At 44.0% G+C, this 144,179-nt stretch overlaps 2 protein-coding genes across 3 annotated transcripts; one reads left to right on the forward strand and one right to left on the reverse strand.

Annotated features, from left to right (window-relative positions):
- Nucleotides 1-5,385: 5,385 nt before the first annotated feature.
- Nucleotides 5,386-19,269, forward strand: ECRG4 (ECRG4 augurin precursor). Its single transcript, XM_037528049.2, has 4 exons — nt 5,386-5,540; nt 12,837-12,884; nt 15,080-15,240; nt 18,387-19,269. The coding sequence occupies exons 1-4, from the start codon at nt 5,462-5,464 to the stop codon at nt 18,543-18,545; spliced, it is 447 nt and encodes a 148-aa protein (XP_037383946.1). The 5' UTR covers nt 5,386-5,461; the 3' UTR covers nt 18,546-19,269.
- A 4,487-nt stretch (nt 19,270-23,756) lies between these two features.
- UXS1 (UDP-glucuronate decarboxylase 1) lies at nt 23,757-109,725 on the reverse strand. Of its 2 annotated transcripts, none has more exons than XM_037528052.2 (15): nt 109,572-109,725; nt 84,154-84,181; nt 82,790-82,838; nt 80,982-81,025; nt 80,037-80,097; nt 67,582-67,762; nt 56,046-56,150; nt 52,696-52,755; nt 49,355-49,476; nt 41,096-41,215; nt 34,885-34,928; nt 31,235-31,295; nt 28,586-28,643; nt 27,122-27,225; nt 23,757-24,616 (listed from the first exon to the last, which is right to left on the reverse strand). In XM_037528052.2, exons 1-15 carry the CDS (start codon nt 109,663-109,665, stop codon nt 24,485-24,487), a joined length of 1,263 nt encoding a protein of 420 aa, XP_037383949.1. In that variant the 5' UTR covers nt 109,666-109,725; the 3' UTR covers nt 23,757-24,484. The 2 variants fall into 2 exon arrangements, with proteins under 2 accessions (XP_037383949.1, XP_037383948.1); XM_037528051.2 differs by having other exon boundaries at nt 82,790-82,853.
- Nucleotides 109,726-144,179: the final 34,454 nt, after the last annotated feature.

Raw genomic sequence — 144,179 nt, forward strand, 5'->3', positions numbered from 1 at the left:
TAAAAAAAAGTAGATTGAGCTTAAAATCCAATGGAGAACAGAGGAATAATATACAAATTAAGGCAACATAGAATGGGAAAACATTCGGGGGGAATGTATGGGTTGCAGGATTTCAGAGGAGAATGTGTTCTTGGCACAAAAAAGGTAAGGAGGAGAAGTATCTTGGGGGAGCTTGGCCTTCAAAGTTGGGTGAGTGTAGGGAAAGTTATCATAGATAATTTGATGTTCTCCTATTTAGAAATGGGACCTTATAGTGCCAGGAAGGCACAGTGCTGGTTCTCTATGATCTGAGCAGATGGGTAAAAGGAGAGTCCTGGAACCCTCGGTGGATTTTTCAGGCTTTTATTGTTTTTACATGTAGTGCAGCAACCAGGTACACAGCATGCAGGGGTACAGGGGTTGGCGGGGAGGCTGGCAGGCTTCCCAGTGCCCCCCCTCAAGGAATCTGCACTCTTCACTGGGCTCCCTGGCCTTCTCTTGTGGCCTCTACAAGTTTCCCTTGGTCAATATAAATACTGCAGCCATAGCCCACAAAGTAAACAATACAACTGAATATAATAATGTAACAAAGTCCAGGTGCCGGCCATCAGGCATGCATTCAGGACCTCATGGATCCATCATCAATCCTAATGGCAGGGAGGGCAGAAAAGCCTGATAATCACTTACCCTATAGACGTCCATCCCTGGGCCTGAATGCTGGTGGGTTATGTGATCAGCAGAATTCTGTGGTATCCATTCATGTCCGTTTCCAGGCCAAGGCCCTAAGATACTATCAGTTTCCTAAGATACTATCAGTTTGTCTTTTGGAATAGCTGATCTTGGAACACTCTATCTGTGAGCTCTGAGGCTCCCTGTGCTGTGAGACCCTCATGTTGGACCTACATGTAAATACCTGAGTTGACCATTCAGTTGGTCCAGCTAACCACCTTTTTCAGCTAACCCATTCTGGTGCCAGGTCTAGGAACAGAGCTCTCAGGGACGCCCACTATGGCCGATGTGCTGAGCACTCTCCAGTGAGCTGTGTAAATACTGGGTGAAGCAGAACCACCCCCTGAAGCCTGCAGTGATAGTCAACTGGAACAGTAGGGTTTTCCTTAGCAGAGAAAAGGGTAGTGTTGGGCCTCCCTGGTGGCACAGGCAGTTGAGCGCCCCACTGTGAAGCTGTCCGCAGCCTCTGCAGTGCCGGTTCGATTCCTGGCCGGCCAGGGAGAGTCCCACATGGCACAGCAGACCTCTCCTGTCGCGCCCGCTGCTCCCCTCAGCAGTGTATTTCAGTCAAACTGCCTGTTCTGTTCCCTGCTCTGTCTCTGGTGAATCCTCTCACCCTCCTGAGCCTCTAGCCTGTACCCCAGCTCTTGTGTAAAAATAAATAAATCTTTAAAAAAAAAAAAGGGTAAAAGGGTAGTGTCACCGCAGAGAGGGGATGTTGTGGGCAAAGCTATGGAGCTGTGACAGGACAGAGATCTTATTCAGAAATTGAGTGTTAGGGACACTGAGCAACCTACAGGCAAGGAAAACAATAACTTTCATATATTTAAAGACTAGAGATTCTGAAGGTCATGTGTGTGTTCTATATTTTCCAGCAATGAAGTGTCACTAGATTCAATATATTTTTAACTTTTTATTATGGGAATTTGTGAACATACACAGAGAATAATATTGTTTTCTAACTAGAATTACTGATATTTTCCAGTCTTTTATCTTGACATATTTTAAGGCAAATCTCATACCTCACATCCTTTTAACTATGAATATGGTAGTATGCAGTTCTAACAGATTAGCACTTTAAAAATTCACTATGAAACCATTTTCACCTTAAAAAATTAGCAATCTTAATGTGAAGTCCATCCCATGGGGTAGAGTAGATAAAAGCATCAGTCTTTTCTGCCCTCCCGCCATTAGGATAGATGATGGATCCTTGCAGTCCTGAATGCGTCCTGATGGGGGCACCTGGAGTAGGGTGTGGGCATAGGTAGATGGAATTCACCTGTGCTGAGACTGGGCTTATAAGGGCGGCGTCACAGGAACGCCAGCAGAAGCAGAGAGCAGCAGAGAACAAGGCCATCAGAGAACGCCAGAGAGCCCAGAAAGAGTGAAGACTCCCAGCCTTCCCAGCGCCCCCCCCCCGGCACACCTGCCTGCTGTGTACCCAGTAAAATCACAAGAAAAGCCTGAAAAGCCACTGAGGGCTCTAGGACTCTCTCCTCCTTACCCTGTCTTCTCGGATCATAGGGATCCTGCTCTGTGTCCATTCCTGCTCATTACACATGGTCAAGCATTTTACTGTCTTCTTATTCTTGTATTAAATCCACAGTCATGGACTTTACACTTTCAGTATTTCCTTGTATTATTCGCTGTCTTCCTATTGGTAATCATGTCTTTATTTTCTGAATGTTTTTCTTTTTAAGGAAGTGAAAATAAAATACCAATGAGATGTTTTTAAAGGCGGATTGCCCCAAACTATTATATTTGGGGAAGAAAGGGTTTGGGAGAGGCAGAGGCTCCTGGCATGATAAAGTAGCTTCTTGATGGTTATGTTGTTATTTAGTCTCCACACTTTTCCATACTAATTATGTTCAATAAGAATTTTACTGAAGAGGCTGTCTCTGTTATTGGCAGATATTGAGAATCCAGTCACTATTGACCAATCCAGTGTATTGGTCAACATGGCCAAAAATATTTACACTGTATGAGCATGTTTAAGCAGACTTCCCCCAACTCCTGCCTTGGAATTTTTGAATGAACAAACAGTAAAACTGCCTCTGCATTTTCAATTAGAAAGGGAAGGGATGAGAGAGAGGACAGGGAGCTGGCTGCTGTCCTCTAAGAGATGTTCTAACATCTCTTAGAAGCCATTCTTATTTTGCAAGTAAACATCAATGCTCCGTGTGATTATCAAATGGGCACTTTGCAGCTAACAGTATTCATTTGTATCTTCTTAGTGAGGAAGTACACACTTATTTTACAAAGCCGACTTAGCACCAGTATACTCTTTAGGTGGTGTCTCCTCATCTTGCCCTTCCTGTGAAAACGGCCGTTGTTGCTCCCCAGAACTTCAGCTTGAGTGCTTGGGAAGCACCCCTGTGTCTGCCCCCTCCGTGGAGACGTGAGCCAGGCCTCATTCTCAGCAGATGTCCTCTCACATTATTGGCAATTATCTAAAATGCTTTTCTGTGAGGTCCTTCATTTGTCTTACCATTTCTATATTAAAACAGTCATCAAGGTTTGCTTTTTTTTTTTAATGTAGGCCCACCAAAAATATTTACACTGTATGAGCATGTTTAAGCAGACTTCCCCCAACTCCTGCCAAGGAATTTTTGAATGAACAAACAGTAAAACTGCCTCTGCATTTTCAATTAGGAAGGGAAGTGATGAGAGAGAGGACAGGGAGCTGGCTGCTGTCTTCACTGGCCACGTGAACTCAGCTCTGATGAGAGCCTCGTTGAGAGATGAGAATATAAATATCAGAAGCAAATACTATGGGAAATATGAAGGGAGGAGGATGATCTCTATAAGATTAAAAAAATATTGCAACTACTACCTGTCATGTGTGTCCTGGACCAATACAAAGAGAACATTGGTGTCTATTTACTTTAGTCTTCTTCCTAATAATACTCTGGTCCTTGGGCAAAAGCAAATGTATTTTTTTTTAAAGATTTATTTATTTATCCAAGGGTACAGGCCAGAGGTGTGGGGGGTGAGAGGAGTCACCAGAGACAGAGTGGGGAACAGAACAGGCAGACTGACTGAAATACACTGTTGAGGGGAGCAGTGGGCGTGGCAGGAGAGGTCTGCTGCGCCATGTGGGTAGCTCCCTGGCCTGGGATTGAACTTGTGCTGCAGAGGCTGCAAATAGCTTCATAGGTTGCATCTTAACCCCTGGCACCACCAGGGAGGACCCAAATGTACTTTTTAGTTGCTTTTTAAAATCCTACCCTTACTGCTTTTTCCCTGAGGGTTTGTAAACATTTCCCTACAATGGTTTGATATTTAACCTGTCTTCTTCAGGACAGACTCTGGCACATTGGGAAGCCTGTGCTGTCCAAGTCATTATTTCCTTAGACCCGATACACATTTGCTTCTTTCTGGTTCACCATCTGCCCAATCCAACTGCATTACATGGAGAGCTAATTATATGGTGAGATGGTGGTAAACATTTAGCACTGGAAGGTATAAAAAAGTGACAAACCAGGGCCTCCCTGGTGGCGCAGGCGTTGAGCGCAGTGCCGTGAAGCTGTCCGCAGCCTCTACAGCGTGGGTTCGCATCCCGGTCAGCCAGGGAAATACCCACATGGCACAGCAGACCTCTCCTATCTCATCCCCTGCTCCCCTCAGCAGTGTTTTTGGTCCGTCTGCCTGTTCTGTTCCCACTCTGTCTCTGGTGAATCCTCTCACCCTCCGCACCTCTGGCCTGTACCCCCGTTCTCGTATAAATAAATAAATCTTAAAAAAAAAAAAAAGTGATAACCAGATGAAGAAAAGAGGTAACCAGCTAAGCTCAGAGCAGGTCTGGGATGGAAGAGGCCCTGAAGGTAACTTCACCTGGAGCTCATTTTGTAAACCATGCCCAGAAATTAACTAGATGAGCTGTTCAAGGTCAGTTAGTTCTTCACACCAGGCACGTTTTATGAGTCTTCTCTATTGGAAAAGGCTGGTACTGGGAGAGCAGTTTTTCATTCTCCGGCCTCATGTTAGTTTCATGAAATGTGCCTGGATTACAAGTGTACAACAGGATGCATTTGTTTTACAAAGATCAGCAGAGCCCACCACCCACTCCTGCTTTCTGAAAGACTTTCCTATAGGAGTAGTTTGGAGTGAGATGTTTTCCAGGACTGCATTTCTGAACCCAGACTGTGAAGTCTTTTAAAATATCACAGAACACAGCATTGCCAAAGGCATCACTAAGTGCAGTGTGGGGAATGAAGGAAATACCAGAGACCACTTTATAAGCCAAGGCAAAGCAGCCCTGTGCCCTAGGGAGCAAGATGCAAAGGAAGGGAAGTGTTGGTGCCAAAAGAGGAGACAGCAGGGCAGTCAGGGAGCCAGGTTGTGGAGAGAGGGTGGGGAAGAGAGAGAGGCAGAGACCAGAGCTAGGATAGGGCAGTTGAGCTCCTCTCTCTTCCCCTGGCCATAAGCCTTTTCCCTTTTGGATTTTTCTGGCCTTTCCTGGGCAGCCAGAAATCGGCTTGTCCTCAGGGGTCACGCTGTGCCTGGCTCAGGGGTCCTCGGTGACCTTGCCTTGAAGCCCAGGGACTGAGGCCCCATTCAAGCCATGGGAGAGCTAGAGTTTGGGCACCTGAGGCAGCTCCTTGGCTTGCAGCCACTTGGCTGCACGCCAGCTCAGCGGGTTCAGCCCAGACTGGGATGAAAGGAGGACCCGCCTGCGCCCCACTCTCTTGCGCTCTGCCCACAGGAGCAGCAGCTCTATCCTAAGGCTTTTCCTGCCGCCCACCGTGCAGCAATGCCTGCCTCCTCCGCTCGGCCCGCGGTTCTGGCCCTGACCGCGCTGACGCTGCTTTTGCTGCTGTGCCTGGGCCCAGGTGAGTGGGGCAAAGCTAGGGCACAAAGGAAAGGGATGGCTGGGTGCAGGCACACAGACCCAGTCTGAGCCCAGGCAAGAGCAGGGGATAGTAGGGTCTTTTGGATTTCTCACTCGGACACTGAAAAGTGAGGTGCTAGGGCTGGCAGTGTTGCAGGGTCAAGGGCAGGGGCACAGACATGTGTGATAACCCTGGAAGGAAAAAGGGCTGAGGGTCCCAAGGAAGCACAAAAAGTGTTTGGGGCTTAACATAAGGGGCAAAAGGATAATAGGAACTTTAAGCTGGTCATGCCCTCAGGATCTGAGCATAGGCAAAGGGCATCATCACCTGATTCCCTTCCAGATTCTTCCCACCTGGGTCAAGCCCAGCTCTGCAAAACTGCCAGATCTCACAGCCCACATAGGGGAAATGTTGATGTTAAGATAAAAATAATCCATAGTAGGGAAAAAAATCACAATGATTCATTTTTGTGTTTCTTTTTTCCTTCAGATGAATTTAGTGTGGCATCCAATTATATAGGGAAAACCCTCTTAAGGGAGAAATGCTTAAGTTTCTCTATTGTACCCATTCTGCAATGCTGAGAGTCAACACTTCCCCCCCCCCCCTTAGAAAGGGCAATCTGGATAGTATTTTTGTCTGGACAATGCCAGCATGTCTGGTCCTTCTTGGTTCACTAGTGGCCTCTGGGATGTAGGAGTGGAGGCTTACAAATCTAGGAGGCAGGTCCTGAAACCCCAGATCTACTGCTAAGAGTCTGGGGCTGAAAAGCTTGAAGAGACCTCCCCTGGGCGGGTGCTTTTCTCAGCACAAAGTAGCCAGGAGCTATCTAATGGAAAAGGAAGATGGTCTTGATTGCTCAACTTCTGTAAGTCCCTTATCCAAATCAGGCCTGGAAAAGCTGCCGCCTGGTGGAGGTGAGTGAGGAGTACCGCAGTAGGACCGCTGAGGTGGCAGAACATCAGGGGTCTGTGCAGTAAGCGTTGCTGTTATTACAAGTGTAGTGGCAGGAAGGACCACAGTGCAGGTTTTCTGATCCCATGCAGACCGGGTAAAGGAGGAGTCAGAGTCCTCAGTGGTTTTTTGCAGGTCTTTTATTGGGGTTCACCAGGCATATGGCAGGCAGGGGTGCTGGGGGGCCGGGAGTCTGGCAGGCCTCCCAGCCCCCAGCAGGTCTTCACTCTGTGGGCTCTCTGGCCTTCTCTCGACTTCTGCTTCTCTTGCTTCTCTCTTGGCTTCTATTTCGGCTTCTGCTGCTTCTCGGCTTCTTCTGGCATCCCTGTGACGCCGCCCTTAAAAGCACAGTCTTAGCGCAAGTGTATCCACTTCAGGTGCCCGCCATCAGGCATGCATTCAGGATCACAGGGTTCCCTCATCTATCCTGATGGCAGGAAGGCAGAAAAGCCTGATACCTTTTACCTTACCCTACACCAAGTTACAACCACAGGGGAGGCTAATCAATATATTCCCATCACCGGATTTATCTCCCACTCCCCCTTTATTGCCACTATTTTGTAAGAAGTGCATTCAAATAATGGGAGTGAGCATTGACTAGAAGCCATTCCTTTTCATGACTTGTGTGTGTTTGTTTTTCACTCATGCCAAGAAGGTAGTAAAAGGAATCAGTTAAAATATTATCAGTGAGCTGGAATGTGAAAGATCTTATGACAGAAAATGAAAATCTTTATACCTACGCGTCTTGAAGGTGACTCATGGTATGACACCCAAAAACCTTTAATAGAGAAAATCATCACTGCCTAGTCTTGATCAGTTTATTAATAGGTAACACCTTCAAAGGGGCATCCTGTCATTCTGAATCTGCTGAGAGATCTAGTGCCACGTAACTAGACCTAATAAATTCAAGACTGCCTTTTTTGGCAGCCTAGAAAGAATGACTGGTGATGTGGAGGTTTAAAAAAAAATCCATGCAACAGATAAAAAAAACCAAATTGCTATTCATTGGATCTTTATTCCTCTTTTCAAACAAATTTAGTGTGGTGTTCAATTACATGTATTAATATTTGCACTTCAGTGTGTAGTAATTGGATAGTGGTGACATTAATAATTCACGCAGGCTTCTCAGTTGTATAGCTGAGAGGTGGTGAGGCTTTCATTTTTGGAGCAGTAGTGACACACGTTTGCTGCCAGAAATTGCAGCCACATCATAAATGCCTAAACCCAATGTCTATTTCAACATCTGGCCACATTTTATTCATTAATTGTTAAGTGCTTTTACAGAAGGCAAACAGATGGAGAGATGATACTTAAATCTGTATATATGACCCTGCGAGTTGTTGGAGATTGACAAATGTTAAGATATTAATGATTTGCTAATATTAGTGCCAAGGAATGTTTCTGTCAGCTTTAGCAAATGTTTTTATAGATTTGCTTCATTTACTCTTAAGGATGGAAAAGAGGTACAATCTTCAAGCGTAGTCCCACCCCACTTAATTAAATAATCCCTTGACAATGGCCTTGCCCTGTGCTCCTCTCTGCTTGTTTATACTCAGCTGCCTCCAGCAATGCTCAGTGGGCAGTCTCTGCGTATGACCTACTCCCTCTCTGTGCCCCCCTTAGAGCCATAGTTCTTTGCCCAGAAGTTTCATTTCTTCAGGTTAAACATCTAAATTCTCTCATCTTTTCTCATGTAACACATTTGGGCCCTTGTCTTCTCTGGATTCTGCTTTGATCACAACTCCAGCTTTTCTGTGACCTTCTGAAAGTGAGAAATTGTGACTGAACCAAATAGGAGAGGCTGGTCTGATGGGAGCAGTGATAGGACAGAGACAGGACAATTGTTCTCCTGCAAGATGCTATCCTTTTATTCATGCAGCCTAAAATTACAACTGCTTTTTATTTATTTATTTTATTACTGAGTCCAGGCTTTTTTTTTTTTTAAGATTTATTTATTTATACATACACGAGCTGGGGTACAGGCCAGAGGTGTGGGGCAGGGGTGGGGGCACGGTGAGAGGATTCACCAGAGTGGGGCGAACAAGCAGCTTTACTGAAATGCACTGCTGAGGGGAGCAGGAGGCGAGACAGGAGAGGTCTGTTGCGCCATGTGGGTTGCTCCCTGGCCAGCCTGGGTATCAAACTTGTGCTGCTGCAGAGACTGTGAATTGCTTCATAGTGCTATGCTTAACCCCTTGCACCACCAGGGAGGCCCCTGCAATTGCTTTTTAAACAATCACATCACTGAGGACTGACAGGAACATAGTCAGAGAGCGCTGCATCCTTTGATGGGCCGCTGCACTGTACTATCTTGGTCTACTGTCCGGTATACTCCCAACCTTCCCATGGGAGATGAGAGGGTGACACTGTTAGGGGGAAAGGATGTCCTGAGATAACACCACCACCTCTGCCTGGCCCCCCAGCCCTTCAGTGTGGCCCCTGAAGAGGCTTTGCAAACCGGCCCCCTGGCCTGGCACACGTGCCCTAAAGGCAGTTGGGTAGCTCTCCATTCAAACGCCCACATGCAGCGCATTGTGAAGTGGTTATTTATGGACATGGGGTATGCTGACAGGCTTGAGCCCAGAGACCTTCACACTCAAATTTTGTAAACACTGGGTTCACTAATAAAACACATCTGCAGCTAAAACTTAGCTATGGGTCGCCAATTTACGGTCTTTGATTACACATGTGGTTTCTCTCTCCTCTCCATCCCCAACCACACAGGGGGTTTAAGCAGGAGTTCCTATTTAGGTCCCAGACCCTCTTGAGAAACTGACAAAAGCTATGACCCCTATTCCCAGAAAAGGTTGTCCCTGCAGATGCGCAAACTCAGGTCTTGGGTTGTCTGTGGATGGACACTGAAAGTGGGCAGCCTTGTCTCCATCCTGGGGCCAGATGCTGGCCCCTTGTGGTTGAAGATGTCCTGCTTATTACTGAGGCCAGGCTTTTATTCCCGTTGTCTTGGGGTCCCCCTTAAGCACCAGAGTCTCCTCTAAAATTCACCAGATGATAGAGGATGTTCAAACAGACCAAGATGTGTTATTTTCTATTAAAATGATTGGGTTAATAGAAACATTTTTAGAACTGAATGAAAACAACAGCAAATAGTATAAATAATGCCTGCTTATAAGTTGATTAGGGTAAGCTACACATCTGGTGTAGTTGATCAAGGTACTACGGGGTAATGGATGCTTTACATACGGAGGGTGTTGATGTGGCATTGCACTCGGGAGTATCTAGGTGTCAGATTTTATTAGGAAGACTTGTGGGGGGGGCGAGGGAGGGGGGGCGAGGGAGGAGGGGGGGGCGAGGGAGGAGGGCGATCTGAAGCACAGAGCATAGTGGAGCAGCAGGCACAGAGAGAAGAGACCTTCTGCTGCACCACATGCGCTCTAGCTCCATACCCCCTCACGGGGGCTCGCTCCCACGCTCCTTGACGGGTAGCCCCCTGGCCGGGGCTCGAACTCAGGCCGCAGCGGTGAGAGCGCTGAGACTAACCCCTAGGCCATCCTGGAGGCCCTGCCAGGGGCTTAGTTAAATGGAGCCTTTAACCTTTGTTAGGAGGCTTCAGGAGAACTACTGACAGCTGCTTCTCCAGCAAGTCAGAAGAGACTATGGCTGCCCTTCCCTTCCCTTCCCTTCCCTCAGTGATCATCACTGTCTCCTCCTCGGGCCCCTGGGCGCTGAGGGAAGATGGCTTTCAGCGGCACCTCCATGTCTTCATCGGTGACAAGAGGGGACAAAGTATGGGGATTTTTCAATTCTAAAACAAGTATTTTTCATTGATGAATCAGAAGAAAAACCTACACAGTTCAGAAAGTAATCAGGATTGTACTGATCCTGAAAGATTTCTTTGGTGATGATCATGTGTAAAATCAATATTTAGAAGTTTCTAGAGATTTAAGTATGCAGACTTCTGATGTCCTCATAGAATAATGAATGCTCTTAGCGAGCTGAAGTGACTCAAAAAAACAAAGTAAATAATCCAGTCACAAAATGGGCAGAAGAGCTAAAAAGAAACTTCTCCAAAGAGGAAATGCAAATGGCCAACAGACATATGAAAAAATGTTCAACATCACTTGCAATCAGGGAAATGCAAATCAAAACTACCATGAGATACCATCTCACACCAGTGAGAATGGCACGTATTTAAAAAACTAGCAACAACAAATGTTGGCGAGGATGTGGAGAGAAATGAACTCTCCTGCACTGCTGGTGGGAGTACAAACTGGTCCAACCACGATGGAGAGCTGTGTGGAGATTCCTCGACCTGCCAAAGACAGAGCTTCCATAGGATACAGCGATTCCACTCCTAGGTATTTACCCAAAGGACACAGAAACATCAATTCCAAAGAGCACCTGCACCCTTATGTTTACAGCAGCCCTGTTTACAATAGCTAAGCTTTGGAAACAACCCAAATGCCCAAAAATAGATGCCTGGATCAAGAAGAGGTGGTGCATATACACCATGGAATATTACTCAGCATTCAAAAAAGATAAACACATGCAATTTGCAGCAACATGGATGGCACTGGAAGGGATCATGCTCAGCGAAATAAGCCAGAAAGAAGACGAAAAACACTGGATGGTCTCACTCATAGCAGGAATTTAGAAACCAGCAAAGCACCTGTAGTCCATGACCTTAGTCTATCCTTTGCACTTGTTTTCTACACGTTGTATAGAAGAAATGGATTAAGTAGAAGAAGCCATACATTTCTGGGCATTAAAGAATAGCTTGAGTGGTTGTTCAGAATCATCTTGAAAGGTGCAGTGATTTATCTCTCCATATCCTCCAGATATTTCTTAGCTCGTGTCTTCTAGTACCACCGTCTCTTCTCCCATCAGTATATATTCTGTTTGCCTTCCTTGCTCCTAGAAGCTGCCCAAGGACATATGACAATATTCTAAGATCTTTCCAGGCCCTCCATGGATGGCAGTGGTTTCATATCACACTTTAAAAATCTCCCGAGGTTGTGACCAGAGATTCGTCCATTGTTGCTGCTCTCACAGACGTGCGAGGGCTCGGGAGCAGCGCTGGGGGGCGATGGGGTCCAGCACAGAGGATGGAGGCAGCTGCCGGGGTCCGGGAGTCTCCTGGCCAGAGCCGGCCACACGCTGCCTCGGGGCTCCTAAGCGCTCCGGAGACGCGGGAACTTCTGGACCTGGACTGAATTTTTAGAGCGCTAAGGCATTTCCTGGGCTTGTGACCACACAACTCCCGTTCTGCCTGCCTCTGCCTATAGTTTCTTTCTCTGTATCTTCTCCTCTTACAAGAACAGTCTCTGCCCTAAATCCATTATATCATTGCAACATCCTAAACTAATTACATCTGCAAAGACCCTATTTCCAAATAAGTTCACACAAGTTCCTAGTAGATATGAATTTGGGGAGACACTATTTAATCCCCCTTATATTATATGAAAAGTAAAAGTTGGCAGGAAGGTGTGTAGGACAGATGGTCGCCCTCCTAGTGAGACATGAGGGCTGAGAGAACGATGTCACTTTGCCTAAGAAGTAGCTTGAACAGTGGTGGCCTTGGTCAGTCATGATCCCTGTCACAAGCTTTGAGCCACTGAGCATTCTGATGATGTTTTGCTGCATGACAGGGAGTGCAACTAGGGTTCAAAACCGTAACACTAGCAAGATGCCAGATCACAATACACGAATGAAGTGAACTTTTCTGTTGCATCGGGCAACACCATGCTGATAAAGAAACGGGAGTCGTGGAGCAGGCTACATAATGCAGGATGCTGCTGAAGACCAAGATCCTGGCCTTGTTATTGATAGAAGAATTATACAGCATCAGTTGAGAGGAAGGAGGACAAAGAGAAAAGGAAGGGGTGAAACTAGAAACTAGTATCAGGGGTTGTGAGTCTGACCTCCAGGCACTTCTCATCTGCTTGATGACTTAGTATTGTAATTGGGATCAAGCTCTAGTTCCCCAGCCAGGGTTTCAATCTTATCAACAAGGCTTTCCACTGATCAGCTTCTGGGGTCCCTTGTTATACATCGGTGCTCACTAGATGTATAAGTAGGGAGTATGTTTTATGCATAGGTCATCAGTCCCCTGGGCATGCCTTGTCATACCTTGTGATGCATACCCTTCCCAGCTGATCCAGCTTTGTGCTCTTGATTGATTTGAAAGGCACCTTGCAGGGTGGGGCTCCTGTACCTAAATGACCGGGCTGTTCTGACCTTGCTTAGGATTTAGAACTGTAGGTAACAAAATGGTGGCCGAATAGGTGGGATTAGCAGACCCACACTTTTCTAACTTTTATTTTTGCATTTGAGAAGTCAAAGAGTACAGTACAACCCTGAAACTGATTTCTATTTTCTTTCTTTTAGATGGCATAAGTGGAAATAAACTCAGACTGATCCTCCAAAAACGCGAAGGTAAATATACACGGAATGGGTCAGGGTTGCATTCTTAACTGGATTGAAATGGAATGGGAGTGTTGATTGTGCTCTCTGGGGTCTTGCATTTGGAAAATCAAAGTGTTCATGCCTTAAAAGGTTAGCAGATCTGAAGGGTCATTTTGTGGGCCTGCAGGGTGCTATTTTATTGCATAAATATTATTGTCAATTTTTGAAGGCTGTTTCTCTCAAAGCTGTCAGTGCACACCCCAAAATGAAAGAAACAGTGTTGCCGTGCTCACCGAATGCTGTTTAGAGTTGTGATACTTTCTAGAGTACAAAGCTGTATTTAGAGTATATTCTTTTTTTTTTTTAGCAGTTTTTTTAAAGATTTATTTATGCATACAAAAACTGAGGTGTAGGCTAGAGGTGCAGGGGGTGAGAGGATTCACCGGAGAAGAGTGGGGAGCAGAACAGGCAGATTGACTTAAATAAACTGCTGAGGGGAGCAGCAGGCGAGACAGGAAGGGTCTGCTGCACCATATGGGTTAGCAGGTCCCTGGCTGGGGATCGAACTCATGCTGCAGAGGCTGCTGATAACTTTGTAGTGCTGAGACTTAACCCCTTGCGCCACCAGGGAGGCCCAATTTAGAGCATATTTTTCAGGGCCCATAAAACCTTAATTTGTGAGGGAGGCACGGGGTGCTATTGTTGCAGTCCTTTGCATTATTATTTCTGATAGTTTTTGGGAGAGGGTTAAACAGAAAACCCCTCTGTTACTAACACCAGTTGTGACAAAAATTCCTAAGATACATGTGGTGACCAGCAGCAAAATGTCGGGAAATAGAACCACCTGAGAGTCACATAATATACTCTGGGCTGCTGCGCTCAGTTCTATCAGTGGAGACCCTGGTGCCCGCCTGTGACTGCCCTGGAAACTGTCATCCTCACCTATAAAATTAGCAAGATGTCTATCCCTTAGGAATTAAGAAATGTGGCTACTCTTCTGGTATGAGCACTCCTTCTTTTCTCTCCTAGTTAATAGAGGATTCTAGCAGATGAAAGTTGCCTCCCGAATGGGGGCCTCTAGTCCACATTCATTCTTCCCAGTTTGCCCCCCTGGGCTCTCCCCTCACTGACATACACAGGTGCTGAGGACAGGGGACCCCTGTGGGTTTCTGGGGAAGCTTCCAGCATTTCCAGCCACCCTGCCCATCCCCCATCTCTGCAGCACCTCAGAGGGGTGGCCCCATCCCTGTGTAGGGCAGCAGGATAGCCAAAAGGAAAGCCTGACAAAGTGGGGGAACCAGCAAGAAAACCACAAATCCTAGGTGTACATCTGTAGCTTTTATTTATCAAGTCAAGAAATACACAGTGAGTACCTACTATATACAAAAGAATATTAACATGCCCTGAGGGAGAGACACAAGAGGTAAAAAAAATAAACCCCACTGGTATTTCCTGATGTGGTCATGGGACACAGAGGGCACCTTCCTTTCATTATCTTGATGTAGCCTCATAAGCGAGGGGCTGTCTGTCAGTCCAGTTTTATAGATGAAGGGACAGAGGGGCAACCCAGTGGCAGAGCCTACAGAAATGCTGCCTTCTAAGCAGTGGAAAACATGAGGGAGAGACAGTAGAGGAAGTCATGTTAAAGCAAAGGTCAGTCCCGGCAAGACTCAATCAAATCAACAATGTGGGAGGCCTGGGAATGATGCCCAAGCTGGTGCTGAGTGTTCCAGCAACTGGATATGAGAACTTGCAGGACGGCCAGGATGAGCCTGGTCCGGCCCCCCAGGGTTCATCACTCCAATTCCTTTTCTTTCCCATCTCCAAAGCAAGCGCAGCACCCTCTTGATTCCATATGCAATGATCACACAGCAGGGTGGCCGGGGACATAGGCTGCACCCCAATGCAGAACCTCATGCCTCTCCCCCATGGGCCTACATCGGGCATAGGGAGTGGCTGCAGAAAACTAACTGCTTTGCTTCTACCCTGTGCCTTAAAATTTGAAGGTGAGCCTGTGCCCCTTTATCTGGCTATACCCAAACAGGAGAGCTTCGTATCAAGAAGTGAGGAGATTGATGACCACAGTTGATGTAGAAATGAAGTTAGGAGTTACTACTATCTCATGCATAATGGGACTGGCAGGTGGGAGATATCCCAGCGATTTACTCCAATGAGAAAATAAATCATTCTTTGTCCTTTGTGGGGTGGGGGCTTAATCATTTCAGCACCTGCTCCAACTAAAATGGCTAAAGTGGCTGTTGATGAGAACAAAGCCAAAGAATTCTTAAGCGGCCTGAAGCGGCAGAAGCGGCAGCTGTGGGACCGGACCCGGCCGGAGGTTCAGCAGTGGTACCAGCAGTTCCTGTACATGGGCTTTGATGAAGCGGTGAGTGTTCTCTCCAGCGGGGTAGGGTGGTGGGGACAGAGGCAAGAAATGGGGAAATGGAGCACAGAAAATAAGGCTTCAGTATTCTCTCCAAAAGAACGAATCCCCATTGTATGCCACGTGCTAGCTAGGCATTGCTTTCCCTTACCATCAATTTAAGACATCAGCTGGAAATTTCCATCACATTAGGCCCAAATGGGAATCTCTCCCAACATGTTGTCAAATGACCGGGACTTAAATTCATCAAGAATCTGATTTTCCTAGAGCTTTTAAAACTTAATGGATAGCTTTGCCTGAGTGTCCTTTAAATATCTCACAACCCCCCCAAAACATTTTCAACTTACCCTCAAAAAATGTCACGAACTGCAAGATCAATGAAAAAAACCTATAAGGATAATGGAAAAAGATGAAAGTGACTTTTAAAGACGGGTCTTTGCAGATGCTTTGGGAAAATGTGCCAATGCATTTGCAGGGATAGAGTTCTACCATGTATTCAGGAAGTATGAGTGAGCATCAGCAGTAAATTAAGGGAAAGGAATGTTTATAATCACAGACTCCCAGCTGGGAGCAGGTACAGATGAGACAGTGGCACAAGTAAGGGGTTAGATTTTGCTGCACAGGCGTTGGTCTGCAGCGTGACCCGCGGGGCTACAAGAACCTGGTATAGGAGCAGCACTCGCTATATGAAACTTGGCATGGACATTCAGTCTGCCACCCTGCCAGCAACCAGATGAAGGGCAGCATCTCCAGCTGGGGTAGCTGGAAGTATGTTTTCAATGGGCCCATGACTCATATTGCTAATGGAGGGTATATACAAAATACTGCATTCAGTGAGAAAACAAATTAAACATTTCTAGAGGCTGCATAAAACACGATCATTGTAGCTGTATCATAATTTCCTTTCTATTCCCAACCATTGGACATATGGGTTGTTCCCTGATTATCTCAAATATAATCTTTTTATGTGCAAATAGCTGAATGGTTATAGCCAAACTCTATGCCAGGCATGATTCTAAGTGTTTATGTGAATTAACTTACTTAACATTCACAAACCAAATGACAGTACTATTATTTGCATCTTTGTGCGAAGACTGTGCCTTACTTAGTATTACAATCTGCCCTGCTGAATTCCTGGGGCAAAAGATGGAATCACATTTAAGGATCTCGCGGTATTATCAATTGCATGATCAGTAAGTCATGAAGGAGAGCACCAATTTTCTCAGATCTTTAGCATCTGGTATACTCATTGAAAACTTATTTTAAAAATATATTTATTTGATGAACTATTTGATGAGTGCTCCATCATCTTTTAGTGATATGCAAACCCTGACTGCCAGTAATTATACAATAGTTCATGAAAATGGGTATGAAGAGTTCATCAGGGGTAATGGCTGAAATCATGTCTGCTGACAAAACCAGAATAAAGGTGAGAATCAAATAAGATAGTAACTATATCTGCATGGAATTTATTAGAAGGGAATGTCAAAATATCAGTAGTGGTTGTCATTGGCAATGGCATTATTAGCCCCCTTTTCTTTGACCCTCTCCCTAAAAGGTAGGTTTAAAAAATGTCTGCATAATTTCCATTTGTAAAACACTTCTTAAAAAATTGTTGAAAAAATACCTTCTAAGTCAAAACCTCAAACAAGATTATAAAATGAGAAAAATACAAGGAACAAGATTGTTTCACGGTGGGAAAAATTGCAGTAACATGAGAAAAACAAGTATTCTTTCCAAAGAAGACAGAGGAAGGCCTCAGGAAATGAGCAAGACCCCCAGCAGTGCAGGAATAAGGGGCTCCCAGCTTCATGGGGTGCTCAGATAATGGTATTCTTATTACAGTAAAATAGATTCCTGAGACCTAGCCACCATAAAATTTGATCCATGAGGCATGGGGTGATGCCATCAAATTTCCATTTATAGCATTTCCAGAGCCTCAGATGAGGGGGTTCATTAACCAGACTTGGACAAAAATTGGCTCTGAAGCCCAAAGTTTTAGAGAGGCTCCAATTCCCCCAGGGCCTCTTGCTCTGCTCCCTGCCTCTTTGCTCCCACATTAAATCTCTGTCCTGAGCATGTACCCCTGCAAGTCAGTTTAAATCCATCTTGCACCTTCACCAACAATGATGAAAGTTAGTACATTTGACCATATACTGGCTGTACTTTCAATGGTGGTCCCTACTGACACGCCGGTGTGCAGTGGGCTATACCACCTAGGCTTGTCTAATTACGCTCTATGATGTTCACACAACAATGGGATCACCTACAGATGCATTTCCCAGAATATGTCCCGCCATTAAGGGATGCAGCATTAATACCAAAAGCCAATTACAAACCTGAACGTCATGCTCCATTTCTCCTTCATCTTCAGTCCTTCCTTATTATTACAGCAACTGCTTTGTCTTCATGGGTCTCTCCCAAAACTTAGGCTTCTTCTTCCTTTTTCTTTTACCTTTTAAGAGGTCAGGTTTATAAGGAAAAGGAGAAAGAAAAAGAGCGGCACCTGCATAGTCAGAGCCGAGCAGGAGAGCTGCATCTTACCGGTGCAGCAAACTGCAGGCTTCTTGAAGGAGGATATCACCTGGCTTGTTTGGGTGGCCCTCCAGTCCCCAACACAGGACCTGGCACACAGTGCCCCCTGGATAAGTGTTTGCGGGATGAAAAAGTGCCATATGCATGCTCTAACCAACACCACAGGGATACTCTGCCCATGGCTCTAAGATGCCAGTGCAGGAGGTGAGTTAATCCAGACATTTATTAAGCAGCTACTGTGTGCCCGAGTGGACCCAGCACCGGGGCAGGGACAGAAAGGATGGTGCCCACCACCACGAGATGTGGATGGTGGGTCAGGCCGTGTTGTTACTGTGTTTGGTAAATGTTCATTTCATTTACTGAAAAAGAGGAAAATGTTTAAGTCTGGGGTCTATTTAGAGCTCCTATGACAGAAGTTTTCAAAGGCATGGGTATGTATTTCTTAGGAGAAATTAGCTCTGTCAGTATTCTCTAGTAAGCTGTATTGACCTGAGCACAGAAAGAGCATGACAAGGAATTGTTCTGGGGAAGGGTTGTTAATCATTGAAGAAAAACCATCACAGAGAAAAGCCAAGGGTGAGAAATGGTCTCTGTAATTCTCTCTTTTCCTCCAGAAATTTGAAGACGATGTCACCTACTGGCTAAACAGAGGTCGGAATGGACATGACTACTACGATTACTACCAACATCACTATGATGAAGAGTCCGCCAACGGTCCGCGGAGTCCCCACAGCTTCAGGCATGGAGCCAGCGTCAACTATGACGACTACTAACCACAGCTCGCCAAGCCTGGCTCAAGGACCCCGCAGAGATCCTCTTCAAAATGTCACGCACTCTTCAATCCCTTTCATGCCTTGTTTCAGCTCATCTTTTCTACCCACTTTCTGTGACCAGGAAGGAAGCATCAAAACAAAGAATATAAATGTCTTTGATATTTCATGCAAGTACCTAACAATGCATTTCACCTAAAAATAGCAATAAAGCATTTTGTTTAAAAGAAACTTCTCGGAATTCATTTGGATGAAAATTAAGTTGACGACAGTTTTTATCCCCTGAGTGATTCTGAAGCTCATGTATCATCTGAGAGACAAGTCTCTATTAATATCCCAACAGTTACCTGGTGAATCCGCACCACCACACCAAGCAGGCCCTGGGTCGTCTGTTTGAATATTCAGTCCATGCTATCATGCAAGATATAAAACCAGCAAGAAAATTTATTTGAAAATTAAGATTACAGAACATGGTTTGTAGGATTCCAATTATTCTACAGGTGTTTGAGAGCTTCTGGGGTTCTAGGCCCTGAATTGTAGCTGGACCTATTTAGTGTTATTATCCAGGAAACAAAAGATAACAGAAAAAAATCTAAAGTTTGGTTGATTTCAGAGGCTCACTTATCTAAAAAATTAAAACTTTTTCAGTGATTCGAGAAGGACCACAGAATAGACTCTGAATCATATCTAAACACCTGAGTGAATGAAAGAGAGAAAAGTGGTGTTAGGTGGAAAGAGGGAGGGGAAATGAAGGGCAGAAGGGGGTGGGTGAAGGGTGCCCATTCATACCAGCAGGGGTGGGGAGGGGCCACTCACACTGCTCCTAGACCCTGGGTCACAGACCCTCCAACAGTCTAATGGAAGCTCGTTTCCTTTCTCAAAAACTTGATCATTTTGCACATAGTCTCTGAAACCCATCCCCATCAATACACTACAGGTAATAAAAATAAAAAACTAACAAGTTGAACTCAGTAGGAAGTACTGGCTACAGGAGCAGTATTTATGGATAATCGTAGCATCTGCATATAAATAATTTTGCTTCTTCCTTTGGAATCCTAACATCTTTTTTAAAATTTGTGGTGAAATACACAGAACAAAAAGTTTACTATTTTAACCATTTTTATGTGTACAGTTCAGTGGCATTAAGTACCTTCACATGGATGTACAACTGTTACCACCATCCACCTACAGCACTTTTTTCATCTCCCCAAACTGTTAACTGTTGAGGGGGCGGGGAGACAACTACCCATCCCTCCTCCCTGTCCTGGCATCAAGCATTCTGCTCTCCATCTTTTTATAACTGACTACTCTAGGTACCTCAGATAAGTGAGCTCATACACTATTCAGTCTTTCATGTCTATTTCTCTTGCAAAAATATCTTCAAGGTTCATGTATACTGTGGCATGTGCCAGATTTTCCTTTCTTTTTAAGGCTGAAAAACAGTCTATTGCATGTTCACGCCACATTTTATTTATCCATTCATCTGTCAATGGGCATTGGGGTTGCTTCAGACTTTTTAACTATTGTGCTAAAAAATAGCTATAATGCTATGAGCATGGGCATGTAACTATCTTCAAGTCCCTGGTTTCAGTTCTTTTCGGTATATACCCACAAGTAGAATTGCTGGGTTAGATAGGAATTGTTTAATTTTTGAGCAATCACCATACATGTTTTCCATAGAAACTAGTTTTACATACCCACTCTTAAAATTTTTGTTTCTTCTTCTTGTTAACTCTGGGCTGGCTCAACCCCCAGTGTAATGTCAAAGAGGAGGGACAGAGGGGTGATGGAAAAAGACATCTTTGCTTCGCTCTTAAAGGGAGTGCCAGTCATGTTTCTGTATTTGTTGGATTTTTTTTGTAGATTCATCAAGTTAAGGAAATTTCTATTTTTAAAAAAAATGCTAAGAAATTTTTTAATGTTGTATGAATGTTGAATTGTATTTTACCTATTGAGCTAACGTAACTTTTCCTTCTCAGTTTATTACAATGAATTCTATTAATAAAATTCCAATATGAATCCATTGAATTCCTGGAATAAATCTAACTTGATCATGATTTTTTAAATTTATTGTTGCATCTGGCTGGGTAATATCTGCTCAGCATTTTTACCTCCACATCCATGAGGAAGACTGGTGCATAGTGTTCTTTTTGGCCCTGTTCTTATCACATTGGGTTTGAAGGTTATGCTGGTGTCATAAAATGAGTTGGGGATATTTTCTTTCCTATTCATTTGTGCCTTTTAAAAAAATAAATCTTGTCTCCTCAAACATGCTTCTTCTAGTGTTTCCTTCCATCTATGTCTGTGGGTCTTTCATTTATATTATTAGAGCCTCGCTCTATTTTTGTGCCTTACTTTCTTTTAAGGAGAGCCCTTAATACTCCTTTTCCTGCCAGGTATTGTACCCCATTAGTTTGATGTGAAAAGTTAGATAATTAAGGGTTCTAATTTCAATTGCAATTTCTCCTTTGACCCATGAGTTGACCTATGAGTGTTATTAAATTTTCAAGGACATGGATTTTTCTAATTATCTCACTGGCCTTGCTTTTTAAAAAAAAAAAAAAAAAAAACTCAATTGCTTTGTGGTTTAAAAAAAAAAAAATAGTGCATTCAGGTCCTAATCCCTTGCAGTACACTAATCCCTTGCAGTACACTAAGGCCACCTTTATGTCCAAGCAGGTGTCACCTGGCAGGTGCTCCACCTCTTTCACAACCCTCAGATGCGGCCAAGTCCACCAGCTCAAGTTCAATCATTACACTGTTCACACTTTCTATTTGCATACTGATTTTTTTAGGTGGTCTGTTTGATATACTGATTACTGGTTAAGTGTATTAAAATCTATGATTATGAATTTGACAAGTTTTTCCTTTAATTCTGCCAATCTGCTTTATAGGTGGCTATATGAAAATCCACGTGGTATATACAAATTTAGAATCAACCTATCTTCCTATTGAATGGAACTATTTATTAAGCAATTAATTTCCATATTTTTAATAAGATCTCCTGCCTGAATAAACCTTCAATATTACTATGACTATACCTCCCTCCTTTTGGTTACGATTTTCCTGGTCTACCTCCTCTGTAGTTTGGCCTTTCACCTTTCTGCACGCCTTAGGTATGTCTTTAGTAACTTCCAGTTAGTGCTTGTTAATATGTACTGAATGGGGCCTGACCATACTCAGGAAGGGAAAAATGGATTACGTTTCACTTTGACATCAGAGGAAAATGGGGTTGAATGACAGACACCTCCTGGGATACACAGTGAATTAAGAACAGAACCAGAATTATAAATCAGATGGGGGGGGGGTTCGTTCCCACACATTATTTCTCCCCAGGACAAGCACCACCTATATCAGCTCATCCATGTTCCCCAAATTCCCCCCCATGCAAGGTTCACCTCCCTCCAAAGCAGACCTCATGTGCCAAGATATTTTTCTGAGCTTTTTCATCATGGAAATAGCAAACTCATGTTCTCTCTACTCGACCATGACCCTGGCTGCTGACTGCCTTCTGAGCAGGCATTCATCGTGGCCAGCGGTGGGAATTTCAGGCCAAGTGGGAAGCTTGTTCAAGCTTGGTTGAAGGTCCTTGGCCAAGTGCTTTCCAAATTATACTGCCTCACTCTGCATGTCCTTTTTAAATAAAAAGAAAAAAAACACCTTTCCTTTATGGATCAGAATAATCCTCCAGAGTTATACAAATCAGCCATTTTCATATAAAGTGTATTCTTCAATAAAAGACAAAAAACTCCCACTGTGAAAAGATACTGACCACAAGATAAGTATTAGAAGTGGGAGATGGCCCCCATCTTTTTGAAGATAAGACTAAATAGACAATTAGGGGAGGGTGGCCAGATCATCCAGGGAACCCAGGCTAGAGTTGTCATGCCTGCATTGACCTGATTGCTCCTAAATAGGCAGGGCTGTCAAGAGAAAGAAGTCTTTGTCTTGCTCGTGGAGACCCTCCAGGGCACAACCAGAACCCATGAGTGGCTGCTTGCTCAGTGAAGCCGAATTTAGCTCAAAATTCCAATGGAATGGGCTGCTTCATTGAGTTAAATGCTCCCAGGAGGTTATGTGAACATTTCTCAAGATTGTTATAGAAATTTCTGTATTTGAAGATTAAAGTTTCTTAAAACGTGAGACCAGGGTATACATAATGGAGAAGTGGTATGCCCCACTTCTCCATCCCTGCTGAGCCTTTATAAAGAGATTCAGCACCCAATTCCTCTGAACCTTTTGACCAACCTTTTATAAATGTCTTGTTGATAAAATAGAGTGTGCACAGATACATGGCAGGCACTTCCATGCCATGGCAGGCACATGGCAGCGGTGTCAGAGGAGGCCTGCTATAAGCAAAGGTTTAAATCAGACCAGAGTTTCCTAGAACAGTCAGAATGGCAGGTTTCAATAAAAGGTCAACTCATAACACCAAGGACTTCAGTGATACATGAAACTATTAAAAAAAAAAATACAACAAAAAAACCCAAAAGACCTCTAACCACCATGTTGTTTGGAATCACAGGGGGAGAAGAAAAAACAGTGGAACCGAAAAAATATCCCAGGTGGGGGTGGGCACACACAAATCACTTAAGATGCAAATGAAAACTTAGGAAATCACTGACAACTTCCCAGATTCCCTATTTCTCTCATGAGACCAAACCAGAACTCATGGCCATGGCCAGATCAATCAATATTCACTCAACAGGACATACAGGTTGAGAACGAAGTCAAGTTCATACAGAATTAAGAGCTAACAACCACAGCAGCAGCCCACCTAGTGTCAGGCAGTGATGCAAAGGTCCACCAGGGCACCCGGAGTGGCCCCATTTGAGAGTCTACCTGGATCAGTGAGCTGGATTGAGTATCCAGGGGGGTGCAGTTACGTCCAGTACATTCCAACTCTGTAATTTCACCTTGCTTGAGTCTGCCTTCACTGTCACTGCAGAGGAGGTGCAACCATTTTATCCCTGGAAGCGAAGGTTGTAACACCCAGATCAAGAGTCAATCCCAAAATGCAGGGGAGACTCTCCACACAGCAGCTAATGTTATATGCGCAGATCCAGTCCAAGCAGCAGGTAAATGCATTCATAGTCACGCAAATGACATTGTGTACCAACCCACGTGTTTTCCTAATTTTCTTTTAAATTCTCCAATATTTTTCTTAGCAATCCAACAATGTACCATGCAGAGTCAACCTTTTAAAACTGAAAGTGAATTTCAATATTTTATTAAAATAGCATATTTAACCACTGTTAACCATGAATATGTTAACTCTGCCCACCCCCCAACCCCTTAGGCAGCACGACACAGTAGTGAGTTCAAATATCCTTGATCGTGATAACTAACAGAAATATTTCAAAGTCAAGTTTACAACTAAAAACTAGACCTCGGAAAAATTCTGAATTGAAAGAATCATAAAGCTCTCAAACTAAATTCATTTATCTGCCTAAAGAATAAATACCGGTGCCTCACCCACCTGACAATACTGCTTGGTTTGTTGTTGTTGATTTTTTTTTCCTTTATGCATAGTATAATGTCTCATTTGCAAGTACCCACTTTAATAAATAAAATCGGCATTTTTCACCCCATTTAATGTTCCTTTTCAGCTTCACAAAGAAACCAGTAAATAAAACTGTCAACGACAGTCACGACATAAGCTCTCACAGCAAGATAAAAAACTTGAAAATATGCAGAGATGCATCTACACTATTTTACATAAAAAGACAGATTTAAAAAGTGCAAGGCAAAATTTGCAGTTTTTTGAGGGGAGTTTTTAGGCACATCCATTTCTTTAAAGCAAGCTTCAGAATGAAATTCCAGTTTGTTCTTCATGACACCTTTTAAAGTCTTTCTTTAAAAAAAAATTTAAAGGAAATGAAAATAAAAATACATCCCATCAAGTGTGAAACAGGGCGTCTCCAGTCCCAGAAGTGAGGTTTTCAGTTATGGCGTGTCCGGCCTTTTTTTATTCTTGCAGGCTTTGGTTTGGGGATGTATTGATTATTTGCCTGGTACTCAAGTTCTTTACGGAAGTAGTGAATTGCTTTGTTTAAACCTTCTTCTAGAGGCACCTGTTTAAAAAGAAAATGAGACTGAGTGACAGGGACGTAGCTCTGCAGAGGCTCTCGAATGCCTCTCAGAGCCTGGTTATTTCTCAGAGTTATTTCTAAAGCTGCTTACAGAATGTGCAGTGTAATTTGACAGATTACTCACCTAATGGACATAAAACAAATTCCACCCCTCCTTCCTGAACTGCCTCTTGCTGGTTGGTATCTACTCCAATCACAAAGGACACTTTTAAAATGCACACGCACAGTGCTCCTCTCTTTCATAAAAAGTCTGGACCACGGAGGGCAGAGGTTTGGGAAGGCCATCTGTATGACTGCCTCATTCTTCCACAGGACTTGTGCACTTTGCACTTTCACCCCCACTGAATAAGTGGCTGAGTGTGAGAGACACAAGATAACCCACAAAAAGCAAACTGCCCTGCAGCAAACAGGAAGCAAAAACCAAATCAGCTGCCCATTAAAAGAACAAAAGGAGAAATTCAGGGGGAGGTATTGCCAGGGGGCATCCTGAACATTTGGGAGGAGGGCAGGTCGATAATCCTGGTGGTAGGGATGGTTTCACAGGTATAAAAGTACATCAAAGCTTACCAAATCATACCTCTTAAAAATATGAGCTGACTGCCAGCTGTGCTTCCAAACAGCTGTTAAAAGCACACATATATGGGGAAATTAAGATGGGCAGGAAGGACTAAAAGCTCCTTTGTATCATTCCTCCAAAATTTCCTATGAAACTACTAGTAGGAAGAGACGATCTTCCTCTGGAATGTTCACCCTGGAATGCCTGTCCTCTGGGGACTGTGTCTCCCAGGACAGCGGCAGATGTCACACACACACTCACCACAAGCACACACCTCACCTCGTGCAGAATAGTTAGCATGGGAAACGTCATTAAACGTTTTCAACATAGTGAGCTTAAAGCACAGGTAGGCTTACCACGGACTAAAGACACATTCCTTATAAAAACAAATCTGTTTGCTGTAACTTGCTTTATACAGTTGGGATTACTATGCAGTAGGTTAAGTTTGGGTATGATATTATCTTTATTTAATCAGTTTCTATGATCATCAGCAGATGACTTGACCTGCAGATCGCAAGTAAATAAAGACCACACTTTACTCAAGTCTCACCCCTAAAGCTCTGATTGTCTGGGCTTCTCATTATTTAGCTCTGAAGCAAAATATACACCCCAATATATTATTGTAGTCTAGGACATGTTACCCCTCAAAATAGCAGATATAAGAAAACATTTCTCCCCTATCTGCCTAGAATCAGAACCTCCAAAAAGAGCTCAACTGTCAGAAACCACCTCCCCAGGAGTTTCATCAACAAAGAGAGAGAGACTCTTGACACAGGAGACAGCGGAAACTAACAAACTTGGTCACAAACTTTCCCATTTATTCTTGTAAGGGCCGGTCATCGTTCCTAAAAAGCATTTATTCTCCTCTAAGAGAGTCTCCTACAGTCGCCTCTGCCCTTTCATGAACACAAGAGCTATACATGTCAATTGACCGTCTGTTTGTTCCCCTCTTGCTAATCCATCTTTTATTACAAGGGTCTCAGCTAAAACTCAGAGGCAGGGAAAGGGAAAATTATTTTTCCTTCCCTCCCTAAGTTAGAAACCATGTACACATTTTTAAAGTAAACAGCTGGTGTTATAGACCCCTGAGTCTATAACCTGACAATGGTGATGGCAGCAACCACAGGGGACACTGAGGATAGTCCAGCATTTATTAATACCTACTGTGTGCCAACCTGCTGGGGCTACAGCTGTACACAGCCCTCAGGGGGCACACATCCTAGCAGGGCCCTCTCGGGGAGAGCAAAGAGGGAACAGCAGAGACATCAGGGAAACAGGTGAGCTCGGGCCCGGAGCGGTGGCCACTGTGGACTCAGGAGTTGGCTCTGCACTGAGCCCATGGCCAGGAGGCCCTGGAGGGTATGTGACTCTGGGGAAGTGCCAACCTGGGGGACACATGCCCAGAGAATGGGCATTCTAGGATGAGGGAGAAGAACAGTACAGCCTCTCACACATCCCAAGAGTCTGAGTTCATCTAAGAGCAAAAGGAAGGCTTGGAAGCACCGCTTTCTCCTTGCCTTTAGTCTCTCAATGTAAACTTGATGGCCACGTGCATGGGAGCTGGCAAGTGCTGTCTGTCCCACTGCACACAGCAACCTTGCCCACTTCACATACAAAGCCAGCCTGGGCCCTGAGACATACAGGGTGGCCAGGGCTATGCAAGGCTTGGAGGCATGGGCCATGGACCTTGAATCTTCTTTCACAGATGAAGTCATGTGCACGGGTAATTTTACAAAATCAGATTCATCATTTCAAAACAGAGAATAAGAGAAACAGGATTAAAAAGCTGTGGAATGGCCTAGAGAAAACCCTGTGAACCTAGATGCCCGAGTCCCCACACTCCACAGGGAGCCCCTCAATGGCTACCAGCACCTGCTAGACAGATTCCAGACTGGAGACCCTGCTCCAGGCAGCGTGACCCCAACACTTACCACAGGTTCCCACCCCAGCATCAGTTTCGCTTTTTTGATATCTGGTTTTCGTTTCTGTGGGTCATCCTGGGCTTCGGACAGAAACTGAATTTCACTTCCACTACCTGAGTTATTCAGGAAAAAAACAGAAGAGGGCGTCACAATCACAAGGGGTGTGATGTTTCCACATACATCAGAGTGAAACCTATGTGTGCCATGAATAAGGGGGCACACCGAACCCGACTATCACCCGCCTTATAAGGGCCTGTACATCTGGCCCTAAGAGAGGTGGTGAGGGGAGGGGTACTTGGCCTCCAAGGCCTCAGCTACCTAATGAAACACCAGGCCTTGTCCCACCCTGCTGGCTCCAGGCAGCCCACCTAGCTACTACCAGTGCAGAGCAGACACACCACCCAGCAGGACTCCAAAGTAAATAAAAAAGCCAATCTGGCAACACTATTGCTCCCAGTAAGTGACACTGGGGGTGCTCAGGCCTTGCAAGAGGCCTTCAGTGAAATCAGATGACCTTTAACTTAAATTTAAGAGGTTGAATACAGCGGACAAACAACAAACCAGTTCCTGGCTAAAGCCACTTATGCACCTGCAAGTAACAGGTGACAGACCCTGCCCTGAGTTTTTGGGCAACAAAAGGGCTCACCCAGTGTATGTCCACAACCTGAGGTTGAAAATACATAAACCGGGGCCTCCCTGGTGGAGCAAGGGGTTAAGAAGCAACCTATGAAGCTGTCCACAGCCACTGCAGCATGAGTTCGATCCCCGGCCAGGGAGGTGACCCACATGGCGCAGCAGACCTCTCCTGACCGGCCTGCTGCTCCCCTCAGCAGTGTATTTCAGTCAGTCTGCCTGTTCAGTTCCCTACTCTGTCTCTGGTGAATCCTTTCACCCCCCCACCCCCCACACCTCTAGCCTGTATTCCAGTTCTTGTATGCATAAATAAATAAATCTTAAAAAAAAAAAAAAAGAAAAGAAAATACACAAACCTCCTATGTTCCCTTCATTGGGACCACCCTGTGTGTCTACACTGCTTCCCTCATTTCACACCCACTTTGGTCAGAACCAGAAATGAACTTAAAATTCATTGGTTATATTTTCCCTTATTTCTGAAATTCCTTGCTTGGCACTGTCCATGCAGGAAACCAAACAGCTGTCACCTGGCAGAATGAGCAACACAATCACATCTGAAGCATGGGGACTTGTCTATTCTCCCCACTCCACACAAACCTGCAATTACAGTTGTGAGCAAAACCAACCTCCTTCCCACCCCTTTTTGTCTTTATCTATCTTTCCATTATTTAATTAAGGAATCAGAAAACAAGTGTTCCTGGTAAAGTTCTGCATTTTATCCAACTCAATTAGCTTATATTAATTACACATTTTCTAGTCAAGGTGTTATTAACTGATAGGGTAAGGACAATGGGTTTCACTGGGGAAGGCATTTGTCCTAAAGGCATTTGTCCTACTTACCAACAAGGTTTTTAATTAACTGTGCAAATTCTAGGATTGTGTGCTCTTCAGGGTTCCCCTACGAAAGAAATGGATTTTGGTTATGAATGTAATTTCAACAGCAGCCACCACCATTACCCAAACCACCTGCAGGTCTTGAAAGGCTTGTGGGCCGTACTGTGTTGCCAGAAAGTCCACAGACTCCTGCTCTTCTGTCTTGCAGGGCACTTACCAAGACCATGATTACTCACCAAAGTGTAACGATGTACAGCATTCCTATTTGGTAAGATTTGGTAGGTAATTTTTGGGATTTTGGAAAGCTCAAATATTATTCCATATAAATTAACAGTATTTCCAGACACCAAATAATAGTCTACAAAATCATACCAAACAGTAATAATATTCTAGATCATGCACCCCCTCATGTTTCTGTCAACTGTAACCCTCATATAAGACAGTGGTACCCATAGGCCAGACCATACAGCATAGGTGTGCAATGAGCTACATCATCTATATTTGTGGAATTACACTCTATGATGCTAGCAGAAAGAAATGTCCTAGTGATAGTTTCTCAGAACATATCCTCATTAGTAAGTCACACATGATTGTATGTTTGGATAGTGGGGGAAACCTGTGACTACCTTTACCTTTGTCTTCCATACTGTCTGTTGACAAAAACATCCTTCAGACAGGTCAAAAGCATCTAATAGAGACACACTTGATGGCACACATACCAGGACAATTGCCATATCTAATGTAATTACAGTGTCACTTGCATAAGAATTTGGCTCTGTAAAATTACCTAAGACAATAGATTTCCCTCTGGGTGCACTGCATTAACAACTTACATAATAAAGGACTTGCAAGCTTACACATGAGAGCCCTAACAAATGAAATCCCCTCCCAGTGTTGTTTATAAAGTAAGCTAGCTGTAAGGGGGGAAACCTTACAGGAAAACCACTTTTGTCTTTCTTCTTTCCACATCACACCAGCCATTGATTCCCTTCCCAATCCTACTACTCTAATTTGCCACCCTGTCCCCTATCATGAGAGACCCCCATAAACTTTGGCAATTATATATCCTAAATTGCATATTCCACAAACCTTCATCCACAATCTCCTAGTTTTATCTGAAGGTGAAAGAGGGAGAAAGGAATACTGGGCCTAATTCGCACAACACAAGGACTTACAAGCAAAGTGAAATGATAGAAATTTGGGAGAAAGTAGCTCCATTTTTATTAGGACTAAATGCACACTTTTTAGACTTTAGGGAAGACTGGTTTCAATACGAGATGAAAATTTCTAAATGTCCAAATGTCCTAACACAGCTCTCCCCACTGCCCCAAAAAAGCCAAACAGAAGTGTGGGATCTAAAGAAAAGAGCAGGGAGGCTACTGCCAACACACTTATTTTGAAAAGCATGTAACAAAACCCCAAGGGGAAGGGTGGCATGGTGTTTTCAAAGTATCAGGGAGGCGAATACTCAAAAACATATGGAGGTTCATAAGATATACTTTATTCAGTTTTTAATTGCCTTTCTTTCACAAGTGCATGAAAGAAGTGCTAACTGGGGGCTGGCCGTCAGGGATACCATGAATCAATCAGCACATCCCCAAGGGAAGTGACCTCTCCAGGGTCCACTTTTTCCCGTTTGGTAGGAATTCCCCCCAAATCTGTGAAAAATGAGTCCTAGGGGACATGCTTCTGATTGCTGGTTACAAAGAGAATTACAGGGAAAAGTTCCTGAGTGAGATGGCTTCTAAGAAACAATGCACGTGTGGCTCTGTTAAGGCCAGGTTGGGTTAAGGTGGCTCCCTAGTGAGAGACGGGGCTCTGGAGTCTGTGGCCATGGACAGAAGCAGAGTATCCAAAATGCTGGACATTCTATACAGGATACCTCACAGTTTAAATGAGGTAGAATAATAGTATTCAGAATACAGTGACCAAAGGGGTAAGAGACACCAGCACAACTTCAAGGCTGAAGGAGCTAGAGAGGAGAAAGCTATCACAGCAGACTCAGATGAATTTGGAATGCCCCCCAGGTGGAGAACAGCCAGTGGGTGGGCGTACAGAGAATGAGATTTTTGTCCTAAATGGAAAGAAAAACTTTCTGCAGCCAGAATTGGCCAGTTAGAATGAAATGTCTTGAGAAGAAAGTATGATTAAGGTCTGAGCAAAACCACCTTTTAATCCCTCCCACAGAGAGATTCTGGGACTGCAGGAAACAATGAAGGAAAAAGCAACAAAGGTGATCAATGCAGCCGAATTACAGACATGACCAGTAACTACTTCCATCTCCTCAGACTCAGTCAAGTGTTATAAAGATGACGTGATAGAGAAAGTGCTAAGGACAGGAATGATACATGATAGAGGAAGGTGTAGACACCAAACAACATCCATCTACTAACAGCAAAAGGCTTTACAAATTTTCAGACTTGGGCCAGTTGGGTGGTGGGAGACACTTTAGTGTTTATTACCCTGCTCACCTATGTCTTGCAGATACTTAACTTCTTTGTGTCCGCATACTGCTGTGTTTTTCTCTATTATTCAGCAAGCAACTAGCATGCAAGCCCTGTCTACGTGTGCTGATCAAACAAATCAAAGCCTGGTGCGTTTCATGGGTTCATGAATGAGACTGCCCGTTCTGGACAGTGAAGAGGACATACTTACCAGGTTGACTGGGCTGCTGACATTGCTGTTCATGAGTGCCACCAGGCCATTCACGAGGTCACTAGAAAAGAAGGGAAGGCCGGGTCAGGGGCCGCCACTGAAGCACCATGTACTGAGTATCAGACCCAAGCCACCTCCCAGGAGAAAACCAAAACCCAAATGGAAAACTGTATGTCAAAATAAAATCCTGTAAATAAGAGAGTTGGCGAATGCTGAAGTGCTCATGGATGAAATGGTGTGACATCTGGGATTTGCTCTCAGTGGGTGGGGTAAAGATGGCTCAACAGAATGGATGCTGTGTGATGGGGTCGAGTTCTCTACGTTTGTATATTTCTGAAATCCTTTAACAATTGAAAAATAGTAACAAATTAGACACACATCCAAAAAAGATGGAATTTATAAGTTTCTGATGAAAGTCCATGTTTAGTGTGAACCCAGGTAGTTGGTCCATACGGAAGCAAATGATTTTTAAAAAAAAAAATAAGATCCACTGAAATGATAGAACTCCAGTATGCAATTCTCATACTGGCAAATCACAGATAAAGTCAAACAATACTGAGTGTTGAAATATACTGGAACACAGTACCCAACTCCCTCCATCTTCAATTGTCCATCCCCGCTCCCCCAAAAACACTTCATATGAACGGTCAAGATATCTGAATGTTTCAAATGGATTGTGATCGACGGGGCCATGAAGGTGAAGATAAGTAAGCAAATTTTCGCTTACCAAGGATTGGTTCTTATTTTCAGAAGCTTTAAAGAGTGGCTCTGTTAAAAAAAAGTTACTTCGTAAAAATGACACCTCACTGCTATATACAAGTACTTTGTCTAAGTCAACTATACTTCTTAGAAGACTTTTAAAGTTCTGTTCTGGCCATCCAAATGAATCTATTCTGAAACCTCTCCCTCCTCCTCTTCATCCATCATTACCAGCAAGGAGCAGGTTACTATGATAAACTTGCGAAAAGAAAACCTCAGTTTTTGCTCTCCTTGTCATTGAAAATATTTTTTTTCAGTGGGGCTCTTAGTAAACAAACGATTTCCTGGGCTTTTGTTTATATAGCAAATGGGCATTTTATACGAGCAAATCTAAAATCCATTCTATTCTCACAGATCAATCACAAATGCAAATTACTGCTGACTCTGGATGGTTTCTCTTTTCTAGAAATTGGCAAAAAAGTCACTTCATCACTATGGCAGATAGTATCACAACATGTTCTCTTACAGCACATGCCTTTGCATAGTCACAAAAAGACATTAAAAGCTGCCATTCTGTAGCATCCACAATCGTTTTAAATACTAAAACAAAAGGGGGGGAGTCCATATTATCTGGAGGACAACTATTATGTAATTGTCCTCACTGTGGAGGGGGAGTGGCTCAGCTATGGGCCATTTATCTTTTGTTAATAAACTGGCAACTTTTAAGGTCAAAATTGCATAGATCACACTCATTTAACCTGAAGCTCTTTACAAGTGTCATTTTGACAAAGTGACTTTTAAAAAAAACATAGCATGCCTTTGTTATGCAGATGAGGACATAATCTGACCATGAGACTATCAGACACAGTCATGCTGGGGATGTCAATGCGTATGACCACCTAGAGAGAAAAACCCTGAAACGCTGCCTTGGGGCAATCAGAGGGTTTGGAAACAGTTAATTCAATACAGTAACCACAGATTCAGACCACATACATTTTTAACTGAGAAGTTAAAAATACTGTTTGTAAAAAAAAAAAACAAAAAACAAAAAACCAAAACCCAGCTTACTAAGAACAAAACCTGGCAATCTAACATCTCAGCTGAGTCCTGAGTATCTACAGTAGAAGTTGGATGAGCCTTTTGATCTCAGACCCTATGACACGAGATTCAAGAGAATATAATAGAGTAGGGAGCACACGATGATGCAGTATTATGAAGGAAGAACACCAATAACAATATCTCTATTGAAGCCACCCAAGTCCTTGTTTTGGGTGGTGCTGGTGTTACAAAGACGCTCATGCACAGGCTGGCGGGGCAGGAGCCTTGTGTCCTTGAGCTGGGATGGTGTGAGACGTGTGCATCTCTGAGCCAGAAATGTGTCTGATGCAGCTAAGGTTATTGTAAGTGATGTTTCTATCTGATGCCTTTGAAATAACGAGAACAGTAAAAAGATGTGTTTGAACCAATTTCCCTTTTACTACAGTCTCACTAACCCTTCATTTGGTGTTGCAGCTGGAGAAGTGTGGGAGGCCATGAAAGAGGCAGAAGGAATTCAAAGTAACAGAACACTGCAAGATTCCCTCCTCAAGAGTGCAAAGATAGGGGTGGGGGTGGAGGGCAGGATGAAAGCATGGCACTGGGAAGGGTGGTGCTCTGCACACAGAAGTTGTCTCCTGGGCCTGACAAGGCAACACACCATCCCAGTTTGCTCTGAGTGCAGGGCTGAGTGCTTTGAAATGAAAATAATCCTGACAGAGGGATACCTGGTGAAGTCCCTTCTAGAATATTTGGGCAACAATGTCCAAGGCCAGTGACATTCTTCCCCCAAGCTTTCTGCCCTACTTGGCAATACCACTGGGTGGGGGAAGGAAAGTGCTGACTGTCACACATGTTCATTCATAGCTTCCTTTCATCACAAACACTTTCAGGGAAAATCTACAATTCTTAACTTTCTTACATTTCTCACAGGGATTTCTACCCAAGACCCTCATACAATCACACAAAGTCTAGGTGGTTGTTCTGGCCGAGTGGGTCTGGATGGGCGTGCAGACCTGCACTGTGTTACCACTTCACCCCGACATCCTCCTTAGGACAGCCTGGGACACCAGGAACAGCATTTCCCACCTGACAGGCATCTCAGAGTATTTGCACTAAAAACATATGGTACCAAAATATGAAACTATTTTACAAAGACTGACTATACCAGAAACTTACATTGAATCACAATAACCATGTCTTGTGGGAAAACAGTTTGGTATACACAACTGTTACGTGGTAACTCTTTTTTCAGAATCTAAACTGCATTTTTAAAATCAAATTTTATTACTTTACCACTGGTTAACAATAGTATATAATTTCAAGAGTTCAGCTTCACACCTCAATATGTGTGCATTTTAAAATTAGTCACCAACTGAACTGACCAACAAGAACCTAGACAGATAAGGATTACCAAAACATAAAAATTGCCATGTGAGACTATTCACCAACATTCTTAAATGTATTTTTAATCTTCAGTTTCAGCACAAAAAGACATTAGGATTCTGTATCTTTCCCTTAATGACATTAGGGTTCTGTATCATCCACCCCAGAAAACTATGTTTAAAATGGGTCAGATTTTAGAATCTGTAGGTTTGCTGGAGGATTAAAATTATCTCTTAAATTGGCCTAAACTGAAATCCAGTTGCCCTCACGGCTTGGCAAGTTTAGCTCGGAAACACTAGGTGGCAGCAAAAGATCAGCACACAAGTCCTGAGTCCTGCAAGTCACCAACATGCATGAGGAAAATCTTAACTTTAAACAGAGAACCCATAAGCTCTTTCCCATCTTAAAGTTAACTTTTAACCAAGTCAGGCAGTTAGAGCTGTGAAACTCATTAAAGAATCACAGAGGCACCGAGGGCCTGGTCTGCACCTGCCTGCTGGGATCAGGCCCAGGGGGCTGCGCTGTCTTACCTGACGTACTGGAACGCCCTCGTCTGAGAACCGGACCCGTACACCTAGGCGGAAAACAACAGTTAGGCCTCCCAAGAAAACACACCATAGCCAGGAAGATATAAGGGGCACAGACTGACCTCAAAACTGATGCTGAAGGAAAAATGACACTACAATTCACACTCTGTACTTGACAGTCATGCTGGAACAGTGGGAAGGTGGCAGAGACCTGGAAGTCTGTGTGCGTATGTGTGTGTGTGTGTGCGTGCATGCATGCTCGCGCACACAAGTATGTGTATAAAGTTTGTCCTTAAAGTAGTATCAAAGGATTCAACTTCTATTAGTCTTACAATGTACCAGGCACCGCGTCTGGTCTGGGGGCTGCGTTCTCCAAGTCCAGCAGTGACAGATCCACATACAAATAGCAAGCAGCACATATAACCAGGGTGCTACACTCTGCTGCCCATCAGAACAGAGCCTCTGGGAAGGGTGGACATTGGTAGTTTTACAACTGTTTGCCCAGGTGATTCTAAAGTGCAGCCAAGATTGAGAAACACCCAAGAAATTGGAAAAGACACAGGGCAGAAGAGGAGAGGCAAGGGGTCTCCCACTGCCCTTGGGCCCACCATGTGTTTACTCCTCTCCACACACGAGCTGGTGGTTTCTTCCTCCGACTGTCCCTCTCACCGTCCAACAATCCCTGTCTACTTCCCACCTGGCAAAGTGCTACTCATCTCGTAGGGGCCAGCTCAGATGTAGCTCCATGTGGTTCCTTCTCTGGCTCCACAAGGAGACAACGATGGCTCTGCCCTCCGCATCTGTGGCCATTCCCTAAGCTGCACTTGGGTCAACTTGCCTGCCTGTGAGCTCCCTGGGGCAGGAGCAGGTTGACTCATCGGCCCCAGTGTGGCCTAGCACCATGCAAGGTGCTCACAGAACATGTTCAACAATAACTTCATGACCGCCCAGCTTATATCACTTTATTAGAAAAAGCAGATCAAACAAGATGAGACAAAGCTCTGAGTCTCTCTGACACCAGTCACAGAAAACCAAAGAGCCAGCCCAGTTTTCATTTGTTTGCAGTAGAGAGGAGGCATCACCTCCCGAGACAGTCTGATTTCTAAGCCCACCTATAACACTACCAGCCAGCCACCTGGGGGCAGAGAAGAGTGGTCACCAGCCCTGCAGACATTGCCTGCCTGCAGCCTCACCTACTTCTATGGCTCCCCAGGGCTCATCCCACCAGATGTGAGAAGTGAAAGAGCAGGTAAAAGAAGAAAAGTATGACTCACATGTCCTCCCAGGCCTTTTTCTGTGCTTTTTTTCATTACAATAATTGCCACAAGGGTGAGTTCAGGTTTCCTCTAAGGGGTTGCACACAGCGTGTGCACAGCAGAGTAAGGCGGGGGGACAAACACTGAGGTGAGCACCCTGAGGCTCACAATGCCAAGTGTCCCTCTAACACACAGTGGACCTTTCAGCACCTTTCAACCTATGACATAGGTTGTGTGCAGGTCAGAACAGTATGGTGACTCAGGAATGACCACAAAGGCAGGTGGGTGGGTGGACAGGCAGCTGGGAACAGGGGCTGGCAGCTCCCTGGCGGGGGAGCAAGCACACTATCACCCCTGTTCAATGTACCTAAGATGCCGGACGTGCCTCCAAGAACAAAGGCCCAGAGTCAGCAATCACAATACCACTGTGTTGGTACAAAGGATATATAAAATGCTGACTTTAGACAAGTATGGTTTTCCCCAAAATTTCCCTTTGGAAAAACAGCAAGGTTTTTTAAATGACATAAACCTGGAGTCACACCCATTCTGCTGCATCTGGGCTGTTCTGGGAAAGTTCATCTCAATGCAGTTGTATTCCTTCCTACAAATTGGATTAAATCACGGCCAAACTGACTGTGCAAGAGAGACTGTGTCTCATCTTGTTTTGTCTCATCTTGTTACGTGCAAGTATGCTCAGCTCAAGCTCAATTGTGAACTGTCTCTTCAAAATAAACCATCAGCGAGCATCCCACACCTGAACCATACGCAATTATTTTTCTAAACCTAAACAAGAACAAAGTTTCTGAGCTTCTATGGGATTCAACTTAGAATATGGCTTCTCAGGACATACAGAATTTGGCCATGCTGTTATCCTGCCAGGCATCTAACAGTAACTCAAGACATGACCAAGAAAGGAATTTACTGAAGGATAAGACAAAAAACAGCTTCAGAAAAAAACCATCTGGAAGCTAACCCAGCATGGAAAAGGAAAAAGAAGATTTCCACAGTTCCAACTACCAATGAATGTGTTCAGTCTGAGAGCGGCAAGAAGGGATGAAAAGTTAGGTACTTCATCAAGTCATTGATGGGAAAGAGAATTCTGTGCAAGAGCACATCTGCAAGGTCTCCTGAGGGTGCTTGTCTCCTGTCAGCAGAGGCGTCGCAGAGTGGCTGAGTCTGGCATGGCCTGGCCTCATGGCAGCCCTGGTGCCACCCGCCTTCTTTCTCCGCCTGTCGCTGGCACAGAAGCTTGCACAGTGTGAGGACAGCACGTGAGTTATGGCCATCTGTCCACAATAGGGGCATTCTCGGGTGGCCTGGGGACTCACTCTCTCACCTAGCACTTGGGCCATGGCTGCTGCCCAGGAAGCAATAGATCAGGAAGCTGTTTCTTAGAAGGCTTTTTAACAGCTTACTTTGCAAACAAAGCAGCTCTGAGCTCTCATTTGAGGAGAGCTAGAGAGTACAGTGATGAAGGAAGCTTGGGAGTGTCCCTGAGGGAGATTCTCAGATGAGCAGCTTGGACTAAGAGGGTTCAAGCAAGAGCACCTCAGAATCCAAACGGCAGGAGGAGGGAACAAATAACTAGAGATGGGGACACCCCAAATGCTGGCTTCCAAAACAAGTCTCTGAGCTACCTGTGCTTATTATAAAGGAAAGTGGTCTCCATAAGTCATTAAGTCAACCCACATTTATCACATACCACTAGGGTGCCAAGAACTGGGGACACAGCTGTGAAAGACACAGAGTTCCTGGCTTCCAAGAGTGAACATTCCGGAGGGGGTTGGGTGCTAGAAAACTGACATTTCACTTAGGGATAAAGGCAATGAACAGTAAAAAGCATGGATAGGAGGGGTAGGTGGAGTGAGAGCCATTCTATCTAGCAGGCACCGGACAGACGACCACATCAGGGAGATCTCCCGAAGAGAAGCACTCACAGGACAGGCAAGAGCAAAGTGCTCACACCAGCAAAGGAGGGGAGGGCTGCGGGGAAGGACAGGCTGTGGACTATGCTCTCAGGACATGAAAAGCCATTCATGTTTCTGACTTCTCCATAAAGGGCCCCCTCTGGCTGCCGGGATGAGAGCGCCTGACTGGGAGGATGAGGGCAGTTAGGAGGCCTCAGCAATAAACAGAGCAGGATGGTGGTGTGGAGCAGGAAGCAGAAGAAGGGCCAGGGTCTGGATCCACATGGAGTAAGGGCACTAGGATGTGCTGGTGGAGAGAATGTATGGTCCGCCACAGCAAGCCATCCATGGGCACCGAGGCACGAAGCTAGCACGTGAAGAGGAGCAGGGGACAGGGAAGGCTTGGGGTGTCTGGCAACTTGAGTGTAGTGTGCAGTCACCTCTATTCTGTAATGTGTTAGCAAAACTGATCTATAAAATGTGTCTTGCAATCACATGCAAAAGAATGAAACTAAGCCACTACCTGATATACCATATGTAAAAATTAATTCAAAATGGAATTAAGACTTGAACTTAAGACCTGAATTATATGTATAAAATACACAGAAGAAAAATAGGTGTGGTAAGTTCCTTGGCATCTGCCTCAGAGAGGTATTTGGGAACTTGACTCTTAACAAGAGAAATAAAAGCAAAAATAAACAAATGGGATTCATCGAGCTAAAAAGCTTCTGCACAGTGAAAGAAACTGTCATCCTATGGAAAAGGCAACCTAGTCACTGGGAGAAGATGTTTGCAAACCACAAATGTGAGAATGGATTAATATACAAAGAACTTACAAAATTCAACAACAACAAAAAATCAAGCAACCCAGTTAAAATGTAGGCAGAAACTCTGAACAGACACTTTTCCGAAGGCATACAGACTGCCAACACATACAACACAAATTCAACAATAGGAAGAAAGGAAAAAATACTCACCCCTTATTATTTAGGGAATGTAAAGCAAACCCACAGTGTGATATCACTTCACACCTGCCAGAGTGGGTAGTATCAAAAGGACAAGAGATGACAGGTGTCAGCAAGGAAGTGGGAATAAGGAACCCCTTGTACACTGTGGGTAGGGATGTAACTGGTGTAGTCATTATGGAAGACACTATGGCGATTCCTCAAAAGAAAAAAAAAAGGAAAGGAAGAAATGCCATGCTATTCAGTTATCCCAATTCTGGATATTACCCAAAGAATATGAAAACACTAACTCAAAGAGACATGCATCCCCATGTTTAGCATGGCATTTTTCACAAGAGCCAAGAATTGGAAACAACCTAAATGCCCACTGACGGGGGGGAAAAAATGATGAAATCCTTCCATCTGCAACAACAGGGATGGGCCAAGCGTTATGCTAAGTGAAATAAGTCATGTGGAGATAGGCAAACACATGATTTCATTCAAATGCAAAAGACAAAGAAACAAAAATAATGAAAAAACAAAAGGAAATAAAACCCAACTCAGACTGTAAGAACAGAAGAGTGGTTACCAGAAGGTGGAAAAGGGGGTGGGTAATCAGATGAAAGGGGCGGAGGATGGAAACTAGACTTCTCGTAGTTGCCAAAATGTAGTGCAAAAAAGCAGGTCGGTCTACGATGCTGCATACCTAAAACCTGCAGTGTTATAAACCAGTACTACTATATCAATAAGATATCTTTTAAAAATGAAATTGTGTCTTCCTCTGTGGGAGCCACACCCTTTTGTAGCTGGTTAAGCTTTGTTTTTAGTTAAAGTACAGTGGAAACAACACGTGCAAAAGAATTGGACTACGGAGTACAGTGATGGAGAGAGAAGGCCATGAGAGCTAAACAGTTATCTAACCTCCACAAGTGATAACACAACCTGCTCCCTGCTTTCATTCTGAGTATTAAATAAGTTAACAGATGTGAAGATCATAAAATAGGGGCCTCCCTGGTGGCACAGGGTTTCAAAGTCTCAGCACTATCAGTCAATGTGGTATGCGTTTGATCCCGGCCAGGGAGCAACCCACATGGCGCAGCAGACCTCTCCTGTCTCACCCGCTGCTCCCCTCAGCAGTGTATTTCAGTAGATCTGCTTGTTCTGCTCCCCACTCTGTCTCTGGTGAATCCTCTCAACCCCCTGCACTTCTATCCTAACATCTCAGTTCTTCTATGCATAAATAAATAAAAATAAATCTTTTTAAAAAAAAAGATCACAAAACAGAAAATAGTAAAATAACTCCCTCGGTGAGAAAGAGAAAGAGAGGAGTGGAGACAGAGAGAAATTTAAGTGCATGAGTAGATTCATATATTTGCACGTATTTGTACACACAGCTATAACCTTCTCCCCCAGAACACACTCAATTAGTAATAAACCATCCTACAGAAGCTTCAGGGTAAGAGGACACTCCTCTTTTGGCCACACCCCAAACAGGAGCTTTAAAGGACCATCGAATGCCCGACTGGAAAGCAGCAGGGGCAGACAGGCAGGCATAGGAACGGGAAGGGCAGAAAGAAAGAGTGAGGAGGATAGCACTGAAGAGTCAGCAAAACTAAGAAAAGACAACCAAACTGCATTAGCCACCCTTCACAAGCAGGCCCCAGGGAGGATGAAGGGAGCAATGGGGCAAGCAGTCCACCTGACCCCACAGAGGATACCTGAAGGGTGAGCTGCCAGCCCCCTTGGCTGAGAACAACTGGCGGATGAAGGAGCACACAACTGCCAAGACCTGACTTGCACACTCTACCTCTCGGCGACCTGCAATGCACTGACTACAGAGACCCCGCTGCAGCCAGCGGACCCGGCAAACATGGGGAAGGGCTTTGCAGTTAGGCCAAGGCAGGCAGACATGGGCGCCTGGGCAGCATGAACGAAGCCAGTAGCTCTTGCACTAGGTTATGTGGGGGTTCCAGAAACAAGGGGGTACAGTTTGCATCCAAAGTCATTCTCTGGATTCCTCCGTCTTCTCCAGGGCAGTGGGAATACACATGTGCACACACGCTCGTCCCTATCGCTGGCTGGCGGACTCTATACGGGCGGCACTTACCGTGAGCGGCTCCCCCTGCAGCGCCTGTAGGATGAAGTTGCTGACCACCCGCCCATCGTTCATGTGCATGCGCGGCCCGAAGGTGTTGAAGATCCGCGCCACGCGCACTTCCACGCCTTCCTGGAGCGGAGAGAAAAGGAGGGAGATGTGTCTCACTCAGTAGACTGCATGTGTGCGTTTCCCGCGTCCTGCCCATGAACATTCCGGAAAAAACTGCTTTTCATTTCAAAATGAAGTGGTGTTTCTGTTTTGATTATGCAGTGTGCTTGATGGAAACAAATCTGGAGACCACACAGTTACACCAAAGAAGTCAAATGTTGGGGGGAGAAAAAGGTCACGGTCTTACAAGGCCCCAACATTAATTGCACTGCCAGAACTGCAAGACTTTCAAATAGTAGCGGGAAAATGTGTTTAGAAAATGTTTTCTCCAGTTAATAAATTCTTCTCCAAATGGATCGTGCCATGCATACTCTTTATTCTTTTCTACATCACATTTAGTGTAAAGTCATCACTCAGTAGGGATTTAAATGACAACGAATGTTTAATAATTGATTTGAGGGAAAGTACACTCTATTTTGGGAAAAGAGGGACATAGAAGCATTCCTGAAGAACTGCATTATACCTCCCCCCACAATCTGTTCCACTGAAAAACTAATCTGTTTTAGTGGAAAACTAAAAACAATCTAGCGCCCAATTTGGACTATTAGATAATGGCCTAGACATATATCAACATTGTTTAAAATGGCTACTTTTGGGGCTCCCTGGTGGCGCAAGGGATTAAGAAAGCACCGCACTATGAAGCAATCCGCAGCCTCTGCAGCACAAGTTTGATCCCTGGCCGGCCAGGGAGAAACCCACATGGCGAGGCAGACCTCTCCTGACTTGCCTGCTGCTCCCCTCAGCGTGTATTTCAGTCAATCTGTCTGTTCTGTTCCCCACTCTGTCTCTGGTGGATCCTCTCACCCCCTGTATTTCTGACTCTTATGTATGCATAAATAAATAAATCTTTAAAAAAAAAAAGGCTACTTCTGTGTGGTAGATTAAAGACATTCCTTTTCTTCTTTGTGTGTTTTAAATGATTCTATTTTTATTACAATAAACACCCATTATTTTTGTAATCAGGAAAAGCACATTTTCAAATATGTAATGAGGAAGAGCATATTTTTTCAACCCCAAAAGCCTTCTCTATATGATCCTATTTACTTCCCAGACTGCTTCTTTGTGGATTAAAAAAAGTTAAACTCAGAATTATGGACTGCTAACCACATACGTGTTTCAAACTTGTTTGATCCATGAGACTACAGATGTGCATCTCTGGCTCCTGAGGCAGGCAGGACACGGGAGAGGCCCTGGGCTCCACGTGCCTTCCCGCAGCATGGCTCGCTCTCCAGGCCTGCCCTTCCTTCTGTGTCAAGGCACAATGGGGAGCAGAATGCACTTCCCTTACAGGGCACTACAGAAGGTAAGCCAATCCCTGCATAACCCTCAGCACAGCCCCAGAAGTGATGAGCACTGGTCACTCCTTGCTACTGTTAGTCCAGACATGTCTTTTCTAGTCTGACTGCCTCAGATGTACAACAGGCTGGCCAGGGCACAGGGCCTTAGCTAACGTGCTTATTCTACACATAATTTCTCCACCTGCATGGTGAGCTGAAGGTGAGGAATCTCAGCATGTCCAGGGTCCACATTAGGCCTCATAGTGGCTGGAGTCCCCCAGAGGGGCAGGCTCATCTATGGTCTTGAGGAGCTACCAAACAGGCAGTTTCCACACACATGCCGATGTGAAATGGTTGGGGAGCAGGATGCTGCCAGTTACCTTTCTGGAAATCGGAGCACTTTATTTTTACTAACTCCTCCAGCAACACATCACACCACTTTCCTATGAGCTATGAGTCTCGGGGCTCACATAAGAGCTATTATTTTAAGTTAAGGAATAAATCATCCTTTACTGAACTAACCAGAGCATATAATAAAAGGGGAGGGGAGGCTGTAGGCAGAGATGTTGATCTCAAAAGCAAGTAACTCAAAAGTATCCAATTGCATTTACTTGTTTCCATGACAAAAGAATCAGAAGTGGGTAAATGACATTATTCTAGGAAGAGACTGGAAAAACCTCAGCAAGTTTACAACAGTCAAAGCCATATATATGCCTGGCAGGGAAGCTCAACATGCTACATAAAGGTTACCACAAATCAATTGCTTTTATCCGTGTGACCATCCCTTCCAATGTCCCGGGACACGGGTTCTGAAGTTATGGGCCAGCACGTAACAGGCCTGCACATTTTGACTTTCCCTTTTGGACCCGTCACCTCAGGCAACACAGGATAACTCTCATCACCCAGTCCCTGAGACAGTTGCAACACTTCTCGGAGAACCCAGAACCCAGTCGGTGTATGCTCTCAGGCATACACCAACAAGACGTTTCTCCAGCTGAGACCTGCTCTCCTCTCGTGCTGGCTTCTCCCAGAGTGTGTGTGGTTCTATCTTTGCAGGGAAGCACCAGGACATAAAATGCCACCCCATTCAGCCTCACTTCCTCCAGCTACCTGGCCGTTCATCCTTGGGATCCTGTGGGAGCCCAGGCAGCACAGCAGACAGTCAGCGGGCACTGATGCCACTGCCACAGGCACCCACATGCACACCCTGGAGGAGCAGACCCAGCTGGACCTGAGGAGAGGCAGTGTCCAGACCCAGGGAGGGGAGGATGAAAACACAGGAAGCGACTGCCAGGCCAACCCGACATTTCTCAGGAAGCAACTCCTCTGCACAAACCCTCGACTCACACTCAGCCTCTGTCAGCCACGACCACACCAGTTCACCAGGTCCCCTGAGCTTCCATGATGGTGAGCTGCAGGGCCTCTGCATGCAAGCACACACATCCCTGCCCCAGGAAAGAGCTGCTGAGCCATCCTTCAGCAAGGCTGGGTTTGACTTTGAGTCAGTGGTTTTGTCCTGTGTGGGGAATCATGAGTCATTCCCTGTGACTCCAAGCATCAAGATTTTATCAAGGACTAAGAAAATTCCTTCAAGTTTCATCATTGTAAAACTGGTGGGAATTTCAGAGGATAACATTCAGAGCGCCTCATGGGCAAGCACACAGAGGCACATGGGGAAATAGCCCACAGACTGACTTTGGGAACAGCGACTGGGCTGCAGTAAATGTAACTCAGACAGGAGAGTTGGCATCAGAGTGATCCTTCCATCCTATGGAGTAGCCCACAGGGCTGGGGCTTGGGGAAGTCAGTCTGAGACACAGGCATGACCGATCAGCAAGCAGCAATCCAAAGTAATCTAGAGGATTCCTTCCTCCCCAAATATGTCCTCAGGACAGAAATGTCACCAGCAGGGATAACGGGCTCTCTCTCTAAAATGCTCCCATAGCCTGGAGTCCTGCCCCAAGCTGCTGCGCACCAGTGCTCACGGAACAGAGCAGCAGTGCTCAGAGAGCAGGGGTGCGGCCCAGGAGAGGACCAGCACCTTCCCTGTGCTGGCGGAGGCTGCAAGGCGTGTTAACATGTAGGGAGCAGGACCCAGGAATGCCCCAGATACAGCGTCAGGATTGGGGTGCTTGCTTTCTCAGGCTCCTCATACCCTGACATAAGTGCCCGCACATCCCTCAAGCAAGAGGGCCTCAGGGCCCTGAAGGCTGGACCACACAATTCCCAGAGCTTTCATAAATGCATCCTTATGTGGCCTGATTCCTCCCAGAGATAAAAGTGAGGCCATTATAAACCAAGGCTAGTACACGACATGGAGATCACTGCACCGAGCAAGGTTCTTGAAGGTGCTGCAAAGTCCCATGTCATTTGGTGGTGGCAGAGGGAGAAAACCACACAAGGTCAGAAGAGGGGGGTGGGAGGTAGGGGGTATGTGTGTGAGTTGGGGGCCGGGGGGTCTGCCTGGCAATCTCCCCAACAGTCCTGCTTTAGTCCTAACAATCATTTTGGAGTGCCTGCTCTGCAGTGGCTATGCCAACACTCACTGTGAGCCTAGGGAGGGGCAAGTATCACTGTCAGCCTTTAGGAGGGGCCAGCAGGCATCCAGCAAGAAGTGGCAGAGCTAGGAAGAGAAACCGACGCCAGGTGGTCCAGGCCACAGGTCTTGACCCCTAGGATGTGAATATTACTCACTTACCAGTTGACTTGCTTTAGCTACTTGCTGAATTTTTGTTTTTTAACTAAAATATAGCACACGTATCAACTATTTAATTTTTCACAAGTAGTCTGATGCCGGAAAATAAAACAAAACCTTACCCTCAAGGCTACTGGACTAGATGATTTCTGAGTTTTCTTTTTTCTGCTCTGCCAGCCTGTGGTTTTATGAATGGTGGTCTGTTTTGCAGACCCAGCCAGTGGGTGGGCCACAGACCCCAGAGGGACAGACTTGTGCAGGGGTACACTAAGCCCCAACCACACCACATTGGACAAGTCCTCACATTCATAAAACCACAGCGTCAAGAACACAGAGAAGCTGCCTTTTAAGTCCTCTCTGACAAGTTCAAAGTAGTCCTGAAAAAGGCCACGCCCATGGGCCCAACTTTCATTTCATTCCATCCCCTAGAAGAAAATGCAAGAGAGCTCCTCTTTATATAAAGAAGGGTGTTCGAAAATGTCTGTAGCAAAGATTTTTCTGGGAAAGAAAATTCTACTTTGAATACATGAGGATATTTCACTCATTAAAAGAAAGTCAGCAAAGAAGTCTTTGAAAAAAGGGAAATTATTTTATGAAGACTCATATCTCTTCTTATGTTTATTCTCTATCCTTCTACATTATTCAGAATAAAACACACCCACATACCATATTGGGTCTTCACACTAACACTAACATGATCTTTTACATTTCAGAGTGGTTGTGTCATTGTGCATAAAAAGTAACAACTTAAGTTATTAAAATAATAAATGCCCAGGGCATTTATTGTAGCTGGTTCATCCTTTTTTCTGGTTTTTTTTTTTTTAATTGTCTGAAAGACGGCAAGTATCGCAACACCTAAGGTTTTGAATTTGTTCTTATAAAAGTTGCTGTCCTGAAACACAGCACATTTAGAACTATCAACCCACACCATCACAGTGCAGTGCCTGGTGACAGAACAACTGGAAACTCCAGGGCAATACTGTGGATTGCAGGGCCTCTCAAATCTTCTCACTCAGTCGAGCTTCCTTACCTGCAAGGCCTCCACAGAGGGCCAGGCTGAGGGTGTGCAGCACTGTAGCCAGCCTGTCCTGGGTCAAGCTCCACTTACAGAAGCAGATGGACACAAGCTTTGGAGCCACTCCCCTCTCTTTGCAGAACAGACTTCCCACACCTACCTCAAAGAGGTGACATTAAACAGAGCAGAACACATTGGGAGGTGAAACCCCCAGGCAGGTGCTCTGACTCCCTCATGGGCAGCTCCCATAAATCCTGAGTAAAAGATCATTCTAACTTCTTCAATAATCCTTCACTATCTTTACATGGTGTTTTTATTTTATTTTGCGTCCCCTCATATTTATTTCTGGAGGGGATTATGAGTGACCATTTTTCTTTCTTCTTGTTCATCAGTATTTTCTTGTTTTCTATTCCTAGTAAAGCATCCTGTGTAACAGGATGTCCAACCTTTTTTCACTGTGTGGTACCTGCTCCTCTGGGCAGATTAGAAAGGCGCTCACGTGTCCTCTTCCAGCATGGACTCAGAAAGCCAAGGGGGAGAGTATAACCCAGTTGGAGGCTCTGTCATGGACACAGCTTCTCCCAGGACAGGGGGAGCGCATGCCTGCTTCTTCTCAGGTCTCTCAAGCCACAGTGACCCCCGCCCAGGCCTGCTGCTCTTGACCACATTACCACCTGGTTGCTACATAGACACCAGATCCAAACAGGACTCTGCTATCTGCAGGGCCAGCACCATTGCTCCCTGACCTAATGCTGCCTAGCCGGAGCAGGCATGGAGCTGTGGATAGGTGGTTACATCACGCCCTCTTACAAGTCACTGTATGTCACAGGAGCAGGTCTTCTGAGGTACTATTTCTAGATGACTCACCTGGGCAGACATGAGCCCTTGGGCAGAGTGCCCGACAATGTGGTTAGCCTTGAGAAATCTACAGATTACTTGGTGCTACCCATCAGCCTAATCCCCAAGCTGCCTCACATATGCTGAGTCTATTTTCCAGAAGGCCATTCTCAAATTTAACATCACAGTAGAAAGTAATCTACCCATTGTTCTCACATAGAGAACCCAGCATCCCAATGAGAAGTACACTATTAACTGCAATGCAGATTCAACTTTTCCAGCCAGCCAAACAACAACTCTCCTTGGGGCCTCCCAGGTACAAAGCACAAGTCAGACTCTCGCAGAGCGAGAGTCCTCCACAAGCTCAGAGAGTCCTCCACAAGCTCAGACACGCTCCTACACCCCTGCACGTGAGCTGGAGACATGTATGCAGCCAGGGTTAGCTAGTATGTGTGAGAATTGTGACCCTGGCTAGTGTCCCAGTATGTAATACAGTTTCTGGTATACAGTCAGTGCTCAATAAATGCTGACTATATTAATTAAACAGTATAAATATCCACCAGTGCATACCTTAACATAATATATACTTACACACATTTTATTAAGTCTGTATGTTCAATAAAAATGTCCTATTTGCCCACCAGCTTTACCTATGTAAAAACCACTAAGAAATACTCTCCAAGACTAAAGGCAGAAGAAAATAGCTAAGAACAAGAATACTCTTCAAACCTATTTTGTGACAAAATGCAATTACATGCTTCACAGGAACTCACAGTTATTTTCTTAGCTACTAACATACACAGGTTGTTCTCTCTGTACTTGGGGGACCATTTAAGCTTTTGGGTCAAGATATTCTGGGCTCAAAAATGACATAGGTATGACCTTTCCAAAATTTATTAATGTTTCTTAAAATAAATGGATCAAATAATATAAGTCAAGTGCCCAAAATAGCTTAGAAAGTAATTAGTTCTGCTTCTGGCTGAGAAAAAAAGCAGAAAGCCCTCAATACCCTCATCAGTACAATGTTATTTTGTGGGTTTTTAATGTTAGCATTTCATCAAAATACAAGGGGAAAAAAAGCTTCTGTTACCTCTCCTCCCAAAAAATGTCACTCAACACACCCCAACCTTGCTATCAGCAACTCAGCACCAAGCACCCTGACCTCCTTGCCCCTCACACAGCTCACAGGGTGGTCTTGCAGCCCACTACAGGAGGGCATCCTTGGTCTGAGCGCATTGCTCCCAGGCACAGACAACCACTGGTCTCCGAGTCTTGAGAGGAAGGGCCACCACAAGTCCACGCATCCTAAAACACTCCTGTCCACCTTGATTTACCCATGTGTCCCTTCTTCTATGCGGTCTCTTCATGCAGACTCATAATACTGGTCCAAGCACAACAGGATGGTCACTGATGGACCAGCCTGGACCTTCATCTGACACCTGATGGCCCCTGAATGACATTTTATCAGCTCCTGCCAATCCTGAGGCAGGCAGGACAGCATGCTAGGGCCAGCCCTTCACCTCCAGGTTAGCGGGCTCTTTCCCCTCCAATGAGTAGGTGAGAAAGTGTAACCTCAGACACGCAAGACTGACTCCGCCCCGAAACACTCTGGCCAATGTGTGGGGGCCTGTCCATTCCTAACAGGAAGCTATCCATGGGAAGCCCCTGGCACAATGACTGTTTTAAAAGCAGGAAATGATAGAAATAAATATAGAGGTTCAAATTAAAGCAATAATAAATAAGCAATAATAATAAAGCAATAATAAATCACTTTTATATCAATTAGATAACTAGAAGTTAAAAAATTTCACTGATTTGGGGCCTCCCTGGTGGCGCAAGGGGGTAAGACGCAACCTGTGAAGTTATCTGCAGCCAGAATTCGATCCCCGGCCGGCCAGGGAACAACCCACATGGTGCAGCAGACCTCTCCTGCCTCACCCGCTGCTCCCCTCAGCAGTGTATTTCCATAAATCTGCCTGTTCTGTTCCCCACTGTCTCTGGTGAATCCTCTTACCCACCACACCTCTGGCCTGTACCCCAGTTCTTGTATACATAAATAAATAAATCTTAAAAAAAAAAAACAAAAAAAAAAAACCAAGAGATAGATGGAGAAAGCTGCTGGCAATACTATTCATTTCTAATGGTGAGAAACTAGGTTTCTCTACCACCAACCCCCAGGCCAAATTATGTAGCATTCCAGTCCTCGAGAGAGCTTCACGTCTAAAGGAACAGGCTATCTACTGTCTACCCCAACCCCCCAAAACTTGGCCCATTACCTGCTTCATGTAGGCATAACACATGGTCTCTGCAACACGTTTGCCTTCATCATAGCAGGCTCGGGGTCCTATTGGATTCACATGGCCCCAATAATCCTCACTCTGTGGGTGGACTTCAGGATCTGTGAGTGGGGGGAAATGAGACCATGTTTTCATTTTCCCCTTTATTCAAGTTCACATGCATTATGAACAATGAATATTTATGATACGAAAAGGAGCTTTGGAAAGATGATGCAAATGTTTACAAAAGGAGAGAGATTTATAAGGAGGGATCTTCATTGTCCCGTGCACAGTCCATTTTCTAAGTTCCAGTGGAACATGATCTTTTTAGCGCCCATATTAAATAATGATGGTATTTTACAGGGGAAAAAAATGAATTAAAAGATAAAATATCTCGGGGCCTCTCTGGTGGAGCAAGTGGTTAAGACACAACCTATGAAGCTATTTGCAGCCACTGTAGCATGAGTTCGATCCCCTGGCCGGCCAAGGAGCAACCCGCATGGCGCAGCAGACCTCTCCTGACTCGCCTGCTGCTCCCCTCAGCAGTGTACTTCGGTCAACCTGACTATTCTGTTCCCCACTCTGTCTCTGTTGAATCCTCTCACCGGTCCCCCCCACATACACCCCCCCTTTGGCCTGTGCCCCAGCTCTTGTATCATAAATAAATCTTAAAAAAAATTTAAAAAAAATTAAAAGATCAAAGATCTGGGCCTCCCCGGTGGTGCAGTGGTTGAGTGCTGGGTTGCGAAGCTGCCCGCAGCCTCTGCAGCGCCGGTTCAATCCCCGGCTGCTCCCCGGCCACCAGAGGAGGGTCCCACATGGCGCGCAGACCTCTCCTGCCGCCCGCTGCTCCCCTCAGCAGTGTACTTCTGCCTGCTCTGCTCTCCACTCTGGCTCTGGTGAATTCTCTCACCCTCCTGCGCTTCTGACTATACCCAGTGCTTGTATAAATAAATAAATCTTTAAAAAAAAAAAAAGATCAAAGATCTCTTAAGTATCCCCTCTCTCCCACAAACTGTTACTAACTTTTAAACTGTTGTACAAAACAAATAAATATAATCTGTATGAAGATACATATTGTACAAATGTATTTCCAGGCAAACTTACATGTAAGATATAATCATATCTTATAAATATAGGCATGTGCTTATTGGAATAATTTTAAGAGCAACTCTGTGGAACACAGTGATTCTTACATGCGTTGTCACCAGAACAAAACAGACCGTCATTGAGCTCAGCAGGCTCAGTGTGGAGCAGGTGGAAGGAGGGAGTGTCCAATGGCAAATAGCTGCTTCGTTCCTTCAACACACATTCTACTTCCCAATTCCTATTTTACTAGTGTGTAAATCAATCAGGCTTTAAGATAGATCAGGGGAGTAGACCATAAAGAAACCCAGCAACATATTCATTTCTAACAAGCATATCTTTGGAATGTGAGTGAGTAGCTAATTTATCTGACACATCAGAAATTTTATACAGCATGTATAAAGTGTAGAAGTCCTTGCCAAGAAATTTGGGTAAGGCACAGAAACTCCATGTTATAAACTCATTTCAGGTTTATCTTGTAGTCAAGTCTGACTCTGGCTCACGGGCACAATGGGACCAGCCAGGGACGTACACATGACCGCCCAGCCACTGTGGCGTGGCAGGAGCACAGGGCACACTCCGACCTCCATCTAATGCTGTGGTTTCAAGTTCCCTTAAGAAGGGGCAGTTTTTATGGCATGATGAGAGAAAAGCTCTAAGGCCAAAAATACTCCCTGAGAGAAGAAAACCTATCACTTAAATCCATACAGATGTAACCAAGCAGTTAACATCAAACCTTTTCTGGGGATTTCAGGTAGAGACCAGGCAAGCCAATGAACTCCAAAAGAGAGTCATGCATTTGGCAAAGGACAAGAAAGAGAAGGTTCCACAAACCCTACACCCCCAACTAAAACCACCTGCACTGAAATGCCCGGATGTCTAAGGCTCCTGACAACTTTTTTCAAAAACACTTTGAGAAAAAAAATGAAAAATCATTTTGTTATTACAAAAGTAAAGTTCTAGAATCAGAATTGATAAGCAATCAGTCTCCCCCTTTCAGCATTTTGAGAGGCTAACTGACCACATAAGCACTCACCAAAAATCAGTGTAGAAAAACTAGTGATTTCCCTGAGTTTTAGCAAAACATTATTCAAGAACCTAAACACAAGCTTTCGGCAAATATGTGGATAATTATGAGGTGGCAGGAGATGTCACTGGGCCATGGACAGGTAACATGAGTATTTTATATTTGAGACCTTTAAAAAGATTTAGCCTGCTGGACTGTACACACCACTCCTCTGTGAGCTAGTAGGAGGAACTAAAGGGGACTCACCCACTGCCCTGAGGAGGGAACTTGCTGACACTTTATTGAGACAAATTTGGAAAAAACAGGGAGGGGCATGCAGTGTCCACCTGCTTATGTCAAAAGCCAGTGGACCTTTGGCCCTGGAAGCACCCAGGATTTCAAAGAAGCAGAGGCACGCCACCTTTTCATAGGGATTATGAAGAATATAAATTGCTGTTAGCAAAATTTCTCTGATTTTTTTTTAATTTGGTGCTTTTATATTAAAAAAAAAAAATGTATCTCTCCCGGTTTTGCCCTTTCATTTCCTCACTTCTCCTTGCAGGAATGTGAAGTAGATAGGGCACTTCAGCCACAGTCTGGCTTCTGCTGCATCCACTGAGAAGTTTCCACAACCCTGCTCCCATGGTTTTGCGGCTGAACAGAAGGCACAGGGGGCCGAAACCACAGCCCCCTCCACCCTACTCCTAAGGCTGGTGTCCTTAATGGCCTGTTGGGCATAGGGAAGTGCTGTCGGTTGGAAAACAGGCTCCTGAGTTTTCTGGCATTACCAGGCATTACCAGGTAACAGGAGAGGCACAGCAGAGGTCCCCTCACGACACAAGCTTCAAAGGCCGACCCCAGGTTCCTGGCAGGCCAGCTTGCAGCACGCATCGCTCACATTGAAGAATCACACACGCTAACTACACTGGCAAAATACCCCCTATGAATCTGATTTCTGGGGCCCTTTCAGAGAATGGCAAAAACTTCTAGATAGATTTGAACACAGTGGGTCCTCACTGGCAAGGCGACACAGTCCTTGAGGCCTTGGCAGGAGAACAGGGTCATCCCACCCAGGGAGGGAACATGGAAACCAGTGGGGAGGGGAAGCCTGACTGGCGTGCAATAGCTTGGAAGGAGCAAGCTGGGCCTTCTCTAAACAGAATCCAGGGCTCACTTTGGAGTCCCTCTGCCCTTACAACAGCCCAATGGGGATGAAGCAAGCACCACCCCACACTGTCCCACCACTCACCTCCATACACCTCAGAGGTGGAGGCCAGGAGCAGGCGAGCACCCACTCGTTTCGCTAGTCCTATAGAAGGCAAAGATATGATAAAATGGTCAATTCAGGAAACAAGGAAAACATATGAACACATATTTTTGCAAGCAGCGTAAGTAATTTCTTGGTTATTAATGGGATCCGATCATCCGTGCATCTTCAATTAGTCACTCCTACTGCACCTACTTTGGAACCAAAATAAAAACAGAAACAGTGAGATAAACACAAATGAGCCCAGAAAAGCAAAGAATTTGTTTGGATAGTTAAAATTAATTGTAAACTATTAATTGTAACTATTAGGAGACAAGGAAATTCTGCTGGTTTGAGAGAGATGGTATGAGTGCTCGTTTCACAGTCTCCTTTGTCCCAGCATATCACCCATTATTATTAGGCAACTCCAGCCTGGTAGGCAGAAGGCAAGGCCCTTTGCACTTCAATTTCCATTGCTTAGTCCCCCCAAACCATCCACCTACTACTTCCTCAACATGCTCTCTGCAATCTTCTGATGATGTCCGATCAGTGCACTTATTAGTCCTCTCTCCTGCCTCCTACAAGGTTCAGCTTAAACAGTACCTTCCCTGAAGCACTTACCACATCCCTCCATCCTGCTATAAGCCTTTCCTGCATTTGCTCCTTGCATTTGGAATGGAACAGTACGACCTTGTCACTAAGCATGGAAAGTCCTGCAGACACACCGGCAGGCTCCTGACGGACAGGAGCACATCAGACTGAGGCTACCAACCTCACAGACCCATGTCCCTCTCTGCCAATTTCACCCCACAGAGGTCTATGAGGGGTACAGATATACTACCAAACCACACCAACCACTGTGTAGAGACAATGGTCATACCTTCAATAGGAAGGATCCTGGCACTTTTAAAAACTTTCATATTTTGAGATAACTATAAATTCATATGTAGTTATAAGAAGTAACACAAAGAGGGCCTCCCCTGGTGGCGCAGGCGGTTGAGCTCAGTGCTGTGAATCTGTCCGCAGCCTCTGCGGCGCCGGTTCGATCCTGGCCGACCAGCGAGGGTCCCACATGGCGCGGCAGACCTCTCCTGTCTCACCCGCTGCTCCTCTCAGCAGTGTATTTCATCAGTCTGCCTGTTCTGTTCCCCACTCTGTCTTGGGTGAATCCTCTCACCCTCCCGCAAATCTGGCCTGTACTCCGGATCTTGTATAAATAAAAAAATCTTTAAAAAAAAAAAAAAAAAAAAGAAGTAACGCAAAGATTGTGCTCTCATGCGCCCACATGCGCCCTCACCCAGCTTCCCCCAATGGTAAAACCTAAGAAAATCATCCACTGATTATCACACCCAGGAGACCAACATGGGTACAGCCAAGATACCGGACTTATGTGCCCCAGCACCCCTACTGGCAGGGGCTCACCTGTGCTGCAGCAGCACCCAGGTGTTTGTGCTGACAACTGGACAAAGAGGTTTCATCAGGAGGAAGCCTACCAGGAAGGAGCTGGAAAGGTTCAGTGCGTGCACTCTCAAATGTGAAATAGACTCGACAGTTCCTCACAGTTCAGATACCAAGCCCCATTTGGGTTTCTTTCCAACCTAGATATTGTCTCCCTTCAGCTTTCATCTACATAATTCCAAAAGACCCTTTACCTAAACTTCCTTCATGCCTCCAAGTTCAATCTTGTCCTTCAAGCCAAGCTCAAGAGTCATTTTTTGGGGGCCCCCCTGGTGGTGCAAAGGATTAAGCACCTCACTATGAAGCAATCCGCAGCCTCTGCAGCATGAGTTTGATCCCCGGCCAGCCAGGAAGCAACCCACATGGTACAGCAGACCTCTCCTGTCTCACCTGCTGCTCCCCTCAGCAGTGTATTTCAGTCAGTCTGCCTGTTCTGCTCCCCACTCTGTCTCTGGTGAATCCTCTCACACACCCCTCCCCCACATATCTGGCCTGTACCAGCTCTTGTATGCATAAATAAATAAATCTTTAAAAAAAAAAAAGTCATTTTTGCCTGAGCTCAATAGCATTTCCCTGGCTCCTCTCTTCTGAACCTCCCTCTTCCTCCACGGAACCATGGATGCCTGTACCCTTGTGGTGCCTTCCTGTGAGACGCCACGCTCCCTGGCAGAAGTGCTGAGTATATCCTTATCTCAATGTCCCTGCAGAGTAGACAGGATGGTGCCTTGGGTGCAGCGCCCACGTCGCCCTAACGGGCAGAATGAATGGTATCTTTTAAATGGTATCTTTTAAATAATGGTATCTTTTAAATACCACATGCTCAGTGACTTTTCCTCTGCTCTATCTAGTTTTAGTGCAAAGGAGGGGTTGGGGAGAAGGGGTTGGAGAAGTGTAGGGAGAGTTTGGGGAGTGGAAGGAGCCTGTGGTGAAAGAACAGGGATCGGCTGCTACCACACCCCACCTCTCGGCACAGGCAGGGCACTCTGTCCTATCTGGAGGTCAGAGCAGGGGTGGTAACAAGGACAAATGTCCTTTGCAGATTAGGAGAATGGACCACTATATTTCACTCAGAGCTGAAGTCTCCAAAATGTTCAGTCTCCCAATGTTGGTTGCAAGCCAACCTCCCGCTGCCCTTTCAGTCCCCCATCACCACACTTTGCTCAAATTAAAACTTCGTGCCGTATCTCTCCAATCCATTTAGAGAACCTGTTTGAAACGTTCCTGTAATTAAATCCAATTTTCACTTGACATTTTGAAAAGTGGTTCCCGTCTTCCACTTTGCAACTAATCAAAGCCCCAAGCTTTTCTGTACCTGGGCCAAACATCAGCAAGTCTCCAATTTCAAGCATTAAAATGCATATGTCATCCACAGTTCTAAATCTAAGGCAAGTTGTTGGAGTATACACACATGTGGCCACTTTTGCGGTGCTCTTCATTCATCTTGCACTTCTCGGGAGACTCCTGCACTTCAGTCCAGAGCCAGGTTCTCAGTTTCTACAACCCATAAAGACAGCTTTCCCCTGACTCTTTCCAGGTGAACTGCTGACACCCCGTGTGTGACCCACACCAACCCACTCAAGGACCACAATCAAAAAACCCCTCTCCAGTCCAAAGGTATAAACACCCTGTGTCAGGGGGTGGGAAATGCCTGGCTTTAGACTGAATGTTTATGTACCCCCTAAATTCACATGATGAAATTTAATCCCCAATGATGGTAATTGGAAGTGGGGACTTTAGGAGGTGATTAGGTCACGAGGATGGAGCCCTTGAATGGGGAAAAGCATTTTTATAAAAGGATGAGAAAGGAGAAGATCAAACTCTAACAGAAGTCAGTTTGCTCTGAATTATCTAAAATATTCCCTACAGCAGCTATAAAAGAAGGCAAGGACACTTACCCAGCATGTTCAACGTGCCGATTGTATTGGTCTTCAGCGTCTTGATAGGGTTGTACATGTAGTTAGGAGGGGAGGCTGGGGAGGCCAGGTGGTATATCTGGTCGACTAAAGGAGACAAAAATGCAAGTATGCTATTTCCAACAGAAACACTCAAAAAATCTGAACTCCATAGAATTAGGCTGTACAAGAGAGATGTTTGCATGTCTTTTACTGAATTCTAGTTGCTATGGATTATTTTTCATCAGAACTAATTTACATTTACAATTAGAAGAACTTCAAACAAAAACAGAGAGTCTAATTATCTGGAACAAATAGGGTCAGTTATTTGGATTGGGCCTGGTCTCCTCTAATTAGAGTCAATCTGATTACTGAGTGGAGTGTTTCCTGAGATCTGTTTCAGGTAAAGCATTAAATCAGATCGAAGTCTGATTTTTCAGACACAGAATTAAACATGAATATCTAAAACCCCCCACATCTCTGGCCTACACCTCAACTCTTGTATGCATAAATAAATCTTTAGAAAAATAAAAAATGAAATAAACATGTGATTTGTAGAACCAACCAGGTACAAAAGCAAAGGCACAAACATATGGGAGAAAACAGCCTAGTTTTACTTATGACCCAACTGCAAAACATCCCCAGTACCCCTGCCCCCAACCAAGGGACAGGCAGGGTGGTATTTAAAGCCATGAATGCAGCAGTTTGTAGGATGCCCTCATGCACAGGCTCACTCTAACACCACCACCCCACCACCTGGCACTCCGGGGTCAGGTGACACATTCCACCACACAGCAGAGAAGCAGGTGGAGGGACCAACATCTCCCCGGGAAATGTCAAAGATGACAAAGCACGAGTAAGGCAACCCTGTCTCCAGACAGGTAAGACTGACATGGCATTCCACTACAGCTTCAGGTGAAAGAAAACCATTTACAGGAGAGATCCTAGGAATGGGAGACCTGCAACACCACCAAGATGAACCCTCCCTTACATACCACCATTCATGATGGCTCATGGGGACCCTCTCTGTCCCCAACCACTTCCACTCCCCCACCTTCCCACCCTCTTCCCAACTAGGGATCACGGTTGTCCTTTGAGCTGATAGCACATTAGGATCTAGTCTCAGAGGAGACAGACTAAACAGGCAAACTCAACAACAAAACAAACAAAAACCAGTTTCAAAGATGAATTCTCTAATACAATTTTCTCAGAAAACAATTACTACCAAAACATGTCAAACCTCCCCACCCATACCCATTCCCCACCCACCCTCCTGAAAATCTCCTGCCACCTCCAGGACAATGAAAAATCACTACAGAGCCCTGGGCCAGATCTGAGCCATCTCTGCACACACCTACTCCCTGCCCCACAGGCGAGGGGTGAAGTCAGGGCAGAGGGGGCAGCTCTACAGCTTTGCAGCCCAGTGTTCAGGATTGCAAGCACGCTCTCTACTTCATTTGCCTTGATTATCAATCTCTCCAGCCCAAGGGTGCCTGAGCACACAAGAACGACTGAGACCAGGGACAGGAGGAGCTGGAGGGTTCTATGAAGAAGCTATCTTTGGGAAAGTGGTTCTAGATATTACACAGGTTATGGAATAAGCTGGCAACTGTACTTTCTGCTATGCCTAGACCATATTCAAGGGAGGTAAGAACAACATGTGAAGATGTGATCCCACCTTCTGGATATATACTTATGAGGCTTCTTGGCTTACCAGAATTTTTTCAACAGATTCCTGATGTGATTTTTTTAAGTCTTTCTATTTTAAAAGTTCGATTTATGCAATACTGTTCTACTGCTAGTCAAATACCAGTTTTGCTTTTTTCTTTTTGCGGAAACAGAAAAAAAATCATCTTAAAATTCAAATGGACTCTCAAGGACCCCAAAATTTTTGTGAAAAAGAAAAAAGTTGAGTGACTCAGTATCTCCTGATTTCAAAACATATTATAAAGCAATAGTGTTCAAAACTGTGGTGCTGGCATAACGACAGACATATAGACTAATGGAATAGAACCCAGAAATAAAGCCTTGTGTGTTTGATTAAATGATCTTTGACAAGGGTACCAGATTACCAGATCACTCAGTGAAGAAAGGAAAGTCACTTGAACAAACTGTTGAGAAAACTAGATATCTACATGCAAAAGAGTGAAGCTGGACTTTACCTTACATCATAAACAAAAATTATCAAAATGAAATGAATATCTAAACAGACCTAATATGATAAAAATTCTATAAGAAAACAAAGGAAAAAAGTTGCATGGCAGTGAATTTGGCAAAAATTTCTTGAATATGATGCCAAACACAAAAGCAAAAATAGACAAATTGACAAATTTAAGTATTTTTTCTGCAGTATCAAAGAGCACAACCAGCAGAGTGAAAAGTCAAACCTCACACCTATTAAGATGTTATTCAAAATATAATATACAGAAAATACAAGCATTGGGAAGGATCTGGGAGAAACTGGAACTTCTATGCATTGCTGGTGGGAATGTAAAATTGTATAACCACTAAGGAAAACAATATGACAGTTCCTCAAAATATTAAAAATAGAATTAACATCTGGTCAGGAATTCCACTTCTGGATATATATCCAAAAGAACTTAAAGTAGAGCCTTGAAGAGACATCTGCACACTAATGTTCACAGTAGCATTAATCACAATAGACAGGCAGAAGCACCCCAAGTATCTATCACAGAGAAATGGAGACATAAAACATGGTATAGACACACACTAGACCTTGACACGTGTATTTTCACATATATCACTACATACATATTATTACTATATATATTTTTAAAACCCATCTTTGCAAACTACTGGGTTAATTTAAAAATAGGACCCATGCAATTGAAAGAATAATTTCTTAAGAAAACATAAAACCTTTTAAAAGTGTTTAGTCTGGGACCATCAACATGCAAACTCGTGGAAGGGGTCTATGTAAATAGAAGGAAAATCCTGTGGGTACTGCCGGAACCCCACAAGTTTTCCTGAGTTGATAAACAGCTAAAAATAAAGTAAAAATTCTCAAAGGTGAATTGCAAATACAAAATAGTTCTCACAAAGTCCCATCATTCTTAGGTTGCTTTACTTCTCCCAGCTTCGGACATGACGAAAGGGTTCCTGTCCAATCGCCCTACATAGCTGGATCGACACCACACAAGGGCAGTGCCTTTCTTCTTTTAGACAGCTCTTTACTCTCCAGGCCTCTCAGCAGGGCTACCCCAGGCTCAGAACAGAATCAATCTAGAGAGACCTTCCAGCAGAGAGCACACCTGGCAGAGAGCACACCAGTTGTGCCCAGAGCAACACCTGCTCCCCATCTGCCTCACACATCACTGGCAGTTCTCCTATCATAAATGGGCCCCCCAAAGGCAGTGCAAAGCAAGGTGTATGGGTTGAGATCCAACTGCATAAACTGTTCAGTGCTATTTTTACTCTTGCCTTGACAACACATGCAGGGTGGGGGAAAACTGCATCAAAGACTAAGGAAAAAAGAGAGCACTGAGTGCACAATTCCCCACCATCAAAGACATGGGCATTTACAACCTGCAGCCATCCCCTCATCTGCTCAAGTCCAGGTTTTCTTCTTCAAGGCTCCATTCACATATCAATTTGTGTGGCAAGTCTTGCTGCTTCCCCTGGTCAGAGAAGTGCTCCCTCCTCTCCCCATTAGTTAGCAATTACTTCATTCTGCCTCAAGTGCTCCACATGCATCTTTTTCACTAGCTATTAAGTTCACTGAACACAAAGAGCAAGTTTTTCTCCCTCATGATCTTCACAGTAGTGCTCTCTGCGGGAGAGCAGATCTCGTCCCCTAAGAGCGCGCACAGATGCAGACTCCTGAGAGAGCCAACATCTAGAATGGCCAGGCCAGCCAGGAAAGCTGCAGTTGAAAACAAATACCCCTCAAGCGCTCTGACTCAGTAACGCCAGCAGAGGAGAGAGATGAGCCAGAGACAGGGCTTCCTCCTCCCAAAGGCTAGGTAGACGACAGGGTTTGCTGTTTTTCCATCTTTTGACAGCTTAGCTCAACTGCTGCTCCCCATTCATCCAACCCCACGCTAGACAAAAGACGACATATTTACTGAAGGAGCAACAGTGGCACATTTAAGAAGAACCTGAAAATCCACATTTCCAATGTCCTGCTTTCCAAAGAATGCGCTTCGCCTGAAACATTAGTCATAATGACTTCAGGTCCGATCCCAAAGAGAGCACAGCACCACACTGCTGACTAATTAAGCTATCAAGGAACTATGGGGAAAGCAGGGGCAACTTTAAAACAAGCATAAATAATCAGCAATCAGAGATACTATGAAAATACTAAGTAATATAACAAGCAGCAAAGTCAAAGCTCACAGTCCAGAGAAAAATTCCTCAAAGATATCAGCTGCATAGTTTAAAGTGCACCAAAAATAAGCATGACATTCAAAAATCTAAGACGGGGGTGGAGAGAGAAACAAAAGGGAAAAGAAAAGCATGTCCATCCACTTGCTGGACAAGTGCCTCTAGATACTGACCGCCAAGTCGCCCTCCCCCACCCTGTCACATTTACGAGGTCCTGTGCTGTAACACAGCTAGAAAAGCAGGAGGCTTAAGAAACAAGCCTGAAAGAGCTCAAATTAATGATCAAGAAAGGGAAAGACAAACAGTAAACTAACGTTTTCCTTTTTCACATAATTTCCTGCAGTAGACCCAAAACAGCATTCCTGGCAGAAGGGAGGCACATTTTTACGTTGGGAAGACGGGTGAGGAGCAGGGTAGCTGAGGCCTGCCTGGCCCTACCATGAATTCTGAAAACCCAACCAAGTCTCAGTGCAAATGAACTTCTTAAAGACTTTTATGACGAATTTCTGTGTGTCTGAAATCCACATACGTGACATATAAATATAGAAGGAAAATGTTAAAATTGAACAACCTGGGATAATTCAAAATCATTGTTCAGTATCCAAAGAGATCAAATGTTACCTCCTACGAGAGGTGAAATTCACACAAAAAACAACTGAAGGTCTACATCTCCTCGCTGATTTATTTTTACAGAAGTTCCCAGGTTAGTATGAATTAAGCCAGACCTCCTCCTTGTGCCAGGGTCAGGCCCTTCTGAACTGATAAGGATTTGCTGGAAAGTGAAGCCTCTGGGAAAAAAAGGCTTGGTACATTCTAAGTGATTATTCAGCACACAGTAAATTCCCATCATAAAGACATGAGCTACACATTTCTTTTTCTACAGTCCAAGTCCAAGGCCTGGCATAAATCTGCACAAGATGCCACTCACTGCAGCAGAGAATGCATAACTAACCCTTTTTCCCCCAATACCAACTATTTATCAAAAACAAGATTTAAAAAGACAAGCTTGGGGGCCTCCCTGGTGGCGCAAGGGGTTAAGATGCAAATGAAGCTATCCACAGCCACTGCAGCAGGAGTTCAATTCCCGGCCATGGAGCTACCCACATGGCACAGCAGACCTCTCCTGACTCGCCCGCTGCTCCCCTCAGCAGTGTATTTCAGTAGATCCACCTGTTCTGCTCCCCAATCTGTCTCTGGTGAATCCTCTCACCGCACCCCCCCACACACACACCTCTGGCCTGTATCCCAGTTCTTGTACGTATGAATAAATATTTTAAAAAAATAAAATAAAAAGACAAGCTTTTCCAAGTAAATGTTAACTGTGATAATCCATAGAAAGGAGAGGCTCCAGGTTTCCTGCCCCACCCAAGGAAGGGTGGAGCTGAGCAGGGAGAAGCTGGACAAGACAGGGAGAAGGAAGGAGGGAAGATCAAGACCTGGAGGAGGCACATGGAGTAGAGACACGTGAAGAAGCTGTATTTGCTTCTCAGCCTTGGACTTGTACCAAGGACTTGGGGGGCATGAAAAGAGACACTTGAAACAGATGTGGGTGAGAGACCCGTGGGGAGGCTGACAATGACAGCCTTTGTCTTAATTTTGATTTTGCGCTTTTTCTTTCCAGACTTGCCTGGCCCCTTCGGCCCCTTTCCTATATGGGTCCCCTCCAGAAGGTGCTTTAGACTTGAGGCAGGGCTGAGTGGTCCTGCTTTGGGCCAACCTTGTTTGGCTGGGCATTTACCCACGAGGGGATGGGTAACTTTGGGTGTTTCATGGGGAAATTTTTAAATTATATTCTTCTCTTCTATCATTCGTTAATTGTATTAAAGTTCTTTTCCACTGACCGTCTTAGGCACTAGAGTATGTTTTGTTTTGATGTGGCGGAAGGCAGAAACTATTTAGAGCAGGCAAGTTTGGGGGTCCTGGTGTGCCCCTCACCTTTCCCTGTAACATGAATACCACATTTCTCTTGGCACAAAGAAGAGAAAGAGGAGGCTTTCACCTGGATTTCATATCAAATAACTTTGACTTAATGCGAAGGGAAGCTGACACAGGCCCAGAATCAAAAGTTACCAGTCAATACTACTGCTTGACAAATCCCTGTAGGCTGACAGCCAGCTTCCCTGCCCTCAAGGTGCCCCAAGTTCTGAGGGAGTTCACCTTCGTAACAGCACATCATCGACCAAACATCAATAGCAACTGAGTGTCACTGTAAGAGTTCCCGAGAACTCTAAGTTAAAAAGCAGGTATCTCTGAGAATTCCTGCCTTTGCATTTTGTTTATATTTGCAACATAAACTCTAAATGAGAAAGAAATCTATAAATTATAATTCAGAAGAAATACTCTAATCAGAGGAGCATTCCTCAAAGGGACCCAGTTATTTGACCAACACTGTTTCTGCCCTCCCTTCCTGAGCTCAATTCCCAGGAATGTAGGTGTTCACAGCCCAGTGTCTCCCACTGTCCCCTTCTTGGATTCCACTCCCCTTGGCCTTGCCCAGGTCTTCTGCACCTGGTTAAGGGTTAAGTAACAGAAAGGGCTCCATACATTGGTTTCCTAGCCTATAAAATGAGGTTAACTGCTCACCTCACCTGAATGTTGAAGGAGTTACATTTGGTAATCACTTCCAGGGACCAGGGTGGTGCCTGGAGCACAGTCTGTTCACTAGGTGCCAGCAACCATCCTCCTGCTGGCCAAGTGCTCCAAGTTCCAGGATCAGGCATCCCACAACATAATGGGCACTTCTGCCTTTTCCTGTTCTTTACAGAAATGCTGATCTAAAGATGCCAATGTATGCAGATGGTGGACAAGTGCACTGAGACAGCTTCTGGGGGAGGGTCAAGGCTGTAAGCATGGGGTACTGGAGAGGCAACCTAAGATAATGATAACAGTGACTCAGGTGTCTTCTGGGTAGCTTTCTCGAGTAAGGTTTATGATGGTCCCATATTGCAACAAGTTGAACATCCAACATCACAGCAATAATCAAGGGATGCTATATTTATATAATGAGAAAATGCTAAATGAATAATTTTGAGGGGAGAAATGTCTTTGTAAAGAGAATTGGGACAGGCCACAAGATACTATGTAGCTGCTAAGAAAATTAAGTGGCTCTCTATACATGAAACAGAAATACGAAATACCTAGAAAGCAGGCAGAAAATAAAGGGAAGGGCAATATAGAATATGCTCATCTAACAGGAAAAAGGGAGAGTTTGAACACCTATTTGTATTTACTGGCTCACATATAAAAACTGTAGATGAATACAAAGAAATTGTTTATAGCAGTTTCCTGAGGAGAGTTGGCAAGTGGGAAGAAAACACAGAGCAAGAGGAAAACTTCACATCTTTTTAACCATAAACATATTTTGCATATTAAACTGTTCTTAATTTTTTTAAAAAATCACATTAGGAGAAGTAATTGGATGTTAACATTAAGAATATTTTTTGCTAGGAGAATGAGGGATAATTCTTCATTTTCTTTTTTATAATTTTCCAAATTTTCTTCAACATGTTATATGTTACTTTTATGATCAGAATATTTTGAAAGGAGAGAAAAAATGTTAGATTCTCTTCCATCTCATACTTCATTAAACACACAAACAAGAAACACAACTCTTTAATTTAGCTCAAAATATTTTTTAATTTCTCTGGAGATTTCTGCTTTGACCCATGTGTTATTTAGAAATATGTTGTTTACTCCCCAAAAATTTTGTGGTTTTTCCAGTTTTTCTTTTTTTTTTTTAAGATTTGTTTATTTATTCATTTATTTGTTTGTTTGTTTATACATACAAGCACTGGGTACAGTCAGAAGCGCGAGAGGGTGAGAGAATTCACCAGAGCCAGAGCGGGGAGCAGAGCAGGCAGAAGGACTGAAGTACACTGCTGAGGGGAGCAGCGGGCAGCAGGAGAGGTCTGCGCGCCAGGTGGGACCTTCCTCTGGTGGCCAGGGAGCAGCCGGGATCGAACCGGCGCCGCATAGGCTGCCGGCAGCTTCGCAACTCAGCGCTCAACCACTGCACCAACAGGGAGGCCCTTTTCCAGTTTTTCTGTTATTGATTTTTAATTTAATTCTATAGTGGTCTGAAACTACACTTTAAATAAATTTCTATTCAACTTTCTTTCCTATTCTATTAACAAAGTTCGTTAAAGTGTATTTGATGGCCCAGAATGTTGCCAATCTTGGTGAATATTCCATGTGAGCTTGAAGTAGTCTATACACCCAGCTGACTGATGGTTATGTGAGTCCAACTATGTCCTGGTTTTCTGCCTGCTGCATCTGCCAATGTCTGATTGACAGGTGAAGTCCCCAACTATGATAGTGGATTCACTGTTGAGAGGAGCAGTGGTATTGGAACAAGAACAGACACACAGACCAATGGAATTGAATAGAAAATCCAGAAATAAACCCACAGATTTATGGTCAACTAATCTTTGACAAAGGAGCAAAGAATATGCATTGGAGCAAAGAAAGTTTGTTCAATAAATGGGGTGCTGGGAAAACTGGGTTGCTACATGCAAAAGAATGAAGCTTGACCACTACCTCAAACCATGCACAAAAACCAACTCAAAATGGATTAAAGAACTAGACATAAGACCTAAAACCATAAAATACATAGAAGGAAATATAGGCAAAACACTACATGATATGCACATCAAAGACATCTTTACAGACTCATCACCCAAAGCAATGATAGTGAAGGCAAAGATAAACAACTGGGACTACATCAAATTAAAGAGCTTCTGTACAGCAAAAGACACAGTAACCAAAACAAAGAGACACCCCAACTGACTGGGAGAAAATTTTTGCACACAACCCTAATGATAAAGGACTGATCACAAAAATCTACAAAGAGCCGATGAGATTCAACAAAAACAAAGTAAATCCAGTCAAAAAATGGGCAGAAGAGCTAAAAAGAAACTTCTGAAGAGGAAATGCAAATGGCCAACAGGCATATGGAAAAATGTTCAACATCACTTGTAATCAGGGAAATGCAAATCAAAACTACCATGAGATACCATCTTACACCAGTGAGAATGGTACATATTAAAAAAACTAGCAACAACAAATGTTGGCGAGGATGTGGAGAAAAAGGAACTCTCCTGCACTGCTGTAGGGGGTGCTAACTGGTCCAATCACTATGGAGAGCGCTGTGGAGATTTCTTGAACTACTAAACATAGAGCTTCCATTTGATCCAGCAATTCCACTCCTAGGTATTTACCCAAAGGACACAGAATCATTAATTCAAAATGGCACCTGCACCCCTATGTTTACAGCAGCACTATTTACAATAGGTAAGCTATGGAAACAACCCAAATGCCCCAAAATAGATGACTGGATCTATGGTACATATACACAAGATGTGGTACATAAACACAATGGAATATTACTCAGCAATCCAAAAAGATAAACTCATGCCATTTGCAAGAACATGGGTGGAGTTGGAAGGGATCATGCTCAGTGAAATAAGCCAGAAAGAAAAAGAAAAATTCCAGATGGTCTCACTTATAGCAGGAATTTAGAAAACCTAAATAAGGGACCAGGAAAAAGACTAATTACAATAAAGTAAAGAACAAAATAAACAAGCAACTATAAACCAGAGACACACTGGAGGAGCGAGAGGGGGCGAGTAGGATCAAAACAAGGGTGGTGGGAATTGTATCGGGACTATAATCAAGATGAAAATGTATACATTGTGCAAAAATGAAAAATGATGTAAAAGTATATAAAATAAAAAAAATTTTAAAGAATGTATTCTCCCACAGAGTTCTAAAAACCAAGTCAAAAAACAAGGTGTGGGGCCTCCCCCGGTGGCGCAGGTGGTTGAGTGTAGTGCTATGAAGCTGTCCGCAGCCTCTGAAGCGCGGGTTCGACACCAGCCGGCTGGAGAGGGTCCCACATGGTGCAGCAGACCCCTCCTGTTGCTCCCGCTGCTCCCCTCAGCAGAGTATTTCATCAGTCTGCCTGCTCTGTTCCCTGCTCTGTCTCTGGTGAATCCTCTCACCCTCCCACGCATCTGGCCTGTACCCCGGTTCGTGTATAAATTAAAAAAAAAAAAAAAAAAACAAGGTGTGGATAGGACTGTACTTCTCTGAGGGCTCTGGGAAAGAATCCGCCCCTGCCTCTTCCAACCCTTCCTTAGTGGAAGACTCATCACTTCAACCTCCGCCTGGATCTCTCCATGGCCTTCTCCTCTTCTCCCCATTGTCTGTGCCTTACCATCCTGTCTCATAAGGACACTTGCACTAATCCAGGCTCACTGCACCTTGCTAATTAATTTTATTCATTAATTTAGTTAAGGAGGTTCTTAATTATATCTGCAAAGACCCTGTCCCTACATCAGGTCACATTCATAGATTTCACCTATCCAATCTACTCCTATACCATCCAACCCTACATTCAAACCATAATCCCTTTAAAGTTGCAAAGCCACTGGAGGGTTTTCCTCTTACAAGAGGAATTTCATTATTAATTCACCATTCTATATCAACTAACTTCCTGTATAAGCCAGAAGTAATATCACAAAGTTGGGCAGGCAGCAGACTGATTGGGCGATAAGTATAGATGTGTATTACATGAACACTAATTCAAAGGACTGCAACTTTCAAAAGTAGGGGTGCCATGTTAGCCACCTTCACCACCCCCTTCCAGATTGCCAGCTGACTGATTAAAGTGCACCTTAAAAATTTAAAAAAAAAATAAAAAGGCCTCCCTGGTGGCACAGGGGTTAAAGTCTCAGTGCTATCACGCCATTGCCAGCCACTGCCAGCATGAGTTCGATCCCTAGCCTAGTAGCTGGCCCACATGGTACAGCAGACCACTCCTGTCTCGCCCACTGCTCCCCTCAGCAGAGTATTTCAGTAGATCTGCCTGTTTACTCTCCACTCTGTCTCTGGTCAATCTTCTCACCCCTCCTCCCCCTGCACCTCTGGCCTACACCCCAGTTCTTACATGCAGAAATAAAATAAATCTTTAAAAAAAAAAAAAAAAAGAGTGAAGACAAACATTCACACTATCACACAACTATTCTTTGTCATAGGAACTGGGACAGTGTTTTACACAAGGTAAGACCACTTCAAAAACAAGACAAAACACAAATAATCACTGTGGCCAAGTCACACGGCTAACTCTGGGGGGTGGCTGATCAGGGAGCTCATCCACTCTGCACAGCGCATGACAACCACACAGCACCTCACTCACCTTCAATGTAGAGGGGCTCCACCACATCGTGGTTAATCAGCTCAAAGTTCTCGTGGCCAATCCAGTGCTCCACATTTCTTTTTCTGCCAGTGAAGAAGTTGTCTACCACCGTTACTTCATGGCCATCCATCATGAGTTTATCGGTGAGATGGGAACCCACAAACCCTGCTCCTCCAGTTATCTGCAACAGGACAACGTGTAAAACACTTCCAGAAAAAGCACAAGAGAACATGGCAACAACTGACTTCAAGGAGACAAGTCTTTGGTCCAGCTGCAGGTTTAACAAACTCAGGAGCAGGGGAAGGAAGAGGACAGTAAGGGTTTTAAAGCAACATCTTCACCTTTTTTTTTAAAAGATTTTTAAAATTTACTTATTTTTATACAAGAACCGGGGTACAGGCCAGATGTGCGGGAGGGTGAGAGGATTCACCAGAGACAGAGCAGGGAACAGAACAGGCAGACTGAAGAAATACACTGCAAAGGGGAGCAGTAGGCAAGACAGGAGAGGTCTGCTGCGTACAGCTTCACAGCGTGGCACTCAACTGGTTGCCTGCGCCACCAGGGAGGCCCTTTTTTTTTTTTGTAAGATTTTATTTATACAAGAACTGGGGTACAGGCCAGAAGTGCAGGAGAGTGAGAGGATTCACCAGAGAAAGAGTGGGAAGCAGAACAGGCAGACGGACCGAAAGCACTGCTGAGGGGAGCAGCAGGCAAGACAGGAGTGAGACGAGAGGTCTGCCGCACCATGTGGGTATCTCCCTGGCTGGTCGGGAATCAAACCTGCACTGCAGAGGCTGTGGACAGCGTCACAGCGCTGCACTCAACCCACTACACCACTGGGGAGACCCACAACATCTTCACTTTTAAGCCAAAGCAAGAGAGCATATTACCTGTAAACTTCTAAGCGGCCTAAAAATTAACCTTCAGTAAATAATAAAAACAGCAGTTATAGGTTTTAACAGGCTGTCTTTGACAGAATCTTATATTATTATGTTTTACAATGGATGGATCACTGGCCATCACTTATATGCTAAGTTAGAATTATATTTATTAAAAAGTGGTTAGTAGGGCCTCCCTGGTTAAAGACAGTGCTGTCAAGCTATCACCAGCCACTGCAGCACAAGTTTGATCCCCAGCCAGCCAGGATGCAACCCACAGCAGACCTCTCCTGACTGGCCCACTGCTCCCCGCAGCAGTGTATTTCAGTAGATCTGCCTGTTCTGCCCCCCACTCTTTCTGGTGAATCCTTTCACCCCCCGCACCTCTGGCTTACACCCCAGTTCTTGTATGCATAAATAAATCTTAAAAAAAAAAAAGTGGCTAGTAAAATGCGGAGATTTGGTGAACTACCCAAAGTATGTGATACTTAAACTGGACTCAAACACCTCACAGAAAACTAGTATCTTTCAAATTGCTTATAAAAACAAATCAAAAAGCAACAGATGCTATTTATAGACAAAAGGCCTAAATGATTAAGTTCCACTGTTTGGTTAATGTATGAGCAGGCATGTGACCCAGTCAGGTAAACCACGAGTGATGCAGCCATGAGGGGTTTATGTGGGGTGTACAGCAAAAATGTGCTCCCAAAACTCAAATCATGGGCCTCCCTGGTGGTGCAAGGGGTTAAGCACCACACTGTCCGCAGCCTCTGCAGCACAAATTCGATCCCCCAGCTGGCCAGGGAGCAACCCACATGGTGCAACAGACCTCTTCTGACTCACCTGCTGCTCCCCTCAGCAGTGTACTTTGGTCAATCTGCCTGTTCTGTTCCCCACTCTGTCTCTGGTGAATCTTCTCACCCCCCGCATCTCTGGCCTGTACCCCAGCTCTTGTATGCATAAATAAATAAATCTTTAAAAAAAAAAAACAACCTCAAATCATAACAAGTGGGAAAAGTTGATTGTGTTTGAAAAAAACACTTTTTAGCTGATAAAATAACTATTCAAATTAAGTGACCGAATTAGAGAGAACTAGGTAAGTGTTTGGAAGGTAGGCGTGAAAAGATTAAACTCAGAAAACAAATGTGCCATGTGAAACTGTCACTGCTGTTCTGTCTGTTCTCTGTCCCACTCTGTCTTCTCATCCTCAGTCAAAACCCTCATTAAGCTCTCCTTCCAAACTAAAAGAATTAAGAGAAAAACAATTCTTTTCACCTAAAATAAAGAGCATAGAAACGCCCAGGGCTACGGCTTTGAAATATTTAATTTGCCAAGATGGGAGTCGAGCAAGAAGATGGAAGAGTGGAGACACTGGGCTCGCCTCCCACACATACAACTAAATTGGAGTAAATCAAAGCCAAAACCCCTGAGGGGAGACAGGGGCCTCTCGAGTACACGCTAAGAGCAAAGGTCTTAGGATAAGTGAACTTTGTTGACTGTGCTAATGGGACAGCATGATAATGGGGCAGCTGTACTCACAAGTGGGAGGGGTGGCTGAGTGTGCTGAGCACCCTAGTATTACTGGGCACTGGAGAAGGGGGTTCATGAGTTGGCACCTAGAACAGAGGGTGCACTGTTGGAGAGCTGCAGGGGTAGGAGGGCAGAGTGAGGACCACTGTCCTGAGCTTGAGGCTCTCAATCTATTGTAGAATATCCAGGGTCCTAATCTGCAGGCAACACAGTTCAAGCACCTGGTTTTCCAACAGAGCGGCAGCTCCTGGGAGCTCAGGTGGAGAGAGTCAAAACACCTGCCACCCCACCCCAGGGCTAAAAAAAAAAAAACAAAAAAAACAAAGAAATGTTGAACAAACTAGAGTTCCAGCACCTGTCAATAATAGCAGCAAACACCCCAAGCTAAGGCTCCAGCAAATTAGCACTCTGCTGGAAAAGAGAACTACTCCCCGTCTGTCCCCCCTATCTACTACAAACTGTGCAGTACAGCACATAGTGCTTAAATGTAGCTGAGAGTGGGGACCTCCCTGGTGGCGCAAGGGGTTAAGACACAACCTATGAAGCTGTTCGCAGCCTCTGCAGCTCGAGTTCAATCCCTGGCCTGCCAGGGAGCAACCCACATGGCACAGCAGACCTCTCCTGTCTCGCCCACTGTTCTCCTCAGCAGTGTGTTTCAGTCAGTCTGCCTGTTCTGTTCCCCACTCTGTCTCTGGTGAATCCTCTCACTCCCACACCTCTGGCCTGTACCCCAGCTCTTGCATGCATAAATAAACCTTAAAAAAATGCATCTCCATTAAAAAAAAAAAAAGTAGCAGAGTGGAAGTAGACATGATACTACCAAGACAGAGATGCTGGTCTGGAGGAGGGGGGCACTGGATCTCCTCCACACAATACTGGCCCCCACCGCACAGTAGGAAGCTCAAGTTCCTGTGTTTACTGGAGATGGTTCCTTCATGCCTTACTAGCCTTGCCCTCTTTTATCCCTACTAACACTCTGTGCCAGGCCTCAGATTACTCCAGAGATGAAAAGACAACAGTCTGAAAATCTATTCCTGTTATAAACCATTAAAAAAAATTAAGAATGAGAAGACCGAAGTACATATCACAAGTGCTAGAGAGGAAAAAAATGCTGAAAAGAGTCCCAAAGCTGCAGACCATATCAGAGAGGAGCTCAAGGTAACAGTTCAGACCACTCTTATGGATGTCAACAAAACAGTAATAGTGGAAGATAAAAAACAGTGGGATAAAGAAAATATGAGGCAGTTACTATTGGGAATAACAGAGTTAACAAACAATATAGCTGATTTGAAAAATACAACCGAGGGCCTAACAACAAACAGAAGGATGGAGAGAATTAATGTGATCGAAAACACAATGCTGGAAAAGACCAAGCAGGAAATGTAGAGAAAGAGAGTGGGGGAAAAAAAAAAACAAAACTGTAAGTCTCCTGAGGGACCACTTAAGGACAAATAATATCCATTGCCGTGGACTAGCACAGCAGTGAACAATGAGGCCGTCTCGGGGTTGAGAGACTGCGCAGGGTGGTCAGGGATTTGGCTAAAGAAATGACAAACAGACACACTTCAAGGGAGAGTGTAAATCTGAGTGCACTTTGAGTCAGTGGTCAGTATATATATGTTTTCTAAAGGCATAGAAACAGTGAACATCAACGCAATCAGCTTGCTCATAGGTTTAGCTTATCATTGACAGGGCAGTGATCTATGTCCAAAATACATCTGGACCTAGCCGCATTCCTAAGTAGACAGGCTATTAACTCTTTCTTTTGTTCTATGTAATTATATTCTTGTTGTACTAACTACTACTACTACCTACTCATTTTTACTCATAATTAATTGTCATGGGTGAATTTATATTATGATGCAGTTAATATCAAAGATACTAAAGTCAAGCACATAATAGAAAGATTATTAAACCAACAATTCTATTATAACACAGTGTTTAGTAATGTTTCATTTGCATTAGCCAAATTATTAAATTACGTATGTTTTTTAATTAGCAATCAATGACCAGAAAAAGGAAAGATTTTAGAAAGACGGTTGTAGCAGAATAAAGTTTGTGGGCCTTGAGAAAGCGAGATAAGGTTCCAGGTGGTCAGCATTTCTTTTAACCATCTTTGTGGCGGCTTCTGGTGGTCGTTATCTCTTGGCAGGCATTCGGCTTCTCTGCATCTTAGGGAGTTTGCTGTTCTCCCCCTGCGCGCATGGTTCCTTGCCCACGCCGGACCTCAGGGACCATGGCAACAGCCATTAGCCCTGAGGGTCACTGCAGGGGGAGGTGCAGCAATCCATTCCATGGGGGTACCAAAAGAAGAGGGAAAAGGCACAGAATTTATTTTAAAAAATAATTGCTAGAAATGATCTTAATCTGGGGCCGAAATCAGACAGCGTGATCTAAGAGGCCCAAAGAGTTTCAAACAAAATAAGACCACACAAATACACACCAAGACACATTATAATAAAGTTGTTCAGTGGCGCAGTGGTTCAGCACTGGGCTTGCTCGGCTGCTCGCAGCCTTTGCAGAACCAGTTCATTCCCCAGCTGCCGGCGAGGGTCCCACAAAATAAACAAACAAACAAACAAAAAAGTCAGGAGAAAAAAGAGCAAATAATAAGAGAACACCAATCAAAAAAGGACTGCAGAAATGCAGTGTGTTAAAGTACACACAATTGCTTCTAGTATTTCGCTAGTTTTAGTAGCAACATAGGACCTGGGTCTTGACTAAAATGGATATGAATTGCTTTTTTCTTGAATAATTCCTTTCTATCTAGACTGCTCATCTTATATACTATAACTGGATGTTTATAAAATGTTTTTCCTTACCAATTTTTAGCAAGCAGCATTTCAAATAAAATTGGGGAAGTTTAAAGAAGCTTCTTCAAACAACTAATCACCAAACCCAGACAAACCCCTGGAATAACAAGAGCTAATACCCAAAAGATAGGAAGGAAAGTCTAGGTTCAAGGTCAGCATTCAAACTCACATTGTTCAGCAAACTGGCAACAACAATGTCTTTTTGAAGGAACCTGTTCTATGTATTAAGGCTACAATAATTACTGAAAGGACTTTAAGTTTCAGTAGCAATAAGCCAGATGCAGGAACCAATGACTGTGAAACATGGCTTCACCTAGGAGATGGCAGATGAGTGAGGACATTAGGCTTATTTGTTGTGGCTCTTGTGCAAAGTGAAATAAATTTAATAACACTCAGCACTGACCTGAGAGCATCCCACAAGGGAATAATAACTCGTGTAAGACTGTGCAGGCTTCCTTGACTAGTGCAGAGTGGAGGTTATCCTCATCTTCCTGACTCATGGCAGCAGGATTCGAAAAATAAAATTTTCTCTGCTGCTGATGACACTGATTTATTTCTCAAGTCATGCTGAAACGCACGCTTTTCTTTTTTTTAAAAGATTTTATTTATATTTGTGTAGACTGGGGTGTAGGCCAGAGGTGTGGGGCGGGGAGGCGGTGAGAAGATTCACCAGAGACAGAGTGGGGAGCAGAACAGGCAGATCTACTGGAATACACTGCTGAGGGGAGCAGCAGGCGAGACAGGAGAGGTTTCCTGTGCCATATGTGGGTCAGCTCCCTGGTGGGGGATCGAACTCAGACCACAGTGGTGATAGCGCTGAGACTTAATTCCGATGCCAGCAGGGAGGCCCAGAACACACATTTTGGATGTGACAGAACAGTCCCTCTCTGAGCCCAAGTATAACAGGCTGCAGACTCTGCTGAGGGGGAGATTTATATAAACCATCCAAAAAGGCAAGAGTTCTTCTAGGACTTCTGGAAGAAAAAGACTACACTTACCATTTAACAGTGATTTAAGAGTATTACTTTGGTGTTTGATCTGCATGATCCCTAAGAGTAGCTGTGACACCTCACAAGGCAGACACTATAACAGAAAAATCAGGGAAGGTGACAGCCAACAAAGAGCCTGTGAGGCCACTGTCACCTCAGGGTGGCCATATCCCCACCTGGGTCTGCTGCCTTGGAGGAGCAACCACCAGAGGTTCCCACTCAAGGAAAACAGACACCCAAGTCACTGAACAAACAAGCAAACACAACATAACTCCTGAAGGGGAGGGGAGGATAGTATCCAGAGTTCTATAATGTTCTCGCTAAAAAGCTCAGTTTTCCACAAAAATTTGAGATGTGCAAATTAACAGGAATGTGTGACTTAGACACAGAAAAACCAGCAGGCAACACAGATTACCTATGTGAGGGACCAGATGTCAGATTTAACAGTCTTCAAAGCAGTCATAAGAAATCAAAGAACTGGAGGAAAACAAGCTTAATAGACTAAAACATTCTAAAAAGGAAGAAATTAAAATGTTATAAAGGAAATGGAAATTCTGGAGTTGACAAATGCAGTAACTGAAACTCGCTAGAGAATAAACAGTCTGCCAAAGAACTAGCAGAAAGAACAACCAGCAGACTTGAAGGCAGATAGAGAGGATTTATGCAACCCAAAGAATGGAAAGGAAAAATACAGGAAACTGGTCAGTCTCAGATAAATATAGGATACCATTAAGCATATACCATGCATATGATGAAAATATAATGTAATATACACATAACAGGAAAAAATTCATAGAACAGCTGAAAAGCCCCCAAATTCATAAAACAGGTGACATATTCCAGAAGCTCAACAAACTCAAAGTGGGACAAATATAAACACAATTAATTAGACAAACACAGGAACTTCATCATTAAAAATGCGGAAAACTAGAGAGAAAGATAAACTTTTAATGTCACTGTGCTGGGTTGCAAACTGTCCTGCAAAATTCATGTCCTTTTTGGTACCCTCAGAAAGTAACCTTATTTGGTAATAAAGGGGCCACTGAAGATGTACTTCATTAAGATACACTCACACTAGTATTAACACAGACCTTGATCCCGCAGGAGACACACAGGAAAAATACTACGTGATTGAGGCAAAGACAGGGGTGAAGATCGCCAAGCAAAGGAACCCAGGGACTACTGACAAGACCAGAAGCTAAAGGAAAGGCACGGGACAAATTTTCCTTAGAGCTTCTGGGGAACATGGTCCTGTCATCACCTTGATTTCAGATGTCAACCTTCTAAAATTGGTAAGTTAGACCCTCCCTGGTGGCCTAAGGTTAAGTTTCAGTGGCCTGAGTTTGATCGCCAGCCAGGGAGCTAACCCAAGTGGCGCAGCAGATCTCTCCTGTCTCACCCGCTGCTCCCCTTAGAATTGTGTTTAAGTAAATCTGCCTGCTGTGCTCCCCACTCTGTCGGGTTTTCCATGCAAAAATAAATAAATCTTGGGCCTCCCTGGTGGCGCAAGGGTTTAAGCACTGCACTATGAAGCAATCCGCAGCACAATCCTCTGCAGCACAAGTTCGATCCCCGGCTAGCCAGGAAGAAACCCACATGGCACAACAGACCTCTTCTGTCTCGCCTGCTGCTCCCCTCAGCAGTATATTTCACTCAGTCTGCCTGTTCTGTTCCCCGCTCTGTCTCTGGTGGATCCTCTCACCCCCCGCCATATCTGGCCTGTACCCCAGCTCTTGTATGCATAAATAAATAAATCTTAAAAAATAAGTAAATGTTTTCAAAAAATAAATAAATGAAATAAAATAAAATGGAGAAAATTCCATTTTTAAGCTACTGAGCTGTTGATATTTGTCACAGCAGCCCTAATAAGAATGAAACCATTACAGAAGTAAAAGAAAAACAACTTAGTGCAACATATAGTAAACGAAGTAGTGGGACAACACATTCAAATTGCAGAAAGAAAATGTCAACCAACAGTGTTATATATAACCAAAAATAACTTTCAATATTAAAAAAATAGATAAATGAAAATGAAAGAATTCACTGAAAGCAGACCTGCTATAAAAGAAATACTAGGATGTTCTTCAGGCCAAAGCAAATAATTCCAGATGGGAATTTAATCTACAGGAAAAAAGGAGGGGAGAAGGGAAGTCAAAATAATTGCATAATTATAAAAAAACAATGAAATTGCATTTTCTCCTTTCTACTCTTAATTGATTTAAAGACCAATTGTATAAGCATAATGATGCAAATATAAAGTCACAGAACTATACACTTTTGAACGGTTAGTAAATTTTGTTAAGTATGTTTTACCACAACAACAAAGGAGTAAAACACGATTGTATAAAATAATATGTACATAATTGTATTATTCCTGTAATATACAGAAATAGAATATAGTTGACAACAGCACACAGAAGGAAGGTGAGGACAAAGCTAGACTGCAGGAAGGAAATGACACCAAAAGTCAACTGAACGCACAGGAAAAAAATGAAGGAAATGAGACATGGTAATAATAGTAAGATAAATTCTGTAAATATCCTTGCTCTCCTTTATCCTCTCAGTTTATTTAAAAGATAAAGTATAAAGTAAAAACTACCACCGTGTATTCTTGGGTTTGTAACATACAAGTTACAATAGAAATAATACATATAAAATGGATAGAAATAATATTCCAAGAAGGGAGACAGGTGGTGGAATAGGAGTGACAATGTCAGCTCACTGGAACTCACCATATATCATAAGTAGAGTACCACAAAGTGAAGAGAGATGTGTAAGAATTAGAACAAGCAGTAACAGAATATGCTGTTTAAATACAGTAAAGAATTATTATAGGGGGCCTCCTTGGTGGTGCAAAGGGTTGAGATGCAGCACTATGAAGCAATAAATCCGCAGCCACTGCAACTCAAGTTCGATCACTGCCAGGGAGGTGACCCACATGGCACAGCAGACCTTTCCTGTGGAGCCCCTGCTCCCCTCAGCAGTGTATTTCAATATATCTGCCTGTTCTGCTCCCCATTCTGTCTCTGATGAATCCTCTCATCCCCCTTCCCCCACATCTCTGGCCTGCACCCCAGCTCTTGTATGTATAAATAAATCAATCTTTAGGGCTTCCCTGGCAGAGGGAGGGGTTAAGAGAGAGCAACATGAAGCTATCCATAGCCACTGCAGCACCAATTCGATCCCCAGCCAGGGAGGTGACCCACACAGCACTGCAGACCCCTCCTGACTCACCCGCTGCTCGCCTCAGCAGTGTATTTCAGTACATCTGCCTGTCTGTTCCCCACTCTGTCTCTGGTGAATCCTCCCACCTCCAGCACCTCTGGTCTACACATGGCTTAACAATGTTTTGGTCAATGAAGGACTCATACAGTCAGTGGTGTCAATAGGCTACACTATCTAGCCTAGGTGTGTAGTAGCCTATACCATCTAAATTTATGCAATTATACTCTATGACACCCACACAATGACAAAGTTGCCTATCAGATGCATGAGGCCTCTCACGAAACATTGCATTACTACATATCGATAGTAACATTAAATGTGAATGGATGAAACCACCACTCAAAAGGCAGTAGCAGGATGTTTAAAAGGTGCAACTATAGAATATCTAAAGAAAATACAATGTAAATCCAAAGATACCATGTCTTGAACATAAAAAAGATTAAAAATATACGGGGGCCTCCCTGGTGGCGCAAGGGGTAAAACACTGCAGAAGCAATCTGCAGTCTCTGCAGCATGAGTTTGATCCCCGGCTGGCCAGGGAGCAACCCACATGGCACAGCAGACCTCTCCTGACTCACCCGCTGCTCCCCTCAGCAGTGTACTTCAGTCAGTCTGCCTGTTCTGTTCCCCACTCTGTCTCTGGTGAATCCTCTCACCCCACACCCTGCATCTCTGGCATTTACCCCAGCTCTTTTATGGAAAATAAATCTTTAAAAATATATATAACATACAAACAGTAAGAAATTTAGCATGTGAAATTAAGTCAGAAGGAAAAAGATAAATATCAGATGGTCACACTTACATTTGTAATAGTTCCTCAGGACAAAGGCAACAAAAGGTCAAGAAAAAGTCAAAACTAGCAAGCTGACCACAGATCTGAGGCACACAAGAAAGGAGGGATCAAAACAGGGGAGGGAAGAACCCAAGGGAATATGGGGCTGGATCATGGGTGATATGGTGGTAGGAGAACTATGGGGACTACAATGATGTAAGAAAAAAAATTTAATGAATAAAAAAAGAAAAAGAAATCTGGCATGGCTATAATGATGTCAGGCAAAATAAAATAAAAAATGTTAATAGGTAAATAGGGGCATTTTACAATGACAAAAGGGTCAATTCATCAAGTGGATTGAACAAGGAATATTTGTGCACCAAACACAGAAACCAAAAATACACTAAACAAAAACAGAAAGAATTGAAGAGGAGAAATAGAATTTAACAACAATAATGAATAGAAGTAGGCAGAATATTAACAAGGAAATAAAACACTTGAAAACCACAACAGACCAGCTAGACCTAACAGCTACATATAGAACAGTACACAGAACACTGGCATAATACATACTCCTTTTAAGAGCACATGGACTATTATCCAGAATAAACCACATCTTCAGCCATAAAATAAGCCTTAATAAATTTGAAAGGTTTCAAATCATACAAAGAATGTTTTGACCACAATGAAATGAAATTAGGTATTAACAACACAAAGAAAGTTGCAAAACTCACCAGCATGTAGAAATTGAACAACACATCTCCAAGTAACAGATCAAAGAATACATACAAGGAAAATTCAAAAATACTTTGAAATGAATGATAATGAAGACGACAAACCAACCAACCAGCTGTAATCACAAAAGTATCAAAACAGAAAAAGTTATAATATCTCATGAGTATTTTCTCTACCCGTCATCAAGAAAAAATGCCAAGGCAGCTAAGGCAGTGCTTAGAAAGAAACCTGTGAGCTGTAAAATGCCTATATTAAAAAAGAACTAAAATCGATAACCTAAGCTTCTACCTTAAGACACTAGAAAAAAGTACATTAACCCCAAAGACACATGGAAGGGAGAAAGATGAGAGCAGAAATTACTGAAATAGAGAATAGGAAAATAAAGTGAAAAACCAAGAAAACCCAGAAAAAGGTTTCTTGGAAAGATGAACAAAAGTGCCAGACTTTTACTTACACCAAAAGAGAGAACCCCAAATTTCTAAAATCAGTAATGAAATGGAGGCAATTACAGAAATAAAAAGAACACACTATAAACAATATGTCCATAAATTAGAAAAAAATAGACATTCCTAGAATTATACAAACAACTAAAGTGACTCAAAAAGAAACAGAAAATCCCAATAGGGAATCCAGCAAGATGCCAGCAGAGCAAAGACACCATCCTACAATTCACAAAGAATTATAAGCGATCAAGAATGGAGCTTTAAAAAAGAACTAAATTGGAGGACTCACACTTCTTAATTTCCTAACTTGCTATAATAATCAACACAGTGTTTTAGTGGCATAAAGAGATATATAGTGCTATGGAAAGGAATTGAAAGTCTAAAAGAAAACATATATATTTATGATCCACTGATTTTCAACAAGGATGTCAAGACAATTCAACGGGGCATGATTAGTCTTAGCCATATACTCGGTAGCCACACAAAAAATGGAAAGATTCTTATTTAACATCATATACAAAAATTCTCTCAAAACGGATCACAGACCCAAATGTTAACAAATGGAATAAAACATTTGCTAATCATTTATCGGATAAGAAATTTGTATCTCATATAGATGTCTTACAGATCAATAAAGAAAAGGAAAAAAAAAAAAACAATTAAAAATTGGGCAAAAGAGGGCCTCCCTGGTGGCCTAGGGGTTAAGTCTCAGCGCTATCACCACAACAGCCTGAGTTCGATCCCCGGCCAGGGAGCTGACCCACATATGGCACAGAAGACCTCTCCCGTCTCTCCTGCTGCTCCCATAGCAGTGTATTTCAATAGATATGCCTGTTCTGCTCCCCACTCTGTCTCTGGTGAATCCGCTCACCTCCTATACCTCTAGACTGTACCCCAGTTCTTGTATGCATAAATAAATCTTTTTTTAAAATGTGGAGTTGTACAACTTTGTGAACATATTATAAGATACTTAACTATATATTATGACTTTTATGGTATGTGAATTATACTTTGATTTTAAAAAGCAAGTTGCTCAATGTCACAAATATTAATCAGATATGCAAACTTACCAAAATTCTTTTACGATCCTTTTCTGATAAAAATTTTACTGGCGGGTATTTCTGAGTGAAGCTGTAATCACAAAAGTATCAAAACAGAAAAAGTTAAATATCTCATGAGTATTTTCTCAATCTGTCATCAAGAAAAAATGCCAGAGGGCATCCCTGGTCGTGCCAGGGATTAAGTACAGCACTATGAAGCTATCCACAGCTTCTGCAGCATGAGTTCGATCCCCAGCTGGCCAGGGAGTTATCCACATGGCGCAGCCGACCTCTCCTGTCTCGTCTGCTGCTCACCTCTACAATGTATTTCAGTCTCCCTGTTCTGTTCCCCACTCTGTCTCTGGTGAATCCTCTCACCCCCTGCACCTCTGGTCTACACCCCAGTTCTTGTAGCACAAAATCTTTAAATAAAAAAAAAGGCAAGAAGGTATTAATAAATCCTATTCCCCCCTCTTCTCCTGAGAGCACGACATTTCCCAATTCCAGCATTCTCTTCCCCAACCAATTGCCCTGGACAAAATGATTGGTCATGAATCCTTTCTGGGCATTATATTCATAACCAAAAACATCTATGTGGACATTTATTTAATCATAGTTTGTAGAAATCACACTGATATTAGAGAATATGAAAGGAAGGCTTTTTAATACAGGGATCTGTGGTTGGGCTTCAGGAAAACCCTTAAACATATAACTTTAAATTTATAAACAAATCTTTTTGAATGGATGAATCCATTGCTTTCATCAGAAATAGTTCTTAATAAGAGAAAAAAAAGGTTTAAAAAGCACTGCATCCAAACTTTAGAGTAAAAATACATCTTCTCCTGCAAAGGTGACTTATAACTTCCATATTTTGGAATTAATGACTCACTTGCAATCAACTATTATTAGATATTGACCTGTAGTCAACAGCTAAGATGTAAACATTTTCCTACACTCAAAAAAAAGTACACATACCTTTTTTCCAAATCTCTGATTTTCTCTCTGAGTGGTTCAATAATCTGAAACAAAAATCATCAATGTCAGCTTCAAAGCAAAAACATTCCTTCACTACTTTTACTCCACTCTCGTGTTCCAGATCATTACACACTGCAAAGCAGCAGCTGATTTCTTCTACACTTCACTTCCAGGTTAAGATACACCACTTGAATCACAACTGTAGAATTGAGATGAAAAGTGCATGTTGGCACTCTTATCCAAAAATGCCTAACTGGGGCCTTCCTGGTGGCGCAAGGGGTTAAGACACAACCTTTGAAGCAATCCACAGCCTCTGCAGCATGAGTTCGATCCCCAGCCAGGCAGGGAGCAACCCACATGGCGCAGCAGACCTCTCCTGACTCTCCCGCTGCTCCCCTCAGCAGTGTACTTTGGTCAATCTGCCTGTTCTACTCCCCGCTGTCTCTGGTGAATCCTCTTACCACCCCCCCACACCTCTGGCCTGTACCCCAGCTCTTGTATGCATAAATAAATAAATCTTTAAAAAAAAAAAAAGATGCCTGTAATGGCAGGAAGGGACACTGAGCAGGTTGACTATGACTATGCAGACAGGGTAAAGGAGGAAAGAGTCCTGAAGCCCTCAGTGGCTTTTGTAGGCTTTTATTGGGATTTACCAGGTACATGGCAGGCAGAGGTGCTGGGGGGCATGTTGCCAGCCTCCCAGCCCCCAGCAAGTCTTTATTCTTTCTGGGTTCTCTGGCCTTCTCTTGCGTTCTCTCTGCTTCTCTCGGCTTCTGCTGGTGTCTGTGATGCTGCCCTTAAAAGCCCAGCTTAGCCCAAGTGAATTCCATCTACATATGCCCACACCCTATTCCAGGTGCCCACCATGAGGCATGCATTCGGGACTGTAGGGTTCCATCATCTATCCTAATGGCGGGAGGGCAGAAAAGCCTGATACTTTTTACCTTACCCTACAATGCCTAACTGACAAAATCCACCATTTTTAGTTACCTACTGCACTATGAACAATGTTTAAAGGTGGTTCACACTCACAAAAACAGGCAGCTCAACATCACCTGTTTCTTTTCAGAAACTAATACCCCCCAGGTACTGCCCACAAAAGCTAATCACCTTGTTTCTGCAACCACCTTACGTCAATCAGCTCCAGGACATAAATCTCAGGCTGTGACTCAACCCAGGTCTGTGAGTGTCAACACCTTGAGCTCGAACAGAAATTCAAGAACATCTAAGGGCTTCCTATACCTAACAGCATCTGGCCTCAAATCAAAACGAGTACTCCCCACTGCTCCCACAGTCAATTTGTATTTACTTTTATTTGACAAAAACATAAACAATTATTACTAAATAGAAGGTGTCTCATCAACCAGGGGAGCTAGCTTTCAGTAAGGAGCTAGCTGTTCTCCCATCTCCCATCATCTCTGCCTATTAGGTGGGGATGTTTTTCCTCAGCATCTGCTCAGATGAGTGGCCGCTGGCACCTGTCCCCATCCTGGTAATCACTTCCCTTTCCATTAGAAATTCTAGAAAGGATTACCTGAAAAGTCACATAAAAGTTTAAATCCATTCTGCCTTTAAGGTAGATTTTGTTTTAATGAATTACTCCTTTATGAAACAGGCAAATGCTGGCGGAGCTGCATCTACAGGATAACAAATAGCCTCCACTCTAGGGTAATAATTTTTTGAAAGGCAATTTCAAAATCATGAAAAAGCATCAAGCTAGCACAATAAAGCTATCACCACAAGCAAAAGAAGTGAAGTTGTCAAATGTATGGAAAAAGCAGAAGCAAAAATAAGGAAAAGAGACTAACCTCTTCAATCCTGCTCTCAATTTTTAGTTCACCGTTTTCCTGGATAGACCTGTTGAGTAGAAAGCTACACAACTGAGATCAATTGAAAGGTTTTCAATCAAGACTTCAAGATTTTTAAATAAATTACCAAAACATAGACTAAAGGTTGCCACCTCCCTCTCCTTCCCAAATACCAGTCACATGTACCAATTCCCTCCAGAAGGGGGTACACCAGAGGAAAACAAGAAAACGGGGGCTGGAGGGAGAGGATCTCATCAAATCGATGGCTTATGGTTGTTTCTATAAACTAAAATAATCTCACTTTCACATTACACCTACACAGCATTTTAAATTCTAAGCAATATAAGTGTGTCTATAGGAGTTCAAGTTTGTCTGCTGGGCTTTTCCTAGGGATTCAATGCAAAACGAACTTTTTTCTAAGCAAAAAACAGCTCCATTAAGTGGGAACTGAGCAACCTACCTAGTCACAAACAGAAACCATTGTCAGGAAACAGAGAGACAGACACACACACACACACACACACACACACACACACAGTAGGACTTTGATCAACAGTGTCCCACCCGCCTTGCAAAACCAACTCCATGTGAAAAGCCTGGTGGGGCCACAGTTCCCCTTTACCCTCACGGCCATGTGCAGCAGCACTGAAATTCCAAATCCAACTCAATCACCACAAACATGATTAATATATTTTCACTAGCAAGAACTACAAAGTAGAATAAATTTTTCTTTGCATGTAAAACTGTACTAACAGGGCCAGATTGGTTTCTACAATGCTTGCTTATTATTCTGTGCTGATCTTTTTTTCTCAGAATATTAACACCAGCATTTTATTTTCACAAGTGTCCCGCAGGACCTATTAAGCAGCATAAATAAGGCACACTTGGGCCAGAAAGCATCTCCGGCCAAACCCTGATAGGCAGGTGGTCTGCATCCCTGGTCTCCTGGGCCAGCCCAGCCTTTCCTGGCTCCCTTCTCAAAAGCCTTAGGGAAGACCCCAGTGTTCTGACTCAAGCAATTTACATTTCAGCCCTGTGGAAGTTAGGGTCAGCCCACTACTGTCTGCAGGAAGAAGGGACGGGTCCTTAAGGTGAGTACTGCAGAGGAGTCTACCATTGCAGCATAAGGTTTATTGTCTTTGTAATATCTGAACTTTACTTGGGTAAATGTTCAAATCAGCTGCATTCCTCCAGCAGATGCACTGGAGAAAAGACATGGTCCAGATAGATATATGAATAGCAAAAACTTCAGTTTCATTTTAAAAATATTTTTTCAATTGACCATGACTTCCATATTGTACACATAACAAATGAAATGTGTCTATAAACCCAACCACCATATCCAAGTTATTAAAAGCAATTACCTCATGTTAACGATGTTGCCCCAAACAGCTGTAAGAGAAAGAAAAAAAGTCAGTATTGAAGTTCACAAAATGCAATGATTCCAACTACTACCATTTTAACTTTTGGCCAATAGTTTGAAGTTCATTAAGAGAATTAAATTATAGCTCATGAATAAAATGTAGTTTGTTTTCAAAAGTATTAAGTCCTACTAAAAAATAAACAAAAATATGATCCTATATACCCCTTTTATTCTAGAAGATCTCTTCAGCAATCTGGAATTGATCTGGGCATGTGCTTTGCTATACAGTATGTCCTCAACCTTTGGAGAAAGGCCAGTTACAAAAATTAAAGCCTGTAAGAGATCCTAGAGTGCAGCCCAACCTCTTCATGCAACTGTCCATGAAACCAAAATACCCAAAAATTGGGGGACTGCTATATAATAACAAGAAACATTCATTTATAAGATCCCTTTGAAAATATGTGGGTTTGCTAGACCTAAGCGACCTGTTCAGCCACAATTCTTTGTTACCTGAAGTTCTGCATTCCTATACAAGGTCAGAACTGCCCGACTGTAGGGTAAAGAAAAATGTCAGGCTTTTCTGCCCTCCCGCCATCAGGATAGATGATGGATCCTGGTGGTCCTGAATGCATGCCTGATGGCGGGCACCTGGAGTAGGGTGTGGGCATAGGCAGATGGGATTCACCTGGTCTAAGACTGGGCTTTTAAGGGCGGCGTCACGGGGACGCCAGCAGAAGCTGAGAAGCAGCAGAACTAACGGAAGAGCAGAGAAGCAGAGAAGGCCAGATTGCCCAGATAGAGTGAAGATTTGCTGGGGGCTGGGAGGCTGGCAGGCCTCCCAGCCCCCCAGCACTCCTGCCTGCCGTGTACCGGGTTAATCCCAATAAAAGACCTGCAAAAACCACTGAGGGCTCCAGGACTCCTCCTTTACCCGGTCTGCTGGATCAGAAAACCTGCACTGTGGCCTGTCCTGCCACTACATATGACAAGGGACCCCAGAAGCTGATCAGTGAGAAGTGTTGTTGAAAAGATTAGAACCATGACCAAGGGTCTGGGGTACTGTTTCAATTACAACACTTGGTCATCAAGCAGATAAGAATTATCTGGTCAGCAGACTCATGTCCCCCCCAAAGCCCAAGGTGACAAAAACATAATTTTCAGTTTCACCCATCTTTTTCTCTTTGCCTTCCTATCCCACGTAACTGACTCCATATGATTATTCTATCAATAAAAAGGCCAGGATCTTGCTTGTTCAGCAGCATTCTGCATTGTGCAGCCAGCTCCACAACTCCCATTTATCAGTGTAGTGTTGCCTACGCAACAAAAACTTATTTCAGAAACATTTCTCCATCCTTCCACTGTCACTTAAACCATTTCAGGGCACATAAAAAGCTATCTCCCTTCCTGGACACCTTCTCCTACCTTGAATTAAAGACAACATAGTCTCCTTCTTGCTTCATTAAGCAGCTCTTTCCTGGGAAGTGGGGAAGGATCCTGGGATCTGCCCCAGAACGTGAGGTCCACAGCTGCAGCTTCCCCCCTTAATAAATTGATAATAAGGCCTCGCTGGTAGTGCAGAGCTTAAAGTCTCAGCGCTACAAGCTGAGACCACTTGACACACCAGCCATTGCAGCACAAGTTCGATCCCCTGCCAGGGAGCTGATCCACATGGTGCAGCAGACCTCTCCTGTCTCTCCCACTGCTCCTCTCAGAAGTGTCTTTCAGGGACCTCCCTGGTGGCGCAAGGGGTTAAGCACCGCACTATGAAGCAATCCGCAGCCTCTGCAGCACAATTTCAACCCCTGGCCGGCCAGGGAGCAACCCACATGGCAAGGCAGACCTCTCCTATCTCGCCTGCTGCTCCCCTCAGCAGTGTATTTCGGTCAGTCTGCCTGTTTTGCTCCCCGCTCACTCGCTCGCATGCTCGCTCTCTCTCTCTCTCTCTCTCTCTCTCTCTCTCTCACCCCCCTGCATCTCTGGCCTACACCCCAGTTCCTGTATGCATAAATGAAAATAAATCTTTAAATAAATAGATAATAGTGGATAGTGCCCACGTTGATTTCTATGGCTCAGACTTCTTAGATTGGTTCTCCATATCAGGAAGAACACTTTCTTCACCGGTTGCTCATTCAGTTCACCCCAAGATCTTCATGAGCCCCTTCCTCTCCTCACCTCTATGTAGCCCATCAATGGGAGGCTAAACCCCAGCCATCCCATCCAGCCTTCAGCCCAGTCTATAGCCCACAAGAAGTCTAGACTTCAGTCTGCAGTCCCCTGGCCAGAAGTGCATTCACACACCACCTCACACCACTCAGAGAACAACCCAAGCACGCCATCCATCCTCCAGGAAGCCGCCACAGCCCCCCTTACTGCTCCGGGGCCACAGCAGACCCTGTGTTGCCAAAGGTCCACTACATCTTTTTTATTTTATTTTATTTTTTTAATGTTTATTCTTAGATTTTTTTTAAAGATTTATTTATACAAGAACCGGGGTACAGGCCAGATGAGCAGGAGGGTGACAGGATTCACCAGAGATAGAGAGGGGAACAAAACAGGCAGACTGACAATACACTGCTGAGGGGAGCAGCGGGCGAGACAGGATAGGTCTGCTTCGCCAGCCGGCCGGGATCAAACCCGCGCTGCAGAGGCTGCGGACAGCTTCACAGTGCGGCGCTCAAACACCTGCGCCACCAGGGAGGCCCACTACATCTTTTTTAATGAACAATTCACAAGCAGGTCTCCCTACAAGGTCAGGTGTTTTCTTACTCACATTTGCAACACCAAGCACACACAGTCCAGGTACTAAAATAAGCTGCATGGACGCCAAGGAGTATTTTCACTGTCTTACATTTATCCCGTCTTAGTCCTTTTTATCTTCAAAAGTGTTATTTCCAGTTAATCACTAAAATGTTTTTATGTTAAGTGCTTTCAGCTGCCTTTTAAATTCTCAAATGCTTTATCTGCTTTGGAGAGTTAAAAGTCAGTCCAGCACCCAGCACAGGCCAAAGAACACTCAGGGTCAACAACAACAAAAAAAGCCCCAGCCCACTGCAACCTCATGCAAGAGGAAAACAAGCCATTTCAAAATAATAATGGAGTCTTGTTCCTGGCTGCCTAGCCTGGTCTGGAACACTGCAGGGCATGGAGTTTAAAAGTTAAACATTACTTAAAATTAATGTTGCTTTAGAATTTCATTCACCCACCTTACCATTCTCAAAGGAATGGCTGGAATTATTAATAAATGAACTCTATAAATATGGGAATTAAACTAAAACTATATAGTATACTACATACTAGAAAAAGGTAAAAAAAAAAAAAAAAGGAAAAAGATGATGAACTTTTATTCACCATTATTGACAAAGGGCTTAAAATCAAATTCCCTTACACAGCTTTCAAGATATTTATGTTTATTCTTAATTTTTAATATAAATGTTTAAAAGAGTTTGTAAAAATTTTAAAAGTTCCTAATTCATGGTGCCCTGTAGATTTAAATTAAAAAGAAACTGGCCATACTGCTTCTACGGTTCTCATCAAGTGTGTCTGGACTTGTGAGGCAAGGAAACCCAGCTAAAAACAATCTATCACCAAGAAATTCTCATTTAGGGTAAAAAAAAAATACTTTTTAAGGGTATGATTAAAAAAAAGCATCCTTCTCCAACAAAGAAAAAAATGTTAACTCAACACTTTTGTAGTCTTCATTAGTCTAGCTTGAGTTCTTAAATATTAATCAGCTACCACGGGAGATAAATCCTTTTAGAACAAATTTCTCAATCTGAAGCCTCCATGGTGATTCATGAATGAGCCTCAGGAACTGTGGGGAGCCAGAGGGAACCTTGAAAGTCCATTAAAAACCACATATGTATCATTCAAAAGCCCTCCAAAGAGTTCAAGACCCCAAACAGAGGTGAAACCACCAGTTTAGAATCCATAAAGCTTGAAATATATAAGGAATGCATTTGTTTTGGAGTCATAACAGATTCTGAGCCCTTGACTTAAAGGCCAGGCCAGGCCACAGAGAAAATACAGGTTCTTCCAGAGCAGTCCTGTCACCCTATGTGCTGTCAGAGTACCGGATCAGACAAAACCAGCACATCCACTTCACAACCACATTATCTCAGTGGCCACAAACTAGAGTGCTTATATGGTGATATTCTGGTCACGTGTACACCTATAGCCTATGTCACAGGAGAAACTGTGAGTTAAGGAAACTGCTCTCTTGCCTCTCCACATGGGCACACACCTCTGTAAAAGGTAAATAAAGGCATGTCTAAAGGCAAGCATGAACAGAGACACCCCATAACGGCATGCCAGGGGCGCATCAACTTGGCTTGCTGCTGCTAGGGCCATCCTACAAGGAAGCCGGGAGCCTCCCCCTTGCTCTTCCCCAATTCTCTCTGCCAGTCATCCATCCAACAGAGTCAATGCCTGGAGAGGTGAGACCCTGTGTACAACTTCTTCCCCGATAGGTAGGCCACATGCTGTGTGGTATGGGCAGGGCACCCTGCAGGGCGGCAGGGACCGGCATCTACTGAGCTCTGAAGGAGGTACCCTGTGGAGGAAAAGGGAAGGGAATGGCATTGCTAGCAGAGGCACCCAGATAAGGGTGTGACAGAAGTTTATTAGCACATGGCAAGGACCACTGCATCCAGCCTGAAAGCCCCAGCCCTGGGGGATCTCATAACCATGCCCACCCATGAGGGCTGTAGGCACAGAGATGCCAGATCTGCAGTCATTTACCCCAAGTAGGCCCATCGCACTGGCTGTTTCTAATCGCAGGTCAGCTATTATCTCCACTTCATAGCCAAGGCCGGCTCAGAGGGCTATCATGGACCTATTCAAGGTCATCACACAGCTAGTGAACCACCCATACCTGTGCCAACATGTCCTCGTGTGAGGCCTCCTTCCAACACCTGTGTGACCCCTCCAAGGCTCCAGAGTCACCCCATCTCCACCAAAATATAGTCATCTTGATTTTTTCCAAACTTGTCCTGTAAGCTAACCTCCCCCCGCCCTACGGTAGCTTATGGCATACACGCAAACAAAAAGTGAGAAAACTTAACCTCATGAAAACCTTAGGGGAGAAGCAAAGCCTATTTAATGTTGAAGGGGCTTCCTATTTCCGGAGAGAGAATAGCGATTCCAGTCCTCTGCTAGCCCAGGTCAAGGATGCTTGAATTTAGAGAAGTATTCAGAATAGAAACCTGTCCAAACAAAGGGCACTTAGAGCTCATTTAAATGAGTATTATTTGCTGAGAAAAGTTCCAGCAACACTAAAGAATGATGTGCTGTACACATTCCACTGTGACTGTTTACTGTTCCTCTCCAAGTTTTCTGAGCATGGCAACTGCAACTAAACTAAGCTGTGACTCAGTGTGTTTGCAATTGCTCACTGCAAAGCTGTACGGTTTTCTTGTGCATTTTATACAGAGGGAGGCCCTTCAGGGTGACACTTGTCATACCTGTTCAAAAGTACTTTGACACGTCTCCCATCGGGAGGTGGAACCCAGATGATGTGTGACTGTCTCCACCTCAGAGGAGAGCAAAAGCAACACAATAGGACTTTGGGAACAGATCACAAATGGTGTATATTTCCACCTTGTTTGCTAGGACACTGGCTGTACGAGAAATCTGATCATCAGTAGGTTAGACAGGACTCCCACTGGGGTCCTAATAACCTGTCCTAGCAGGTCCATCTTCAGGGGCCACCCTTGCTAGCGAAAAGGTACCAGGAACTTCATTCCCAACCCCAGCCATTTGACTCATCCCATCAGAAGCACCCAGATGTCACCAGATAGTCATGCCCATTTCCAATTCCTGCCCCCTCCCATCCCCCTGGAACCTGTGAGTGTAATAAAATGGTTGTTTAATACCATTAAGCTTTGAAAGAGTTAGTTTAGCAGGAAAACAGCAAGAACCAAAACAGAGACAGCTATGTCCCCATCTTTACCAATTCAAATCACTTCCACTGATTCAAATCGACCCTGGAATGCAGGGCAAAATCCCTCCCCAGCCAATGCATGCCCTACTAAGTGCACATGAATCCCTCTCATGTCAAAGGCACACTTTGCATAGCCCGAGTCAAGGCTGAAGTCAGGAAATCCTACTCCCGACCACACTGCCTGCCTCCATCTGCATGCAACATTCAACATGCCTAGCAAAGAGGACCCTTACTCACCTCCAACAAACCCCAACAAATTCTAGTGCTGGGAAAGAGCCAAATTTGACTCTCCTTGGATGAACTTTGAGGTAGCACAACTGAATTTTTTTTTTTTTGCCAAAACAGATAAAGGAAAAAAATTATTCTTGTAATAAGCATTAAAAGTTGTTAAACTAGGGCCTCCCTGGTGGCACAGGTGGTTGAGCGCCACACTGTGAAGCTGTCTACTGCCTCTGCAGCGCGGGTTCAATTCCGGCTGGCCGGCAAGAATCCCACATGGCAAAGCAGACCTTTCCTGTCTCGCCCACTGCTCCCCTCAGCAGTGTATTTCAGTCAGTCTGCCTGTTCTGTTCCCCACTCTGTCTCTGGTGAATCCTCTCACCCTCCTGTGCATCTGGCCTGTACCCCAGTTCTTATATAAATAAAATAAATATTTTAAAAAAAAGTTGTTAAACTAATCGGTAGGTTCAAATTAGAAAGGATTACTGTTTCTAATTCTCACTTAAGGGAACTGCAGTAGATCAGGCAGCGTGATGCACCAAGAGTAGCAGTAACTGAATGGGGATCCTAATCTGAAAAGGGCTGGCCCCAAATTCTGAATCCTGTCCAGTCCACTAGGCCTGCTTTTGTCCTAAACGGTTGAATCCCTGACAAAAATGCTATTGGGATGCTTCTTAGCCCTCTCACTAATACCCAGGCTGCTCCAGGCCCACTCCACAGCCAGGCTCCAGAGAGGAGCCCCCAAGGCAGGCAAGACAGCAGTCCTTTCAACTCTGCCCTGCAGCCCCCCACAGCCAGAGCGGGTAGGTCTGAACTTGGGCTGTAAAATAATTTTCAGTGACTCATCTCTTCCCATAGGCTTACCTAATAAAATCACACCAACATTCCCATGGGAAAAATGTTTGTCCCAAGACACTGCTTTAAGGGGATAAAGTGGTTTTAAAAAATGTAAGAAATCTTTAAAAGATAAAAATTGTTTTCACCTAAAAAAGGTCAATATTAAGTGAGAAGGACAACTTAGAGAAAAAAATGTGGAAAAATTCATGTTTTGCTTAATACTGTATATACACGCATTGTGCTTCTTCACAGATCTGTCCAAGCCTTAGTATGAATTTAACTTCTACAACTTGGAGGAAGAAATTTAAATACATTTTTTTAGGTCTGTGAGAACACTGGTTTGGTTCTCTGTGCAGCAAAGTACAAGGTGACCTATTAAAATCTAAACTGGTAAGTTTGAAAAGTCAGAAATCCAAAACCATTTACTCAACTCTGAGCTCAAGGAAATCTACCAGTTTTAAAAGCCTGGATGAGAGAAACTCCATTCCACGGGGGCCTCCGTGGGTAGCGATGACAGGTGGCCTTTTAGAGCAGCGGGACACAGCATGCATCTCTGGAGCAGTGGTATCCAGGAACTTGGTGGATATGAAGGTTCTCTGGCCATTCCAAACCACCCCCCTTACCCCAACCAGAAACTCTGGGGTGGCGCTCAGCACATGGGTTTAACAAGTACTCCAGGGGATGCCCATTCACCTGCAACCTGAGAGACTCTGTGGCAGACAGTCCCCCTTTGTCCTCCCGCTTGCTCTAATCCTAAGGGGCCCCATGTTCTCTTAAGACAGGGGAGTTAAACAATGTCCAATAAGCCCTCTCCCAAAACTCCCTGCACTATAGGCACAACTCTGGATGACCCTTCACCCATCCGCTGCCCTCCCTTTGTCCCCTAAGATTTTTCCTCATCCTGTCACTTCAGTTCGTGTGCCGTACCACTGTGCCAGCAATTCCTCCAGGCTCAGCCATGGTATTAACAAACCTCACTTCTTGCCATCTCAAATAATCCTCTCTTCTCATCAGGTGACTTGTGCTAAGAGCTACTGTCCTTGTCATTTTCCTGCTCAAGATTTTCAAGTTCTGAGCCTCCCTGGTGGCACAGGGGTTAAAGTCTCGACGCTATCAAGCTATCACCAGCCACTGTATATGAGTTCGACCCTCCAGTCAGGGAGCTGACCCACATGATGCAGCAGACCTCTCTTGTCTCTCCCGCTGCTACCTTCAGCAGTGAATTTCAGTAGACTCTCCTGTTCTGCTCCCCACCCTATCTCTGGTGAATGCTCTCAACCCCAACCCACACCTCTGGCCTACACCCCAGTTCTTGTATGCATAAGTAAAAATAATCTTTAAAAAAAAAAAAAGATTTTCAAGTTCACCAAATTATTTTGATTGCCCGCTCTAATCATCAAAAAACTTGAGTACATACCACACAAATGTATGTGTCACTGTATTATGTTCATCATTATAACACTTGCAGAGCCTGTAAATGCAAATGGTATAAAATGATGTGAACTTCTGTAAATGTACATATTTACAGATGTTCCATAATTACCTTCCACAACACCTCATGTGGGGGTTCCTAAAGGCTCATCCTCTCCCACCCTAATGCCAACCCCACAGGATGCCCCCCATTACTACTCCCCACGCCATCACTCTCTTCCTCCACCACCTACAGAAGGCAGACAGAGCAGTGCTGAACACAGCCAGCCCTCACCAGCTTCCTAACCCACTGAATGCCTTGGGGCTTCTGATGTCATATTTGTGCTTCCTGATTATGAAATAACCAGTGTCTGAGCAAAAATGTTCTCACCTCTAATTGAAAGCAGATTGGAATAGAGATAGTCTGCTCAGTACTGGGGCCTGTGGAACATGAACTCTTACATTTGCTCTCCAGCAAAGCCTAGGGTTAACCCCAGTGTCAGATTCTATCCTCCTGAGGAGAAAAACCACTCCTGCTTTTTTACAGCAGGATACCAAATGTGTTTATCCAAATATAATCTTAAGGTACTAGTGCATAGTATTTAATAATTTCTATTCAATAATTATTTAATAAGTAATCATTCAAAAATCTCATAATCTGAAATACTAGACAACAGCATCAACTCTGGAGAAGCAGGTAGAAAGAGACAGACAACAAAGTGCCAGAACCACTCATCTATGTTGTCAAACCTGATGGCAAGAAGCCAAAACCCTTGCCACCAGCTTTTAAGAAAAGAACCAGTTTAATTCAAGGTCACCTGGCAGGAGATTGGAGGCAAAGTCCTCAAATCAGTCTCCTGGAGGATGGGGCTCTAGATGGTATTTATGAGATTGAAGAACAAATGTAGAAAACGCAAGTTGGTAGAGTCGGACTGATTGCGTTCTGCTAAATCACTGTGTAGCTCAAATTTGGAACCAGAACTCCAAAGGCCAAGCACTTCTTTCTTCCACCATCCCAAGCACCATGAACACTCTTCTGGGACTACACTCTGAAATTTGACTAGTGATGAAATGATAATCAGAAATAGCAAATGACGATATGAACACCATACTTTCATGTCCAGAAAGCAAGTATGTGCTTTGATTCTTCAAATTACCAGAGAAAAATACAAAGGACAAGATATGAACTCTACTTTCTCCCCACCTCCCTCCCCTGCAACTTCACCGATATAGATGTCTGGAGTGTGCAGAAAGTTACCCATTCATTATTCCTTTGCCTTTTTTCCACTTACAGAGATGCAGGCTCAACGTAAGGAAGTATGATATTCTCTCTCAAACAATAAAAAATGAAATAGATTTCCCCCAAGGCTACCAAATGGAACCATTCCCTTAGTTTTCTGATAGAAAGCAGGAAAAGATACATTAAAGAAAAAGAGAGCAGCAAAGCAGGTAACTGTTGTTCCCAGTTCCTCCCTGGATCAGCCTCTCCAAGGAGGCTGTGGGTCCAATGTGATTTCACCATCAATGCTATACCAGCAAAGTGCCACTGGCTTCTCAGACCTCACTTTCCAGGGACACTGCTCCCTGGGGAAACCCACTGGGAAGGCCGCGCACCTCCAGACCCCAGCATGGGGCAGGGACTCAATAAGCATCTGTGCCATGTCAGTGATGAATCCTCTGGAAACTGCTGACAAGCCAAGAGTGTGCACCCACTTCCTTTTCAACTCACTTCCAGAGAGCACCACCCATTAAGTTTGATAATAATGGTTGATGAATCTATCTTTAGAATGCCTAAGGCAAAAAAAAGGGAGGGGGAAGAGTTAAAAAAAAAAAAAAAAAACCTAGCTGGGAAGAAACAGTAAATTCAGACTGCTTACCACAACTTCTAAGTGGAGGGACATCCTAACCCAGCATGCCAGCATACAAAGATGCCACATAACATGTCAAAGTACATTAAGTTCTTCTTTAGAAAGAGGAACAGGATGATTAAGAACAGGATGAGTAAAAATGTGTACATATTAGGATTAGTGCAAAAGGCAAAGGAAAATTTTTTTAAAGGAATACTGCTTTGGGGTTAATTTTGTGGCTTGCTGCTGGAAAGTCATCTTGTTAATAATACATGTGCTGCTGGATCTTTATTTAGAACGCTGAAGAAACATGATAGAAATAGACTTCACCCAAAAATGTACAGTCTCCATGAAAGAAGTTATAAAAACTGAAGGCCAAAAAGGAAGGTCTTGCTAAATGGAGAGACATCACCATTTCTGAGTGGAAAGAATTTTAATATGATAAAATTGTAAGGATTATGATACCATTGAAGGTTGGTGACCTGAGCTAAGCAGTCTGGAGGGTCTAGTAACAACCTTTTGTTCAGTTCCTGAAACTTAGTTCAGTATGCAACTTAATCCCTGGGGTGAATCTTGCTTCATGTTAGACCACATACTGCCATGAGGCAGACTGCACCTGGGGGGTCCCATGATTACTGACCCTTGACTCACTCCTTGGTATGCAACTATACGACTCACCTCTTGGTATGCAGTCACGTCATATCTGACCACATGCAGCTGCCAATACAAACCCACCCGGAACCTTGTAGAAACTGAAAGTGTGCATAAGCCCCTGACTTATGATGAATGGGCACGGCCTTTGGATGCAAATCTGCTGAGTCAGCACCGGTGCAATTAAACCTGCTTCTTATTAGCCTTGGTGTCTAAGTTTCCTTTGTGCCATGTAACACTATCTTTGCACTTCATTTTCTAGATTTGCCACATTAAGCACACATTATTTTCCAAATTATTTTGTGATTTGAAATTTTTCAATGAATGATTTAAAAATCTTAGTCATGATTTTAAGTAAGCCTTTACATTTGGACAAGAGGTGAAATTGGGGTGAGTCTTGGGAGGGACTCGGAGTCTGCCCACTGACAACAGGGTCCATCCCAGGGCTTGCGGATAAACAGTACAAAGGTAAGGGTGCCACATCCCTAAAGAGGCTCACTGAGCACTTGGGTTGATTTCCCAAAGGAGCAGCCATCCCCAGGAAGAAACTGTGCAATGGCTGTGTCTACAGATCACCCTATCAGGCAGGCAACACAGCCTTCTCCCCTTTGATCAGGAATGGCAGTCAGGAGTGGTAGAGGGAAGGGAGTTTGGGGGTGAGGTCAGCAGGAGAGCCGCAGGTGCAAACTGGTGTGTGAAACGGGAGAAAGGGGGCAGCATGAGGTGGGGGGGAGGAAGTTCAATGTGTGTACAAGGAGGAGGGAAGGAGATGTAACCTGGAGGTCCACAGGTAACTCAACACAAAAGGCCAAAATACCCCCTGCCTTTCCTCCACCATGTAGGCACCTTCTTGGGGCTGCCTCAAAGTACATTTCTTTCAGGACATGTTCGATTAAAAGCCTACTCCCGGGCCCCCCTGGTGGCGCAAGGGGTTAAGATGCAACCTACGAAGCTGTCCACAGCTACTGCAGCATGAGTTCGATCCCCAGCCGGGCAGGGAGCAACCCACATGGTGCAGCAGACCTCTCCTGTCTCGCCCACTGCTCCCCTCAGCAGTGTATTTCAGTCAATCTGCCTGTTCTGCTCCCCACTCCATCTCTGGTGAATCCTCTCACCCCCCACACCTCTGGCCTGTACCCCAGCTCTTGTATGCATAAATAAATCTTTAAAAAAATTTAAAAAAAAAGCCTACTCCCAAGCCAAGAAGTAGGGTAAATGCCTTGGGGTTCCTTCAAGAACCTCTATACTGTGACTGAATCACTGTAGTCAGACTAAAAGCTGGGGCAGGTCACTTAAAACTGCTCTGTGCCTCAGTTTCCCCACCTATAAAACAGAGTGCATCTCCCCCTTCACCTCTGTAGGGGCAGGAATGACACAGGGCAGGTTTTCTATGATCCAGCAGACCGGGTAAAGAAGGAGTCCTAGAGAGTCTTTGGTGGGTTTTTGCAGGTTTTTATTGGGGTTTAGGGTTTACCAGGTACATGGCAGGCAGGGGTGCTGGGGGGCCGGGAGGCTAGCAGGCCTCCTAGCCCCCAGCAAGTCTTCACTCTATCTGGGCTCTCCGGCCTTCTCTCTGCTTCTCCGTTAGTTCTGCTGCTTCTCGGCTTCTGGCATCCCCGTGATGCCGCCCTTAAAAGCCCAGTCTCAGCCCAGGTGAATATTATCTACCTATGCCCACACTCTACTCCAGGTGCCCGCCATCAGGCATGCATTCAGGACCGCAAGGATCCATCATCTATCCTGATGGGGGGAGGTCAGAAAAGCCTGACATTTTTCCTTATCCTACAACCTCTCATAAAGGTAGGGATGGTGTCACTCCTCAAGCTGCACTTCAGCATCTGCATCAGTGGTCAGCTGGCAGGGTTTGGGGATGTGGGCAAGTTGAAACCTAAGGATAGAGAAGGAAGGGGGAGACTTCCCTTGTATTAAGAACCTGGATAGAAATCTTGCCTTTGAAATAATGAAGATAACTGGGAGTAAGAGGAATTAGAAGAGCGGGCAATTAGAACTAGATTCTATAGAAGATTAAAAGAAACTAAGAGGAATAAAGGACTAAGATCCATATTTATTTGGCTACTAGTTTTTGAGAACCGTGTATGAGAACCCCTTATCACTCAGTTAATGACCATTTCCACAAGGACCATCAATGGCCCCTTAAGTATCAGATTAAAGTGATTCATTCACTTGATTGCAATGGAACCTTCTGGCACTTTCCATCTTCTGTTGCTGACATAACACAGCTGTCTTTAAACACAGCCCCCGTCTTTAAAAATAGATGAAAGCCCAGTCACCTACACTATATATGTTGAGTGAATTGTAACTTAGAACCAACATGTTTTGTTTTCAATTTCTGAAAATACTACAAACACATTCAAAGTTACTAAGAATAAAATTCCCAGCCCTCACCCCCTAACATGATGTTTTCATTTTCTAGGACAGTCTTCTGAACAGGACTGCTCTGAAAAGTTCAAATGTTTTCTGCTGTTGCTTTTCTTCGCTTTATTTTGGTAGAGCAACTCGAAAAACCTTAGCCAAAACGTCAAAGAAACTAGTGGATTAACTTGAAATTGACCCCTTGCTCTTCTGAATGAAGGGGCAGTAAGGAAAACTTCTGTACTTGCTCTGTCCGGGTGCCTCCTGCGGAAACAGCCACTCACCCCAGGTTAATCCTGACCCCCACAACCAGAGTGGTTTTTATTCTCAGGCTGCTTATCAATTTGAAACTATCGTCTCGTAAAAAAAAAAACCTCTTTCAACTCCTCATAATAACACCATTTAAGAAGTAGAATTACCTACCAGGTAAGAGAACAGACAACTTCCATTTAACCTTAAAGGTTAAAGGATTTGCCGCCGGTTATAGGGTGAGTTAAAACAGGGCAAGAGATGAAGTGAACCTTTTGAGAAAAGAGCCAACTGTAAGGTAAGGTAAAAAGTATCAGGCTTTTCTGCCCTCCCGCCATCAGGATAGATGACGGAACCCTGTGGTCCCGAATGCATGCCTGATAGCGGGCACCTGGAGTAGGGTGTGGGCATAGGTAGATGGGATTCACCTGGGCTAAGACTGAGTTTATAGGGCGGCGTCACAGGGACACCAGCAGAAAAACGAACAAGAGAAGCCGAACCACGAAAAGCAGGACCATGAGAGAAGCACCAGAGAAGGCCAGAGAGCCCAGAGAGAGTGAATGCTTGTTGGGGGCTAGGAGGCCTGCCAGCCTCCCGGCCCCCCAGCACCCCTGCCTGCCGTGTACCTGGTAATCCCAATAAAAGCCTGAAAAGCCACTGAGGGCTCCGGGACTCCTCCTTTACCAGGTCTGCTGGATCAGAAAACCTGCTCAGTGGCCTTCCAGCCTTTACACCAACCCAGATCCTTCGTCCCCACATTTATCCTTCAGGTAATGCCTAACACCTAACACGTTCATAGAAGTTAAAGCAAGAAAAAATCTTAAAAGAGTATGGAGAGGAGAAGAAAGTTTCAGATGGAGGCGCCACAAGACCAGAAACTGGAAGTGGGGGTAGAAATGATCAACCTTTAAGTCATAGAGAAGAAAAATCCTTAGACCCCAACAGCTGTAGTGAGCACCAGACTGCTATGGAAAGTACCAGGGGCCACACCAGAGGTGGGGCTATGGAGATGGTGGGGGGGGGAGGGGCACTGTAGAGACTCTCCAGTCCTTACAAATCAACCCTAGAAGTAACTAATTTAACAATAGGTAATTCCACAAAGGAATGAACCCCTCCCAAAAAGAACACTATATCCCGGGCCTCCCTGGTGGCGCAAGGGGTTAAGATGCAGCCCATGAAGCTATACGCAGCCTCTGCAGCAGCAGGAGTTCAATCCCCAGCCTGGGAGCTACCCACATGGCACAGCAGACCTCTCCTGTCTCACCCACTGCTCCCCTCAGCAGTGTGTTTCAGTCAGTCTGCCTGTTCTGCTCCCCACTCTGTCTCTGGTGAATCCTCTCACCCCCCGCATCTCTGGCCTGTACCCCAGTTCGTGTATGCATAAATAAATCTTAAAAAAAAAAAAAAAAAAAAACTACATCCCCACAATTTCCGCACTGGCAAGAGGCAGCTCTTCCTGCCCGCCAGTGTCTTACAAGTATCTTCTCCCTTCCCCTCTCCCCTCTTATTTTAATAAACCTGCCCTTTTGGGTATAACCAAAAGTCTTTGCCTTGTGGGGAAAGTGGCCATGTGCCACTGAAAGGGGAACTCTGGTGAACTTTTCTCAGAGGTAACCCACGGACCCAACACCCCTCCAAAACATCCTTGGCATTAATGCAGACCCCACACGCACGCAGAACCTGCAACCACTTCCTCTATTTAACATCTCTCCATGAGAACTCTTCACCTTCAATATGTAGCCACAAAATGCCTGGCTGCCTGTCACTATTGGAAGCCCAGGAATTGAACCTGCAACACGCACTTTACTGTCAGAAAGTCAGCCATCTGAGAGAACAGGGGTATTTTACCCTAAAACCCCACTCCAGGGGGCCTCCTTGGTGGTGCAGGGATTAAAGTCTCAGCACTATCAAGCTATCGCCAGCCACTGGAGCATGAGTTCAACCCCCAGTCAGGGAGCTGACCCACATGGCGCAGCAATCACTCCAGTCTCACCCACTGCTCCCTCAGCAGCGTATTTGAGATCCATCTGTTCCACTGGTGAATCCTCTCACCATCCCCCACCTGCATCTCTGGCCTACACACCCCAGTCCTGATGCATAAATAAAATAAATCTTAAAAAAAAATCTTTTTTTAAGATTTAATTTATTTATAGATTTTATTTATTTATACAAGAGCTGGGGTACAGGCCAGAGGCACGGGAGGGTGAGAGGATTCACCATAGACAGAGCAGGGAGCAGAACAGGCAGACAGACCAAAAGCACTGCTGAGGGGAGCAGTGGGCGAACACAGGAGAGGTCTGCCGCGCCATGTGGGTATCTCCTTGGTCAGCTGGGAATTGAACTCGCACTGCAGAAGCTGCGGGCAGCTTCACAGAGCCACGCTGAACCCACTGTGCTACCGGGGAGGCCCCCCCCCAAAAAATCCTGTTCTAATGTAACAGGGTGGTCCCCAGGAAAGGGGGAGTTTCCCTGCCCTATAACACTAACATCTCATCTCAAGCCAGCCTATATCTAGTAAACCAAGCAGAGACAGTCAGCCATACGCAAATCTCCCACCACCATCCTCTAAATGTAGCCCATCGAGGCTGGTGCCCTCATCTTTGTCATGTCCCCCAGAGTTTGTTGTTACCTCCTTAGTCATCTTGACCCAGGTACACCCTGTCTTCTTGTGCCCAGGAAAACATCTTTGCTTTCCTGGTAACATCAATGTCCAAACACTTCTTCCGGCATCACTGGGGCAGAACTCTCAGTTCAAAACAAGAGTGTCAGGGCCTCCCTGGTGGTGCAGGGATAAAAGACAGAGCTATCAAGCCACTGCAGCACAAGTTCGATCCCTGACCATCCAGGGAGATGACCCTCATGGTGCAGCAGACCTCTCCTGTCTCGCCCACTGCTCCCCTCAGCAGGGGTTTTCAGCACATCTGCCTGTTCTGCTCCCAACTCTCTCTGGTGAATCCTCTCACCCCCTGCACCTCTGGCTTACACCCCAGTTCTTGAATGCATAAAAATAAATAAATCTTAAAAAAAAAAAAAAACACACAAGAGTGTCAGTTCAAAGAATAGATTATTAGCCACATGGTGTCTGCATGGATGTTTGCAAGGATGGCCCTTCTTCTTAGTCTCTGTACTCTTAAGTTTTTCTTGCTTTAACTTCCACAAACATGTTAGGTGTTAGGCATTACCTGAAGGATAAATGCGGGGACGCATGATAATGGGTTGTCTCTTTTCTCAAAAGGTTCACTTCATCTCTTGCCCTGTTTCAATTCACCCTATAACTGGCAGCAAATCCTTTAGCCTTTAAGGTTAAATGGAAGTTGTGTATTCTCTTAGCTGGTAGGTAATACTACTTCCTAAATGGTGTTATTATGAGGAACTGAAAGAGCTTTATTTTTTGTTGTTTTTTTTTTTTTTTAAAGAAACAATAGCTTCAAATTGATGAGCAGCCTGAAATAAAAACTACTCCAGTTGTGGGGGTCAGGATTAACCTGGGGTGAGCAGCTGTTCCCGCAGGAGGCACCCAGACAGGGCAAGTGCAGGAGTTTTCCTTACTGCACCATACCATCAGCATTCAGGCCACTAATCAGGCATCCAACAATTCCGTTACATTCTGACGCTAAATTCTACCTGGCATCAGATCCTACAGATTAGGAACTCAGCCCCAAAAGACTGCCCACTTCTGATGCCAGTCTCAAGTTCCAGAGGCTACCTAAACTGTGGACTGGCTATCCTTAAGGGGTTCCTACAATCCCCTCCTTCCATTTGCTAATTTGCTAAAAAAGACTCACAAAGATGCAAATGCAAGAAATGCAACAGATAAGGTAAGGGGGAGGTCCTAGGGGGTCGAAGCACTCTCTGGGTGCGCCCACCAAGATGCCTATCGAGCCTCATTCTTCACCAGCTTTCCAAATATTCAGTCTCCAGTAGCCACCACCTCCTCTTCTTTTCCCCTCCACTTCTCTTCCAGGAAGGTGGTGGGTGGGGTTGAAAGTGACAATCTTCTAGTTAGCACAGATCTTTCCAGTGACCAGCCCACCGTAAATCGTTTCATTGACATAAACTCCAGTGTGATTTAAAAAGGTTCTTGTGAATAACAAAGGCACACTTATCTATCACTCAGGAAATTCCAAGGGTTTTAAAAGCTCCAGGCCGGGAGCAGAGGACAAAGATGAATGTATTTTTGTATTATACCACAGCAGGCGTAAGAAAATAGTGGCAACTCACTTCACAAAGGACAGTTAACATCCTCAATACATAAAACGTTCTTTAAAAATGAGAGGGAAAGACCAAACCCTCAACAGAAAAGTGGGCAAAAATATAGACAGTCCCCAGAAAAAAGATACATTAATAACCCCTAAACATGGAAAAGTGCTAACATCACCAATGATAAGAGAAATACAAATTGAAATACAGCCATTTATCAGACTGGTGAAATTGCAAACATTTGTCAATACCCTGATGGGAGGCTGAGAGGAAAACAGCTGTTCTGCATCGCTGATGGGAGCATGTGCACAAGTTTATTCACTGCCCCAGTATTTATAATAGCAAAATATCTGAAATAACTTCAATGCATTCCATAGAAGACTAGTCAAATAAACTGCAGTGCACACAGGAGCCCTCGGCAGCTGTAAAACTAAACAAAGGTGATCTCTACACACTCACGTGGAGCACTTCCCAGGAACCATTCAGCAGGAAATAAAAGAGGCAAAATAGTCTGTACGATATCCTAACTCTGGGGTAAAAACAAATAGTATGTAGGCGGGGGTCTAGCAGACCCTGCTTATTGCACTTCACTTTGTTAAAATTCACAGCACGTTGTTTCACAAATTGAAGGCTTGTGGCAGCCCTACATCAAGGGTTTTTCCAAATCCTTTGTGGCTTCCACATAGTGTCATTTTCCCCCCAGCATGTGCTCATTTCACGTCTGTGTCCCGTGTTGGAGATTCTCTCATATCTATTATGATGTCCTGTGTTCAGGGATCTCTGATGTGATGACTGAAATCGTTCAGCACTGTGCACGGACGACTGCAACTGTGTGCTCTGCCTGCTCACAACACCGCCCCCCCCCCCATCTCTCTCCTTCTCCTTGGGCCTCCCCATCCCTGAGATAAACTGAAAGAAGGTCAACTAATAACCTTACAATGGTTCTTAGTGGTCAAGGAAAGGAAGAGGCAATCCATGCAGCCACTTCATGTTGTCTTGGTTTAAAAAACTGCTACCAGCACCCTATACTCCAGCACCCTTTTCCCCCAACAGTAAGCAGCCAGAAACATCCAGGCACTATCTTCCATCCACAGAGAGGCTGGGACTCACTGAAGGCTCAGATGGCAACTAGCACTTTTAAGCAACAGAGCATTTTTTTTTCAATTCCCTGATTTTTTAAAGATTTATTTATTTATGCATACAAGAACTGGGGTACAGGCTAGAGGTGTAGGGGGTGAGAGGATTCACAAAGACAGAGTGGGAAACAGAATAGGCAGATTGACTGAAATACACTGCTGAGGGGAACAGCATGCCAGACAGGAGAGGTCTGCCACACCATGTGAATAGCTCCCTGGCTGGGGATCGAACTCATGCTGCAGAGGCTGTGGACAGCTTCATAGGTTGTTTCTCAGGCCCTTATGCCACCAGTGAGGCCCATTAAAGCATTTTTAAATTAAGTCTTGTATACTTCATTTTTGAGTCAATGCACTTAGTAGACCACAGTTTACTGTAACCGTATCTTTCATATACAGTGGGAAAGCAAAAATTTCTTGTGGCTGGCTTTATGGTGATATTGACACATTCCTGTGATGGTTAGGAACCAAACCTTGAATATCTCCCAGGAGATATATGCATCACACAGACCAGAGCCAATGATCTTCAAAAAGAAAAATCGGACATTTAAAACAAAGCACTAAAAATAGGAACAACATAGAGAGGCTAGAGAGAGGGCAACAAGAGTAGTCTGAATATAACTTAGTTTGACTTTTGGATCATGTAAATGTTTTCCTACTGAAAACAGGAAAAAAAAAGTCAACCCTGAAATTGAACACAAACAGGAAAAAATGAACCTTTTCAGTAGGTCTGAGGATCCTGGGAACCTGCATGAAACAACTCCTACCTGAGCTTTTACTCAGGTGCCTTCTAGAAGCACCAGTTACACTATTCCTTGTCAGTTTCTTCTGACCTCTTCTCCCCGGAGTCTGCAGCATCTGGGTGGTGCCCAGCTCACTGTCTCTGCTCCAGCACAGCAGCAGGTTAGAAATGCTTAGTGAGTGATTGTTGAGGTCAACTGCCAATCAAAGGCTGACTGATTAAGTGCTAAACTATTCTAACCAAAGTCCCAACTCAGAGAAGTGCGAAGTCTGTTACCTTAAGACCCAAGTTATCACATATACGACAACAGGAAAGAAAGGTACCACAAACACAAGGTCACTACAGAGAAATCCATGACATACCAAAGATGAACTCTTATTACCTGTCAGAACTCTAGTTTTCAAGAGCTGAAGGTGAAAAGATAATGTCTCCTAAACACCACTAATATGCTACAAGATAGGTTTCTTTCTGTGTTCGTTGTTTAAGGTATAAACACAGGTGGAGAGGGCAAAAGGGTACAAAATATTGCTGGAAGGTGAAAAGAGGAAGCGTAGCCAAGAAGTGTTGAGAATGGTTATATGCCTGGTGCATCTGGAAACGTGGTGAAAGGCAAGGAGGAGAGAGGTTTATTTTCAAATCTTTCCACACTGCAGTACAACTGCCAGATCCACTCTGTACCCTGGCAGAAGAAAGGCAGGTCCATCTCTGGAGATCGTAGAAACGGGATGTCGGATGGGGAGCCCCAAGTTCAACTGGATTGTAGAGGTGCTACACAGGCCTATATCCTCTCCCCATGGGTTCCAGAACGCAGACAGCTGAGCTTCCCCCATCCAGCCAAGGTCTGAGAGATGCATGTCACAACAGTGAGGTCGACAGACAGTGGACAGATCTACAAAGTAAACAAAGTCCAGACTCTACCTGTTTGGAAAGAGCTTAACAGTCAACTGACAGCTCAGGGCTCTCTGTCTACCTAAACCCAGGACAGCTTTCAACCTGAACAAGAAAGGGGACAGCAACTTGGAGGAAAGAGGCTCTTTCGTGAGAAGAAAGCTGAAAAAATAAACCATCATGAAGGGAATACAACCATGAAATAAAGAACACATTTTTTTTTAGTTTTTTTAAAGTTCAGAGAACTCTTCTATATGAAAAATGATAGCAAAAAAAATAAAATTTTACAAAGATGACCAGAAGATTTAGATTACAAAGATAAAGGCATTTTCAAAAAATAGAACCAAACTTTAAAAGGAGGAGAAAATAGGAAATAAAAGGACTAGACCAGGCAATTCTATAATAGCATGAAGTATTCCAGGAACAGAAATGAAAATGGGATGCAGGAATTATGAAAAAATGTTGCAAGAAAATTCCAGGTAGAAAAGGAAGAGTTTCTGGATTGCAAGGGTTCAAAAGCATCCAGAGATGTGGATACTAAGGCACCAAAGCCAAGCTCTGGACATGCCTGTGCCCTAGGGAGCAGCCTGAGTTAAGCAGCAGCAACAAGCAGTTCCCAGACCTTCAGGGTCTGAATCAAAGACAAATTCTTTGAGTTTATTTCATATATGGGACTAAGAAGGAAGTGAGCTCTGCACGCTGAGCACCATCATCTTCAACTCTGCTAGTGATCAAACCAGAGGAAAATAACTTAAATCCTAACTGAACACTGAGCCAAAAAATGGCCCAGTATGGGGCTTCCCTGGTGGCACAGGGGTTAAAGACAGAGCTATCAAGCTACCGCCAGCCACTGCAACATGAGTTCTATCCCTGACCAGGGAGCTAACCCACATGGTGTGCTGCTCCCCTCAGCAGTGTATTTCAGGAGATCCACCTGTTCTGTTCCCACTCTGTCTCTGGTGAATCCTCTCACCCCCCTGCACCTCTGGCCTACACACCAATTCTTGATGCATAAATAAATAAATCTTAAAAAAGAAAGAAATGGCCCAGAGACAAATCCAGGCATTCCCACATAGTTCCACAGCACAGGGACACTGAGGTCACCAAGCACCAGCAGGGAGTCAAGCCAGGGGAAAGAGCAAATGCCACCACAAAAAGAAAATCCTACAATCTTCTGGAAAGAAAACATAAGTCCCCCAGGCAGGACTGGCTTGAACCTCTTCATCAACAGCAATCAGAAGGGAATTAAAACAGTACCTGAAAAAATCTGAAGGTACTATTTTCTAGAATTTTACATTATCAACCTAGCAAATATACAGAGGAAAAAAAACCAAAATCTCAGTTCTCCTCCCATACACATCCAATTTGGGAGTGAAATAAATCCCAGGAGGAAGTCAGGGAACAGGAGAGCTGTTACTGACAGCTCCTGCCAATGTGGGGATTGGGGAGGTAGGAGCTTGGGGAGGATAAACAGGTCCAAATGCTGTGGTCCCTCTTTAGGAAGTACTGATGCTTCCAAGCATCCTGGGGAAAAGATGCTGACAACCTACAAAGCATTTGGAGTTGAATCAGTAATAGTACATATAAAACAAAGAAAATATTAAACAGCAAACCAATTACTGGTTCCAGGAAAACAAAAAGTATTGTACAAGGTTTACTATGAACAGCTTTAAGTCATGCATACTGAATAGTTATCTCAAAATTACATCACATACATGGAAGATGGCAAGCTAGAATAGGAAGGTAAGGAAAGAGTTGCAGCTACTGCCTTTGGAGGCAACCGTCTTCCAAAAAATGAAAATACCCAGGCAGTAGCTACAACTGGAAAATCACGAAACACAAAATTCTGCAGCACAAATACCAAAATAATGAGCTCAAAGAAATTAAGTGCTTGCCTCTGGGTAGGACCAGCAAGGGAAGATGTTTTGCCTGACAAAGCCTGCAGAGGCTATCTGACTTTCTTAACTATGTGCATATTATGAAACACTAAAGATTATTGAGCTGAGTCTCCACCTAGGGAGCTATCCAGTAGGTTGGCATGATTTTTCCATCAGATTTGTGAGCTCTTCCCATAAGCTAACTACACTGATCTGGGTGCTACGAGGCTAAAACACTTAAGACACAATTGCTGTCCTCAAGGACTAAAATTTTATGGGAAAGAAAATATACTCCTGGAAAAGAACTTAAGTGCAATACAAGTTGGCATTATGCTCACTTCCCTCCTCCCACCCCTCGTGACACAGAAGACTTACGTGGGAGCAAGAAAAGACTCAGGGCCTCAGGAGGCAAAGACTTCAAGAAAGTGGAGGTGGAATGAGGAAGACTAGAACTTGAAAGGAACGGGGTAAGCATCTCAAGCCATTTGGGAGCGGTAAGGGCAGTTTTTCAAGATGAGATCTTGACTCAGGGCGGGGGGCCCAGGATGGAGTGGCGGCAATATTATTAATAAAGAAAAGAAGAGACTAGAAACACAGGTTTCACTGTTGACTTACATCAGTGTCCTCAGAACTATCAATATGTTACATTGTAATGTTCTTTGCCTTAAAAAGTCTGCAATTTACCATCCCTGCCTCCATCCTAGTCTTAAACTCCTCAGAGCGAAAAGCATCCACTTCACAAGCTGGAACAAAGATTCTCCCAGGCCTGCTCACTCTGGCCTGTCTTCCTGTGCAGCTTGTGATTGGTTTTTACACACCAAGAATACCGCTCTTCTTTGCATTCCTAGACCACACCCTATTCTAGGCTGCCCCAGGACTTCTACACATGCTATTCTTTCTCGTATACATCCTGCCTAGACCTCCCTGTTAATACCTATACATCTCTTTCAATTCCCAACTCAAGTCTCTTCCTCAAGAAAACAAACACCCCTCATTACTCTTGAGTCCTGTCAAAAGCTCTCATGCACCTTTCCTTCCTACTGGTTTGTAATTTAGCCTTCATTTGGGTAACTATGCAATTCATGGCCCTCTCACCTTCTAGATCTGTGGTTCTTTTTTTTTTTTTTTTTTTTTTTTTTGGTGGGACCCTCGCTGGTGGCCAGGGATCAAACTGGCACTGCAGAGGCTGCAGGCAGCCTCACAACCCAGTGCTCAAGCGCTGTGCCACCAGGGAGGCCCGATCTGTGGTTCTTAAAGTGGGGTCCCTAGGCTACAACAGCATCTTTCCAGAGATTAGAAATGCAAATTGTCAGGCAATGTGCCAAACTATCTGAATCAGAAACCTGAGGTGGGAGGCAGCAATTGGTTTAAAAATGCTACAGGTGATTCTGACACACTCCACACGGCATTTGACTCCATGATGCCAAAGTCCAGGTGCTTTGCACTTTCTTTTGTCCCCTGGCACCAAGCATGGCAAGAAACAGTAGGCCACAGTAGGATTTTCTGGTCTAGTGACAGGTGAGAAACTTTTGCGGCTCCCTAGATGTCATACCTTATTAATTCTAACCCTCCTGTCTTAACTTTAAAGGCTCTATAACCAACATAAACCTGCTGCAGAAGATCTGGTTCTAGCTGCAGCTCTCAAGATAGGTGCTTTCTGGGTTCAAATCTTGCCTTTCTATAGTTTATCATCTGTGCAATCATCCACAAATTTTCCTGATTTTTCTTGGCCTTAATTGCCTCACCTCTAAAATAGGAATAATCATACTACCTATATATACTAGGATTGTTGAGATAATTAAATGAGAAGAGACTCGTGTGTGTATGTATTCAGTAAATGATTATTGCCGTAATAATATCAGTAATAATACGCAGTTTTAAGTGATCTTTACACTGGGTCTCAGCTTTCTTACTCAAGAGCAACCTCATCCACAGTTGATGAGGTCTCGCAAACCACTCACATCTAACAACCACGCCTGATCTGAACCCTTGCCCTGAAACCAGAAACCCTGCTTGAATTTCGCAGCCCATCTCCTGCAACAGCTGGGCTAGATTAGGTACCAGAGAGGCTGGGTCATGATCACACCTGTTTTAGGGCTCAACTGAAGTCACTTTCTTGAGTCCCCTCTCACCTTAGGAATCAGTTCGTGCTAACTCAACCGGTTAGCAGGTGGCTTCACTTCAGTCTCTCCTGGCTAAGCATTCAGACAGTTCCCACTAGGAGCTATTTCGAGTCCAGTTCTGGTACTTGGCAAAGTATGAACAGCAGCAATTAATACGCATATTTTCCCAACACATTCGACCACTTGCCTGCAAAATACCCCTTCTGCCCAGCCTCAGGCATTGGTCGTGAGTGATGCCAGAGAGAAGCCCACACACCAAAGCGCCTCCCCGCTGGGCCCCGCAGCCCCTCGAGCAGCGCCAACACGCCGCGCCCCGGGGGACCCCGCGCGCCCGCATACAGGGTGCGGCCCCTGGCAGATTGGGAAGGGCAACACTTAGCGCCCCAATAGTTAAATGCTGAGTAATTTTCCTACGGAGCACACACAGCCGGAGCGGCGGCTCAGCCAAGGGCAACAGCATTTTTATCCTACTTAACAACACAGCGGCGCGGCCGTGCCCAGAGTGTCCCCGCGCGGCACGCTCGGGAATCGCCGGTCGGGGATCCTCGCGGGCTTGTGGGGCGACGTGGACAGCAGCACCACGAGGAGGGGCGGGAGCCGCGGCCCCGGGGTCGGCCGAGGACGGCTGCGCCCTGGCGGCGCCGGGCTCGCGGTCAGCGCGCTCCGGGCACGGGCCCCTCCGCAGGGCGCCGGTCTCCGCGCAGGGCCTAGGCGGGCAGAGCTGCGCCCAAGTGGCCGGCTGCTGTGTCCACAGCAGGGCTTGGAGCCCCGAGAGACGGGTGGGCGCAGGACGCGCAGGTCCCACCCGGGGCGGGCAGGGGGACCGGCTGCAGGGCCGCCCGGGGCCGCGCACAGCCCGCCACCCCCTGGCCCGACCGCCGCGCGCCGGGGAATGAATGGGGCTCCCCCGCCGGTCGCAGGCGCGCACTCACAGGCAACGTAGGCGAGCAGCGCGATCCCCAGCAGCAGCTTCATCCTCCTGCGGTTGACGGCAGACACGAGGCGCACGAGCGCCTTGCTCACCATCCCCGGGAGCCGCGCCGGTCCAGGGCCCTGCCGCGCGGGGGCCCGCCTGCTGCACAATGCGCGGCGGCAGCAGCGCCGCGGCCCGGGAGAGCCCCGCCCCCGACGGCCCGCGCAGCTCCGCCCCCGCGCCCCGGGCTTCCTGCGAGCAAGGGCACTGCGCACGCGCGTCTCCGCCCCCGCCTCCCCCCCCACCGCCCGCCCGACGCGACGCCCCGCCCCTTCCACGGCCTCTCCCCGCAGGCGCAATTGCGTCCCTTCGCCGAGGTTTTCGAAGAAAGTGACCGAGGCGCGGGGCGGGCTCTGCGCATGCGCGTGCGGGGGCGCTTCCGCCTTCCAGTCCCTTTGGCGCTCCTGGGGTAGGGATCTGGGAAGGTGATGCTTGGACCACCGCGCGGCCCGAGGTCGGCCAGTTTCCAGGCTCTGCCCAACGGGAGGCATTAAGTGGACACCCAAATGTTGCGATGAAAAGAACGAATTGTGCAAAATTTGGCTGTGTCTATAAAGTTGTTTGAACGTCTCCTTCGGAAATTTGCGCAGTTCCGCGGGTTGATTTTTTAGCTTCTTGAATTACAACAGCCATTGACAGAGGCTTCAAATACATGTCACCTCCAGTACAGATATGGAGGTTGCCTGAAACTCTGAATTAGGAAGGGCTCTTGCGTCCAGGTGGAGCAGGAATGGTGTTTACTGTAAAGTTGGTGATGCCTATTTGGTTCGGAAGGGTGACACAGAGACTAAGAGGCTTGTGACTTTCGGGTTACCAGTTTTATTGCAAATTCCCTCTAGTTCAGCAATGTTATGCTGAATTTTAAGTACTAAAAATCGCCAGTAGAGGAGACTCTGAACAAAGCCTCCATATCATATAATGTATGCAGCATCCTCCCATGTCTAATCAGAGGCCAGCACTGCATTCCAGGGTACAATTACTAAAGAAGTGGAAGAAAGTCCGACAATAATGAGTCTTGGGGCCTCCCTGGTGGTGCAAGGTTAGTTAAGTCTCAGCGCTACCAAACTAGTACCAGCCACTGAAGCATGAGTTTGATCACCAGCCAGGGAGCAGACCCACAAGGCACAGCAGACCTCTCCTGTCTCACCCACTGCTCCCCTCAGCAGTGTATTTCAGTAGATCCACCTGTTCTGCTCCCAGCTCTGTCTCTTGGGAATCCTCTCATGCCCTCTCACCCCCACACCTCTGGCCTACACCCCAGTTCTTGTATGCACAAATAAATAAAAATAAATCTTTTTTAAAAATAATGAGGGGGCCTGCCTGGTGGCACAAGGGGTTAAGACGCAAACTATGAAGCTATCGGCAGCCACTGCAGCACAAGTTCAATCCCTGGCCGGGGAGCTACCCACATGGCGCAGCGGACCTCTCCTGACTTGCCCACTGCTCTCCTCAGCAGTGTATTTCTGTCAATCTGCTTGTTCTGTTCCTTGCTCTGTCTCTGGTGAATGCTCTCACCTCCCACACCTCTGGCCTGTACCCCAGTTCTTGTATGCATAAATAAATCTTAAAAAAATAACAAGGGCCTCCCCGGTTGTGCAGCGGGTTGAGCACAGCACTGTGAAGCTGTCCGCAGCCTCTGCAGCGTGGGTTCGATTCTTGGCCAGCCAGGGAGATACCCACATGGCGCAGCAGACAGTGCTTTCGGACCATCTGCCTAGTCTGCTCCCCGCTCTGTATCTGGTGAATCCTCTCACCCTCCCACGCCTCTGGCCTGTACCCCAGCTCTGTATAAATAAAATAAATCTTTAAAAAAAAAAATAGAGTCTTCCAGGCCATTGTTCAGAGCACTGTCTAAAGGCAACAGGGACAGGGCCTCCACAGTGGTGTAGCGGTTGAGTGCTGGGTTGCGAAGCTGCCCGCAGCCTCTGCGGCGCCGGCTGCTCCCCGGCCACCAGAGGAGGGTCCCACATGGTGCGCAGACCTCTCCTGCCGCCCGCTGCTCCCCTCAGCAGTGTACTTCGGTCCTTCTGCCTGCTCTGCTCCCCGCTCTGGCTCTGGTGAATTCTCTCACCTTCCCGCACTTCTGACTGTACCCAGTGCATGTATAAACAAACAAACAAACAAATAAATAAATAAATAACATGCCTCTATAAAAAAAAATAAAAAATAAAGGCAACAGGGACATCATCAGTTAATTGTGGAGTAGGTATCAGCCACTACTAAGTCATATTCTTCAAACTTTATGATACATTATTATACAGAAAAAAGCTGAAAACAATAATTTTAGGCATAAAGTAATGAGAGAAAATTCTCTGTGTATGTGAATGGAAAGCATGCACATCCATGAGATACTCAGAAGCAGAATTGCTGCTAGGCCATATGGCTTGTTGACAGGAAGCTGAAAAGTTTCCCCTTTTCCAATACACCTTACTTCCATCTGACAGGAAATGTCATAGTAAATATATAAACCTATGTTTTGTATGATACTGTTCCTTTAAGCGGTGTATAACCAGCCAAACTCTACATGGTGTACATGGCCAGGAATGGAGATGGGATGTAGTGATGCAGGGAAAAGATAAGGAGGAAGGCAGCAAGAAAAGGACTTCTCTTTATGTGTCTGAGGCCATGGACCTATAATAATTAGACTTGTCCTGACTGGGTTTTCTCATGCATAGCCAATTGGCACTTAGTAAGGCCCTTCAAACAGGCAAACAGCTGATGAATGAAAAACTTAAACGAAATAGTCTGCATCTTCATGTCCTCCACTTCCACATCACTGTCTGGACCCATAGTAAGGGGTAAGAGCAGAGGAAATTGGGATGTGACCAAATGAAATTAAACAGGACATGAGGTAATTGGCCATGAAAACACTCTGTGACTAAAGTAATAAAATAGGTAAAATAAGTACATTTTGAGAAGGTGATAATATTGAAGGACAACATACATTTTAGACTTGGGAAAAAATCATTTATGTTACAGTCATACTTGATATGCAGTAATATGATTGCTCTACATTATCAATATAAAGGAAAAGCAGGAATCTTGTGATAGTAGAAAATCTTCATTATAAATTTATATGCAAAACTCAGGACTGAGATAGGAGATTTTTAAATGTTCCTGAGACAACACTAAAGCATTTTAGCATAATGAAATATGGAATGGGAAGGGAGAACAGGACAGAAGATTCCTGTTCATTTTAAAGAGAGGTAAGTCTGCTTTAATATACAGGTTCAAGGTGAAACATTGATAAAATAGCAACCTAAAGAAGCCAAAGCCTTCTGCCTTACATACCAAAAGTAGTTAATCCTGAATGGTGGGTTTTCTTTTATTTTTTAAAGATTTACTTTATTGATTTATGCATACAAGAGTTGGGGTACAGGTCAGAGGTGCGGGGGGGGGGGAAGAGAGCATTCACCACAGAGTGGGGAGCTGAACAGATTGACTGAAATACAATGCTGAGGGGAGAAGCAGGCAAGACAGGAGAGGTCTGCCATGTGGGTAGCTCCCTGGCTGGTTATAGAACTCTTGCTGCAGTGGCTGCCAATAGCTTCATATGCTGAGACTTAACCCCTTGTGCCACCAGGGAGGCCCAAAGCTGGGTTTTCTTGAGGAAGATTTTTACTGGAAAAGAAGAAATGGAAAAGAGATATCCAGAGGTGAATTTCTAACAAAATTAAAACAAAGTAACACTACCCAAGTGTCCATCCACAGATGAATGGATGAACAGTAACAAATAGCAGATGCCGCAAAAACACAGGTTGACTAAGCAGTAGTGGCAAAAGAAAGTAAGTCCCTGAGAAAAATGTCAACAGGAACATGCTCCTCACCCTTTAATCAGTTTGTCTTCAGATTAGTATAGAGACTTCACTTTTATGTTACTAATGATATCTCTTTTACCATTTGAGAAGCAAATGTTTTCATCCAGTCTAAGCTTGCTAGCCATTGGTAAACTCATTTGAACTGTTAGGATGTTTACAATTGCAAATGACAAAAATCAACCCAGTCTGTCTTCTAAAAATAAAGATCTAGAATAGTTCCCAAAATCAAAGGAAGAATAATAGAAACTGTAGCCTTCAGGAATGGAACTAGATAGGACCTCAATAATGCTCTCTCGTTATCTCTCTCTTTCTCTCTCTCTCTCTCTCTCTCTCTCTCTCTCTCTCTCTCTCTCTCTCTCACACACACACACACACACACACACACACAGAGAGAGAGAGAGCTTAGTTCTCACTCATGCTGGATAAAATTTTCTCTAAAGGTGTGAAACATGGTCCAAAGGAGTTCTAGGATTACAGGGAGAATCAAAAAGCTATAGCTGGCCAACCTCCTGCTTTTGTATGGCTTAGAAGTCAAGAATGTTCTTACACTTTAAATGGTTTTAAAATAAATTAAAAAGAGAATAATATTTTGTGATGCAATAATTCTATGAACGTGACACTTCCATGGTTATCAAGTTTTATTTGGAAACAAACATGCCCATTCATTTTGTTGCTTTTGCACTCCCCAGCCAGAGCTGAGTAGTTGCAACAAAGACATATGCGATACTTTTATCACACTGTTCCCTAACACTGCCAATCATATGATGCAGTTGTAACCCAACAGCATTCCAGGTGCCACAGATATCACTATATTTGATTTTTTTTATTAGCAGTGCGTACTACACACTTAAGTCACAATAAGAAAAAAGAGTAGGGTGGACATTATTTATATGTCTGCCTTCAAGGCACAGAAGAGTGTAAGTAATTTTATTGGCTTAGATGGCAAAGCATTGTGTTTATCAGGCAACTGAAACCAGAACTCTGTGACACAAAGGGTTGTGGGAGAAGTGGGAGATAGCAAGGCCTGGAAGCAAAGCAGTGATGGTGGTTTCCCACCCTGTGCTTCAGAGGCTGGTCCACCTGGTCTGTAATAGTTTCCAAAAGCAGCAGTTGCTGAAGGAGCTCCCGCCAGCCTCCCAGTGCATGCTGCCTGTGGACAGTGCCTCCCCTGGGGCCAACCTGGCTGTGGTGGTGGCAGTGATACCTGCCCAGAGCACAGCCTCCAGATGGCTACACAGATGCCCCCTTCAGTGAGCTGGGCTTGATGGCTGGCCCAGTGCTAGCCATATTTGAGTGCTGAAGCCCATCCCCCACCCCCACTTCATGGCTCTGGTGCCAGGCCCCAGAGCTACTTGGGGCCAATGTAAGTGGCAGTGGGTGGTGAGCACTTTACATGCCACCACCAGTGGCCCCACTGGTGCTCAGGCTGCCAGAAGCGGTTGGAAGTGGTGGCAGGTGGCAGTCATTACCCTACCATGCCAGCCCAGGGCATGCAGATCCACTGGGGCTGCAGAAGCTAGGTTTTCCTGTGCCAGAGCAAGCTCTGGCATAGGAAGCAACAGAAAATTCTTGGTTCAGGGCTGCAGGGAGGAGCATCAGACCTCACTGGGCCAGCCATAGACAGCAGAGAGACCCTTGGAATCCCAGGCCAACATAGTAGGCTCCCAGCAAAGCCCACCCTGCAGTGCTGCTGCAGAACCCCCTACTGTGTGGCTACATCCAGCCTCCCTGAAAGGGTATTGGGTGACTCTGGTCCCACTAAGGCCAGTTCTGGCTATAGTTCCTTGAAGTCCACTAAACCATGAACCTTCCCTGAGGTTAGTTTTCCTTTTTATATTTGGTAACTGGGTTATAGAATGGACCGATCCAGTGCATAAATGACATAATCAAGTTCAATCAGCTCATTAGCTATTCATCTGGAAAATCAAGAATGGGCTGATTGATCATAAATTGTCCAATTGGTCACTTAATTTCTTTTAAAGATTTTATTATTTATTTATTTATGCATACAAGAGCTGAGGTGTAGGCCAGAGGTGCGGGGGTTGGGAGGCTGAAAGGATTCACCAAAGTGGTGACAGAGTGGGGAGCAGAACAGGCAGATCTGAAATAACTGCTAAAGGGAGGAGCAGGTGAGACAGGAGAGGTCTGACGTACAGTGTGGGTTAGTTCCCTGGCAGGGGATCAAACTCATATTGCAGTGGCTGGCAATCATGTGATAGTGCTGAGACTTTACCCCTTTACTGAGCCACCAGGGAGGCCCCAATTGATCACTTAGGACTGAAAATGGTCGAATTATGCTTGTAAGAAGGCAGACCCTGAAAGAGAATATAAGGTGAGGCAGGAGCCAGCTTAGCTCACTCTGTTCTTGGCCTCTGAAGAAAGAAGAGAGGACTCTATTCATGACCTCCCAAGAAGAAGGATTAGACACTGCTCTCCAAAGAAAGAAGAGGCTGGAGGCCACTGCAGTCTGGGACTGACTCTGACATCACCTGAAAGGAGCACCAAAGGCCCCAGGCCTGGTGTCTCAAAGAGTTGTTTGTTGTTGGTGTAGGCCAACAAGTCACAAAGAGCTGTTAAACACTGATGTCTTTGACATCCCCTCCTGGTAACCAGTAGTGACCTAACTACTGGCCAGTGTTGTCCAGCACTATTGACAGGTAACTGACATTCTCTGTCTATGTCACCTTTGAGAGGTGCCCCACTGCTTCTAGTTGTCTGGCACCACCTCCCAGTGCTGTTGCCTCCATTGCAGTCTAGTTCAGTGTCCAACACTGTCCAGCCTGGCCTTCGCACTGTTGCTGTGGGCTGCTACAGTGTCATCTCAGTGGCCCCACCTGTGAACACCTTCAGCTGCCACCATGCATTGGACCCTGGTCCACTGCTTGCTGATGGCCATGAGCTCAAGGCCTTTGTTGAGGGGACAGCAACAGCTTGAGCAAGTGGCCTTTTGTTTGGGACTTCTGGACACTGCGGACACTCTGGGGAGAGATAGCCAGCTGCTTGGAGCCTGAGAACTCCTTGTTTCACCTCTTTGTTAAATAAACCCATCCCTGTTGTTCCCTGAGCCTGAATGGTCTTGCAAATTAGTGTGTGGATGAGAACCCACAGATAGTGACCTGTCCTCTATCTTGGCGCTGTCCTGTGAGCACTGTGGCTTTGCTATGACCCTTTCTTGGCACTGTTTCACAATGGCACTATGGCAGTGTTAAATGAATACTATGTAGGTTGACATTACCATACTAAGCACTTGCAACACTAGTCCCAATTTGCAGGAAAGCACCATCCAGCTGCTTTATACATTACTCATGTTGTCAAAAGTTAAAATAAGAAACTGTATCTCCAGTCCCTCATGAATTTGCAGTAGATATATTTTTGAGCTCAAACTACAGTTTGAGTGAAAAACACTTGCAGTGTTTATCAAATTTTCATGCAAGTGGAAAGAAAATTTCCATATTTTAAAATCTCTTTGACTGTATGAATGAGAAGCTTCCACCTAACCTTCAATTGGAAGTGATTAGTCTGAAATGTAAGAGCATGCTAAATGTCACATATCAAGAGAAGAATCATAGAATTTTATAAATGCCTCCCAAGCAAGGAATATTCTCAACAAAATCATAAGCTCATGGATTTATATTAGTATTAGGCAGTAGTTATCTATGTGGAAAGATATATTCAATGAAGAAATACACATCAACTCAGTACAGATTAGCTTTAGCATATGTACAATTGAAAATGATTTCAATGACAATAAGACTAACTTTGAATACTAAGTTAACAAAATATTATCTCCTAAAAGAATTCTACTATCCTCATTACTAAACCTTATGAAAAAAATATGCTCAATTGTTAATTTTGAATTTTGTTAATTAAAATTTTGTAGAGGGTCTCCCTGGTAGCCTAAGGGTTTAGTCTCAGTGCTATCACCACTACTGACAGAGTTTGATCCCCAGCCAGGGAGCTGACCTACACGGTGCAGCAGACCTCTCCTGTCTCACCTGTTGCTCCCCTCAGCAGTGTATTTCAGTAGATCTGTCTGTTCTGCTCCCCACTCTGTCTCTGGTGAATCCCCTCACCCCTCCTCCTGCCCCAGGCCCTCTGGCCTACACCCCAGTTCTTCTATGCAAAAATAAATAGTAAAAAAAAAAAAAAGAGGAAAACACAAAGGTTGGTGTGCTAAACTATTTGTTAATGTGGCCTAGGAGAGAAAAAAGCAACCTCCTTCATTTATTCCTCCAGTTTTTCTATTTTGTATTCCTCTGCATTACTAAAGCATGCATGCCTGTGATTTGCATATCCCATAACATTGTCTCTTCACTAGGGTGTAGGTTTCTGATGAGCAGGTAATAAATTCTGGTCATTAATGTGATGCCAACTTTAGCTGTGAATGTTCAATGAATACTTATTGACCAACTGGCTCCAGGGAAGTGCATTATACAGGCAAATTATGTTTTCAATTTGTTATTTTGTGAGGTTTGCATTTACTGTTAAAGAACATGATTTCTCTGGGGTGTGTTAAGTAATTAATTTCCCATCAGTGAAGAAAAAAGCAGCCATCACATGTTCAACACCATGATTCACAAAGTTTGCCTGTTGGAAATGGTTATTATCAAGTTTAGAGGGAACACCTTGTTTCTAAAACAGTCACCTTCATCTACTATAAATCTGTTCTTTATTAGAAATCCAATTAATTTTTAAGCATTCTAATTACATTGTTAAATGGTGAAACCAGACAATTTTAAGTGTGAAAACTCAACAGCCGTGCAAAAAAAAAGTGTTAATAACCCATCCTTAGTTCTTCCTTTTGCAGTAGAAGAGGTGAAGCCTATTTGAGATGAAAAGGCAGGCTCTGTAACTGAAAAAAGTGGTCAATTATCTAGCCTCTTTCATTAGAGTCTATGTTGCAAGTCAGTATTGTTACTCTTTAAGTGGGAAGACAGTTTTGAAAAATCTGCTTGGTCAAGTGGGATTAACACCCTCTTTTCTTCTTTCTTTCAGTCAAATACCAATTATGTTTACAATGGGCTCCTGATTGTGCTTCAGAATTTAACTTTGACTCACCTAAGAACAATTTTGCTTTTTAAATTAAAAACAACAAAAGCTCTAGTTTAAAAAAAGACAAGTTGTTGGGAAGCATGAAGCGTAGTGAAAAACTATTCTCGGGATTAGTTGGAGAGCACACTCATTTTCTTTCATCATCTTCTTGTTGTTTTAAAGCAATATACAGAGGGATTCTGGCAAGATGGCAGTAGAATGAAGACCCCCCCAAACTTGCCTCCTCCAGATATTCACTAATAGATTGGAGTAAAACAAAGCCAAAACCACTGACAGGGAAATAATGGATGACTACAGCACATACTAGGAGCAATAGTTCAATGGAAGGGGTAGGAAAAAAATTTTTTTTAAAGATTTATTTATGGGACCTCCCTGGTAGCGCAAGGGGTTAGGATGCAGCCTGTGAGGCTGTCCTGCAGCCTCTGCACCACGAGTTCGATCCCTGGCGGGCCAGGGAGCTGCCCACATGGAGCAACAGACCTCTCCTGTCTTGCCCGCTGCTCCCCTCAGCAGTATATTTCAGTAGATCTGCCTGTTCTGCTTCCCACTTTGTCTCTGATGAATCCTCTCACCCTCCACCCCCGACCCTGCACCTCTGGCCTACACCCCAGTATTTGTATGCATAAATAAATAAAAACAAATCTTTAAAAAATAATTAAGAAAGGCAAGACAAACCCTCGAAACAACAACAAAGAAATGGCAGTGAGCGCTAATATCTCAGTAATCATCTTGAATTCACAGTCAAAAGATGTAGCCTGACTGAATCAATTTCAGAACAGTCTGACCTGCTGTGCACACAAAACCCACCTACTAACAAAGTTTAGACTTAGAGCCGATGGCTGGAAGACAAGTTCTATAAGCAATTTGCTTAGCTCATCAGTGTTTCTTATGAGGCACACTTCCCTCAGGCAGCTAGGAGCCACCTAAGTGCTCCAGGTCTCTGAAAGCAGATCTGGTCCTAAGATTGGTTTATTGACTGACCACTGGTGGTCTAGGATGCTTCTGCTTCTCTGCCCTTCCTTTCTTCTTCTTCAGAAGTTAGACTTTAAGTGGGGTCTGCACGCCTTCCCTACGTCTCTCCTTATCTTTTTTTTTTTTTACCCTCACACAAGCACTTTCTCTAATGAAATCTGCAATATTTTAATCCCTCCTTGACATTGCTCTTCAGAATATCCAAACTAAACATGTTACAGACTGTAACTGTTTTGGAACAGAGTGGTCTGAGCCTGGTGATGTTTCAAAGAAGCATATGGGAATGATTTTCACAAGCGGGTTACTTCAAGGAATCATTGTCCAGCGACAAGTCTGATTCAGGAAAATGGTCAGACAGTGCCAGCAGTGTCAATGGAGGTTCTCCATGTGAGACCAATGTGAGGGTTTCCTTGCCCTGTGTGCCAGGTTCAGATCATGCCATCCCAGAATGATGCAGTCAGCCCTGGGACCAAAGAGTATCTTTGAAGCCGATGATGGCAGGAGAGACAGGAGGGAAGCTTGCAAAGAGCTCTTTTCTGGGGAGAAGGGTGACAGAGGTGGGTTTGAGGACTTTTGTCCCATGTTGAGTGGTTGTGCTGGCTACTCTGTGCCATTTCACACACACCCATCTCTGCTCACCTGTCATCAGAGTACCCTTGCATACCATGAGCCCTGATTCCTGATTGGATGCACAAATTAAGAGCTGTGTATTCTGCTCTCTCCTGCTGGCCAGGCCCTAAAAGATTGTCTCTGTTCCTCTTTATACTGATAGCAGATAAAGGCCAGCCTTGCATCTTGCATTAACACCTCCCTGCTTATACCTTCCAAGCCAAGGGAAGTTGGCTCTCCTACTGTTACTGTCCCCTGGGTGCCTACTGTGCCTTCTCTGTTCACCTAGTGTCTACCTCAGCAAATAACCCCTTTGTTAAGTCCCTATCATTTAGTCCTCAGGGATGTCATCTATTTTCTGCTGAATCTGGACCAGTGTAGCTGTTAAGAAAGTGAAACAGGTTAAGGATTGCAAAATAAAGGAGGCAAGAGGCACTGTCCGGGTAGGGTGTTATCTGTTTACTGAATCATATTTCTCTTATCTGTTTACTAAATCATATTTCACAGACTGTTATCTGTTTACTGAGTCATATTTCACAGACTGTTTCATACAATCTGCATTGTGGTTCTAGGTTATTAATGAAAAATCTAAAGACTGACAGTGTCCAGCAAGGTCACAAAGCTAGAGGACATTAAAAAGTCCAATCTTGGGCCTCCCCTGGTGGCACAGCGGCTGAGCGCTGGCTGCGAAGCTGCTGGTAGCCTCTGAAGTGCCAGTTCGATCCCCGGCCACTGGCAAGTGTCCCACATGGCACGCAGACCTCTCCTGCCACCCACTGCTCCCCTCAGCAGTGTACTTCGTCAGTCTGCCTGTTCTGCTTTCCACTCTGGGTCTGGTGAATTCTCTCACCCTCCCGTGCTTCTGACTGTGCCCAGTGCTTGTATAAATAAATAAATAAATAAATCTTAAAAAAAAACCTCCAATATTTACTCCAAATCTTCTGCTATCTTCAACACATGACACCACTTTATTTATTTTTTTAAAGATTTACTTATTTATTTATACAAGCACTGGTACAGTCAGAAGTGCAGGAGGGTGAGAGAATTCACCAGAGCCAGAGCGAGGAGCAGAGCAGACAGACTGACTTACGCTGCTGAGGGGAGCAGCAGGCGGCAGAAGAGGTCTGCGTGCCATGTGGGACCCTCGCCCGGTGGCCGGGGATCAAACTGGCGCTGCAGAGACTGCGGGCAGATTCGCAACCCAGCGCTCAACCACTGTGCCACCGGGGAGGCCCACATGACACCACTTTAGATCCAACAAAATTAAAACTACCCAAATTGAAAGTTCTGTGAATAGAAATAAAGGATTTAATTCACAATTTCACCCTCATAAGGTCATGCAATTGATATTTCATTTACTGAAGACTTCCTTTTAAGACTTTTGATTTCAACTCTTGGCTTCCTGTAGTTTTTCTTTAATCTTGTTTAAAATACAGGATAAATGTTTCTTGTATCCCATTATTTTTTGCATGATTATGTTTGATCTACTATGCATGGCTGTATATTATTATTAATGCATCATCAGAATATTTGTAACAGCAGGGTACTGCCAGGTGACTTCTCTTACAAAATACTACCTTTGCTGTTTTTGCTATAATGATAGATGTGTTTGCAGCTACCCAATTCAATTCATTGGAGTGTTCTTTCCTACAACTGAGCATTTCACAGAAAAGGAAATGGTAAATCAATTAATACTTGTAATAGCCAACTTAATGATACTCGCACTGCTTTCAATTCAAGTAAGTCACCTTAAAAGAGCTCTTAATAATTGATTACTTATTTTTTATATTGTCTAAGAATCAAAAACATTAAAGTGCTAAAAAATTTGTTCTTTAATTAGAAAACTATAATTTAGCATTCAACAGGTAATTGTTAGTAGTGGTAAGATGATTATAATTTGTGGTGATTTGCTTGGTTAATCACTAAGCCACCTTGTAATCCTAGTGCAATTTTAAGGGCAAACTTAATTCATCATTAAGCTGATTGCTAGTGTAATATTTCAGCAAATTCTTAACATCTGCAATTAGAGGGTATGAAAAACATTCTTTTGTTGTAGTGTTGCTGTTAACTTGTTTGAATGTTCCCAAATGCCATGAACTTCCCAGTCAGTGGTCAGAGTCTGACACATACAGAAATCTCAAATATTTTTTGATGGGAAAATATTCTATCCCAAAAGTCTTTCGTAATGAAGTAGGAATTTTTCTTCAAAAGGCTTCTTCAGGGCCTCCCCGGTGGCGCAAGTGGTTAAGCACCACACCATGAAGTAATCGCTGCCTTTGCAGCACAAGTTCCAACCCCGGCCGGCCAGGGAGCAACCCACATGGCAAGGCAGACCTCTCCTGTCTCGCCTGCTGCTCCCCTCAGCAGTGTATTTCAGTCAGTCTGCCTGTTCTGCTCCCCACTCTGTCTCTGGTGGATCCTCTCAACGCCCCCATCTCTGGCCTGTACCCCAGCTCTTGTATGCCAAATAAATAAATCTTAAAAAAAAAAAAAAGAAAGGCTTTCTTCAGCTTTCCCTGGAAAACGGGGTCAAAGCAACAGCTTACATTGGATGGGCACTAGGTGTTCTGCTATGGCATCCTGGGTGACCTTTGATGTTCTAGTTCATTCCAAAGGAAACAATGGCATTTTTAGTGATATTTGACAACAGTCAACTTTTGGGAAAACTTCAGTTTTTAAACCATTTCAGTGGTTGATAAGAGACAGTGGTTTCTTTTCTTTTTTAAAGATTTTATTTATTTTTGCATAGAAGAATTGGGATATAGGACAGAGGTGTGGGGAGGTGAGAGGATTCACCAGAGACAGAGTGGGGAGCAGAACAGGCGAATCTACTGAAATACACTGTTAAGAGGAGCAGAGGGTGAAACAGGAGAGGTCTGCTGTGCCATGTGGGTCAGCTCCCTCGCCGGGGATTGAACTCAAGCTGTTGCAGTGGGTCACCCAGGTGGTAGCACTGTGACTTAAACCCTAGGCAACCAGGGAGGCCCCAGGACAGTGGCATTCAGCCAGGGATGATGGTACCCTCCAGGGGACATTGGGGGATGGCTAGAGAAATTTTTGACTCAGGAGGGGTGTTACTGCATCTGTGAGAAGACAACAGGGGTGCTGCTCAATATTCTGTGATGCTCAGGACAGCCCCTGCAACAAGGAATTTTCTGGTCCTGATAGAGGGAACTTAGAATGATAGAAGTTTCTGTGCTTTCCTTGAATACTGCATGGGCCTCTCCTGTCAATTCTGAGCCAATTTTCAGAGGACATATGGAAACGAGATCAGCAAATGATATGTGGAAACATCAGTTCTTTCTGGCCTCTCTCCTCCCTGCTCAAAGCAGGCCCTGCTTGGAGAACTTTACTGATATATTTGTTCCAGTTTCAGGAACACTCAATGGTTTACCAAGTCAAGAAGCTAAATACTTTATGCTTTTTTTCCTTTTAACTTGTTCTGGCATGTCAGAAAATATATATTTCAAACTGACTATAAAGTCAAGGAAGTATTTCCTTTTGAATTTATAAAAATTTTCCTTTCCTCCTTTTCTTTTAATTGCTCATTGAGCTTCAATGTCTGCCATTGTCCATTGTGTCACAGATACAAAGAAAGCAGGCTGAATAGTGGGAAATTTTTCCTAAATAGAGAAATCCTTAAGCATGATAACCTTTCAAAGGAAGGAGAAGTCATTTAAAATGTTTTTGAGGGGGCCTCCCTGGTGGTGCAAGGGGTGGTGCCAGCCAGGGAGCAACTCGCATGGTGCAGCAGACCTCTCCTGTCTCACTTGCTGCTCCTCAGCAGTGTATTTTGGTCAATCTGCCTGTTCTGCTTCCCACTCTGTCTCTGGTGAGTCCTTTCACCCCCCACACCTCTGGCCTGTACTCCAGCTCTTGTATGCATAAATAAATAAATCTTTAAAAAAAATGATTTTGAGAACTGAATAAATGAAAGGCACTGAAAAACCCTGCGCTGTATAATGAGTTTTAGTTTCTAATTTGCAGAACCCCTCTTGGCATGGAAGGAGGACGTGGGGATGCGCAGTGTCATGTCCTGGGAGAAGTCACTCTTGATTAGAGCAATAAGAATTGAATTGGGTCTCTCCTTTGACTTTGAAAGGCCTTGACCTCATAGTATCTCCCCGGTGCCTTCAGAACACCACATCAGAGCTATGAAAATCAATAACAAAGCACTCTGGGTTCTTTGGAAGAAGAGTCTTGGAGACGAATCTCTATCATTATTCCTATTAGACTTGGTGCAGTCATAAAACAGAGAGAAGCACGCCCAGCAGAGTGCTTTTTGATGACTTCATCTCTTTTCAGAGCTAACAGCTATTAATAACTAATTCTGCTCCTTATGGAGAGAGCTTGTCTCATGGCTCATATTACCAATCTGATGTGTTTGTCTGAGTGCCTCTTTCTGAAACACTGGTAGCAAAGACAGGCAATGAATTTTAAAAGGACTTAGCATGAGCCTTTAATAAATAAGTATGTAGTATATTTTTTAAAAAAAGATTTATTTATTTATGTATACAAGAGCTGGGGTGTAGGCTCTTGCAGAGGTGTGGGGGATGAGAGGATTCACCAGAGACAGAGTGGGGAGCAGAACAAGCAAATCTACTAAAATACGGTGCTGAGGGGAGCAGTGGGCGAGACAGGAGAGGTCTGCTGTGTCTTGTGGGTAGCTCCCTGGCTGGGGTTGGAACTCAGGTTGTATCAGTGATAGTGCTGAGATTTAATCCATAGACCACCAAGGAGGCTCCAGGGAAATGTTTTCACTCCTCATCTTAATTTCCTCTCATTATCTTAGTTATAAAGTATTCATTAAATACCTACTTTTATATGGAAACGCTCAAAACAGACTAAAAGATTCAAAGCACATGTTCAACAGAAAGACAAGAGAAGCACACATTGATTGGCGATCAGAGAAAATAGACATGTTCTTATCATGTGGAAGAAGTTTATAACAAGTCATAGATTTGTTTGGAAACACCCTAATTACATTCGACAGAACGTGACAGGCATGGCAGAGGGTGCCTCTCTAGCCAATTTTATACTGATATCAGGGACTTTAAGTTTTCAGTAAATCTACTTTCTTCTAGATAGTCCTGATTTTTGGAGTCTTTAGTCTAAATTGCTTCTATAAAATTAATTTATCCCTTTTTATTTACCTGATTTTTGGCCTTTTTATCCTTTACCACCTAGCACAGATTTCTTTTTCTTTTAGTATGCTGTTTTTTTTTTTTTTTTTTTTTTAAGCTATCAATCTAGGTCTGTTACAGGGCAGGGAGAGGGGCACCCCAGAGCCCCCAAACCTGACTGCTCTAAATAGGTTCTGCCATCCGCCGCATCAATACAAAACATGAGACTTTAATGAAAAGGAACTTTTTTTAAAAAAGATTTATTTATTTATGCATACAAGAGCTGAGATACAGGCCAGAGATGTGGGGAGTGAGAGGATTCACCAGAGACAGAATGGGAAACAGAACAGGCAGATCGATGGAAACACTGCTGAGCGGAGCAGAGGGCGAGACAGGAGAGGTCTGCTGCTCCATGTGGGTTGCTCCCTGGTCGGCCGGGGGATTGAACTCATGCTGCAGAGGATGAGGATTGCTTCACAGTGCAGTGCTTAACCCATTGCGCCACCAGGGGGGCCCCCAGTGAAAAGGAGCTTTAATACAATTAAATAAACAACTCAGGAAAGGCAAAGAATATAGTTTCTAAATCAAGCACCCAATGTTACCCATCCCCTCGTGGGTAAAAATCCACCCAAGCAGGATTAGTCCAGAGCAAGGCCCGAAAGCCTGCCACAAATCTAAAGCACCTTTCAGTGGGGACCCACAGAAAAGGGTCAGAAACAATCAGACAAGTCTAGGAGGAAAAGAGCAAAATCAAGATAAAAGCTGCCAATGTTATCCTCCCCATGGGCCTCTCACCCACATCTGTGTCAACCAGTCCATGACCAAAAGGCAAGTGCAGTTTCTTCACGTGTCTCTCGGCTCCATGTGCCTTGTCCAGGTCTCCTTCTGGCTCCATCCTGCTTCCTTCCTTCTCAGTCTCCTCTGCAGCTGCTTCTTCTCCCTGCTCAGCTTCACCCTCTCTTGGGTGGGGCAGGAAACCTGGAACCTCCCCCTTTCCTGGAACCTCCCCCTTTCCTGGGCACCACCCTATTACAGGTAGACAGAAAGAGCAGTATGGCCACAGGATAGGTCCTTATCCAGCATGGAACCGAGAGGGTCGTGTGGAGATCCTCATGGCCTGCAGCCAACCATGAAGGCAGGAAACCAGTTTTTGTCCTGGGCTTGTCCCATAGTGCCACTCTTGGACACCACCGCACGCTAGTGTTTTTGAAGTTCTGTTACACCTGGGAAGTGCCTATACAGAATAAGCTTTACCAGTACTCGATCTATATTTGACACCTTTGGTTAGAACAGATCTCACAACCAAACAAACCATCGGTCCCTCCCCCCACTTAAAAATAGATATTGTTGGGCCTTCCTGGTGGCACAAGGGGTTAAGATGCAACCTATGAAGCTGTCCGCAGCCACTGCAGCATGAGTTCAATCCCCGGTCAGGGAGCTACCCACATGGCGCAGCAGACCTCTCCTGACTTGCCTGCTGCTCACTCAGCAGTGTACTTCGGTCAATCTGCCTGTTCTGTTCCCCACTCTGTCTCTGGTGAATGCTCTCACCACCCCCCCCCCCACCTCTGGCCTGTGCCCCAGCTCTTGTATGCATAAATAAATAAATCTTTAAAAAAATAGATATTGTTACCTTGGCTTATATATACTGATGCATGGTCACCCTTCTGGGAATTTACTCTAATGGGGAGCATTCTCCTGACCCCTCATAGGACTTAAATAAGGGTCTTACACAACCACCACAATTGTATTCTCAACAGTTACCTTGGGCTTTCAGGGCCTACTCAGAGAAAATGAACCAAAACACTGCCATCTAGAGTCCAGATCAGGTAAGGAGACCAAATTCAATGCATTAGATGAGGTTTTACTGCCTGCTGTTTTAGAAGAGCTTTCTTTTCTCTCTCCTTATTGGTCTTATAATCTTGTATTGGATTGACAGCAATTGGAGGAAAGGATTAAAGGGAGGAGACTACTTTCCTCAGCTCTCGTAAGTGGGTAATATTTATTCACATATTTATTGATGTTCCATGTGTGACCTTCACCAGGCTGGAAGGTCTTCTAAATCCAAGCGGAGAATAAATGTTCTCCCTTATGATCTGAATGCATTGGTTAAGGGTAAGCCCTTGAAAGCCTAGACCTGTACCTTCAGCCCGAGATTTTTATAGTGACATTGTAAGAGTGTGACATAGGTGGAAAGAGGAGGTTCCAGCTTCCCTGCCCCACACAACAAAGGGTGGAGCTGAGCATCAAGGAGCAGAAGGAAATCAAGAAGACTTGGAAGAGGCACATGGAGCAGAGACATGTGAGGAAGCGGCTTTTGCCGGACTAGTGCCAGGGAATTGGGGGACATGGAAGCAGACACTCGAAAGAGATGGAGATGTGGGTGAGTGACCCTGGGGGGTTGACAATGGCAGGCTTTATCTGGACTTGGATTTTGATTTTGCTCTTTTCCTTCCAGGGTTCTCTGGTCCGTTCTGCCCCTTTCTTATGGGTTCCTACCAGAAGGTGCCTTAGACTTGTGACAAGTTTTGGGCCTCAGTGGGTCTGTTTTGGGCCAATCCTGTTCGGCTGGGCATTTACCCATGAAGGAATGGGTAAATGCAAATTTACCCATTGCAAATTTCATGGGAAAATCTTTTTTTTTTAAGTTTTTTTTTTAAAGATTTATTTATTTATACAAGCTCTGGGTACAGTCAGAAACGCAGGAGGGTGAGAGAATTCACCAGAGCCAGAGCAGGGAGCAGAACAGGCAGACTGATGAAATGCTGAGGGGAACAGCGGGCGGCAGGAGAGGTCTGTGTGCCATGTGGGACCCCCGCCCTGTGGCCGGAGATCGAACCGGCGCTGCAGAGGCTGCTGCAGAGGCTGCGGGCAGCTTCGCTGCCCAGCACTCAACCGCTGTGCCACCGGGGAGTCCCTTCATGGGAAAATCTTTACGCTGCATACTTTCTCTTCTCTTGGTCGCACACTAATTGTATTTAAGTTCCTTTCCATTGAAGGGCTTATGCACAAGAGTATGTTTTGTCTTCGTGCAGCAGATGGCAGAACCTATTTAGAGTGCTCAGGTTTGGGGGTTCTGAGGTCCCCCTCCCCCTGCCCACCAACCTTACATAAAGAACTGTGTAAGTTTAAGGTGTACAGCATAGTGACTTGAATAAATGTAAACAATTATGGCTATACATTTAGTTAATGTGGGGAGATGGTCAGGGCGAGGCCTGAGGTGCAGGGTCTCTGTGCAAAGAAGGATTTGGAGCTTCTTTTTATAATCTGTTTTCCCAGGTTTTTCATGCCTGGGGAGTCAGTTGGGCCAGTTAGTTAGTGCTGGGATGCCTGGTCTTTATTCAGGGTCAAAGTGATCAGCCTTAAGGCCTGGTTCCCATAGCAACCTTATCAGTTCTTTTTATCTATTCAAACCTTCTGAAATCTTCTTGGTGGGCTAGGGGTGGGGGCTTAGTTTTAACCTTTTTAAACAATACCCCAACAGTTTACATCCATAATTTCATAAGATATCTTCCCAAAGAGAAAAAAAGTTTTCTTGTTACAACTTTCAGGATCTACTCTTTTAATGACTTCAATGCACCACACCGCAGTGTTAACTATGGTAACCGTGCAGGACATAACATCCCAAGGAGTCACTTATTTTATAATTGGAAGTTTGTTCCTTTTGATCATTTAATTGAATTCCCCAATCCACACATCTGACAACCACAAATCAGATCTCTTTTTCATTTAGTTTCTCTTTCTTTTAGATTCCACACAGAAGCGAGATTATGCAGTGATTTTCTTTCTCCGACTCATGTCATTTAGCATAATGTCCTCCAGATCTAGGTATGTTATCAAAAATGGCAGGATATCTTCACATTTTCTGCCCGAATAATTGTCACATATCTTTATCTCATCTTGTAGATTTCTTGATTCTTCAATATATGCATGAACATTTAGGTTATTTCCTTGGGTTGGTGTTTCCTGTAGGCCTAGTGATAATAATGTTAATGACCAGAAAAGCCAGCTGTCATTCACGGGGCCAGTGAATGGGGTTCTTGGGTGACTCAGAAAGATTTGGATGGATTCCCCTCGAGGGATATGCAGCAAGTTTATTAAGGAAAAAGATGTTTGCATAGACACAAACAGGCAAAGGCTGGATTTTTAAAGGTTTTTTAGGAAAAAGGGAAAACTGCATAGACACAGGCAGGTATGGAGCTGCATTTTGAAAGGGGCAGGTTTGTTAAGCCATAGGAGGGTAGTCTTGGGGTAAGAGCTAGGTCTTTTTTTTTTTTAAAGACTTATGTATTTATGCATCTTGGCCAGAGGTGTAGGGGGGTGAGAGGATTTACCAGAGAGAGTGAAGAGCAGAACAGGCAGATTACTGAAATACACTGCTGAGGGGAGCAGCAGGTAAGACAGGAGAGGTCTGCTGTGCCATGTGGGTTGCTCCCTAGAGTGGGTGCCAATAGCTTGATAGCACTGTATTTAACCCCTGCACCACCAGGGAGGCCCCCAAGAGCTGTGTCTTGCCAGAACAAGGGGTGCTATTTTATAGTGTTCTTTGCAGGGGGTGGGATTCATTCCTTTGTGGAATTTTATCTCTTTGGGGTCAGGTTGGGTTGGTTTTCTGTAACAGGTAATCCTTTCAGATCCTACCTCAGATTCCTGGAAAATTCCATAGCCATTTTAACAACTGGTTAATTATTCCTTCCACCACCTGTTTTTGTGATTTTTCTTTCTTTTTTTTTTTTTTTTTTTTTTGAGAACTTCTATCTTAAATTTTCTCCTCTAAGAATTAGAATGCCTAGCATTGGAATGTCTAGGCGAGGCCTAGATGATTGCATGATGATTGCATGATGCCCTTCAGCAGCAGCCAACAGGAAACTGAAAAATACTTACAAGACCTGGAAATTACAAAGTATGTCTGGGTCGCAGTGAGGTTGAGGGGTAAAAAGAGTGAGTGAGAGATAGACAGAGCAAGGTAGAAGAAGGAGGAGAAGGAAAAGGAAGAAGTGGAAAAATAGGAGAGAGAGTGGCTTGAGATCTTGTTTTTATTGGGGTTGAGGGAGGGGGTCTAGGATTTGGAGTCTTTACTATTTTTTAATTCATACGCATCATAAGAGAGAAAATTTAAAGTGTGAGAAAGGGAGACAAAAGAAAGAAAAAAGAGAAGACAAAGATCAGCCCCAATTGACCATTTCTCTAAATCAGCCAGGATCGGGAAAGCAAGGGCACCATGTGGGGAGACGGGAGACGGAGAAGAGGGCAACTTGACTCTCATCTGATCATATGACTAGGAATGAGTTTGTGTCATTCTGCTTTGAAGTGGATTCTCTGTGATGTGAAGACGATGGTGTCAAGAAAAGTCAACCCTGAGACATTACACTCGACTCTCATAAATAGTGTTGTACCAAACCTGGGGGTGCATGTATCTCATCCACGCATTGTTTTCATTGCCTTCATATATATTGCCAGAGTGGAATTGCTGAATCTTCTGATAGTTGTGTTTTTAATATTTTGAGGCATCTCTGTACTGTTTTCCACAGTGGCTACACCAATTTACATTCCCACCTACAGTGCACAAGCGTTCTCTTTTCTCCACATCTTTGCCAATTCTTGACATATGTCTTTTTTTTTGATTTTTGTTGAAGATTTATTTATTTATTCATACATAAGCTGGGGTACAGGCCAGAGATGTGGGATGTGGGGGGTGAGAGGATCCACCAGGGACAGAGTGGGGAACAGAACAGGCAGACTGACTGAAGTACACTGCTGAGGGGAGAGGCAGGCGAGACAGGAGAGGTCTGCTGCACCATGTGGGTTGCTCCCTGGCAGTCTAGGGATCAAACTTGGTGCTGCAGAGGCTGCGGACAGCTTCTTAGGTTTCGTTTTAACCCTTTGCGCTACCAGGGAGGCTCTGACATCTCTGTCTTTTTGATGAGTCACACCAAAAGGTGTGAGGTAACATTGTGCTTTTGATTTGCATTTTCCTGATGATTATTGTTGAGTACTTTTTCATGTATATTGGCCATTTATATCTTCTTTGGAAAAATGTTTAGAGAATAAATATTTTTATGTAAAATCATGACTAAGGAGACACACTAAACATTATTAAAAAGAGATGAGGTCAGCTTTGAAGAGAAAAGGACAATAGATGTGGTGGCACCAAGTCCTAACTGGCAGAAAAAGACACTGGATATGTTTAACAAAGAAACTGACCCAGAGGGGTTGGGGGTCTTGGAAGGAAGCCCCAAAGAAGGGGGGGAGAGCAGGATGCGGACGGAATCATTGAAGTTGCATTTGTTCATTTCAACTCTGTGAAGTCCTACTCTTTTCACCATGGTTATAATTTCTATCTCTGAAAACACTTTGAAGACTCAAGAGACTAATTTGTAAAATTTAGAAGTGCTCAGAACAACGATTTCATATGGAAAAATAGATACATGAAGTGTTTTCTACATTCTGTAATAATGACTGAGCATGTAATGAAAACATTTTGCTTGCAATCACAGCAAATGAAAAAAAAGAATAAGCTAATCGAAGTTCCTAGTTGATGAAACTGAAATTTAACTGAAAGTCATAAAAAGCTTAGGATAAATAGAAACAATAGTTTTTCTGTAAGGAAAAGCAGATTATTATAACTACAGCATTTTTTTTGACAATTATATTATTTGGAGGGAGAGTTAGTTAGGGAGTGGGTGAGGGGTGTTAATGAGTGTGGGGGGCAGAGGGTGAGTTTATAGTGGGTTGTAGGTAGGTGTTGGGGGGAGTAAGGGAAGTAAGGAGAGCGGTAGGGGTACTGAGACCTGTGGAGTTGGAGAGGTATTGAGATGATGACAGGGTGTAGATTAAAATTATGATCTGCAAAATGTTCTACTTTGTTTATAGGAATGCTTTGAGACTAGTTGCTGTTCTGCAACAGCAATTTTAATATTTAGATTTATATTTAGAATGCATTTGATGTTAATATTTAGATTTAGAGGTATGTGTTTGCTGTTTTTCAGATGACCTTAATATAGTTTAATTTAAGGTCTTTTGTCGCATTTTCTTATGCCCACACTAGTCTAGCTAAGCTGGAAGTACTCTGGTCAAGGATACCTTGTTGCCTCTTGGTAGGCAAACATCCAGTTGTGGACCAGCAGGTTGGGCATCGGGTCCCATTTTTCTTGTGTTCCGCTGCCCCCTGCTGTCCAGTTAGGGTGTATGCAGCTAGTGTGAAGTCCTACAGCCTCATAAATCTTTCCGTTGGATATTGCTTCTTGTCCCTGGAAATGAGGTTTACATTTTCCCTGTTTCTGCTCATTTTCAGTAGAATGGACATAAAGAATACACTAAACTTCAACCTAAGTTGAAAATAAACTAACATTTCTATCAAGAGCAAGGATTCTTAGCTTGGAGTACATGGAACGTTAAAAGGCATATGGATGAACCTCATTGAGTTGACAAGTTGCTATTTTTAGTGTACACACCTGCACATAGTACATGCTATGTGTGTATATATTATGTATGTGTCATATACATATAGTTATATGAAGTTTTCTAGAAAATGTTTCATATTTCTAAAATTTGAATATACATTTTACTGAACAGTGATCTCCAAACTTTTTGAATTGTGTACCCTGTAATATATGAGTATATTTATTCACTTATAAATTATATACACATACTAAATGATGGGCTGAAGATGAAATGGAATGGCTTTCTAATGATTGTGATTTCATAATATCCTAAGTTCATTTTTTAAGTTCCAAAGGGAGCATTTTGTCACCAATAGTGGAAGTATAATAATTTGTCTTCTTGACAATTTTTGTCCAAGTTCCTTTCTTATCTAATTAATATTGTCTTTACTTCTTGTAATACGGCTAACAAATTTTTTTTAAATAATGAATTTTATTTTTATATTCCCCATACAATTGCAACCCCCCCATTCTGACCCCAATCCCTCCCCTCCCGCCCCCCCCACCCCCCAAAAAGTGTCTCTGGTTCATAGTTTTTTGTTACAGCGTAATCAGTAATATAATCAACATGTTGGCTTTGATATTAACTTTATTTTATTGTGTCTGGAAACCTAATGGGAACTTCTTGTCTTTAGATGTTTGGTGAAATGGACGTTGGGAAGGTAAATGTTTTGGAAGGTTTAGAGCTCCAGTTGTAGAATTGAAATATTAAGTTTTGGCGGTTGGCATTGTGCCAGCTGAGACTAGTTAGTTCTTTGATATCTTAAATTGTTGCTTTTGGGTAATTAAATCATGCTTTTCTCTAAACTATATGACAAAAATTCCCAGAGATTAATTAGCAAAAATTGGTATTCTTTCGTTTCATTGATGGAATGTCAATAGAGATTTTGAGACACCCATAATATTTTTTCCTTTACTTAGGGAAAGACATTAGACAAAATCTACCTATATTTATCTGGTAAATTGTAATTTAACTGGAAACATTGTCACTTGAGAGAATATTTAACTTTAGCAACATATGAGTATTAATGTTGATATTCTGAAAATTATGTGGAACTTCTTAAGTGTCTGATGTATTAATATTTTGGTATAATATTGTTCATCTATTCTGTTTGTTATTGTTTTGGAATACTGTAAGCTATAGTTGAACAAATCTCCTTATCAATTATCAGATGTTTAATTTTTGTTTATTTCAAAGCTTTGGCATTTGTTGAAATTGTTTCTGAAGAAATAAGCAGGAGAGAGACATCAGGCAATGTTTAGAGATCCTATTCTTTAAAGTCATTTCTACCTCTTTGTTCAGTGTTCATTTCTACCAGCTGTTCAGTGCATGATTCTATGCAGACAATTTGTAAATATTTATTCATGATGGTCATTGTAGAAATCATTAGGATATTCACAAATATTTGGTGTGCGTAGGTGTGCATGCACGTAATATATGTGTGCCTAAGTGCATGTATGCATATTTGTAGTACATGTATGTAAGCATGCATATATATGCACATTTGCCTGTAATCAATGCATTTATGTATATAACACGTATGTGCATGTAATATAAGTGCATGTGTGCACACATATTTAATATAGGTATATGCATTGTATATAATGTATCACTTAAGTTCATGTATTGTTGGATCTGCAGGGTGTAAGACATCATGTGTCTTAAATTTATTTTTCCTTTTCAAGATTGTTTTAGGTATTCTAATCCCTTTGTATTTCCATTCAAATTTTACAAGCTGTTTATCAATTTCCACATAATAGCTTGTGGGGATAGGTCAGAATTGCATCAAAGTTGTAGATCAACATGGGGAAAAGTAACATCTTAATAATATTGACCTTCTTGTCCATGAACAGGCATCTCTTGTTATTTACCTAGGTAATTAATTCCTACAATGTTTTGTACTTTTCGGGATAAATATCTTATAGATATTTTGTCAAATTCATTCCTCAATACTTAATGTTCTTATGAAAAATACCTACAATTAATATCAAACTTATTAATGAATTAATGCTTCCCCTAAATGTAAGGATGTTTGCCTTGACCTTTTCATTAAACTTTGTACTAAAAATTCTAAGTAGTATGATGATAAAGAGAGATAGAATTGGGGGGAGGGAGAGAAAGGAAAAGTGGAAGGAGGAAAGGGAAAAGACAGAAAAAGTTACATAGATTGGAAAGGAAGGAAAAACTATCTGCAAATGGAATGATTATTTATGTAGAAAAAGCTAAAGAGGTGGTACAGGGGGTAATGTCTCAGCACTAACAAATTTCCCCAGATTGATCTACAACTTTAATGCAAGTCTGACCTATCTACAACTTTAATGCAAGTCTGACCTATCCCCAACAAGCTATTATATGGAAAAATCATGTTGATCTCATGGATGCAGAAGAAGCATTTGACAAAATGCAGCATCCATTCATGATAAAATAGGGGAGAGTCAGAATCATTGCAGTATAACTGTCAGCAGGACATATGTGGGAGAGTGTTCAGTCTAAGAAGCAAATTATTTAAGGACGCAACAGCAGTTCCTAACCATTTTATGGTTTGATTTTATGTAGCCTGACATCCATCAGGAAAGTGCTCAGTGCTTAAGAGGATTATTTGCTAATCTTAGTCATTCTGTAGCAACAAGGGGAATACACATTTTTCTTAAGCAGTTACTTAGAAACATCTATATCAAAATAAATGTCCTGGACAGAAAACCCTATTACCTATTATATTCTTTGCAACTCAGTCAGAAAATTAAAAAATGGAATAAAATTTCTTTGTTAAGGTTATGTACTTAAGTTCCTTTTAATAAACTGTTGGCCTGAAGAAAAATATCCTTTCAGTAATACATAATACATAAGAGGATCTGCACTGTATAAAATGCTCAAATTTCTTTTTTTTTAAGATTTATTTTTATTTATTTATGCATACAGGAACTGGGGTATAGGCCAGAGGTGTGGGGGGGGGTGAGAGGATTCACCAAAGACAGACTGGGGAGCAGAACAGGTGGATCTACTGAAATACACTGCTGAGGGGAGCAGTGGGTAATACAGGAGAGGTCTGCTGAGCCTTGTGGGTTAGCTGCCTGGCTGTGGATTGAACTCCTATTGCAGTGGCTGGTGATAGCTTGATAGCACTGAAACTTTAACCCCTGCACCACTAGGGAGGCCCCCAAAAAACTCTCAGTTTAATGATGATCAACAGTGGTATACAGAAAAGTGGGATACAGGAATATCTACCCCAGATTTAGTCAGTAAAGAGAGGGTATGGAGAGGAGGAGAAGGGACCCGTGGTCTCCATGGATTTTAAAATCAAACAAGTAGGGCCTCCCTGGTGGCTCAGGGTTTAAAATCTCAGCGCTATCAAGCAATTGCCAGTCATTGTGGTATGGGTTCCATCCCGACCAGGTGCTAACCCTCATGGCACAGCAGATCTCTCCTGTCTTGCCGCTGCTCCCCTAAGTAGTGTGTTTCAGTACATTTGCCTGTTCTGCTCCCCACTCTGTCCCTGGTGAGTGAATCCTCTAACCCCCACTACCTCCCACACTTCTGGCATACACCCCAGTTCTTGCATACATAAATAAATTTAAAAAAACCACAAAAAACCAAACAAGTAAACAGACTCTAATCAAACCTATCTGCTTTCTATTATCACCACACTCTGGCTTTGTCTAAATTTCCAGACCAGGATTGGCAAACTTTTTCAGTAAAGGGCCAGAGAGTGAGTGTGATCAGCTTTGCATCTCCTGTATCTGTTATTATAGCTCTGCGCTGCCTGTGGAGAACAACCTTAGACAATAAGTAAACAGATGGACATGGCTGTGCCCCAAGCGACTGTAACGATTCCTAGTTTCAGTGTAAATGGAGTCTGTAACCCTACCCACCCCTCGGTGACTTCTGCACTCCCTGTGTGTCAATATGCTTCCTTGGCTTTGACATCTGCGTTAGTCCAATCTTGAGAGCAGACAGGGGCTATACTTAGGAAGTACAGTTGATCTCTTCCCTCTGCTGAGACATACACTACAGATCACTCTGCTCCTGTATCCTGCATGCTACCATAAAGAAGACGCTGGGACCCTGAGCAGAGGTTCCTGCTGGTTTGCACCCAATGTGAGAAAGTTTTGCTGTACAGCGTTGCAAGCTTGCAGTTGCTTGTTTCTACATAAAACTATGGGATAGGGGCCTCCCTGGTGGTGCAAGGGGTTAAGATGCAACATGTGAGGGCCTCCCCTGGTGGTGCAGTGGTTGAGCTGCCCGCAGCCCCTGCAGCGCCGGTTCAATCCCCGGCCACAGGGCGGGGGTCCCACATGGCGCACAGACCTCTCCTGCTGCCTGCTGCTCCCCTCAGCAGTGTACTTCGGTCCTTCTGCCTCTTCTGCTCCCTGCTATGGCTCTGGTGGATTCTCTCACCCTCCCGCACTTCTGACTGTACCCAGTGCTTGTATGAATAAATAAATCTTAAAAAAAAAAAAGAAATAAAAAAAAAAAAAGATGCAACCTGTAAAGCTGTCCGCAACGGCTGCAACCCCAGCGGGCCAGGGAGCAACTCACATGGCACAGCAGACTGCTCTTGACTCGCCCGCTGCTCCCCTCAGCAGTGTACTTCGGTCAGTCTGCCTGTTCTGTTCCCCGCTCTGTCTCTGGTGAATCCTCTCATGCCCCGCACCTCTGGCCTATACCCCAGCTCTTGTAAGCATAAATAAATAAATCTTAAAAAAAAAAGTTTAAAACTATGGGATAGCTGATTGATGTATAGACTGACATCTGAAGCAGAGGGCAGCCTTCAAAGACTGAGCCCTTTACCCGTGGAATCTGAGGCTGTTGCCGAGAAGATAGTATTAGAATTGAGTTGAATTCTTCAGCACCTGCTGGTGACCAAGAATTGCCCCTTGGTGTGGCGAAAGTCCACACACACCCATATTGCAATTGGGTCCAGAGGACCCTATACATTAAGTGTTAACCTAACTCATTTAGACTGGAGGAAGATGAGGGAGGGAAGGTAGGGAAATCTGAAGGCAGTTTAAGAATGTGTTTACTGCTTGGAGGTTGAGTCAATCCCCACTGGCCAGTGATTTAATTAATCATGCATAAGTAAGGAAGCCTTTATAAAAACTCAAAAGTAAGGGTTTCAAGAGTTTCCGTGTTGGTGAATTCATGGGAATTTCACATTTTGAAGTAATAAACATTCAATTCTTCCTCTCCACATATCAATCTACATTTGCCTGAAATAAAATTTGAAATATCCCACTTACTATTTAGGTTGGACTAAAGCCTTACGTGTCTCTCTCTCTCTCTTTTTTAAAAGATTTATTTATTTATACAAGCACTGGGTACAGAAGCGTGGGAGGGTGGGAGAATTCACCAGAGCCAGAGCAGGGAGCAGAATAGGCAGATTGATGAAATACACTGCTGAGGGGAGCAGCGGGCGGCAGGAGAGATTTGCGCGCCATGTGGGACCCTTGCCGCAGCCGGGGATCGAACCGGCACTGCAGAGGCTGCGGGCAGCTTCGCAGCCCAGTGTTCAACTGCTGCGCCACCGGGGAGGTCCCGTAAGTGTCTCTTTTTTAATAAATGAAGTCAACATCAATATATCTAATGCTGTTATAAAGGCCCTTATTTTGAATACACCAAACAAGCTCTTTTATATTCTGAACATTATTTATTAAACTTAATTCCTTTAGTTAACTTCTATGGGGGAGAAAGGTAGTTGGAATTATTTCATGTTATAAGCCTTTCACAAATAAGCCTTAGCTACAGCATCCCAGTTTTAGTTACGAAAGAATGTGCACAATAGTAGCTATTAATACAAAGATGCTTGAAAAATATAATTTCAAATCATTTGAAATCTAATAGTTTCTATTTTGTTTCAATCAATGCAAAATTAAAATAGTGATTCTGTTTCCATTGTAAATGACTCAGAGTAAGAGTAGGTCCTGAACCAATTGAATCCACCCAAAGTATCCTTGTTGTGGTGTGATAGACACTGGATCCTGGAACTCTGGAAAACGGACAGACATCATCCATTGATCACAAAAATAAAATTAACTCTGTTTAGGACTGTGAAAAAAAAACATGCATTGAGAATGTGTTGTTGGAGGGTACTGGTCTGGTCTGGGGGTCAGGAAAGACAGTCCTGTAGAATCAACTATTTTTTTTTTAAATTTATTTATTTATGCATACAAGAGCTGGGGTGCAGGCCAGAGATGCAGGGGTGAAAGGATTCACCAGCGACAGAGCGGGGAACAGAACAGGCAGACTGACTGAAACACACTGCTGAGGGCAGCAGCAGGCGAGACAGGAGAGGTCTGCTGTGCCATGTGGGTTGCTCCCTGGCTGGCCGGGGATTGAACTTGTGCTCCCGAGGCTGCGGATCGCTTCACAGTGTGGTGCCCCAACCCCTTGCACCACCAGGGAGGCCCAGAATCAACTATTGATCTAGTCTAGGAAGGGCAGAGTTTTCTAGCTGAGGAAGAGCAAAGGGACCTCCAGGGGACGTGATAGTGTAAAGAGACCCTGTGATGGAGGAAGCAGCTTGAATACTTAAGCCTGAGGCAAGGCCAGTGTGGTTCACTAGGATGTACTTGTGGGTTAGCATGGAAGAAGGACCACCTATAGAGGGGGTCAAATCTCATAGGTCTTGTATGCCTGGAGAGAGCTAACCTTCCATTTGAGGAACAGAAGCTAGAGCAATCTAATGTGTTTAGAAAACGTCATCCTGGGGCCTCCCTGGTGGCGCAAGGAGTTAAGCACTGCAGTATGAAGCAATCCTCAGCCTCTGCAGTATAAGTTCGATCCCTGGCTGGCCAGGGAGCGACCCACATGGCACAGCAAACCTCTCCTGTCTCGCCCGCCGCTCCCCTCAGCAGTGTACTTCAGTCAATCTGCCTGTTCTGTTCTTTGCTCTGTCTCTGGTGAATCCTCTCACCCCCCCACATCTCTAGCCTGTACCCCAGCTCTTGTCTGAACAAATAAATAAATCTTAAAAAAAAAAAAGAAAACCTCACCCTGGACACAGGGAGGGAACAGATGACCGGGCTGTGGAGCTGCAATGGGTGCAGTAGATCCCTGAGTAGATGGGTGCGTGTGTACAGGAGTAGGTCATTGCAGTGGTGCAGTGAAAGATCATTGCAGTGTAACTGAGGAAAAGGAAACGAAAGATTAAATTTAAGGTCACCTTTGAGACAAACGAAGAGCTGTGAAATAAACATCTCAAGGACTTCAGAGAGTTCTGAGTAGAGACACAATAGGTTAATCACTCCTATTACAAATAGATATCACATTGCACAGGGAGAGCACAGAATGAGAAGTTTCATTTCACTTCCCAGTCATTATCACCTGAAGACATTTACTAATTTCTTTTTTTTTTTAAAAAAAGATTTATTTATTTATGCATAGAAGAACTGGGGGGTAGGCCAGAGTTGTGGGGTAGTTTCACCAAAGATAGAGTGGGGAGCAGAACAGGCATAGCAACTGAAATACATTGCTGAGGGAGTGTATTTCATCAGTCTGCCTGTTCTGAACCTGGCTTTGTCTCTGGTGAATCCTCTCATCCTCTCGCGCATCTGGCCTGTACCCCGGTTCTTGTATAAATAAATAAATAAATCTTAAAAAAAATACACTGTTGAGGGGAGCAGCGGGCGAGACAGGAGAGGTCTGCTGCGCCATGTGGGTAGCTCCCTGGCTGGGTTTCGAACCCAGGCCATGGTGGCAATAGCATGATAGTGCTGAGACTTAATCCCTACGCCACCAGGGAGGCCTGACATTTGCTAATTTCACAGGAAGTTTCCTGTGTTTTCTGATTTCAAGTTTTGAAATCCCATAGCATCCTGTTTGTCCCCAACTATAAGAGTTTGTGTGTCATCAGTTCAAGGAGAGAAGGAAAAGGAATACTTTTTATCTTGCCTTTGTTTAGTAATTATTAAAGTAAAGATTTCAAACACATTTTGTGTTTCTTTCCCTGGGATGTATATAATTGTTTGTATACACATTTTCAAATCAAAATCATTAGCTGATTATCTCAAGAATAAACAAACATTCAATCAGATGTCATTAGTATTCACACTAGAAACTACTAGCATCTTCATTGTGAATCATTAATTTTCCAAACCTTGAGGGAAGAAATAAAACAGAAATTGCTAGAGGAACTGAGAGTACAGAGTTTTTAAGGTTCTATAAAGAGCATGCATTTCTACTTCCTGCATACTTTTTTCATGTGTACTTTCCAAATATTAGACGTTGGCAGTGGACCTTAACAGTAACACAGGCCCTCTGTGTGAGACAATCATTGTCTTCACCTTTGGCTTGTCTGTAAGAGCCATAGTTGAGAAATACCATTTTACAATCTGCATTAGGGATGAATAAGAAGAATTTTCCCTTTTTGTGTGTCTTGGAAGTACTCCCCTATGTGTGCACATTGGCAATGGAATCTACACAATTCATCCCAAATATATAATTTGAAAGAACAATTTCTAGTAAGAATAAGACAATAGGGCCTCCCTTATGACACAAGGGGTTAAGATGCAGCCTATGAAGCTAACTGCAGCCACTGCAGCACAAGTTTGATCTCCAGCCAGTGAGCTACCCACATGGAACAGCAGACCTCTCCTGTCTTGCCCGCTGCTCCCCTCAGCAGTGTATTTCAGTCAATTTGCCTGTTCTGTTCTCCACCCTGTTTTTGGTGAATCCTCTCACCCCCTGCACCTCTGGCCTGTACCCCCATCCTTATCTGCATAAATAAATACATCTTTAAAAAAATAAGAATATAATGGTTTAAGCACAAATAATGTATTTATTTATTTATTTATTTATTTATTTGTAAATTATCTCCTGTAAGCCTTAGAACAACTCTGGTAGAAGATCTGCATTAGATATAACAGGAGTGGACCCAGGACAGTTTCCTAGTATGTGGTTGCAATTTAAACTTTTTCAATCTGTTTCTCTTGCTTTTTTTTTTTTTTTAATTTTTTTTTTTTAATAGAGGCATGTTTTATTTTATTTATTTGTTTGTTTGTTTGTTTGTTTGTTTTGTTTATACATGCACTGGGTACAGTCAGAAGCACGGGAGGGTGAGAGAATTCACCAGAGCCAGAGCAGGGAGCAGAGCAGGCAGAAGGACCGAAGTACACTGCTGAGGGGAGCAGCGGGCCGCAGGAGAGGTCTGCGCGCCATGTGGGACCCGCCTCCGGTGGCCGGGGAGCAGCCGGGGATCGAGCCGGCGCTGCAGAGGCTGCGGGCAGCTTCGCAACCCAGCGCTCAACCGCTGCGCCACCGGGGAGGCCCTCTCTTGCTTTTTGATGCCAGAATGTCTGTCCCTAATTTCTCTATTTTCTTTTTTTTTTTTTTAACTTTTTTTTTTTTATAGAGGCATGTTTTTATTTATTTATTATTTATTTGTTTGTTTGTTTGTTTTGTTTTTTGTTTATACATGCACTGGGTACAGTCAGAAGCGCGGGAGGGTGAGAGAATTCACCAGAGCCAGAGCAGGGAGCAGAGCAGGCAGAAGGACCGAAGTACACTGCTGAGGGGAGCAGCGGGCGGCAGGAGAGGTCTGCGCACCATGTGGGACCCTCCTCTGGTGGCCGGGGAGCAGCCGGGAATCGAACCGGCGTTGCAGAGGCTGCGGGCAGCTTCACAACCCAGCGCTCAACCGCTGCGCCACCGGGGAGGCCCTGTCCCTAATTTCTCTAATAAGGCCTAAGGGACACCTTACTTCTCTTGCTCTTTCCCTGGTAGTGGGGGTGCAGATGTGACTTCAACAGCTCCCATTAAATATCATGACCTCCAGTGAAAAGATCATTTTGCCCACCTAATGGCAAAGTCTGAGTACAAGGACAGATGATGGACAAACAGGAATTTTTATTTCATGTGGACTGGTACATTTGACTGATACAAATGATGTGGTTTGGCAATATATCTTTGTATGTGAGAGCCACATTAGTCAACATCAATTGGAAAGCCAGACTGAATCTCTCTGCCGGGGTTCAAAGCTGATTTCATTCCACTCTGCTCAAGGCTGTATAGTACCTATAGGCACATACTAGTCATTCATCTTGGCCTGAGGGAATGGAGGTGTTGGGTAGAGGGAGGGCAGTGGAGATGGTTTCCACTGAATGAGGAGTTAGTATCTTGGGAAATTCAACCTTACCATGTGGCAAAAGGAAATGGATTTTTTTTTTTTTTTAAGATTTGTCTATTTATCTATACAAGCACTGGGTAGTCAGAAGTGTGGGAGGGTGTGAGGATTTACCAGAGCCAGAGCTGGGAGCAGAACAGGCAGAAGGGCAGAAGCACACTGCTGAGGGGAGCAGCGGGCGCAGCAGGAGAGGTCTGCGGGCCATGTGGGACCCTTGCCAGTGGCTGGGGATGGAACCATGGCTGCAGAGGCTGCGGGAAGCCTCGCAGCCCAGCGCTCAACCGCTGCGCCACCGGGGAGGCCCGGTGGATTCTTTAAGAAAGAAAACAATAGGATTTGGTATTAGAAAAACTCAAGATTTTGTGTCAAAATATTGGTACCGATTCCATATTTATTAACTACTTGTTCTGAGTAGCCCTCTTAAAAACGCTCTGGTTTTCTCAAGGTCTCAGTTTTCTTATCTGTAAAATAAGGATAAGAACATTTACACATCACAAAGCTCTGTTATATCCAGTGACATAATAAATGGAAAAGTACTTTGTAAAGTTAAAGCTATCTGCAAGCTGGTTGCACAAATATCTGATTTCTTTTCTCTTATATTCCTCTTCCTTCTGCCCTACAACTCTTCATTCTGTTTCCCCCACAAGTGCTTCATGAAATTCCCTCAGGTATGTTACACAAAGATGATTTTTATGCAGAGAGAATTTGGAGAAGTCAGCTGCCTGCAGTAAACACTGCAAGTATGAAATATTTTCAGTCTTATAGAGTGAGTGCCTGATCCATGACAGCTTGTACCCCTTAACTGCCTCCATCTCTGACATTCTAGCAAAGAATTGCCTTCACACTGATCTCACTTTATGGAAAGGAAATTGCTGTTCTGTGGTTATTTGCTTGGTATTAGGCAACAGAACAGAAAACATCACTACCCTGCTAGGGAAGCCATAAAGTGGGATTTAGCTCTTCAACCCTATAGTAAAATAAGACTAATAAAACAGCACAGACCAAAGTTCACAGACATAAAAGAGAACAGAGCATATGGTAAATTGAGCAAATGGTAGATGGTAGTGGTGTGAAAGTTGAAGAGGAAATTGCAAAAGCATAGACATTTCAGTGTTCTCTTAATTCAGGAACCTGACTGTGCACTAGAAATTTGCTTTTTTTTTTAGGACTATATGATGTGATGACAAGTTTTCAGGCTAGGTTTTAAAATTAACAAGACAATCTGGTGAATCCTCTCGCCCCCCTCCCCCACCCCGAACTTCTGGCCTGTATGCATAAATAAATAAATATTTATTTATTTATGCATAAATAAATATGTTCTTGTATGCATAAATAAATAAATATTAAAAAAAAAGAAACAGACCTTAAAAAAATAAAATTAACAAGACAAGAATGACTCTTTAAGGGACATGTGATAATTGATTTTAGTTATC

The sequence above is a fragment of the Talpa occidentalis genome, unplaced genomic scaffold, assembly GCF_014898055.3.
Source record: "Talpa occidentalis isolate TD23 unplaced genomic scaffold, MPIMG_talOcc4v2.1 talOcc4.5, whole genome shotgun sequence".
Taxonomy (NCBI): Eukaryota; Metazoa; Chordata; class Mammalia; order Eulipotyphla; family Talpidae; genus Talpa; species Talpa occidentalis.

What these genes read in the sequence shown, in the direction of transcription:
- UXS1 (XM_037528051.2), bottom strand. Translation starts at nt 109,665, where the DNA reads ATGGTGAGCAAGGCGCTCGTGCGCCTCGTGTCTGCCGTCAACCGCAGG. An exon ending in GCTGCTCGCCTACGTTGCCT is followed by an intron (nt 84,182 to 109,571) that starts GTGAGTGCGCGC and finishes TTTCTCTTACAG; the next exon opens with CTGTTTGGGGCAACATCGTT. An exon ending in TGCTGGGGTGGGAACCTGTG is followed by an intron (nt 24,617 to 27,121) that starts GTAAGTGTTGGG and finishes CTTTTTAAACAG; the next exon opens with GTGCCTCTAGAAGAAGGTTT.
- ECRG4 (XM_037528049.2), top strand. Translation starts at nt 5,462, where the DNA reads ATGCCTGCCTCCTCCGCTCGGCCCGCGGTTCTGGCCCTGACCGCGCTG. An exon ending in GCTGCTGTGCCTGGGCCCAG is followed by an intron (nt 5,541 to 12,836) that starts GTGAGTGGGGCA and finishes TCTTTCTTTTAG; the next exon opens with ATGGCATAAGTGGAAATAAA. An exon ending in ACATGGGCTTTGATGAAGCG is followed by an intron (nt 15,241 to 18,386) that starts GTGAGTGTTCTC and finishes CTTTTCCTCCAG; the next exon opens with AAATTTGAAGACGATGTCAC.